At 39.3% G+C, this 140824-nt stretch overlaps 11 protein-coding genes and 1 long non-coding RNA gene across 23 annotated transcripts; 5 read left to right on the top strand and 7 right to left on the bottom strand.

Moving 5' to 3' along the window:
- Nucleotides 1-2406: 2406 nt before the first annotated feature.
- scarb2a (scavenger receptor class B, member 2a) lies at nt 2407-19863 on the bottom strand. Of its 2 annotated transcripts, XM_074639099.1 has the most exons (13): nt 19339-19863; nt 14446-14603; nt 14143-14290; nt 13639-13833; nt 12718-12809; nt 11513-11632; nt 10928-11106; nt 9588-9706; nt 8142-8215; nt 7957-8008; nt 7717-7869; nt 6483-6530; nt 2407-6153 (listed from the first exon to the last, which is right to left on the bottom strand). In XM_074639099.1, the coding sequence occupies exons 1-13, from the start codon at nt 19459-19461 to the stop codon at nt 6022-6024; spliced, it is 1593 nt and encodes a 530-aa protein (XP_074495200.1). In that variant the 5' UTR covers nt 19462-19863; the 3' UTR covers nt 2407-6021. The 2 variants fall into 2 exon arrangements, with proteins under 2 accessions (XP_074495200.1, XP_074495201.1); XM_074639100.1 differs by lacking the exon at nt 6483-6530.
- A 12959-nt stretch (nt 19864-32822) lies between these two features.
- fam47e (family with sequence similarity 47 member E) lies at nt 32823-47146 on the top strand. Its single transcript, XM_074639098.1, has 4 exons — nt 32823-33299; nt 45579-45927; nt 46126-46472; nt 46573-47146. The coding sequence occupies exons 1-3, from the start codon at nt 33265-33267 to the stop codon at nt 46183-46185; spliced, it is 444 nt and encodes a 147-aa protein (XP_074495199.1). The 5' UTR covers nt 32823-33264; the 3' UTR covers nt 46186-46472; nt 46573-47146.
- Nucleotides 47147-47329: 183 nt separating this feature from the next.
- Nucleotides 47330-58783, bottom strand: LOC141769724 (uncharacterized). Its single transcript, XM_074639097.1, has 22 exons — nt 58676-58783; nt 57335-57483; nt 56828-57003; nt 56626-56735; nt 56241-56547; nt 56084-56142; nt 55545-55655; nt 55364-55445; nt 55016-55135; nt 53634-53828; nt 53054-53290; nt 52784-52952; nt 51966-52118; nt 51449-51561; nt 50949-51107; nt 50520-50612; nt 50292-50420; nt 48938-49065; nt 48537-48599; nt 48257-48324; nt 47709-47862; nt 47330-47465 (listed from the first exon to the last, which is right to left on the bottom strand). Exons 5-21 carry the CDS (start codon nt 56514-56516, stop codon nt 47747-47749), a joined length of 2271 nt encoding a protein of 756 aa, XP_074495198.1. The 5' UTR covers nt 56517-56547; nt 56626-56735; nt 56828-57003; nt 57335-57483; nt 58676-58783; the 3' UTR covers nt 47330-47465; nt 47709-47746.
- A 1180-nt stretch (nt 58784-59963) lies between these two features.
- LOC141769720 (cyclin-G2-like) lies at nt 59964-65290 on the top strand. Its single transcript, XM_074639092.1, has 8 exons — nt 59964-60185; nt 60741-60864; nt 60980-61117; nt 61262-61512; nt 61628-61706; nt 61795-61893; nt 62612-62814; nt 64417-65290. The coding sequence occupies exons 2-8, from the start codon at nt 60742-60744 to the stop codon at nt 64526-64528; spliced, it is 1005 nt and encodes a 334-aa protein (XP_074495193.1). The 5' UTR covers nt 59964-60185; nt 60741; the 3' UTR covers nt 64529-65290.
- Nucleotides 65291-67315: 2025 nt separating this feature from the next.
- On the top strand, nt 67316-73744 carry LOC141769718 (alpha-N-acetylneuraminate alpha-2,8-sialyltransferase ST8SIA3-like). The gene is made up of 4 exons (XM_074639091.1): nt 67316-67908; nt 70101-70223; nt 71169-71726; nt 72492-73744. Exons 1-4 carry the CDS (start codon nt 67751-67753, stop codon nt 72772-72774), a joined length of 1122 nt encoding a protein of 373 aa, XP_074495192.1. The 5' UTR covers nt 67316-67750; the 3' UTR covers nt 72775-73744.
- Nucleotides 73745-76148: 2404 nt separating this feature from the next.
- On the bottom strand, nt 76149-80853 carry LOC141769721 (ras-related protein Rab-27B-like). Of its 2 annotated transcripts, none has more exons than XM_074639093.1 (6): nt 80479-80853; nt 79531-79703; nt 79328-79413; nt 78510-78613; nt 78151-78274; nt 76149-77048 (listed from the first exon to the last, which is right to left on the bottom strand). In XM_074639093.1, exons 2-6 carry the CDS (start codon nt 79681-79683, stop codon nt 76859-76861), a joined length of 657 nt encoding a protein of 218 aa, XP_074495194.1. In that variant the 5' UTR covers nt 79684-79703; nt 80479-80853; the 3' UTR covers nt 76149-76858. The 2 variants fall into 2 exon arrangements, with proteins under 2 accessions (XP_074495194.1, XP_074495195.1); XM_074639094.1 differs by having other exon boundaries at nt 80484-80853.
- Nucleotides 80854-80971: 118 nt separating this feature from the next.
- On the bottom strand, nt 80972-86124 carry poli (polymerase (DNA directed) iota). The gene is made up of 10 exons (XM_074639087.1): nt 85860-86124; nt 85577-85705; nt 85338-85502; nt 84752-84898; nt 84304-84540; nt 83989-84167; nt 83701-83792; nt 83491-83624; nt 83012-83232; nt 80972-82451 (listed from the first exon to the last, which is right to left on the bottom strand). Exons 1-10 carry the CDS (start codon nt 85954-85956, stop codon nt 81675-81677), a joined length of 2178 nt encoding a protein of 725 aa, XP_074495188.1. The 5' UTR covers nt 85957-86124; the 3' UTR covers nt 80972-81674.
- On the top strand, nt 84780-97750 carry LOC141769715 (uncharacterized). Of its 7 annotated transcripts, none has more exons than XM_074639086.1 (16): nt 84780-84919; nt 88212-89740; nt 89812-89907; nt 90547-90802; nt 91203-91546; nt 91655-91798; nt 92829-92943; nt 93035-93100; nt 93185-93325; nt 93480-93593; nt 93706-93779; nt 93899-94003; nt 94647-94762; nt 95947-96085; nt 97032-97152; nt 97390-97750. In XM_074639086.1, exons 2-16 carry the CDS (start codon nt 88547-88549, stop codon nt 97476-97478), a joined length of 3114 nt encoding a protein of 1037 aa, XP_074495187.1. In that variant the 5' UTR covers nt 84780-84919; nt 88212-88546; the 3' UTR covers nt 97479-97750. The 7 variants fall into 7 exon arrangements, with proteins under 7 accessions (XP_074495187.1, XP_074495186.1, XP_074495185.1 ...); XM_074639085.1 differs by having other exon boundaries at nt 90544-90802; nt 93182-93325; XM_074639079.1 differs by lacking the exon at nt 84780-84919 and adding an exon at nt 86589-87012 and having other exon boundaries at nt 90544-90802; nt 93182-93325.
- A 122-nt stretch (nt 97751-97872) lies between these two features.
- Nucleotides 97873-133991, top strand: LOC141769723 (uncharacterized). Of its 2 annotated transcripts, XR_012594325.1 has the most exons (15): nt 97873-98013; nt 98249-98353; nt 103207-103298; nt 103434-103501; nt 103585-103779; nt 103923-104024; nt 104113-104217; nt 116949-117041; nt 122656-122782; nt 125224-125332; nt 127482-127620; nt 128511-128651; nt 131125-131233; nt 133703-133810; nt 133891-133991. It is a non-coding gene; the product is annotated as an uncharacterized LOC141769723 (long non-coding RNA). The 2 variants fall into 2 exon arrangements; XR_012594326.1 differs by lacking the exons at nt 128511-128651; nt 131125-131233; nt 133703-133810; nt 133891-133991 and having other exon boundaries at nt 127482-127887.
- Nucleotides 97912-109958, bottom strand: LOC141769717 (UDP-glucuronosyltransferase 2C1-like). Of its 3 annotated transcripts, XM_074639090.1 has the most exons (9): nt 109786-109958; nt 108828-109603; nt 104534-104536; nt 102079-102705; nt 101711-101859; nt 101427-101558; nt 100414-100501; nt 99273-99492; nt 97912-98494 (listed from the first exon to the last, which is right to left on the bottom strand). In XM_074639090.1, exons 2-9 carry the CDS (start codon nt 109549-109551, stop codon nt 98209-98211), a joined length of 2229 nt encoding a protein of 742 aa, XP_074495191.1. In that variant the 5' UTR covers nt 109552-109603; nt 109786-109958; the 3' UTR covers nt 97912-98208. The 3 variants fall into 3 exon arrangements, with proteins under 3 accessions (XP_074495191.1, XP_074495189.1, XP_074495190.1); XM_074639088.1 differs by lacking the exons at nt 97912-98494; nt 99273-99492; nt 100414-100501; ... (2 more) ...; nt 102079-102705; nt 104534-104536 and adding exons at nt 103780-104358; nt 104705-104924; nt 106409-106496; nt 107636-107767; nt 107920-108068 and having other exon boundaries at nt 109786-109933; XM_074639089.1 differs by lacking the exons at nt 97912-98494; nt 99273-99492; nt 100414-100501; ... (3 more) ...; nt 104534-104536; nt 109786-109958 and adding exons at nt 103780-104358; nt 104705-104924; nt 106409-106496; nt 107636-107767; nt 107920-108068 and having other exon boundaries at nt 108828-109647.
- On the bottom strand, nt 113901-116508 carry tal2 (T-cell acute lymphocytic leukemia 2). The gene is made up of 2 exons (XM_074639096.1): nt 116297-116508; nt 113901-115169 (listed from the first exon to the last, which is right to left on the bottom strand). The coding sequence occupies exon 2, from the start codon at nt 115153-115155 to the stop codon at nt 114817-114819; it is 339 nt and encodes a 112-aa protein (XP_074495197.1). The 5' UTR covers nt 115156-115169; nt 116297-116508; the 3' UTR covers nt 113901-114816.
- Nucleotides 120455-137293, bottom strand: shoc1 (shortage in chiasmata 1). Its single transcript, XM_074639078.1, has 28 exons — nt 137244-137293; nt 136845-136920; nt 135982-136111; nt 135760-135850; nt 135489-135679; nt 135246-135408; nt 134100-134199; nt 133881-134022; nt 133696-133788; nt 132984-133113; nt 132611-132705; nt 131662-131907; nt 130834-131280; nt 129609-129827; nt 129293-129487; nt 129054-129146; nt 128475-128656; nt 128318-128390; nt 128048-128117; nt 127426-127601; nt 127228-127333; nt 125794-125905; nt 125411-125532; nt 125212-125299; nt 124340-124471; nt 123974-124123; nt 122266-123073; nt 120455-121197 (listed from the first exon to the last, which is right to left on the bottom strand). Coding segments are annotated over exons 1-28 (4518 nt in total). The 5' UTR covers nt 137246-137293; the 3' UTR covers nt 120455-121111.
- Between the last annotated feature and the right edge of the window lie 3531 nt (nt 137294-140824).

Below are 140824 nucleotides of genomic sequence, written 5' to 3'. Positions count from 1 at the left end.
CATGGTGAAATATTGGATTGTTTTACCTCTTCAGGCCTCTAAAAGCTATTTCAAAGAAATGGTCTGAAAAGGGAACATCTTTGATTTACCTACGTGCAACTTGTTGACACATGCATTGCGTAGGAAGGGATGAAACCTATTCAGAATCTGCTTACTTTACTTTTTTTTTTTAAACCACACCAAACTCAAACATTGAGTCAAAAATACAAGACTCAACACTTAACTGCACTATTGCATCAGACTTAAGCGGCTATGAGCGCTGCTTGTCCACACAGCATTTGTGTTGTTAGTTACTGTTTATAATGGGGATGATAACGTCGTTGATGCGTCATGGTTTATAACCTTTTGAATTATTAATGTTTTCAGTCACTTTCAATGAAAAAGGCACAAAAACAAGTTGAGATAAAAAAACCACTTTACATAAAAATAGACTATTATAGTTTGGTTTCTTACATTTTTTCTGTTGTTTATGTGCATTAAAATGTTCTTTTGAGTGATTATGACTAAAAATGTTTCATTTCTTCTTGTCTTTTGGGTTCCTGGCAGCTTTATACTTTGTTAAATTGACAAAAAAATAAGTCAAACTTGTAGCGGAGTTTGTTCTGAAAAGAAAAGATACCATTCATGTGGGATAAGGACAGTTCAAAAGGTGCTAAACAAAGACAAAAATGCACCTCAGAGAGTACAAGAAAGCACTTGTACGAGAATGAATGAATTAAGCAATGAGCAGAGGAGAGCTGCAGTGTCAGCAAGAGCGTCGACGCTATTGAAGGTCGATCAAGTCCCAAAAAAAGTGAATACTGTAGGCTACATCTAATGAAACGACTGTAGGAGAGAGTGCATACATGCTGATGCCTGCAGACCCTGAAACGATAATCTGAAGGCTGGAAACATACGATGTGAGCTCTAAGAAGAGTTCAGACGAGGACAACGTATAACCTTCACCCCCCGAGGGCCCAAGGTACAGCACCAACTAAGCACACATTTTACACCCGTGTGGATATGAGGATTTATGTGTTACAGCTTGTGATGAATGACAGAAGCGTGCGACCTCCTGCTCTCCCTTAAAAACCTGCCTGAGCTTGTTGAAGTTCAGCGGGAGGTTTCACATGTGGGAGAGTCAGAACTCTGACGGGTTTGTCACAAAGATATCTCGTTACTGTGCGTAAAAGGAGGGTTTTACCGGAATTTATTTAATGTTTATGCATAAAAGTGAGTCTAGAAAAAAGGCCTTGCTCTTTAATCTTTGTGCAATTCGTCCTGTTACTCACAAGAATAATAAACTTTATCTAACAACTTTGGCCTGAATGCTTAGTCATAGTTATAAAGGGAGTTTCTTCTACGAAAACATGTCGAGAGCATTTAATCAGACTCTTAAAAGAACAGATACGTCAAAGGACATCATAACCTGAATTTGATATGCAACTGAATAAGTAATTGTGACATTTAACCACGACTTAATGCATAATGTTGACATTTAAAGCTCAATATTTGGGGAAAATATGCTTATTTGCTTGCAGTCAGAGTTAGTCGCCACTCTCAAGGTAAGCTTAGTTTAGCATAAAGACTGGAAACTAGAGGAAACAGCTAAAATCTAACCTCTAAAACTCACTAATTAACAAGTTATATCTAGTTCTTTTTTAAACCATATAAAAACTGAAGTGTAAATATATCATGTTGTGGTTTAATGGCAGGTTAATGTGCCGCCAGACAGACTATTTCTTGGTTTGTTCCCTGGTCTTTATGCTATGCTAAGCTAAGCTAAGCAGCTGTAGTGTCATATTGATTGTACAAACATGAGTGGTATCAATCTTTCCCCAAATATCAAAATATTCCTTTAAAAAACACTGGATTTATAGCAATTGAATATTTTACTTTGAAAATCAACTATCTGAATTTATGTGTGTTGGATTTTATTTCAATTTTCAGTAGTTTCTTTCAAGTTTTGCAACTTCATAAACCTTTTTTCCAGGTACATATTCACATTTCCGGGTTGCTCATCTGAACTTCTCTTTCTTATATCACATAATTGATAGGTTTTTGAATATTGCAGTTTGATTTTTTTTTTAAATCTTGACTTGTGAAGTTAAAAAACACTCGTTATATTTTTAAAATCATGCAACTAGAAATAATATTCTTTAAGTTCCAAAGTGGAGAATTTAAACCACATAGACTCAGATGGTTGTCAAAGTTAAATATTTCAATGCTATAAATTCAGTAGTATTTAAACTTCAACAAGAAGTATTCAGTATAGAGATTAAACTCAACAATAAGGAGTTTACTTGCTTATAATTGACATTTATAAATACATTCACAAGGCTCCTCTGGATTAACAGTTTTATTACCACAAACTCATTTATATTTTTCTCTCTGTGACAGTTATACAAAAGACAGCAGAAGACCGTGTGAACTTTGCACTTGACTGCAACTTTAATTTTTTTGCAAATACACTAGAAATGTTTACAAAAGCACTGTAGAAACATCTGTGCAGTGTAAATTATCAAAACTAAAAATTGGATATTACTTTGAACTCATTTTGCACCTCACATGACAAGAAGGATTGTCATTTTCAGCAGCAAAACAAATTAGTATATATCTCAAGAGGAAACGTCTGTTAGTGATTTCAGAACATCGAAATGGGGGAGATGCGGCTGTTACACCAAATTAAGGAAAATAATAATAAAAGGATGGTATGGCACTAGTGCTCATCCCTGAAGGAGGGCTTCATTCATCTAGATAGGTTACACAGCAACAACGCTTTACTTTACTCAGTCGTCAAGATAATCAGCCTTCCAGTACAAAAAAAAAAAAAAAAAATCACTCCAGTTTGACAGAAATGGTGCATCTGCTCCACAAACACAAATTTACTCACACGAGTTCTCAAACACCCGAATCTTAAACCATTCATGAACACTCTTACAGACATTTTACAGGTCTCTGACAGCTCCCAGCGTGACATACTGGTCCATCTTTTTACACTTTGTTTTGTATTTTCAGTGTGAAAACAAATTGAAATGATCAAAAATGAAATGCTGAATATTACAAAAAAAACTAAAATCAAGCTACCGCAAAAGGAAATACCTCTATACAACTAACAAAAATCACAAATTCAGGGAAAAAAAAACAAAAGATACATAAATATTGTGTGGCCCCTTACAAAACAATGTATTTTACACAACTCTGTATTGCTTTGTCTTACATAATACTGAGATCTGCTCACAAAGAGCGTTGATTACTTTTGTTTGCTCTTGCGCCGGGTGACAAAAAAAGCAATACTCATCAAACCAACTTGTGAAACAACTTTTTCTTGCCTTGATGTAAAGAAAGGCACATACACACATGTTCACGCTCACACAGCACTGCTGCAAATACTTCACAAAAAAAAAAAGGGTAGGCGGTGGTTTTGTGGCACAACCGTTATCACAGAGGAGAGTAAACACGGCGCTGGGGCAGATCTATGTAGGTTATCTTTGGTCAAGCAGGGACGAGCAGATAGGCTTGAAGGATTGGACTCAAAGGTCGGTGTAGTAGAAGTCAGACAGTGGAGGAGCAATGGCTCAGGTGTGTGTTTGAACAGACGCTGTACAAGCAACACACGCGACTCTCGGGATTAAGGTCTCTAAGGTTCAAGTTTTTTTCAAAAGGTGGATGGACTGTGATTTTGCATGTAGGTGGAATAAAAAGGCCTTTTAGTGAATTGATTTAACCTTAAAGGAATACTCTCCACCACAGTGTTATTAATCCCAGACTCAGACTCCCGACACCGATCTTATTAAACGAAGCGGCTCACCCTATTTGGGCACCTCCAGTTAAGTTCACTACGTCTATAATAAACCCCAACGATATACATGTGATATGGTCATCTGCTAATAAGAGGAATGAGTGTGTTAAGTGTTTACAAAAAAAGTGTTGCTAGTGATAACTGTAACTGCTAAATTCCAATAAATGGCAGCAAGCTCTGGGCTTTGTATCTTGTGCTCAGGTGTCAAAAGGTGGTTGGCAACACAGAAAGCATCTGTGGTTCAACCTGAAAGAGAACACGTTATGTACAAATACAAGTCCATAGGTTATGGCATTTTGTTTTTTAGCAGCAATAACAAATACAAAAGTATATCAAAAGAAGACACTCCATGTGCTGAAAAAGCAATTAACACAGAGGCATGGATGTGTGTTCATTCACATCCTTCATAACCAATACTAACGAGGATAAACCTTTGAAATGTATTGAACAAGTGGACCACCTGCATTGAAATGAACAGGACCAAAGAAAAAAACAATGAAAATACACAGGGCACATTTCCAGGCAAAGTGCAGGGAGTTTCCCACGTTGACATTATTATGGCCTTAAATTCACTTCCCACTAGCGACTACCGCTGACGTGACGAGACAGGTGTGGCGGACAGAAAAATGAAAACACATTGAAACATAAGACAAACAGTGATTCAAGTGCTGTGTGCTGCGTTTTTGCCTGAATGCCTACAGCTCCCTGGCAAACTGAATGACTGCACAGCGGCGAGTGGTGCTCAGGGCTCCCTCAAAACCCCCAATGGTTCCACGTTTTTGTTTTTTTTAATAGTCACGGCACTTTGACAGTGTCTTTGACAGATCAGCTGTAAATATACATCGCAATAGGACAAAAAAACCTGGTAGCCTTGTGTGAGGACTGGTTTTAGCAATCCAAATTGTGCTTTCTCTAATAAGTAACAGTGTAGACGTGCAGGAGCGGTCGACACCAGAGCAACGTTAGTGTCTTTTTCAGCACACCTAGAAGGACTGCTTGCTGGATTTGGTCAGAGGTATCTCAACATTTCCCCTTTTACATATGTACAATAACGACAGAAGAGATTTCCAGCTTATTTGAACACCGTATGAACATAAAAGAACACACTGAACCATTATAAGGCAGAAAGCAGGTTCAAGTCTCCCTTGTAAGTTCTGTGGGTGTTTGTTTTTTCTCCTTTTTGTTTTGAATGTATTGATGAAGCCTAAAAAGGTGCAACTTTATCAAGATACTGGTGGTAATAATTTCACAGCTAACTAGCCATTAACTTGGAAATATAGATGAATATTTTGTTTAACTAGTGTTCTGGAGAGGAGGAGGAGGAGGGGGGATCAAAATCACAAGTTTTCCAGATGTCTTTACACTGTGCCTGCATCAAGAAAAACAGTCGCCCATCAAAACAGGACAGTGTAAGATAAAAGTGCACACACACTTTCACTAACTGATACTGGAAGTGCGGTGTGTGTGTGTGTGTGTGTGTGTGTGTGGGTGCACTAATTCGTCTTAGGAAAAAAAAAGGGAAAAAATTGCTATAAATAGTTTGGCTCAGTGTTTTTTCTTCCATCTTTTTTTTTTTTTACAAAAAGCTTGCTAAGATATGCTAAGTTCAGTTTGTATTAGCAAGATGTTATCCTCTGAGCGCAGGAGCTTAGAGTTTTGTCCTAAGGATTCAGTTTACGGGGGATTATTTTTGTTTTCTCCTCTGATGGAGAGGACAAGAATGCGACGGCGATGACACCCACTGTTGTTCGGGTGAATACTAAAACCCTTTTTGAGCAGTTGTCAGTCGGCAGAGTCTGCTCGGTAGATCATGCATCCGTGTGCGACAGCGGCACCTATGCTACCGTGTTCCCTCAGAAGAATTACGGAAAAAAAGGCTTGTCCTGGCCGAACCCGCCGAGAGTCCTTTCACCTTTAAGGTCGACCAGGACGGAAACGAGGACTAAAGAGTGTGGGAGTTTGTTGTTGCAGTACGGCAGGCAGTTGAGGGCCATGCTCAGCAGGTCGAGTAGAGGAGGACAGACAGTCATAAGAGGGCTCAGCGAGAGGAGCAATGTCTTTGTTCACTAAACATGTACTGGAGCTTGTGTCCCACCCCTATCCTCCCCACCCCCCACCCCCAATATAAGTGAAAATTAGCCCGCTGTGTAAGCAAACCCCCCACCCGTGGTAATGTAACGCCCCTGTGCTGCTCCCTCAGCCCCCTTCCTGAGCTCCACACTTGGGGAGGGGATCCTCGATCAACACTTCTGGGCCTCCACTGGAGACATGGCAATGTAGGAGCCGTTCCTCATCGGCTGGTTGGCTGGCGTTTCTGACGGCTCCTCGGGTTTGTCGCTGACCTGAGTGTAGGCCGTGTCGTCTTTCACCGTCTGAACGGGAGGACAGAAAGTGTTAGTACGAACCATCGCAGTGGCAACACGTCTAAATACTCTTTATATATATTAAAATGTGAATAAATGCTGTGAGTGAAATGTTCACAGTAAACCACGTCACTATACTGTATATATTCACAACAACAACAACCACCACCACCACAGAAAATATAACTTCAAACGTAAACAAATCACACTGTGAGGTGAGAACTCATAAAGGTATATCATGTCCCATAAAAAGTTAATTAAAAAATTATAATAATCAGAGATGATGGATAACAAATTAAAAAAGGAGAATAACAAACAAGGCAAAAATGAAGACTTACAGTAAAAGAATGAAAAGCTTCAGTAAAATCAATACGTTTTACTTCATTCTAAAACGGAAAAGGAAAAAGGGGGGGGGTTACAGGAAATTAAAATTAGAACATGGTTAATACAACACTTCTTCACATTGCAATTAAGCATGTTTTTAACACAATGCTGAGCTAACGGTCTAAACTGTAATGCATGTGTGCATGCTGAAGGAACAGTTTGACTTTTTAGGAAATATTCTGGATAAAGCCAGGCTAGCTGTTTCCCCCCGTTTCCAGTCTTTAAGCTAAACTAAGCCAAGTTTACCGTCTCCTGGCGAGTATTCAGCATACAGGCATGAGAGTGGTATCGATGTCAAAGACTATATATTGCCAAGTGAAAGTCAATTGTTCGTCCCATTGCAACGCCCAGCAGCAGAGCTACGCTTCTGCCATTTTTAACTGAAAGCGAGAACCGGATGCCAGTAAAACGTTTGCCTAAAAAGTGCCATACAGAAGTAAAACAAAATTATTTCTATTCTATTGTCATATTCTACCGAAATGGCCTGTGTTGAACAATAAAATATTATGGATATAATATGCATTTTAGTCCAAAATAGCGGCAGCAGAAATTTCTTCTCTTGGCTTCTATACTCTTTGTCGATGTTCTCAACTCTCAATAAAAAATGGTGAATATTTTCCAAACTCCAGAAAAAAATATCAAACTGTTCCTTTCACAGGCTGCGGGCGACTCTCTGGACAGTCAATAACCTGAACTATAATCCTGCACTACGAGAGCTAAGAGAGGTGACCATGTGCTGAACATTATTCTCTGGGCTATTCCAGTTCAATGCTCTCTGCTACTCTATACCGCTTAGCTAGCTCATAGCTACACTGACCAAAAGAGAACTGAGATCCTGAATACAAAGATGCATCGACTGTTAGAAAAAATTCAGCAAGAAAAAAAAACATTTGATCCAAAATTGTGGCAAAAAACTGCTCATGTGTTAGTTAACATGCAGGTAGCTTTGGGTTAAACCTGCAGCAGCTCATTGAGGAAACTGTTAACCATGCAAAAAACCCACTCAAAAAAACCATGCAAAAAACCCACTCAAAAAACTACAGCATTTACTGTGTCATATTCCCACTATCTAGTATCAGTACACTGTGAGCTAATGTCAGTGGGTAGCACACGCGTTTCACACCAGGGCAACTGTATGGATTAATACTACAGTTCAGTCCACAGCAACGCAAGGGGCAAAGCTCCTACCTCCTTCTGGCGGTTTCGGCAGAACAAGACGACGAGCACCAGCAGCAAGATGATGCCCAAACCCACGATGAGCAACGGGAAGTTTGACACCAGAGTCACAATTAGGAGCATCGTTCTCATCTGGGATGCAGAGTCATCGTCTATAGTCGCCGTCTAGATTCGAGAGAGAGAGGATTATTGATTTGTGATTCACTTCCAGGTTATGAGAACGTCTCAGACTGTACTGAATGAAATCCTCACCTCATTGACGAACATGATGGGGAAAATGGTCTCGTTGATGAACTTGGTTTTGCTGAAAGAGCAGAAAGAGAGAAAGGGAGAGACACGGAGGTCAGACAGGACATCTGGCTCAACATGCGGCCCAAAATGAGGACACAAGTGTGTCAACAGCGAAATGGGTCAGAGTTTGACAAAGTTCGACTTACGGGAAGCCTTGGACTCTTTTCAGGATGATGTTGAGCTGAGCTCTCTTGCAGGCACGAATGGGAACCCCTGTGGTCTAAAACAAAGAGATAAAAAGACGTTATTTTTAGAAAAACATTTTTTTCCTTTCCTGTAATTCTCACATATTGAAAGAAAACTACTGTCCCAACTTTTACAATGTGGCTGAATGATTTAATTAACTATTAACTAGTTGTTGCCTCTTTCCTTCATTTCTCTCCGCAGTTCATTTATTTTGTTGTTATTGCTGTTATAACTGTACTGTTTTCTATGTACCTGTATTACACATCCTTTGGCTTTATAATTGTTAAACTGATCAACAACTGATGCATGTCATCTGTATGAACCAAACTGCTCAATAAAAATCACTTTGAACAAAAAAACTGACTGACTTTCATATTATATTTTATGTTTTTAGGTCACTTTCTTCAATTACTTCTTTGGTCTTTTATTGTTGTGTACTTTATTACAGTATGTATGTATGTATAGTCACATATTGATATACAAGCAGAGGTATTACTATTGTGACGACCGCTGCCTTTCCCTGTCAATCTGTTTGCCATGCTTCCCAGGTTCCTGGTGGCAGGGGGTCGTTACTGCCAAGTGGGAACACCTGGGCTCCACATCTTAATTATCCTTACTTGGCCACTTTAAATTACTTGATTTGGTTCAATAGAGTGCTGCAGGAACGAGTCCTAAAACCAGAAAATGAGTTAGCATTTTAGCACATCCGGTTCTCTGGAAGTCAGTGGGTTTTTAGTTAGATGCCTGAAATAAGGTCTGTGGTTAACATAAGCTGAAGATAGTTTAATGTTTTGTTCTACGATATAAAATGTATCAGTAAATGTGTCTTAAAAAAGGCGGTTGCTAACAAGTGGCTAAATGAGACAACTAAACGCCATCACGCCGACACATCCTCCTTTACAGCCTTGTGGTGTATACACTCGCTCATGTGACCGTGGTGTAGTTTGTTTATAGCTTCACGTTAGCTTTTTACTTCTGCCGATTGCATTCACACTTAAAAAAATCATAAAAGTGGTGTTCATTTCTGAAGATTATCTTGCTGAACAAAATGTGTAAGTATCATAAACTTCTGTTTGCCACAGAGCTTATTTTCTGCAATAATCTAAAACCCAATGGAAGAATCTCATTGGCTTTTTGTCGAAGGAACCAGGGCGATGCTAACTTACTGGTTGGCCAACAAAAATACATTATCCCTGGAGCACTCTGTTTGGTTTAATTTAATCTAATAACATGTCTTTTCCTTGTCTTGTTTTCGTTGTTGTGGCCACTCGAGCCGGGTCACAACGGTATGAATCAAAACAGCTTTTGTCATTTAGATAAAGACAGTCATTAACCAGCAGCTCAAGGTTCAACACAGACGCCTCCGCATGGCTCTAAACTGTTGGGATATTAAGTAATGGTCGTACCGGTTGCAGGTCGAGGTACGTCTCGTGTTCTTCCTTGTTGGGGCTGAGCCCTTCAACAGCATTGATGTACTTCGGGTCCGCTTGATAAAAGTGGGGGAACGACACCACGATGGGAGCACCTTGATGGAAACAAAGAGAGACAAACATGTCAGTGAGTGTTCGTATCCTGACATGACTCTAAACAACAAGGGCTAAAAAAAGATTAAAGAAACGTGAGATAAGATAAAAGATGGTATTTTTATAGAGGTACAGATATAGTGATAATGTGCAGCAGATAGTTGGAGCGTGTGTGTGAACCTAAATAATGATTAACTGACACAGTAGAAACAAGAGTGCTCCTGCAGCACTAAACACATATTTTATTTATTCACTTAACCGTTCAATTGTACTTTCTTTAAAGTTATATTCCCAAATACAAAAAGGTCTAAATACTGTTTTAAAGTTTTCTCCACACTGCAGGGAATACAAATTCAGGGGGAGAAATGCTGAAACCTTTATTAATTTAACATGTTGTGGCCTAAAAGTAGTCAAATTTAAACATTTTGAATCTAAAAAATACTGGAGTCAGCCTTAAGAATACTGCTGCTGTTGCTAAAACTGACAATTAAAAAAAATAATTGAGGTTATAAGCAACATTATATTTTCTATTTTGCTCTAAACTGCTGCAGCAGATGTTTTTACACAAATTTAAGCAGAAATTTAAAAATTGTTCCATTTATGTACAAGCTATGATCAATCATATAGAAAAGACACTGATGGTTTTATCCTTTAACCACAGCGGCAGTTTCACAATGACATCACTTTGCACATGACATGACAACAGGGCTGGGCTGTGATTGGCTCTCATAGAAGCATCACAAAAATCCTTCCAATCAGACGCCTTTGCCTCGTATGAATCAGACAAGCTGATGCAGACAGCCAATCAGGTTTCAGCACATACATCAATGCATATACTTGAGTGTTTTCTCCCACTAGGACTGTATTGTAGAGCAAAATCACAAAAAATAAATTATACAAACTGTGGTTACAGTAGCATATCTCGGCTGATACCACACTCTGTCCGTGCTCATGTGTCAAACCTTATCAGGAGAAATCACACTCCACTCAATGACCACCATAAAATACTTCAATGGCCTGCACACACAGACAGCACAGTTAATCATTGAACCGTGTATTGAGTAAAAATCTGGCTCAAACAGCGGGCATGTCAGATACCAGGCAGGGGACGTGGCTGCTGGCTGAAAGGACATTTTTTTGGGGGGTAGAAATAGGGAGGGGGAACTGGGTAACTGGGTCAGACTCTCTGGCAGCAGCGGGGGAGAAACAGGGCAGTCCCTTACCTTCTCGACAAACGCTGACTTTAAGCACCCCGGTGCCGAGACATTCTCCAGCCGGCACACAGAAGCCTGCGTTGGTGGGGTTCTCTTTGGGGTTCATAAGGACGTCGTTAGGGGGTGCGAAGCGGAACGCCTGGATGCCTTTCACCTCCACGTCTTCCACATAGGCTAGATGGATAGACCTATGGAAAGAAAACAAGCTGAGTGACTACTTTAGGGAATCATAAAGTAAGAACTACGCACTAAAGAGCCATCAAGAAGAAGAAAATAGCCGTTATCGTGTTCTTATTTTTTAATCTTCCGGGCCGTTAGGACTATAAAAGTAAATAAGTGTCATGTACAAGACGATCACTTCCTGTGTAATCATTCCTTAAAGCCTCCCATGTCATGCTCTCGATGTTCCCATGTGTGTTTTGAGTTAATTGACAGCCTTATCAGAAGTTGTAATAAACCACAGCTCAGGTCCTTATCAGTGGGTCTGTAAGCATATTGTGTATGACTCGGCCGCAATTTCCTGGGAGTTCTGGTCCTCCTCGCCCCGCCGTGATGCTTCGACTGTAAACAAATTTATAACCAACACGTGCATACCTGCAGAGATCAGCAGCAAAGATGTAGAGCAGCTCGTTACGGTTTATCAGAGGGTGGAAGACCGCGCCGTCCGTACCGTTGATCATGTTGCTCTGATTGGAAGACCACCACGACATCTCCCTGTCGATTAAGAACAAATATGATGATATTAGTGTTGGCTGTAGCTGCAAGTACTGTACTTAAGTACAATTTTGAGGTACTTCGACTTGACTATGTTCCTTTTATAGTTCTACATCACCACAATTCAGAGGAAATATTGTACTTTTTTACTCCACTTCATTTAGTTTACATTAAATAATTGCATTAGGGCTGCAACGAATGATAATTCCCATTACCGATTATTTTCTCAATTTAATCAATTTGTCTGTAAATTAGTGAAACATGGCCACTACAGTTTCCCCAGAATCCAAGGTGACGTCCACAAATATCATGTTTTGTCTGACCAACACCCAAAAAGACTGAGTTTAATATGATGTATGACAAAGAAAAGCTTAAAATCCTCACATTTGAGGAGCTGAAATCAGTAAACGTTTGGCATTTTTGCGTAAAAAAAGGACTAAAACAAATAATTGATTGTCAAAATAGTTGCCGATTCATTTTCTGTGGATTTACTAATCGCTCTGGTTTGCAGTTCCATGGAGTGATTTCTCTTTTACTTAACTGCTTGAGGCTGAAATGTGATGTACATTTATCCAATATTTCACAAAAATTTTGAACAAAATCCCCCAAAAATTAAGACAATATGTGTAGCAGAACATTTGTTTTTCCCTTCTTTCACACCAAATGAATCAACTCACAACATCTCAGATTTGTCTTTTGACTCACAGAAGCCACTTTTCTGCAGAGTGAGTACTTTTACTTGATTCTTAAAAGTACATTTTGTTGCCAATACCTCTGTGTTTTACTTTTTACTAGCAGTATTTCTTACACTGCTGAATAGGATCTGAAATCTACCTCCACATGCTGATTGCATTCAAAGTACAAAGTCACTTTGGATTTCCAAATATTCATTTTGCAATAGTGTCCGACCTAAAGCCAGGAGAGCAAAGGCTTTCTCCTTTGGACTTTCCAATACAGGTTGTGTAACTATTGTAGTTGAATATCATGACTGGGAGGAAGTGGAGGCCATGTGCTGACAAGAGAGTTTCCTATCATTGAGGAAAGCAGGAAAAAGGGAAAAACATCTGTGTGATATGAGTCTTTACCTCATGCCGTTCCACGTGTCGATCTTGCCATAATCCATGTAGTCCTCCTCGCCGGTGTGGAACACAAACTCTCCTTCATGGGTGCCATTTTTCTGCGGAAGACAAGACGAGGTTCAGAGAGAGCTGCTGTGAGTGAAGAGTCAGAAACAGTGATTCTGTCTGATGACAAAGGACGATGGGAATTGTGAAAGAAATACTGCTTTGTATCGGTTACCATTAGCATTCGCCCCTTAGCGTATTCTCTTACACAGTACGGCATTAGTAGCCGATTAAGGAGCACAAAAACAAAAACAATGTTGGGCATTTGCACATAAACTCTTTTGACTTGAGAGAAAACTACACGATATTTTAGTTGATTAATCTGCAAATTATTGTCTACAATAATCGATAAATCATTTTGTCTTTTAAATGCCATTAAATAGTGAAAAACTACTTATACTTTCTACAATTTAATGTCTTCAAATTGCTTGTTTTGTCCAACCAACAGCCCTAATCCAACAGATACTCAGTTTAATATCATATATGACAAAGAAGAGCATCCAACTCTCACATCTGAGAGGCTGGAAGCTGTGAAAAAAAAATCACTGAAACAATTATAAAAATAGTTTATTTTCCGCTGACCAACTGATAACTTAAACGACTAATAGCTCGATTAAAAAAATGCTGCACTCAGGATCACAAGGCTGCCGTTGTCACGGCCTGGGGTCCAAGATGCAGACGTTGCTCTATAAACAGGAAGTACAAGCATCTTCCATCAGCATGTGGCCAATCTCACTTCTCGTATAGGAGACGCTGCCGAAGGCTCGTCTGTTGCTTTAGTAACCCCTAACAACCAGCACGCAAACACGCTTACTTAAGGTTTTTGAACTACAATAACGTCAAGCGTGCCTCTTAAAATACACTCAGCAAAGTGAAACTCACCTTCCACATGAGACCAAAATATTCGTCCACTTCGGGCTTCAAGGAGTGGACCTTAGTGAGAAGAGGGTCTTTGAAGCCCCACAGAACCTCGTGGACGGTGCGGGCCATGAACACCTCGACGCCCAAGCTGTTCATGTACATGGAAACCAAAGTTCGCAGGAAGAAGGAGTAGGAGTTCAGCTCGCTCATGATCGCCTGAGGACGAAATAAACAGTCAGGGAACGGAAAGATTGGCTCCGATTGTTTGCAATACTTGATGTCTTTTTTGTGGAAAATCTCATGGTTCGTCTTCGCCTGATGCGACTTGGGTTTGTATGTTCAACATCTCAAAATGTCACAATAAAACTCAGAGGACAATGGCTTGGAGTGTGTTAGGGGAATAACGTGAGAAAACAAAAACACACATGCCAATCAAGTGACTTAAACTCAAATCTCAGGGACATGATTACTGGCTGCAGCGGGTCATAATAACACACATTATCCTGTCCAGACACGATGTCTTACCACAAACGGGATGTTCACGGTCCTGATGATGTCGACCTCGGGGTTACCGGCCGACTTCTCGGGCACAAACACAAAAGTTTTGGGGTTGAGGGCGTAGAGCTTGGTGCCGTTCTCCAGGAAGGTTACGTTCTCCCGCGGCCTGTACTCCCTGGTGTGGAAAGGTCAGTTAGTCCAGATGTCTTTTGTTTTGACACAATGAGATGAACGAGATGCAAGAGGTCTTTCCTTAAACAGGACTTTGGCTAAAATGATAACCAGTTTCCATCCCTATATATTACACACATTTACAGCTGCAGCTCTTACCTGTAAGTGTAGGGTCCGATCTGTTTAACAGCTGCCTTCCCGCCTGCCAAGAACACCTCCGGATTGGTCACATTGAAGAAGTAATACTCCATATACACAGGTGGAGGGGGATTCTTCCACGCTTCAAACATTTGGCTCTTCTCTGTCAAAGTTATTTCCTGTCAACAAAATAAAAGAAAAAAAGATTCAGATTAAGAAACAGCTTTGGTACTCAAATTCTACACTTTTGGTGGAACAATGTTTTGTTCACATTTGGGCACTTTCAAAGCTCTTCACTGTTCTGAATGAGTGCCATCTGAGAGCACACATGGCACTTTTTCTGCAAGGAGCTGATGCCGGGTCAACCCCCCCCCCTCCACCTCCCCTCGAAACCCAGAGGGAAGCAGAGAAAAGTCCTTCATCGGTGCAAAAAAAAAAACATCAGGACAGGCAGAAAATTTCAGCAAAAATTGCACCCAGTCTCTGACCTCAGCAAGCCTGGGCATGGATCTGACTGTGTGGGCTACTCTTCAGCCAACACAACACAGCTACGTGTTGCAATAATAAAACATCATGACTTCTCAGCAGCGTTAGACGTCACACTACACGCTGGATGTCAGGTGAGTTTTTGTATTCAAGCTACGCCTGCCAAAAGCAACCACAAAAAGTAGAACATGGTTTCACTCCGAGTGGTCTCACAGATGTTTTGACTGATCGTGTGGAGAAACACAACCAAGTCGGTAATAAGTAACCTTGTATGACATAAACCTTGCTGCCACATGTCTGAACATGAGCAACAGAAACCGTTAGCTACATCATTCAGCTCTAAAAGCTTCCAGTATGTTGACTGAATATGTTTGTTACCGAAGGAAATAAAAAAGCTTTTCCTATTGTTTTAAAAAGGGTGTATTTCTAAACTTGGTAAAGGATAAATGAGCCACTTCCTCTCGTGTCTTTTTCATAAGGAGTTCCTGAAAACCCTTCTGTCGCCAGAGTACAGCGAGGTGCACTTGAGGGAGGCTATACATTGTCTTCTGCAATCAGCTGCCGTTGAGAAAATGCAGTTTTTAGGTGTGGCCAGCACTTCCTGTTTGGGTTTCAACTTCCGCCGTTCAAACATGTTTTGCTCTATAGAAATTGTTTGCTGCGTTTTGTGTCATCATCTCTCCTTTGCTGCTTTATAAAAACTTGTGTTAGATCTCAGAATAGTTCAACCAAAATATCTACTTTGATAGTCTGAGGAGAAACGAAGTATTCAAACACACTGCAGCTGGGAAAGAAAGGCAAATTTGGCTGATTTGGGTATGTGATTACATACCCAAATTGAGTGGTTTAACTGTTCCAATCAACAGCCCAAACCCCAAAGATATTCATCTTACAATGATATAAAACAGAAAAAACGCAAATCGTCACATTGAAGTGGATAATGAATTCATTAACTGACTATTCGTTGCAGCTCCAGAGGGGTTTACTATTGTGTTCAGCACTTGTAGTGTCCTTTGCATGTCTGTTTTTGATTCATAATAACAGAGAATTACAGATGTTGCATTGCACAATCTCAGATTCAACCCAGGAGACCATTACAGTCATATTAAAGCACTGAATTACCAGATAGGTTGACGTCACAGCTGCGTAACTTCTTCCAAAACGAGGAACTTGAGTTATTTAAGAAGTGGGATTCTCCTGAGTCTTCAGGGTCATTTATTCTGCCTCTTAATTAAGAGCTGTAGTGAAACCAGGTAATGCAACAGAAGTGCATGACTGTCATGAGCAGGAATTGTATGACACATTATGCCAAACCAGCAGGAGTGACATAATATGTTCCCTTTTGAAAACAAAATGCAACCCGTCATTTCTGAAACAGGCTTTCTGTCTCATTTGGCTTTTCCCCCACAGCGTTACGTTCGACTGCAGCCTGCATGTTGTTTGCCCACCTTGAACAAAGGTCTTTCAAATGGCCTTCATCAGAGTTATACGGACATCATTTATCTCTCAGAAAACCAACCTTGATCTATCACAAACAGAAAAACAAGTGAGGGACAAAGTGGAGAGGTTTGTCAGTGTAATCAAAATACAGTCATTCGCCGGTGGAAAGGCTGAATGAGTTAGACTAGGGACTCTAACTAAACAAAGTGAACCGGCTCTTTGCCAAACACCCTCAGGCGCAGCTTAGGAGCGGTGTGACAAGATCCTGCTTTGAACAGCATGTGGGGAGAAAAGTTAAAAAGGAAAAACACAATTAAAAACATGAAAATCCTTTTCATAAGTGCCCCCCCGTGTTGAGGACTCTGCATTGAAGCGGTGGCACATTTTGAGCTAAAACACACTGTGTTTTGCCGGTGTGACCTTGTTCTTGAACGCTTCAGAGCTCAATCAGTCATACTACCTTGAGAGAAAGTCTCCTCTCCCAAACAGGGCTGAGAGGGAGTGGCATGAGTGGGGTGGTTTTCTTTTTTAGTTTCCTTGTCTGAGCAGGATAGGCCGGGACTGGAACCACAACAACGAGGTTGCTCGCAGGCAGAAATCATGCCCCCGAGGCCAAGAAGTCTGTGACATTCCTTGCATGGCTTTAAACACTGAACTCCCTCCACACCCAGCTCAGACATATATTCTGTATCCTGGAGGTCCCAAACAACTAGGCTACATCATTATTACAGAGACACACACTCGAACACCAGATTAGGTGGATTTTTGGAGTCAGTTCAGTATGTCCGGGGCCCGACTGATTCAATGGGAAAGACTGTGGCTAAAGAGGATTAGCTATGCTGTCATTTCGTGTAATCGCCAGCCACATCAGAATTACGTTCCCCCGGTTGATGAACTTTGACTAACTCTTTTAATTTGGGTCCCCTGGGTCGGTGCCGTGATTCAGAATGAGGCACAAATGAGCCCCCCGACCTAAATTTAACTACAGGAGGGGGAAACCGTGTCAGGGAGGAAGCTGTTTTCTTCTTCTTAAGTAGGAGGGGAGCGACTTTGAGAAGAAGCAGAGAGATTTTTTAAAGCACAGATTATGGACAGCGTGATGCATGTCAGCAAGAGGAATGTGAGGTATTTTAAAGGGAAGAGGGCAGCAGTGGGTGGGATATGGTGTCAGCTGCCAACACCTCCCGCCCCCTCCATCACCCCTACATGCCCTGAACTAGAGCACCAGTCCCCAGAAATGTAGACATGTAAATTTAAACCCAGCTCAAGTCAGAAATAAATGATTTGACCTACTGTACTCCAAAATGCCAACATGATGGTTAAATCATTTCAAAAAAAAATGTCAACTTGCTCCCTAAAATGAATCCTGTGTTTGCTTTAGTTAACTGACTAACAGAGTTCGACTGGAGATAGGGAAAGAGCTGCTCAAGCTTTCATTGATTTTGTGAATCACTTTTATATGAATCAGCGGGGTTGTGGTGGGAATTCCTGTACATGCAAATACATAATTTGAAGGACAAACCCCTTATATTCTCACTAATTTTGCCTTTTTAACAGCTTTTAAATCACCATTTATCTGACATATTTGTCTGGTTTAATACAAGATGCATGTATAACTTCTGCTACAGATCCACCAGTGGAAGTCAGGGACTCCCTCCTGACTCTCCTGTCCGCTCACCAAGACTCCCTTCCCCCATACCAGCACACCTCCCCCCTACCCACCGTGCGTCCCCGCCGGTTGAGATTTCTACTACTACTACTACTACCGGTAACCCTCCTCAGAATAATCAACCATCATGAAGTCAGTATATCAAGCCAGTATCAACAGAAATGTGTCACCGGGTCATGCGCACAGACGGCACCGGGCAGCTTCAGGATCAGCCAGCAGAAAGAATACATCGTGCCTCATTTTTCTCCAGACTCCCATTCATTCAATAACAAGCTGACTGAATCCTGTGATGACTTGTCAGATCATATTAACACTGAAGAGCCGCAAAGGAATGTGGAAGAAGATATAAAAAGAAAAATGCTATAAAATGAGGGTAAGGTCATGATAAACTCACCTCTGAGAGTCACACAATTACAGTTCCCCTTGTGGGGAGTTATAGGGGATTTCTACCTGAGGCAAGGCGTTTATTTATTTATTTAAGGTAACAAAATATAAATGCTGATTAACCATCATGTCTTAATGCAATGTTGGAACAAAAAAAGCTATAAAATGAGGGTATGGTCATGATGAACTCACCTCTGAGAGTCACACAACCATAGTTCCCCTTGTGGGGAGTTATAGGGGATTTCTACCTGAATAAAAGCGTTGATTTATGTATGGTAACAAAATATAAATGCTGATTAATCATCATAATGCAATGTTGGAATAAAAAAAGCTGCACAAGCATGTAATGGGACTTAAACGCTGCACAGCCTCGGATCATGCGGATTCATGAAAGGGGGCTGAGCTGCAGAATGCAGCAAAAACATACATTACTACTCATGCAAGACGGCTCAAATTAAGACATTTTACACACTGGGGTGATCTTGTGACCCCTGCATGCATGTTTTTAGCCCACTACCAACCACACACTGACATGCTGAATGATGCTGCATGATTGACCACTGCAGAGGAGAAATGCTTTAACATTTAAACCCCTTCAAGTGTTAACTCAGGGCGTGTTAATAGAATAAAGCATCTCTGTTATATATATCAATAGATTCAGCATGATGACTTTGTCAGAAATACTTGAATGTCATTCATGTTTGTTTTTTTCAGTCATATGGACTGGTGATTATCATCAGAGTAATTTTGCACAGGTTGTAGTTTTCAATGCAGTACTGTTCTTTAACACACTTGATGGTTATCTTTTGTAGTAATTGATGGGTTTATGCATGCTGTGTTACAAAACAGTGGCATCCTAATCAATGTGTGGAAGAAAGAAAGGAGGGGACAACATTGGAAATTGTTTTTTAAAGAGAGAAAGCTGCACAACTCACCTTTTTTAACCGGCTGTGGATCATTGTTTGGAAGACTTGAGCCACGACCAGGGCGATCCCCACTATCAGGAGGTGAGCGCACACGATCCCGGTGGCGTAAATGGCACAGGATCTCCGAGTCATGATGCTGTCTTCTCTCGGGGCAGATTTAAAACTTCACTGAAGTCGATGAGAACTTCCACCCCACAAAAAAAGATAAAAAACTATAGTGTAGGATGGTGAGATTTCAAGATCCGCCGTCTCCTGAGCAGCAGCAGCAGCAGAAGCAGCAGCTGGGTGGTTCAAACTTCTCTCTTCGCCGCCCAGTGGAGGCTGGAGGAGGGTACAAAAAAAGAATAAATGTTGGCACTTTTCATCAAAAAATCCCAGATAAACCTAAAGGTAAAGAGGCAGAGAGAGAGCGAGAGGACTGTGCTGCTCGGAGGCGGCGGTGAAATGAAACAGCAGCTCTCAGCACATCGTAGAAGAAGAGCTAGTCCTAGTCCTAGTCCTCCTCCTCCTCTTCCTCTTCCTCTACGCATTAATGAACTCACTCAGGCGAAAAGCGTCGTTTTGGGGAGGCTGCATGGGCGGTGGGTGTGTGTTTAAAAACACAGACAGAAAAAGCAGTAGTTTTTTTTTGTTTTGTTATTTCAAAATAACAGTATACATAGTAACAGCAGAAAAAGCATTAAAAAGATTTACATAAAAAAGACGCAAAACATAAACAAAGAGATGTGACAAACATACAAAGGACAGAAACAGAAATGAAACAAAACCAACATAAAATAATTAAAAAAAACACAATAAAAATAAATAAGTAGGTAGATAATAATAATAAAAATGACAACAATTTCACCTAAAAACATTAAAGATATTGCATACATTCGGATTCTGACAATGAATGTATCAGAATCAGAATCAGAATCTGATTCTGATACATTCATTGTTTTCCTTGCTTTTTTAGTTTTGTGAGGAAGAAATTGTTGACAGATATAATTTAATTTCTCAGGAAAGGCAGTAGTGATGGTGCTTTTACTTACATGACTGATGTCACTATTTAAAGAAAGAAAACCCCCAATATTCTTAACACTTAGTTTCATTTTGATTGTGTCTATGGTCTATGGGAGGTATATGGTTGAGGAAGAGTTGTGATAAGGGTTGTGTTAAGGGTTGGTTTATATCTACTTTTTTAACTCCGGATGGATATGTGGGTTGTAAATAAACTTGGGGATGCTGTTCATATATTTAATTTGGGATGTAAATAAACCTGGGATAGTTTATATATTATATTATATTATATTATCATTCTATGATATATGAGTTATTAGAGAAGTGAGAAAGGGGTATAGGGAAAGTTTTACTTCTACCTATACTAATTTTTTGGACACTATAACTCTTGTTTTGTTTGTTATTATTTTGTATCTGTTTTTATTTATTTTTATGTTGGAAATAAAGTCATTCATTCATTCATTGTTTGGTTTTATTGTTTGGTGTGATCACATTTTAAGTTAGTATGAGCATGCAAGATGATTTATGAATGAATAAGCATGCTTTTTTCTTATTACATGATAGTATTTCATCTTGCACACTTTTAATGAGCTCATGTTGAGGGGGAATTATTTAAAATACCACTTTTTAAACAACAAACACTCTCTAAACTCAGAGGAGGAAAAAAAAAAAAGTGCAGCTTTTGAGGAGGTTCCGTTACCTTTTATAAGCTGCTCCGCTATCTCGCCTCATCGCGTCTCCTTAAATAAGATCAGCGAGCACATGAATAATGAATGATGTGCCATCCAGGCAGCCAATGACCGTAGACGTGGAGCCTCTTTGTCCGAGCAGCTCGGCCTCTGACTGGCTGCTGGCCTCACGGACCACCGTCTGGAGACCACCCCCTCTGCACGCTGATTGGTCAGACGCTGGTGAGTGCGATGCTGAATTTGATCGACTGATTTCGAGGCGGGGCTCCTATTAAAGGGGGAACTGATGCTCTCCACCAACAGAGAGAGAGACAGAGAGAGGATGTTCAGCTGCAACCACACACATGATGCTGTGGAGGAATAACAGAGAAAAAATGTACGTGATGAATGCCATGCATTATGGTCATCATGAGGCGACTATATACCACTAAATATCGACAAACATAAATCACATGCACACAAGAGCATGGAGGGAACTGTGACTTGCAGAGCTGCAGGACAGTTGAACTGTCAACAGATTAAATGAACAGACAAACACAAAAAGCACTTAATTGCTTTGCAGAGCAGATTACACAAGAATATGTTTTCCAGCCCAAAAAAACCCCACACATTAGCTCATGCAATTCTTTACACAGGATATTGCAGCAACTTGAATTGATTGGTATTAAAGTGACATTTCTTATTGGTATCGAGTATTTTAATATTGAGAATCTTCAGAAGGGCCGTTATCGCTTTTGGTTTATTTTTAGGGCTGTCAATCGATTAAAATATTTAATCGTGATTAATCTTACATGATTGTCAATTGTTATATCTGTTCAAAATGTACCTTAAAGGGAGATTTGTCAAGTATTTAATACTCTTATCACACAGGAATATGTTTCCAGCCAAAAAAAAAAAACACATTAGCTCATAGCAATTCTTTAAACAGGATGTTGCAGCAACTTGAATTTATTGGTATAAACTGACATTTCTTGATGATTGAGTATTTTAATATTGAGAATCTTCCAACCAAAACCAGTCCGATATTTGTTTAATTTTTTCATTCATATTGCAGCTGGACAGTAACATTTCATTAAAGGCCCTGAAAACCTATTTTCTCAGTCAGCTTGTTTTTCTGAGCGATAACGGCCCTATAAACACAACATTTTGGTTATTTTTAGGGCTGTCAATCGATTCAAATATTTAATCTTACATGATTGTCCATAGTTAATCATGATTAATTGCAAATTAACCACACATCTGTTCAAAATGTACCTTAAATCGAGATTTGTCAAGTATTTAAAACTCTCATCAACATGGGAGTTGGCAAATATGCTTGATTTATGTAAATGTATGTACATATTTATTTTTGGAAAGATATTGGTTAATAGTTATTGGAAATCAAATAATGACACAATACAATGACAAATATTGTCCAGAAACCCTCACAGGTACTGCATATAACATAAAAAATAGGCTCAAATAATAACATGGCAAACTCAAGCCCAACAGGCAACACAGGAATATGTTTTCAGCCCAAAAACACATTAGCTCATGCAATGTCTGTACAAACAGGATGTTGTAGCAACTTGAATTCTTTGGTATGAAGTAAAATTTGCTATTGGAAAGTGAAAAGCAGAAATGCCTGATCGGGTATTTTTAATTTTGAGAATCTTCCAACCAAATCCAATCCAATATTTGCACATATTTTCCTTCATATTGCAGCTGGACTGACGCTAAAGTACATTTCATTAAAGGCCTTGAAAACCTATTTTCTCTTCTTCTGAGTGATAAAGGCCCACTCAACACAACATTTTGGTTATTTTTAGGGCTGTCAAAAGATTACAATAGTTAATCGCGATTAATCACGAATTCATCGCACATTCTTTATCTGTTCAACCTTAAAAGGGAGATTTGTCAAGTATCTAATACTCTCATCAACATGGGAGTGGGTGAATGTGCTTGATTTATGCAAATGTTTGTACATATTTATTATTGGAAATCAATTAACAACACAAAACAATGACAAATATTGTCCAGAAACCCTCACAGGTACTGCATTTAGCATAAAAAATGTGCTCAAATCATAACATGGCAAACTGCAGCCCATCAGGCAACAACAGCTGTCAGTGTGTCAGTGTGCTGACTTGACTATAACTTGCCCCAAACTGCATGTGATTATCATAAAGTGGGCATATCTGTAAAGGGGAGACTTGTGGGTACCAACAGAACCCATTTTCATTCACATATCTTGAGGTCAGAGGTCAAGGGACCCCTTTGAATATGGCAATGTCAGGTTTTTCCTAAGTTTGGAGCGATATTTAGCCTCCTTCAAGACAAGTTAGTATTACATAGTTGGTACCAATGGATTCCTTAAGTTTTATTTCATACCAGTATCTTCACTCTAGCTTTAAAACTCCGCTACAACTTAAAAATCGCAGGTTGCATTAACGCGTTAAAGACATTAGTGGCGTTAAAATGAATTTGCGTTAACTTTGACAGCCCTAATTATTTTACAAGATAGATTTTCTGTATTTTGTGTTTCATTTGAGCTCTTCTCACTGGTTTGGAGTGTGCAGGGCTCAGGTGGAAAAAGGGGATGTCATGTAATTTCTGTGCACCACTTAGCATTTAAAATACAGTAGAATAAGCAATTTAACAGTGTCGAATAGCCCTAGAACCTGCATCTTTATGCTTTTGTTATGGTTTCACCTGCAAAATGTCACTGAAAGAGACGCAAAACAACCACAAACTGCTCCTCCTTCCACGTCTGTGTCCAGGGGTCCGGTAATCCGTCCATGTGCAGCCACCATGTCAAGCACAACTGTGATGGCAGCAGGTTTTGAATTCACAATAAAAAGCTAGTACATGACTCTGACCACGTGTCCTTCTGCTTTTATGCAAGCAGTTCCTTATTGGTTATAATCCGTAACAGAGAATTCTCAATGTGACATGCAGAAGGAAAAACAGCAAAGACATTTCACTTTGCAGCTAAACTCAAACAAAATCCATTTGTCTCAGCACAGCAAACGCAGATCTGTGCGATGCAGCGTTTGGCTGACAGCTTTCTCAGAGCTTTGGTCCAGTGATTATTGATTTTTGATCAAAGCAATTTTTTCTGTGTTCATTTTTTATTTATGATTTGGTTCCAGCAGTAGTAGTAACACTAGTACTGGCTACTTTGTTCACAATGGTGATGGCATTAAGCATTAAATGCAATTCTTTGAATGGCAAAACATAGCATCAAAATATAGTGTTGCACCAATGGGTTTGTTGCTGCTGAAATAGCAGTGGAAAATTAACCTCAATGCATGCTGAAGTTAGTTAAATATGTTTCACACCTCTAAACACCATCAGTTGTCAATGTGCTACCAGAATCAGGTCGAAATGCAACCAAGTTTAAATGTCACCAAAGGTCAAAGGTGACATTTTTTTCTGGGATTCTTTGGTGCCTTTTGGATTCTGTGGCGTTTGAAGCATGTAACTGGTGTGAGGCTGAAACAGGACACTGGGAATTGAGATCCAACGCCCTCCTTATTTACAGACAACACCAGCTGCTTATCTCAAGAGCTTTTACCCAGAATCCTAGCGGACGCAATGGCGGTTAGGATTAGGAGAAGGACAGAAGGCTGGCTAAATCTGTCATTCACAGATTCAACCAACTCATTGACTGGGGTTTATTTGGGGTTTGGTTGGTGGCCAACAGGTTAGGATGCAATCTGTTATAAAACACTGTGCAGTAATAGGCGAACTGAAAGGTGAGCGAGGTCAGGCAGCAACCGCTTTCATAATCCATTCATAAATAAAAGCAGAACAAAGCTCTACAAATTTTCCTCGGGAAGTGGTATACATCATGTTGTTTGATGTCGCTAACTGGAAGGAACTGCCTGGGCTGGACTCTCAGCATTAATGTAATTGAGTTTTACCTCATTGTGCAAAGCCTTATAGCTATCCCAGAGGACGGGGGCTGCAGGAGGGGGGGGCGGCATCTGTTCAAACAAGACGAGTAAAAAATGCTAAAGAAAATCATCAGGGGGGAAGGATAACAGTCAAGTAATGCAGCAACATTGTTTCTGCCAAAAGAAAGGGCGGGAGGGTGAAGAGGGGTAAAACAGTTCAACCTTTGTAATCGTCTCTTTTTATGTTTGGTCAGCAGAGCGACACAGATTTTTTTTTGTTGTTGGACTTGTTGGAAGCTGAAGACACCCAGCTTTGAAGGCCCACACAAAGCTATTTGATGACTGTTTTTTATGTGGATATCTCCATGTACAGCATCATGAAAGGGGTTCATGGTGAGGATAAGGCGAGCATTCATGCGCACCACGACAAGGAGACTTTTATCCAGACGAGGGTAAATCATTTTCTTCAAACTGGTGTTTGTTGTCCCCACAAATCGTTCATTGTGTTCCGACACATTTTGACCCCCCAACATAATAAAATTGCACCAATAGCTTTTGGTTTGCTCTTTAAAGACACGGCTAAAGTGCAAATGTGGCTCAACAGCGAGGACATTTATTTGGACACAAATGTCCATTCATGAGTTTGGGAAAGAAAATATTCTCTGAATGTGTCGCACATTCTGCACAGTCAGCTTTTTCGGAGTCGTCCGTGATAACAGTGCAAAATGTGTTATATGTTCACGCATGTGGGGCTTCACTTCACCTTGTGTTCAGGAGTAATTTAAGGTCACCATCCTCATACACCCAACAATTATAATAAGAGTTCAATTGAGAGTCAGTAACGCACCTGGTGGACATTAAATTGTTAACACAGTTTGTCTGCAGACATGGCGACAAGTCAACAGTAAATCCTGTTTGAGGTTTGATGGGTGGATTCAGTGTAAACTTTGCAGAGGCGATATGAAAACACCTTTAACCTGCTCAATAACACACACAGTATGCAAACATATCATTCAAACTACAATTTGTTACACTGCATCTGCAGCACTATACAAATAAGACTGCCAACGCCCTGCACGGCTCACAAAGCTGTCTGTGGTTATGAATTTGTGTGTCAAAAATTGAGTCAACAATGATAAACACATGTGTTTGAATTGAGTTAATTACTAATAAGAAGAGTCTACAGCCATGCTAGCGGCTTTGTGAGGCTGTACTTGAGCTAAATGCTAACATCAGCATGCTAACACGCTTACAGTGATAGTGATGTAGCAGGTATAATGGTTACCATGTTCACCATAGCGTGTTAGCATGCTAACATTTGCTAATTTGCGAAACACAAAGTACAGCTGAGTCTGATGGGAATGTCATTAGTTTTGCATACTTCATGGTGGCACTAGAGGAAAAGTCAGGTGATTCATTCTGCTGGTACCATAGACTGTATATAAAGATGCACGACATGACAGCTCCCCAAAAGTGAAGCCAAAACATCTGGATCGCCCCCTGGTGGCTGGCTGCAGTATATGTCCTCCATGCAAGCGGATGGGCCAAACTACAAAGTCAAAGTACACGTCAAATACATTTTTCCCAAAGATGGTTTCTGTCATTTTAGGTAGTTCTTATGACGCTGATGTATGTTCAAGTGTTAATTTACTAATAAGTTTGGTTTTAATTATTTATTTGATGCTATAAAAAGGAGGTGAGACGTCATGATGGCAGCTGTGAGTCTCTTGCTGACAAGCTGCGGCCGTGCTCGCCTCGCGATTGGTTTGGGCGGGTGACCTTGATACCGCGGCTGCACCGACTGATCACTACTGCGCAGACTCCGGGTCCAAATGACGTCAAAATCTCAAGATGGGAGCTCCTGTATCCGGGATATTTTGGCTTCACTTTTGTACAGTGGGAGGAAGTGGAGATGCGTCGTCCATATTCATTTACAGTCTATGGTTGGTATCATCAATGTCTGTACATCCAATAGTTGTTGACATATTTCAGTCTGGACCAAAGCGATGGACCGATCAACCTCCAAAAAAATCTAAAAGTGGACCTAGAGTTAGATATTTTTTAGATATTAGAAGATATACTGAATTTATTATCACTACAAAGCTCCTAAACTGCAGTTTACCTTACCACATCTGTATCAGCTTTAAATGTTGCAGTCTTAACATAAATTCAACCAACTTTGTTATAGAAAAGCCTTCCAACCCTGTGTTTAAACCATCGAGTATACAGTCTAGGGTTTAAACCATCTCAAAACTGCATGGTAATTAAGCACAAATCAAGGCAGTTTTCCTTAAACATAAGATTTTGGAGGAGTGGTATTTTTGCTTGATAACAACAATCTCCTGTCTGTAAGATGAGAAAACCAGTCACATCATTCACCAGTCACATTCCATCATCTGTCCTCCCTATCGGCAGCTCCCTCCTTATATCAACACAACAGAAAAGCATTAACTCTTTCTCTAAATACGGCTTGACATGGAGAGCTCTGTCCTCCACCCCATACGGCTGCACCACCCTGGAGCCTGGTACTGAACATTAAGTCACGGTACTTTGGAGGCTGAGGCAGTCTTTGTAAGGCCACAGACTGATATACAGGCATAGTTGTGGGAGGGGAGACTTGTGAGGAGTGGCAGACCTTTTCACTGGAGGTGATTAATGCAAACGGAGCCATTAAGTGCTATGGGAAGAGTACACTACACTGAATTTATTTCTGGGTTGAAGCAGTCCTCGCTCTCCTTGGAGAGGATCACAGTGGCCGAAAGAACTTGCTGTGTTGCAGGCAGACAAAAGCAACGTTAGGTAATATGAGAAATACAAGATCCAATGTCCTGTACTTTAATCAAACTGCAGTGGTGGAAAGTACAGTAACTAAATACACTTACTCAAGTACTGTACTTGTACTTTATTACATTTTCTGCTACTTTATTCTTCTACTTTACCAATTTTAGAGCAAAATATTATACTTTCCACTTTGTTTGCCTGGCAGCTACTAGTTACCTCTCAGATCAAGATTTTACATGTTAAAAAATCTGTGTGGAAACGCCCGGAAAGTTTTAAAGCTTGGCTGAGGTGGAAAAGTCGGTGTACCAACAAAACCAAAATGCAACAAAGTGCAATGGAAACAGACTTAGTGAATAAATAATGACATGACGCTATGTGGCTTAATCATCCACTAAAGCTTTTGCTCCACTGAAAAGCAAAAAAACCCCCATAAATGTCATATTTTTACAATGTTTTGATTTCCATTTGTTTGACTGATGCTCTTTTAATTACTACATCTCGTAGCGCCCTCTTCTCTACGATGGTTTAACAACACCTGATTGTAGAATTAGGTCCACCTATATCTCAACTCCTCGCTCTTGAATTTCCCTCGGGATCAATAAAGTTACTATCTATCTATCTATCTATCTATCTATCTATCTATCTAATATTCACATGATGGTAGTGGATGCACAAATTCGTTTTGCTGATTTTCTGGAAATTTGGTTAAAATTTGTGCTAAATTTGGTTGTAATCTTGACTTATATGTTGTTAGCATTTCCACCAAACCTTTTAGATGGTTTAATCTAAATAACTGTTTGAGGCTCAAATAGGTAAAATTACCAAATTATTCACAAAAAAAGCAACGATTGGAGAAAAGTCCAAAAGATGAATACAAATTTCTGTGTAGTTCTTTCTTCTCTTCTGTCCCATTAATCATCACACGACTCCAAAAATCTTGTGTGACCCTTTTAGGGAGACATATTTAAGAGACATATTTTGAATTCAGGACTTATAATGGAGTATTTTTACATTTTGATACTTTTACTGAAGTACATGATCTAAGTAGTACTTCCCACCACTGCTACAGTATAACACAACCCTGTAACTTAAACATTACATACTCTACACTAAAGCACAATCGAGGTGTTTGTTTGTTATTGTATACATGCTTTCTCATGGCATGACTTTCTAGTTTATTTACTCAACAGCGGTTAAGTGATGGACTGACCCTAGAATTCCTTTGTCCGTGTAGGTGTGGTTTATTTCCCACCATTCAACTAATGTGTTTTGTACCAGGAGACAGCGACTCATTGTTCCCGCAAGGAGCCACAAAGTGTTAATTTAAGAATTCCAGGAGGCAACGCTATCACACCACATTGCAAATGTTAGAGAAACAACCGTCTCCAGGACAAGATATTCTGAAAACATGTGCGTCGTGATTTAAATAGTTTCACTGTGACCCTGTTTAGCCCCGCTCTCCCCATGCTTAGAGGAGAGTTATGCAACAATGTGTGCATTGTGCAGCATTATAGGCATAGTCTGACACAGCCTGCCCACTATTTTGCCTCACTCGTATAAAAGTGAGGTTGCAAGATGTAGCCTGATCTGGCTGGAGATCACAGTAAACAATGATGGTATGAATAAAGTCATGTGGAGGTAATATGACAGTAAAAAGCTTTAAACAAGAACACACATGGAACTACACGGAAGACTTGGCTGCAGTGCTGAACATATTAGTCAATTAATCAATCGTTTTATTGACAGAAAAATAAATGGAAGCAATTTTGATTAGTTGTTCAAGTTGTTTATCAAGCAAAAGTGGGAAACATCTGGTTTCAGCTTCTCAAAAGTAAGAATTTGCAGCTTCTCTCTGTTTTACATCTTTGTAAACTGAATATTTTTGGCTTTTTGGCTGCTGGTGGGCCAAAATAATCAATTTAAAGATGTTGTTTTGGACTCTGGGAAATTGTGATGGACAATCAATAATAAAAATGAGTGTTTGTTGTGAGTTTTGTTACATAACCAGAGTTTAGAGTCAAATTGACAAAAATAGCAGAATAACTATATAAAAATGTACAAAAATAGCTTGTGGTCAAGTGAGGTCTTGATTATTTACGTACTAAGTTACCTTTCCTACCGTTTCCATTCAAGGCCAAAACTTAAGGAAGTCGTTTTAATTCAATCAATCAAAATATGTGGCACATGGAGCTAATTGTGACTCCTACTCTGAATAAGGGTCAGGCAAATAAATTAGATTTCACCCAAAGTCGACAGGACCTTGACTATGGGACATCGAAGAAGGGAGGAAACCTGTCGTGCCCCACCTGTATGGCATCCTGTACAGATCGGGGGAGTTGGGAGGTTTGTACATCCTCTCTACCGTATTGTTTTCTCCAGTTGCTCAACATCCTAAAGACTATAAAAGCCTTTAAAAATGGCAGTAAAGTTACTGGAAAACCAGCATGCTGCCAAACCCTCTGATTTTACCATAAACAAAAACATTTCCTGTGTATTCCACCAGTTTCCCCCAATTGTACTTATTCTGACAATGACAAGTAGAAAGTCTCTGGAGGGAAATTAATGTGATCCTGTTGCTTTTTTATTTATTTTAATGTGCATGTGTGGAATAAATAAACAAAAACAATGAACGCGCGTCATCAAACAAATAAACAAAATTCCCTGTGACATCTCTGGAAAAGAGAAATGTAAATAAAGTGCTTAAATAATGAATCTGACTTATAAAAACATTGCATTTGTTTATGGATTAATTTATAAAAGTGGGTTTTCAAATTGTACCAATTCTGTACTTCTGCCCTGATCATATTATCAGCAGTTTGCATGTATAAACAGATTCCGTTCACATCCTAATATCTACTTTTTTTTTCCAAAGGGGCTGAGCTTTCCCAAGTCAGGCCATACTCGTGCAACCATTTAGAGAGCTGTTTGTAGACAATGACTAATCACACAAGTGTCGTATTTCAATATTTATAATCAGGATGCATAAGAAGGAAATCCTTCTCGAAAGGAAAGAAAGGCACGGCAAGTAAAATGGGAGTACACAAAGTTTCAGGCGTTTCCTCTGTGCCATTAAATAGATGGATAAGACCGTGGCAAAGAATAAAACCGTATCTATCAACTTATCTAGAGGCTCCTTGTGGGCACACAGGACCTACAACTGCATGTGTATTCAGGCAGGAATAAATCACTTTTATTGGCCCAAGTATGGCAGGATCTTCCCATTAAAGTAGTTTTTAATGTTAGGTAAAAAACATTAAACTAACCTGTATGTTTTAAGAGCATTTGGTTTAAATGGGAAGTTTCACACGTGAAGACGAGGTTCAAATGTGAATAAATACTGCTGATGTCAATATGGGTGCTAGTTTTGACACGTGCTAGAGTTTTACAAACAGAAGTAGAACTTCAAGACATCAGCAGACAACAAAAGGAGAAGCAAAACGCCTGACCTGAGACTTGACCTTTACAGGTCACTGTCTGTCACCCATTCTGACGTAGGTATGTGGGAGAAAGCTGTTAAAACACTTTGCTGGGAGTCACATGAGTTGAAGCATCCATCCTCAATATAAAGTTGGAAATTCCTCCGAGAAATGACCACCACACTGACTTAGCATTGTCATGGCTACAATATGTAGGTCTGTGTTGCTGCTGCTATCATGTCAGCGGCTCAGATCGGTCCTGTGACAGCACGAGGAACCTACAGGCGAGAGGAAAAGGCAAAACTATTCACAGCCTACAGAAGCTCATAGATTTAACTGGAAACTGATTGCATCAATACCAGAACGTTGTATTCGATTTTTAAATTTTTAATGCTTGCTTTGTGACAAGCTACAAAAGACACACAGTTGTTTGCTCTTTCCATCAGCTGATGTTTTGTTATCCGGGGCTTTTCCAAAGCATAACAACTCTTATTATTAGAAGTTATGAGTTCTTTTAACACTGTATTTCATTCAGTAAGAACTCAACAGGTGCTTTAACAACTCCATCCATAACAGGATCTTGAAGGCTAATTGTGCAAACTGTAGTATACAAAGAATTGAAGCTGTCTAATCTCAAGTGTGCATTCAAATGTCACTGTTTAATAGCTGCACTCTGTGTCGCTGGCAAACAAACAAGCTGAAATGGCGCGTTTTAGACAGTTCACTGACTGCATTGAAACTGTTTACGGAGTTAGTTTGTTGCTATAAATAGGGATCATCAGAGCTGAAAGAGAGGAAACAGTAGTCTCTCTGTCCCAGCAGTGTTTTCCCTGGTGTTTAAACAGCAGGAGAATCCGGGGACCTGAACTCGGGCTAATTAGTTAATTCATCGGCCCTGAAGGGAAGGACATGTGATTAAATCCAGTCAACAACAATCATTTTTTTACGCATGAGAAGTTCTGCAGAATCTCTCAATTACAGTAAACTATCTGCTATGTTAGATGTAAACATCAGTAAAAGAACTGCAAAAGCAGAGGCAGATAGTTTAGCATAATTAATAGTACAGTATGTTACATTTTCATTTTATTGTACTTGATAAAAGGCAAATATTGTACTTTTTACCCCACTAATTTGCAAAATATATAATCATTTTATAAAATATTATGCTCTGAAATAGATAAAGTAAATGAATCAGTTAAAATTAGCTCCACTTTGAACAGCAGCAACATTAATATTCTTCTTGTAATATGTGAATGTAACACATGAGTACTTTTACTTGTGATACTTTAAGTACATTTGGCTGATAATAGCCTACTTGTGCACTTTTACTTAAGTTAAATAACGAATGCAGGGTTTTACCTGTGGAGTATATTTACATTGTGGTATTACTACTCAAGCAAAGGGCTTAAATACATCCAAGTTATATTTAAGTAGTATATTTCAGCATTACAGATGATGGTATAGCATAGTGCTGTGGTTCAGGCTGGCATAAACTAAACTGCAAATGTGCTAACAAGGAGAGCCCCCTAGTGCTCATATAGTAGGGCCCATATAGAGGACATTTGATTAATTTAATCACAATAACCTTTATACAATCTGTATAAGATGAGGTAAAGCTTGCCTAAAACTACAATGCCTACTGCTGTAATGCAATACTGCCACTCAAACAACACACAACAGCTGTAACCACATAGTTGAACACTATAAATACACCTAACTTCATAGGTAATCATATACCACCACTCATACATACACTTTGGCTATCTATACTCCTCCATTTAAAGTCCACACATAGCCTGAGAGCATACCGGAAGAATAACACTGATTTAAACGGAAACATCTATTTTAGGTGGATGTGTATTCCTTAAACAAGACGTGTTACTGCTCTGCTAATAATGGTCGACTGTAAATGTAGATGTTTATGCGTTTAATTTAATGTAAACCGGTTATTTAACATCCCCTTTTCTCATAAAATCCAACACCCTCCTCCACAAGAGTCTCCACTGCTGGTTACCATGGGTACCAAGAAACAAACTGGTTACCAAGTAACAAACATAGCTGTGCAGGTCGCGAGCCAGACTTTGATTCTCAACCGTTGCAAATGTGACGTTAAAGAAGCTTTTTTGCTGTTATCATTATTAATTATTAAATAAATTATATTAATAACGAGGGATGGAGACAAAAACCACGAGGCCCATTTTCCCATGGTAAGTGACATTTAACGTCTTTATGTCTCCATTTTTGCTAAAGAAGTTAATTTCTTGGGTGATTTGTTGTTAAAGTAGCCTACCAGTGTTGGAATGTAACTAACATAATAAGTAACGCTACTCAAGTACTGAACAATTATGAGGTATTTGTACTTTTTTTTCATTTCAAAATGTATTTCGAACATGTAGAATACAAAAAAAATTAAATATAAAATAAAGAAAAAGAATGATCATACCAACAAGTGGACAGTCAGAAACAAGTAGTATTTACAAACAATTAAAAGTATAAGAAAAATAAATTGTCAAACACTTGATGCCTTGTTTTACATATTCGAAAAGGAGTTAGAGCTGTTCCTTTTCAGAGTCCCCTTAAGGGTGTAATTTTACTGCTAGTTACTGCTAGCAGTACAGTAATACTAGTATTTTTTCTTTAGGCTACGTGCACACCGCAGTAAAAAATTAGCCAAAATCAGTTTTTTTTTTGTGCATATGTGAAATCAAAAATGTCCGAAAAAAAAGTCTGAAAAAAAAGATCTGAAACAAAAGATCTGAAAAAATGTCTGAAAAAAAAGTCTGAAAAAATTCCGAAAAAAAATATCTGAAAAAAGTCTGAAAAAAGATCTGAAACAAAAGATCTGAAAAAAAGTCTGAAAAAATTCCGAAAACAAAAGATCTGAAAAATGTCGGACAAAAAATATCTGAAAAAAAATATCTGAAAAAAGTCTGAAAAAAGATCTGAAACAAAAGATCTGAAAAAATGTCTGAAAAAAAAGTCTGAAAAAATTCCGAAAAAAAAGATCTGAAAAAAGTCTGAAAAAATATCTGAAAAAAAGTCTGAAAAAAAGTCTGAAAAAATTCCGAAAACAAAAGATCTGAAAAATGTCGGGCAAAATGTCCGAAAAAAAATATCTAAAAAATGTCCAAAAAAAGTCTGAAAAAAAGTCTGAAAAATGTCCGAAGAAAAAGTCTGAAAAAAAATATCTGAAAAATGTCCGAAAATAAATATCTGAAAATACATATCTGAACAAAAAAAAGTCGGACAAAAAAAGTCTGAAAAAAAGTCTAAAAAAAGTCTGAAAAAAATTATCTGAAAAATGTGGGGAAAAAAAGTCTGAAACAAAAGATCTGAAAAAATGTCTGAAAAAAAAGTCTGAAAAAATTCCGAAAAAAAATATCTGAAAAAAGTCTGAAAAAAGATCTGAAACAAAAGATCTGAAAAAAAGTCTGAAAAAAAGTCTGAAAAAATTCCGAAAACAAAAGATCTGAAAAAAGTCTGAAAAAATATCTGAAACAACAGATCTGAAAAAAAGTCTGAAAAATGTCCGAAGAAAAAGTCTGAAAAAAAATATCTGAAAAATGTCCGAAAATAAATATCTGAAAATAAATATCTGAACAAAAAAAAATCTGAAAAAAAAAATCTGAAAAAAAGTCTGAAAAAAAATATCTGAAAAAATGTCCGACAAAAAAGTCTGAAAAAAAATATCTGAACAAAAAAAAGTTGGACAAAAAAAGTCTGAAAAAAAATATCTGAAAAATGTCTGAAAAAAATGTCCAAAAAAATTATCTGAAAAAATGTCCGAAAAAAAAGTCTGAAAACAAATATCTGAACAAAAAAAAGTCTGAAAAAAAAGTCTGAAAAAAAGTCTGAAAGAAAAGTCTGAAAAAAAATATCTGAAAAATGTGGGAAAAAAAGTCTGAAAAAAAATATCTGAAAAATGTCCGAAAAAAAAGTCTGAAAAAAAACATCTGAAAAAATGTCCGAAAAAAAAGTCTGAAAAAAAATATCTAAACAAAAAAAAGTTGGACAAAAAAAGTCTGAAAAAAAAAATCTGAAAAAAAAAAAGTTGGACAAAAAAAGTCTGAAAAAAAATATCTGAAAAATGTCTGAAAAAAATGTCCAAAAAAATTATCTGAAAAAATGTCCGAAAAAAAAGTCTGAAAACAAATATCTGAACAAAAAAAAGTCTGAAAAAAAAGTCTGAAAAAAAGTCTGAAAGAAAAGTCTGAAAAAAAATCTGAAACAACAGATCTGAAAAAAAGTCTGAAAAAAAGTCTGAAAAAATTCCGAAAACAAAAGATCTGAAAAATGTCGGGCAAAATGTCGGAAAAAAAATATCTAAAAAATGTCCAAAAAAAGTCTGAAAAAAAGTCTGAAAAATGTCCTAAGAAAAAGTCTGAAAAAAAATATCTGAAAAATGTCCGAAAATAAATATCTGAAAATAAATATCTGAACAAAAAAAAGTCGGACAAAAAAAGTCTGAAAAAAAGTCTAAAAAAAGTCTGAAAAAAATTATCTGAAAAATGTGGGGAAAAAAAGTCTGAAACAAAAGATCTGAAAAAATGTCTGAAAAAAAAGTCTGAAAAAATTCCGAAAAAAAATATCTGAAAAAAGTCTGAAAAAAGATCTGAAACAAAAGATCTGAAAAAAAGTCTGAAAAAAAGTCTGAAAAAATTCCGAAAACAAAAGATCTGAAAAAAGTCTGAAAAAATATCTGAAACAACAGATCTGAAAAAAAGTCTGAAAAAAAGTCTGAAAAAATTCCGAAAACAAAAGATCTGAAAAATGTCGGGCAAAATGTCCGAAAAAAAAGATCTAAAAAATGTCCAAAAAAAGTCTGAAAAAAAGTCTGAAAAATGTCCGAAGAAAAAGTCTGAAAAAAAATATCTGAAAAATGTCCGAAAATAAATATCTGAACAAAAAAAAATCTGAAAAAAAAAATCTGAAAAAAAGTCTGAAAAAAAATATCTGAAAAAATGTCCGACAAAAAAGTCTGAAAAAAAATATCTGAACAAAAAAAAGTTGGACAAAAAAAGTCTGAAAAAAAATATCTGAAAAATGTCTGAAAAAAATGTCCAAAAAAATTATCTGAAAAAATGTCCGAAAAAAAAGTCTGAAAACAAATATCTGAACAAAAAAAAGTCTGAAAAAAAAGTCTGAAAAAAAGTCTGAAAGAAAAGTCTGAAAAAAAATATCTGAAAAATGTGGGAAAAAAAGTCTGAAAAAAAATATCTGAAAAATGATAGCGGAAAAATGTCGGAAAAAAAGTCTGAAAAAAGTCTAAAAAAAAAGATCTGAAAAAATGTCCGAAAAAAGTCTGAAAACAAATATCTGAACAAAAAAAAGACTGAAAAAAAAGTCTGAAAAAAAGTCTGAAAAAAAGTCTGAAAAAAAAGTCTGAAAAAAATGTCCAAAAAAAATCTGAAAACAATTTCTGAAAAATGTCCGAAAAAATATCTGAAAAAAAATATCTGAACAAAATAAAGTCTGAAAAAAAATATTTGAAAAAATGTCCGAAAGAAAAGTCTGAAAAAAAATATCTGAACAAAAAAAGTCTGAAAAAAAGTCTGAAAAAAAATATCGGAAAAATGTTGGAAAAAAAAGTCTGAAAAAAAATATCTGAAAAATGTCCGAAAAAAAAAGTCTGAAAAAAATATCTGAAAAATGTCCGAAAAAAAAAGTCTGAAAAAAAGTCTGGAAAAAAAAGTCTGAAAAAAAATATCGGAAAAATGTCAGAAAAAAAAGTCTGAAAAAAAGATCTGAAAAAATGTCAGAAAAAAAAGTCTGAAAAAAAAGATCTGAAAAAATGTCCGAAAAAAAGTCTGAAAAAAAAGATCTGAAAAAAAGTCTGAAAAAAAAGATCTGAAAAAAAGTCTGAAAAAAAAGATCTGAAAAAAAGTCTGAAAAAAAAGTCTGAAAAAAAAGATCTGAAAAAATGTCCGAAAAAAAAGTCTGAAAAAAAAGATCTGAAAAAAAGTCTGAAAAAAAATGATCTGAAATAAGTCTGAAAAAACAAAACAGAAAAAAAAGTCACCAACTACACCTGTCAGATTAATGTAGTAGAGTAAAGTACACAGATTCTCTCTGAAATACAGTAGTAGAAGTATAAAGTAAAGTAAAAAGCATAAAAGTACCTCAAGATTGTGCTTAGAATTAAAGTATTTGTAGACTTGTAGATGTGGACACTGCCTGGCATACCAGCAGTAATAAAGATGCTTAAGTATCTCGGTGTCTTTCACTTGATGATTTACTGTGTTTATGTAAATGTGATGGATTATTACTTTCATCATTTATACGTTTGCTCACCTGAACTGAACCAGTGAGAGGACGGAGAAATAGACGGAGATGAGGGGAGGTGAGAAATACTTAGAATTCAGAGGAGGAGGAGGAAAGGGGAGAGGCAGAAAGGCAAATATCACTGCAGGCATGGACTGCTATTTAAAAAAGGCACTGAGCTGCTTCATTTAGACCCGTGTATGTTCATGGCAACGGGCAGCAGGATGATGAATTTCTGTCTATTTATTTAAGATTAAATACCTTTGAGGTACTCGTTATCAGCCTGTCGCTAAGCAGAGAGTCAAAGAGGCTAGGATAACAAAAATACACTGTTAGCATGAAAAGACGATTTTGTGCTTTCAGCCACTATTTTACAAATGTCGTGAACATAAGCATCCCAGATATTCTGTAAAAAGTCTGTATTAATGATCAAAACAATCAAATTTAACAAAACTTGGATATGGTTTGCAGCAAACACAGTAGACCTGCAACTACTACTACCTTTGTGAAAGTTCAACAACTAGCAGAGAACTTGATGTGCGTACCAATACCCATAATACCATACTATTTAGTATGTCCCAATATCATAGTATGTCTAATACAGAATGCCAAAAATACCAGGATGTCCTACTACATCCGGTCGCATTTTGCAGTATGCAAGCTAGCATGCTTTACTGGCTATTCTGACCCACAATCCTCTGTGCTGCAGATATATGAGGGAGAGGTCAAAGTTCAAGGCACAGTGTTTTGACAAAGTAATATATCCTAATTGTATGCATACTGCATGCAACAGTACGTACTTTGTAAGGGCAGCTGTACTAAAAGTAAAAAGAAAAAGTGTGTGATTTGGAAAGTAGCCTCAAAAAGTAGTCCCTTTTACCTGGAAACAGGTTAAAGGGACTACTTTTTCAAACTGCACTGTGATGCTGCAAAATATAATATCACTAAGAACAACAGTAGGCTTCTCTGTACAAATACAGAAGGATATATTTGAAGAATCCAGTTTTTATAAGGTTCTATCCAGCTATGGGATCCCACCAGAATAAACCCAGTTATGAAACAACATCAAAAAGTAGCCTGAATTATTATCAGGCCCTCTGTAGAGAGAATATAAATTGTCTTATCTTCTCCTTTTTTCGTCAGAGATATGACACAGTGACTGATCTCCAGTCAAGTGCAGGCTGAGTGTCCAACTGGCAAAACATAAAGGAGGATATAAAAAGACAACTCGGAGAGCAACGTGCATGCAGTTGAAATAGAGACGCATTTCCTGCTCCAATGTGGAAAAATGCTCCAGTACAGAAAAAAATCTGCTTATGCTCAAATTTAAAGTGAAAAAGGAAGGGAAACGGGAACTGATGGAAACCCGCTATTCATACAGAAACTATAGCTGTGGTGCTCAGCAGCAACTATGACCTTATTACACTGTCTGGGGGTCATGCTCGACAGTACACTATCATTCCAAACTCACATCAATAATGTCACTCGGTCTGCATATTTCCATCTACATAACATTAATCGCCTTCGCCCGTCCCTCACACCCAGGTGTCTGCAACCTGCAGCTCTGGAGCCACATGCGGCTTTTTAGCTCCTCTCCAGAGGCTCCCTGTGGATTTTTAAAAGAAATTAGTGGAAATGAATAACAGTTTTTTTGTTTACATTTTCATTTTTATTTATCATTGTTGTACGTCTATGGTACGACAGTACGACGGAGTATTAAGGCCACACTGAGGAAAAAAAATAAATCTGAGATTTCGAGAATAAAGTCATAATATTAGAAAGTAGTAATTTTACGTGTTATTTTCTTTTTTTCTCGTAAAGTTATGACTTTATTCTCGTTATATTACGACTTTTTTTCTTGTAAAATTATGACTTTATTCTTGTAATATTACGACTTTTTCTCGTAAATTTATGACTTTATTCTCGTAATATTACGACCTTTTTTCTCGTTGATCATGACTTTATTCTCATAAAATTACGACATTTTTCTCGTAATATTACGACTTTTTCTTGTAAAGTTATGACTTTATTATCGTAATGTTACGACTTTATTCCCATAAAGTTATGACTTTTTTCTTATTGTATTACGACTTTTTTTTCTCGTTAAGTTATGACTTTATTCTCTTAATATTACTACTTTTTTCTCGTAATATTATGACTTTATTCTGGAAATCTTCGATTTTTTTCCCCTCAATGTGATCCTAATACTCCGTAGTACATTTGCTCTTTGGCCCTCACTGCATTAGACTTACTGTATATACTATATACTTAGACTATAGGCTGTGTTACCTTAATCACAATGCTCAAATGTTTCTTTTTTCTTTTTTGCCTTAAATGGCTCTTTTGATAGTAAAGGTCGCTGACCCGTGCTCACACCCAACAGTACCGCTATTCTCGTTCACACCCTGGATACATTTATTTATTTATTTAAAAAGGATCCCCATTAGCTGATACCAATGGCACCAGCTAGTCTTCCTGGGGTCCGAAATCATGTACATTAATTTATCACATACATACTATATACAACATCACATTTGTGTTACACTAATAACACTAACATTTTCAAACATATATAAATTTCAAATTTCAAATTCATACACAAATTTTCCACAATTTCTTTTTGTTTTTTTTGTTTTTGTTTAGCCTCAAGGCCCATCATCAGGGAAAAAGGAACAAAGAAAACCATACATGACCAACACTGGACTATCGATCAGCTGTTTAAGTAATGTATTCGTAGATGGTATTTGAATGTGGATTTGTTAGAGGATTGACGGATGTGAAGAGGGCAGCTATTCCAGTGAGTGATGGCGCGGTAAATGACCGTCTTTTTTAAGGCATTCGATTTTGGGTGAGGTAACATGATTTGGCCATCACCTGCTGTTCTAGTGAAATGACTGTGAACGTCCCTGCATCTGGTAATTTGACTGTATAAAAACTCGGGTTTAGTAGAATAAATGCTGTTACTAAAGAATGTCGCTGTGCTTAAGGCAAGTCTTTTCTCTACTGGTAACCATGACAGTTCATGATGCATGCTGTCTGTGTTCGTTCTCATGGGGCAGTGTAACACAAGTCTTGCAGCTCTGTTTTGGGCAATTTGTAGTTTCCGCAGTATGCTTTTCGGTGCAGAAGACCATACAGGTGAGCAATAGTCCAGGTGGCTTAAACTTAAAGATTTAACTACTTGTCCCAGAACGTGTGCTGGAACATACGGAAGGCATTTTTTTGCCATGGAGATACCATTTCCCATTTTCCTGACAATTGTTTCTATGTGCTCGACCCATGACAGTTGATTGTCTATGGTTAGTCCCAGTAATGTGACCTTATCCACCTGCTGTATAGGTTCACTGTCCAAGTAGAGATTCATTGTGGGCATAGATGACAGCTTATGACTAGATCCAAAAATAATGGATTTGGTTTTTGAGATATTTAGTACCAACTTATTTTGTTTTATCCAATCGTAGACCAAGTTTAGGTCTGAAGATAGAACTTGGTCTAGTTCGCCGCTTGTATTTGCTGCGTAATACAGTGTGGAATCATCGGCGTACATTTGTATACTGGCTTTATGCAATACAGATGGCAAGTCATTTGTGAAGATGGAGTACAGGAGAGGTCCAAGACAGCTGCCCTGCGGCAGGCCACAGTTAAGCCCTTTACTGTTAGACATGCTGCCATTGTAATACACCCTTTGTGTTCTGCATAAAAGATAATTCTTCATAAATGTGATTGCACTTGATCTAAATCCATAACGTTGTAGTTTATTAATTAAAAGGTCATGATCTATGACATCAAATGCCGCGCTGAAATCCAGTAACACTGCACCTGTTATCCTAGAATTATCCATCTCTTTTAGCCAGTCGTCTGTCATTTGCGTTAGTGCAGAACAAGTGGAGTAGTGATGTCTGTAAGCATGTTGAAATCTAGTGTACAGGCCATTACAGTCAAAGTAATCTTGTATTTGTGAATGGACTATTCTCTCCATCAGTTTGCTTAGTACAGGGAGAATACTGATGGGTCTGCTGTTCTGCCCAGTAAATGTTAATCTGCCATCTTTAGGTAAGGGAATTATTTTACCTTCTTTCCAAATACTAGGATATATACCTTCCATTAGACATTTATTTAATATGTGACATATGGGACCAGAAATGTAATCGGCTGAGAGACAAAGTACCTTACTGTCCAGCATATCAGTGCCTATGGAGCCATAATCAGGAAGGGCTTTTAACAACTTCCTTACTTCACTCTCATCCACACTGTTAAACTGAAATGAACAACTTTTGTTAATCATTATATTGTTACTTATAAGTTTGAGAGTATTGGAATCCATGCTGCTCATATTCTTCCTTAGTGCATCGACCTTATTCACAAAGTAATCATTAAAATAATTGGCTATGTCAAATGGTCTAGTCAAAAACCTGCCATCCGACTGAACAAAAGAAGGGCTCCCAGTTTTATTTCTCCCCATTATTTCATTTAAGGTTCTCCAGAGTTCGTTACCATCTAGTTTCACTGCATTTATTTTATTTTTATAATATTCCTTTTTCATGCTTTTATTCTGTTTTGTCACTCGGTTTCTCAATTGACAATATTTTAGTCTGTCTTCCACAGATCCTGACTTTGCTAATGTGGATTTGGCTTTGTCTCTGTTTCATAAGGTCTTTTAAAGACTCATTCAACCATGGAGCTGGTCTGGATTTGGCAGTATACTTCTTCATGGGAGCATGGTTGTCGACAATCCTCATAAAGATGTTCATAAAAATATGTAAAGAAGCCTCAGGCTCCTGTGTAGCATACACATCGGCCCAGTTTACATTCCTGACATCCTCCAAAAAACGTTCTGAGATGAATTTCTTATACATTCTCTTATTAATAATTTTGACACCACATTTAGGAATTTTGGTTCTCCTGGTAATAGCTATAATGTTATGGTCACTGAACCCTACAGGTAGAGAGACTGGTTTAGTGCAGCGCTCAGGAGCATTTGTGTAAATATGGTCGATGCAAGTGGCAGATGTATGACCAGCACTGTTAGTAAAGACTCTGGTCGGTTGAGAAATCATCTGTGATAGATTACAAGCACTGACTAGTGACACCATCTTCTTTTTCATCGGGCATTGACTTGCAAGCCAGTCAATATTCATGTCCCCTAATATGAAAATGTCACCATTCACATCTGCAGCTCTGTCAATTAGTTCACATAAGTCATTCAGATAATGAGTATCAGTTCCTGGAGGCCTGTAGCAACAGCCTATCAAGATTGGTTTTAGGTGAGGAAGATGTACTCTAACCCATAAGGATTCTAAGTTATTTGGCATGAGCTCAGCACATAGTGTTGCAGGAAAATTGTTTTTTATATATATCGCTACTCCACCTCCATGTATATTTCTGTCCCTCCTGAAGATGTTATAGCCATCAATAGATACCTCAGCATTCTGGATAGTTACATCCAAGTGGGTCTCAGACACAGCCAAGATGTGGATGGTGTTATTCTGAGTGAGATTGTTCAGTTCATGTACCTTATTTCTGACACTGCAGATATTCAAATGAGCCATAATAAGGCCCTTTGTAGGAGATGTTAACATGCTGAAAATCATAATTTGAAATATGTTCTTACATTTTTTAGGTTTGTATAAACTGTGGTGGCATTTAGTGGTTTGAAATGAATCACAGAAAATAATATGGAATGAGAGCGTTTGTTAGTCATTGTCTGTGTGGTTATCTCCAAGATGTTAGAATGCAGTAGAGATAGTAACCTGCATGGAATAATCCTACCTCCATGATAGTCCCAGCAGCAGGTCATTTATTCATCAAACTTGTCCAGTTCATTGCTGTCTCTTATAAGGAGAACTTTTGCTGCCTCTGGCGTCGATCCATTCAACTTAATGAATACTTTGCAATTCGTAGTCCAAGTCGCCTGGATCTTGTTTTGTTTTCTTAATATGCGTGCTCGTCTAGCGATGTCCGCGTTCTTCTTGGTGAGGTGTTCATTGCTGTACACATTAGACCCCTTTAGTTTCCTTCCTTGCCTGAGGAGCGCATACCTTTTCTTCCTGTTGGTGAAGCGGATTAATATACATCCCGCATTGATTACTGCAACTCCCTTCTCTTTGGTCTCCCTCTCAAAACCATCCATAAACTTCAACTGGTCCAGAACTCTGCCGCTCGCATCATCAACAGAACCCCCTCCGTTAATCACATCACTCCTGTCCTTCAGCATCTTCATTGGCTCCCGGTTAAATATCGCAACTGAATTCAAGATACTTCTCCTCACCTTTAAGACCATCCATAACCTCGCCCCCCCCCCCAGTACCTCTCTGAACTCCTGCATATCAACACACCCATCCGCACTCTCAGGTCTTCTTCTTCCATCCACCTCACTGTGCCACCTGGTCCCATGAATCCTCTGAACATACTGATTTTATACACTGTAACTTTGTTTTGTTAATTTTATTATTTATTGTTACCAGTTTTTTTACTCTGCTCAGTGTTTTGAAAGGTTTACTTATAAAGTAGGGGAGAGTGGGGTAAGATGAGCCAATTTTTACTTATGCTGTCCTCGAGGTTAGGAAAAATGAGACAGAAGCAGAATGAAAACTTGAACCTTAAATTCAGGATCTCTCCTATCAAATGAAATGATCAGCATGCATCCATCACAAAGCTGTCTGGAAAAAATGACCTTCCCAAAAAAAGTGCTCCTGTGGCTCAACTTGCCCCAGGTAAGGGGTAAGTTGATCCGAGTCAGTGGGTAAGTTGAGCCATCGTGGGGTAAACTGAACATCTGAGTTTTTAAGTTTAAACCTCAGCATAAGTGTGTTAACAAACAGTTTCACAGTTATGAACTTGTGAGAACAAACCACCTGTGAGTTTCAAGACCATTGAACAATCAAAATATCATTCAATATTCGACAATATTCCAGTCGTCAAGGTTGCAGTGAAATATGAACTGTTGCTCCCTCCTTGCAGTTCCTCCAGCCTTTTGAGGTTGAGGTAGCTCCTTCAGCACATCACTCAGTGGAAAAGATGCCTCATCCTTTTCCTTGAATACAAAGGTGGGCTTCTCACGTCAAGTGTTCCCCCGGATTCTTCTGAGAAATCTTGCACTCACTTCGTTGCCCTCCAGGCTCTCAACCAAGCCAATGTAATGGTAGCTTCTGCCTTTGGATACAAAGTTTACTATGACAAAGTCACCAACTGACAGATCTGAGATGTCTGATTCACTTCTCTCATCATTAGAACTCTCATGTTCAGAAGTGTCATCAAATGGGATGGCATCACACTCTCCTCAGAACTGCTGTATGCTGTGATTTTCGTCTTGGTCTTTGGTTTGACCTAGGCCTACCTGCTAAACCCTGCTCTTTCCAGTTGTTGGGGACAGGAAGGTTGTTCTTTCTGCCAATTCCAATGCCAGTTCACAGCATTTCTTTGGAGTAAGGCCATGGAACTGTTCAGCCAGCTTCTTGATATGGTCTGCAAGCTCCTTCTCTACCTCCTCTGTGAGGACCCTCTTTGCCTCTGCTGTTCCACTATAACCAACTGTTTTTACTTCCTTTATCTCCCTCTTCTATAAAGGTTAACACATTAAAAAATCAAACCAAGTTGTGTAACACTCAACAGTAATACCATTTTATACATCAGAGAATTAATTTGGTTAATTTATGGTGGGGTAAGTTGAGCCAGTGGCTCGGAATAATAGTAGAATATTAGTGAGCCAGTGGCTCAACTTACCCCATAGCCTTTGGCTCACTTTGCCCCATAGCTACCAATTTGGAAAAAATGGCCCAGTTTAGCAATTCAGGCTAACCTTTAGCGAAGGGATTAACATGGTGTTATATCTTAGTAAATCACCAACATGTATAATATATTTTTTTAGACCTGGATAAATTTGCTTTGACCTAACATTCATTATTCCTGACATGCAGAAAATTTACTTTGATAGGGAAAAAACTGTTTTTGGTGTAAAAAAGTACTTACTACTTCTCCCATGTGCTTAACTCCATCACAGCAAGATAGAAATGATGGGTACTTCCTGAATTTATGGTCACATGACAAAACATAATCACAGTTGCCAAGATACAGGGGGTGGGTCAACTTACCCACTGGCTCATTTTACCCCACTCTCCCCTATCCTTATCCTTGACTTGTGTTGTATCCACATTGTTTCAACTGATATTTAAGTATCTGAAACAGCTTTATGAGATTAGTAAAGTTATTTTTTTGTTAATCCTCAGGTACAAGGAGAGGTTGCAGACAAAGTATCTTAAAGCTTCAGCAAACAAGATTTCCTCCGTCGGCAGTTGTTGTCGTTTTGTAAACGTGAACCTCGATGACTTCAGTAGTTGCACGTCAGTCTTATCCGGGGACCACAGAGGTGTCTCACCGGTTATTTTTCAAGACACTCCAAACAACCACGACTCCACTCCAAAGCCTAGAAAGTCCATCTCTAAAGAACACGCTTGCTTTTCAAAGCAGAATATCCAAAAGCAGATTCGTAGAGAATACGTGGCTGCTGTGGAGGAGAAGCTCAAGCAGCATCCTCTGGCTATGTTCCCACATTATAAGGATCACATGACCCCAGAGGTGAGTGGAGATGACAGCCATCTGGACTACCAACGCTGTATTGTGCAAGAACAATGAAGCCAGTATTAACAATTATATCCTGTTTTAAAACATATTTACATGGTGTTTTTATTTCTCTGCAGTTATTTGATAAGGTGGTATCCGTTTTGGACCCAGACATGAGCGTAAACAGCTCCTCTGCACTTCCTACGCCTACAGGAGACCATGCGGGGGAGGCTGATGGAGAAAACTGTGCAGAGCCAAGTAAAGAAGAAGTGAACAGAGCAAAACGCAGAACTTCTACCGATAACATGCAAGTAGCATTAATAAAATCTAAATTACTTCGATCCAAGGATTGGAAAATAAACAACAGAATGTCTGTAATAATTTATTACTTCTCAATCATTTTCAAGCAGCCCTGAGGTCCAAAATCCAAGCACCAGCAACCATTATGTACTACACATGAATGGAAATGTTACCAGAAAGGGCCGGACGGTCAAAGTGAATCAACCAACAAGGATAGGAAAGTAGCCGCCTATCTTTTCAGCAGATGGTTTGCCTCTCTGGTAAGTTTGAGACACTAAAGACACTGAAAAAATAACATAAATGTTACGGTTTGTCAGACCTTACACAAGAACCATGATACAAGGGGACTTATGTTTGCAGGACGAAGAGACCGATGTTACTGAATCTGCAATACTGGGCCTTCAAGACTCTTCATCATCAACTTTCCCCATTCAAGTGGAGGACGCCAACGATTAATCAGGTCAAGAAGAGAATCCTGTCACAGCCACACATAAACAGGATGGTTTCAAAAGCCTCTTAGTCAAATAATGTACAAAGAGAGTAAAGTTCACAAAATCTTAAACCCACAAAGAGTGGTAAAATATCACTTTTGATGGCTGCTGATTAGAAAAATCCAAGAACACGTACAGTAAGGAGCTTTTGCCAGATCCAAACATATGATAAGACGAGGACTATATGTGAGACAGTTGGGTTGCTGACAGAATGAGGAGCTGAAACAGGTGTATGAAACCTTAGATGTGACAAGTTATGTAATCTCACAATGGAATACCACTGCCAAGGCTAAAAGGCGAGACTATACATTTAGAGGAGGGATTTCAAAAGAACTGTGTAAGGGTTTCGCAGCATTTGTATACAGGAAATGTTCTTTAAAACCAGCCTTTAGAGAAGCAGCAAAAGGAGAAGTGTGTCTGAAATGTGTTTGTTTCGCTAGACAAAGAAACATGGACAATTAAGCACTGTGTGTGAGCAGAGGTTTTATGTTTAATGGGTGCCTAAAATTAACTTGGACAGCCTATATAGATGCTGCATCATTAACTGTTCCTCCATACATGTATCAAGCTTGTTATACTGTGTGTACCGCCAAATATGAAAATATATGACACACTTTTTAAAAATTTGGCACAATTCCTGGTATGAAATAACAATTCAAACACATTTTTTAAAACTTTATTTAAACAATAAATTACAAAAATACACATGATTGGTGATTTCATTCTTCATCTGGGGAGCCTTCAAAATAAAAAATTTGCTTTCTGAAAGACAAAAAAAATGTGACACTATTGGAATTACAGAAATTATGATCAACGTTTACACAATTTTATGAGAAATCTGTGAGCTGCTGAAGAGCACGTATAACAGGGAAGTTTACTATTGCTGAACTGGATTTTGTTTCCTCATCACATCCTGACGCATCAGACTCGTGTGCTATGACATCTCTTGCGGTGCTCAATGACTCGGTGTGTGTGTATACATGATGCTCAACATTAACGACTTACTGATAAGAGGAGTCAGCCTCAGGTCTGTTGTGTCACTGTCAGCTGTTGGGGTCAGAGGTCAAGAGAGTGTGGACAGGTGACCTGCGGCCCAGTGAGAAAAGATGTGGGGAGGAAATGTACCTCGCTGCAGTCGCTTGACTCGAGAGAACACGGCCTAGAAAAATCATAATTTATATGTTAGAGAATTGAATATTAATGTTGACAAAAATCCACAATTTGTTTTATTTACTCGACCTATCTAATTATTTTCATAATTGATAAAATAGTAAAAAATGCCTAGGTGACATATTCAAATTGCTTCTTTTGCGCAACTAAACATCCCAATCACATAAAATTAATTTCTAATGACATAAAACACAGAAAAGCAGGAAATCCTCACGAGAATAGTTGCCAGATTTGTTTAGCAAAAATGACTTGAACGATTAATCAATTATTAAAATAGTTGCAGATCATTTTTCATGAAAGGAGTAACAAGAAAATGAAATATAGAATTTGGAAAAAAAAATTGCTAGATTGGACGAAAAAGAGAAGTAGTTGAGAAAACTCACTCTCACTGAAGGATTTGTCGTTGTTTATTTTTCCGTTGAGCTCGGCTGCCTTCGGGAAATGTGGCTCGCTGTACACAATGTATGCAGAAACAGACACACACATGATGACATCACATTACACAGCCTCCTGTGGCACTTTGCGGCACCGTTGCATGTTGCATGAGGGGTAAAAGGTCAAGTGGGAAGGTGGTGTGAGCATCTCGTAGTCTTGAGACTACTAAATCACGCTCAAAACATTCAAACAACAAAAGAGTTGGTTAGGTTTGGGCGCGCTCCCTACCTGCCGCAGGTTTTTCTTCTCAATCTGGAGTCAGCTTTTACTTCTTCTGCCTTGTCAGTGCTGCTGTGGGTGCAGGGGGGATATTAAAATATACAGTGAGGCATTAAACACATATGACATTCCATGAGTCCATAACAGATATCTTAAGAGTTTTTTTTAACTAAACAAGGTCAACAGCCTGTCTTTATCTTTTCATGATATAGTACAGTAAAAGCAGTGAAACACAGTGTGGTTAATGAAACCATTCATGTATGGAGCCCCCCTCCTCCTCCTCCTCCTCATCCTCCACTCCAAACGACTTCCTGCTCACTTAGCAGCATCACATGATTTTCAGATGTGACCTAAGCTAGCCTAAGAACGAAGCTAATCCTTGCAGTGTGTGGGAATGGAGACCGACGTACAATGTGGTTCCTTGCACTCTCTCCGGTGCGGACCTCCTCCCGTTATCTGTGTGTGGTCTGCGGTTCTCCGAAATCACTCCTCTCAGCTCTTTGACGAGAAACCTGCGCTCCCAGGCGGGGCTCTCCTGCTGGAGGAGAGGGGAGAGAAAGACAATGTCAATGCACTACTGCTGTGGTGGTCTCACTAGTATACAGTAAATAGCTGGTCTGATTAGCTTTAGTTTGAACCGAGAGACGAGGGAATACAAGATCTCACAAATATCTGTGACAATTAGCAACAAGATCTTTTAATCTTAAGTCAGTAAAAAACACACTATGACAGTGGAACACCACCTAAATTAAGAATATGGCCTAGTAAAGTTCAACCAATACTTGTGAACTCAAGCTACACAAGGTTTGTTTTCTTTTTTATACCTAAATGAGCTTTATTCTATTGTAGCGTTCTCAGTTGTGAAACAGAAAATGTTCCCATATACTCAGAACGATCTCCTGGGTGCTCTCAGTGTCATCAATAATGTCTTAACCAATTAATTGTCTATGGAGCAGCTCCACACTTTATACCCTCTGACATCATAAATTTGAGTTTTGGCAATTTCATATTTTTTGGTCTGTCTTAGACCAGTGGTTCTCAACCAATGGTCCTTAAGGGAGTTACAGAGGGTCCCCAGAAAAATGGGGAATAGTTGATTTTCACTATTTAATTCACTTTATTACATGGCTTTGTTGAATACTCGATTCTGATTGGTCAATCTGATGTCGGACTCAGACCGGTTTTGTGTCAAATTATTGATTTCTTAAGTAAGTAGCCATGTAATAAGCGGGATAATGTAAAGCTAGTGGGTCATGGTTGTGAAATTAACCCCTTCAGGACGATGCAAGACCCCTCCGCTTCGCTTCAGGGTTTATTTCACAACAATGACCGGCTCGCTGTACATTATCCCTTACATAGAAGTGAGCCCTATGTGAGTAAGAGTCATAGTTTCACTTCCTCCACGGATACTATAGAATTCTGTATAGTCATATCTAACAACCAAAATCTTTTCAGATTGAGGTCGATGAAACAAAATCTTATCAAATGGTGGTCTGTGACCTAATGTGTCTCAATTTAGGGGTCCTTGACACAAAAAAGGTTTAGCTCCCCTTTAAGACAAACCAAACTGCTTTGTTGAGGTGATTTACAGTCAGGTTTCTCTCCTTGCCACAGGAATGTAATGCCGTGTATGTTTTTGATTTAAAGGCCGAGCAGATGTGCTGAGCTTGTGTCTGTTCAGCCAAATAAACAATGATTCCCACATGCACTTGATGGGCTGGAACCGTAGGAGTTAGGCGAGATATAAGGAGAGCCTGGCTGTACCGTTGTGATCTGGGTGTTGGAGGCGTGCTGGGAGGAGGGTGGAGCGGTGAGTGCAGATGGGGACGGGGAGTTCAGGAGGTCAGGTGGAGGTGCATTCAGAGCTGTGCGCAAATTCGGACCTTGGAGCTCCTACAGAAAAGATTACATTCGTTACAACTCAAGAATTTTTGCTCAGCTTTAGCCCTATTCCTTCTTACAGATAGACGCTTTGTCTGTAATCAGCTCTACCTTCAAATCCAGGGCGTGTTGGAGTTTCAGACGGAAAAAGTCCTGCTCCTGCAGCTGGATGAAATCTTGACAGTCTGCAAAACTCTCTGACATCTTTGGGAAGATAAAGAGAACATAACACAATAACAAAGTGATGGACATAGAAATAGAACAGGACATTTTTGTTTTGTTCCAGAGGGAGATAATAATTGTTATTCTCAGAATGAAAAAAACAGACACAAAGCACAGAAGATGCTGTACATGGTCGGCACTTTAACCTTAAGGCCAACACTTCATTGTTAAAAAATATCATAAAAATGTGTGTGTACTGTTTTGACTTGAAACTTTGTACGTATTTCAGTCTGTCATCATTTTATCCAGGCTTCTCTTAACACCAGATAACATTTGGTGGCGATATAATGATTAGAATAAAAAGTAAATGAGCTCCACCTTGTGAAGGATTGCCTCCAGCTGGCCGATCCGCTCCCTCAGCTGTTTATCTTTGGAGTGAACGGCCTCCAGCTCATTACCAAGTTGTCTCTTCTCCTCCCTGACGAAGGTAAGCTGCTGGAGCTGACGCTCGTTCTCGAGGCTCTGGTAGCGTTTCTCCTGGATAGGATTGGGAGAGTCGACAGAAACGAGGAACAAATGGTGTTGACATGTGAAAATGCTTTTTTGTGGGACTGGGCAAAGTTGTCCCAGTACAGAAATTTGGTGTCAAAGAATAAAACTAAAACTCTTCAAAACGTCCTCAAAGACTTGATTTACGTCTAATAGCCACTCTGCTTCAGAAGCATCTGAACTTGCTCAAATTAAGTTGCTGTTGAGGGGTCTCTGCTCGCCGTAATTGAGTAACATGAACGGTTCATATCTGAAGATCTCAATTCGACTTCATTGGAGAGAAGCCGGATGATCTACAGAAACGCTGGTACATTAGTTGTTTTTTTTACCTGCTGCAGTTTGTCCATAATCTCCTCTAAATGTTGGATTTTGCCCTGCAGGGAGTCGACCTGCTCTCTCCTGGCAGTGATCTCCTCCTGCATGTCCATGGCTACTTGGAGGCCTGAGGTGGAAACAATCCCACAAGACAAAGCGACAAAGAGTCAGAAAAGGGGCGAGGAGGTGATATAGAGAGAAAGAACATCATGTACATAATATATGTGATTTGTAAATCACAGAGCATTAATCTTGGACAGGCTTTGAACATATCACGGACATATGTTCATGGTTACACATATCAGATTATATCTCTCAGACTGAAATACAACAGAGGATATATTAATATTTGCAATTTTATAATTTAGTAATATTTTTTTGAGTTGTCTGCATTCCTAGACTTAACTACGATCCAAATAAATCACTCTTATCTGTCCACTTGATCCCAGACTGGATGTAAATCAGAGAATGTTTCTTTGAACATGAGATCTTTTAATTAAGGCTCAGTCTAAATTATCTCATGGATCTAACCGTGTCCGTCAGCTCCCTCCAGGGTCCTCAGGGTGCTCCCGACCTGGTCCAGCTCGTCATGGGCGTTTCTCAGCCGACTCTGAAGCTTCAGCACCGCACCCTCGTGCTCCTCGTTCTTGCAGCTGTGGAGCTGCTGCAGCTCCTTGTGCTCCTCTGAAATCGTGCCCGCACAAACACATGCATCATGTCCACAGAGAGAAACACACTTTAACACACACAACAATGGAAGGGCTTGGTTGACAATGAAAACATACCAAACGTGGTTCTTTGTTTTGTTTTTCAGCACAGCGGGACAAGAAGATCATTTGATTTGGCAGAAAGCTGTGAGAGCTGAACTCTTTCTAGGAAGAGCACTGTGTAATTCCTGTTGAATGAAAGGCCTGGATGCACTAGTATACTGTCCAGAGGTAACATGCTATTTGGTAAAAGTCCACATAGAATACTATATAGTGTGGTAATTAATAAACACATGGGTATTGTATTATCCAGGAGGACTACCAAAGAATATTGTGATCTCCACATGCTGGAAAAGTAGTTCATTTTATTCTCTACTGTCTTTTTCAAGTCGCGACTCCCCAGAATAATCAGGGTGGTGTTCGTGACCCCCCCACTCGGTATAAACAGCTGTTTCTACGCGCCTCCCCCTGCTGATTTTGAGTGATTATTGTGAATGTTATTATTAATAAATGTAGGATAACTATTTATTCATTCATTCATTATTATAGTGAGGAAAGTGCAGTTTAGCTTGTTTTCATGACCACAGTTTTGTTTATATGATGGATATTGATCTCCTGTGTGGTGATGCACATTCAACTCACTAGTGAGGGTGAGAAACTGCATGCGCTGGACCTCCAGCTGGATGGTGAGCTGCTGTTTCTCCAGAGTTTCCTCCTGGACACGCTGACTTTGTTCAGCCACAGAGGCCTGCAGCTGCCGCCTCTCGTGCTCCGCCGCAGCCAGGTCTGACTTGTGCCGGTCTAACTCTGCCTAATCAGCATAAAGAGCGGGAGGTTAGTGGTATGAAAGTCAATAAGAATAAAAAAATCAATTGAAGGCTTGATAAGGAAAAGTTTTACTTCAAATCCTACTTCAATAAAGTTTTTGGCCACATTTCTGACCCTGAGCTGCTGAAACTCCAGCTTGTGCTGGTTTAGCTGGTTGCTGAGGAGGCTGTTCTCCTGGTGAAGGTCGTCGATGGTGCGGCTGTGCATCTGGATGTTGCTCTCTATCATCCTCTCTCTGTCATGCAGCTTCAGCCTCAGTGTCTCTCCTTCTGCATGCAGAGTCTGGCAGCAGCTTTTGGTCTTATCCAACCTGGCAAGATGCTAGAAAAATCAGCTAAGTTCAATGACCTATCAAAATGGACACATAGTTACTGGATCATGGTTTATATATAATCTTTTTTTTTTTTTTTAAAGTAATTTTTTTGGGGGCATTTTCCATTTTATTGAGAGGACAGTGGATAGAGTCTTGGAAAGGGGGGAGAGAGAGAGTGGATGCGGAAAGGGCCACAGGCCGTATTCGAACCCGGGCCTCCGCGGTCAGGACCAAGCCTTGATACATGGACGCCCGCTCTACCAACTGAGCTAACCCAGGCGCCCGGTTTATATATAATCTAATTAGTTATATTATAAACCACATAATGCATGATCTCCACTAGAACATTACTTGCTGGGCTTCTTGCTGCCTGAGCCGGAGTTCCTTGTTTTTCTCCTCCAGGAGTTCCTGGGATTTCCTCCCCTCCTGGGTCCTCTGCTCCAGCAGGGCCTGCAGGCAGGTTGTCTCCTCCCTGGCCGTCTCCAGCTGTCCTCTCAGGGCCTTTACCTCCTCCTGGAGCTCACACCGCTGCTGCTTACCGCACCTCTAGAGGATAAAGCAGGAGGCCCAGTGGGCTGATTGTATTTAAAACGACAAAAAAATAATAATCTTTTGACAGTGTGAAGAAATATGATCTCAATGATGGGAGAGAAACTGGCTTGACATTTCATCTTGTGTTATTGTTGGATGGTTGACTGACCAAGCATGCTCTACGTTTAAGCCAACCCTTCTGAGCACGTACACCTAGTTCTAAGCCACATGGTAAAATATAACTAAAATGAATGAATAGGTGCCTTGGATTTTGGAACACGGACATGAACCACTTGAACTCTACATGGATTGAGTGATCAACAGGTGACTAGAGCTACTCGCGGATTCCAATGGGTTTTTGTGTGGATCCCTCTTTTCCTACGGTGCCAACAAGGTACTATATTTTCTGCCTTTTGGTCATTATGAGAGGTGAAAGAAGTTTGACATTGCCCAGCAAGGTGCAAATCAATGTTGGGGAATATAAACTGCCGACTTAATCTATAACCAATGGACCATTTGTGACCAATTTGTGCAGCATCAATAACTGCAACGGAATGGGTAATATTCATTAATTGATAGCCTCTAACTGCCCAAACCAACTCACTAGCTAACTAACTAACCACTGTGGCTTTTTAAAAGACATTACCCTATTGACTAATCATAGTACACATACACTGCTTCATTGGCTTGTACATGTACGTATGGCCTCACAGTAAGGATGAACCAAACCTTAACATGACTACATCTACGACCTTGATTTCTACTGTTGTAAATTTAAAAAAATCCAAATAGGATCAAATAGGGCTAAAATGTATTGGGTAAAAATTGTTGCCATATGATACAGATGTCCCCTATCGAGAATAACTGTATAGTGGACATTATTAGGACAGACGGTGTAGCCTCAGTCAGGAAAACCTCGACCAGTAATGCCCATCCCCTAACCAGAGCCTCCACCTGAGCCTCCCAATCCTCTTTGACTCTTCCCACCAGTCTCTTAAGCTGTTTTACTAGCAGATTACACGCCTCCACTTCTTTACGTTGTAAGTAACATCTGAACTACATGATGTAAAGTCAAACTGACACTTCAGTTTCCACTTTAAAGGGTGTTCTTTAATGTAAACATGCATTTTTATATGAGGACTTTGGGTATGATAACAACAGACAAAATGCTGGTTTTCACAATCATGGCTTTGTTGCAGCACCTTAAGTTGGCCAAGCTGGGACAGAAACTCCTCTGCATGTTGTAAAGATCGCTCTCTCTCTCTCTGGGCGTCCACCAGCTGGGACTGAGTCTGAATGAGCTGCTGCTCCAGACTACAAACCTACAATGTCACAATTCAAATGTTATTTTAGTTGTCATTCTAGTATAGGAGAAGTTCCATCAGTGTTGCTTCTCCACATTGTATTTGTCTAATCTTCACGGTGGTCTTACTGATCTACACATCTAGTGAGGTGGATAAATATGGCTGGTTAATATTAACGTTTAGCAGCCTCAGTATCTCATTGCTTACGTTATACTGCTCATAACATTTTTGTACACTCTTCCTTACCTTATCTTTATGGCTGCAGAGGGTTGACTCAAGTTCATTGACCTGACACTGGTGCAGTGATGTCTGTCTCTCTGCAAGTTTCCTGGGCATAGAAATTATATATATATATTTAGTAAAGAGGCCTTAGACTGCGAACACTCTGATAAAACTGGCATGAAATGATTTTGGGAAGAACACTTACTTTAGCAGCTCCAACTTGACACTTAGGCTGACACTGTTGTTTTTTGATGAACTGAGTTTATCAGTCAACAGCACCATCTCCTGGCCAAGACTTGCAATCAAGTCTTCCATTCTAGGACAGAGTAATGTGAAGAGTAAACACTGCTATGGTAGACGTACTATACTTACGATATACAATGGAGCGTGGCAGATAACAAGCATACAATAGTTGGAAGGGATGGAGTAAAAAAAAACACACACCATGATTTGATGTGGAGCAGATGAGCAGCTGCAGCTCCAGGGGGCATTCTGGATTTTCAATGACTATTTTCCAAACTAAAACTACACTGACTGATAGAATTTAACCCAACGATGCTTGTATTTCTATCATATATAACAAAGAAAAGAAGCAAATCCTCACATTTAAGAAGCGGGAACCTGAGAATATTTGGCTTTTTTGTTTGAAAAGTGACTGAAATGATTCTATAATCAAAATAGTTTTTGATTTATTTTCTGCTGATTGATTAAATGACTAATCACTGCAGCTCTCTATTAAATTACCTTTCTTTTTGCTTATTTACGCCACTGCTTTCCTCACGCCCCAGATGTTTCACTGACTGCTATAAAACAGATGAAAAATATATCAGGATGAAAGGATCATAGGATGAAAAGTGAAAGTCACACTGAACATGTTCCGTAACTGACTTCTAGTACTTACCAAAAAAGGTCTCTCTTGTAGCTCGTCCGTCTGGTTAAAATCTTCGGTCAGCTTAGCAGCCGGTGCCGGGTGTCTTGAACTAGTGGCGACGTTAGAACTGGTGATGGCGTTGTCTCTACTCTGAGATAATCGTGAGTACATCTCCTTTACATTTCGTTCCAACGTCTCTACTTTCCTGTTAAGTGCCAACGCCTCATCCTCCGTCTCGAGCAGCTTCTGGTCCTCGGCCCTTTTGATGTTTTGGAGCTCCTCCAACATGAACAGCATCTTTTCCATCTGACCAACGTGTGTCCTTGAATCCTTCAATCTACAAATAAAAAGATCTGTGGGTCAAAGTGATTTAGAACACTTATTTACAGAAGTACAATTTCATCAGTGTCTTCACCTGAGGTCAGACAGGCCGTCCTTCTCCTTCTGGATTTTATACAACTTAGCCTGCAAGTTCACGATGGCTCTGTCTAAACTGGATGTCTCTTGTTCAGGTTGATCATGTTTCTGTGTTTGAGAAGATTAAATAATACATTACATAGAGAAAGCATTACCAATTATGTAATTCAGACAGCATCAAACTAAATAAAATTATGAACCTTGTTGAGCTGCAAGTCAGACAGCTGTTGAAGACAGTCATCTATTGTATTTTCCAAAACTTCCTTTCCAGGAGAGCTGATATCCTCTTGGTTTAAACTATCCAGATCACAGACCGGGGGCTGAGTCACTGCCTGCCGGTGGGTTGAAAGAACACTGGAATCTTCAGGTGAGTCATCTGCCAAAAGAGCAAAGGAAGTTTAAAATACACACTGTATATGTTGTCAAAGTTAAGGGTTGGTGGAACATGCCTTTGTGCAGCAGATACATGTTGGGCTTTTGCTTATGTTGAATTATTTTTAAAATACTTTGCTTTCCAGTGTTTTTCCCCTACCCATCTGTATATCAAGTCTGTGATTCATATTTTAGATTAACCTTCAGTTTTTCCACTTGGGGTGGATTTCAGTCATTATGTCATAATGTGGGTGTTGTGAAAAGTGAAATACTTATTTAATCTGTCTGGCTGCATTGACACAAACAAAATGTTGCGTGACACTGCTCATACTCACAGACATTAAACCTGTGGTTGTGGCAGCTTCGTCCAGGTGAGCTGCGGTTGCCATATGTGCAGCCAAACCTCTCCAAGGTTATTTTAGTTGCATTTTCCACCTCTTCCTGAAGCCTCTGTGTTTCCTTGGTGCGCCTATCAAGCTCCTCACTGTATTCAAAAAAAGAGAAGAAATTAGGAGGGATGGAGAGTATAATTCATAGAGACATAGCACTGTGGAACAGCCTTCCTTTAAATATCAAGTAGAAAAAACAAGCGGGACTTTTAGAGGTCAGCTCGGGGCTTACAGTATTAATGGAGTAAGGTGAAGGGTTATTAATGACATTTTATTTGAGCCATCACTTTGTTTTTGTGGTATTTACAGAAGTGTTGGTTAGATTGGACTCATGTGATTTGGTTTTATTGTGATACTATTGTTTATTATATATATATATTACATGTTTTGTCTCCCTTTTTTATAACTTGGGACTGTGTTATGTTGTCCCTTGGATTGCCTGTTTTGTAGATCCATATTTGAATCAAATCTAAATAAGTATTGAGCTAAAGCAGTGGCTGCTCATGAGTTGGGAGTTGAGCTGTCCTAGGTCTGTCCTGGGATGCCCCCCGACACAGTGGAGGTGGTGGGAGAGAGGAGGATGATGGCTAAGCTGTCATCCATGATGGAGAATGACTCCCACCCCATGCAGGAGACCATCTCAGCACAGGAGAGCTCCTTCAGTGACAGGCTGATCCACCTAAAGTGTGGGAAGGAGCGCTATGGCAGGTCCTTCCTTCCTGCAGCTGTCAGACTCCACCACCAGCACTGCTCCCAGTAGACCACTTACACACCAAAAAACTGACAATCACCTGATATTTTCAGGTGGAATTTCATTTCATTCTCACTGTGCAATATCATTTCCACTTGTGCAATTTTGTTAATAGTCTTTTTATTGTCAATACTGTATATACTGCTCCTATTTTTATACTTCCTTCTATTTGAATGGTTCATATTTTGTTACACTTTGTTTAGCTCTTTTTTTTTTACTGTGTTAGCTGATGCAGCTTGTTTTTTGCACTATCCCCTTTGCTGCTGTACACTGCACATTTCCCCACTGGGGGACTAATAAAGGAATATCTTATCTTATCTTATATTACATGTTTTGTGTCGGTCTTTTTTATAACTTGGGACTGTGTTATGTTGTCCCTTGGATTGCCTGTTTTGTAGATCCATTTTTAAATCAAATCTAAATAAATATTGAGCTAAAGCAGTGGCTCTAAATTGGGAGTTGAGCTGAAATATCAGATGAGCAAATGAGCTGATTGCTAGAAGGCATTTTGGTATTGCATGAAGACTTTAAGATACCTCAATTCATCCAGTGTCAGGCTGTTAAATCTCAGCCGATGAGAGGCGTCATGTGTCTCTGTGAAGAAAGTTGAAGTGACTTTAAGAACTGAACAATTCAATAACAGTAAGTCTTAGCAAGTTAGCTAACAGAGATTCACCCTGCCTTAACTAACTGTAACTTACCTGTTGTTCCTGCTCCTGTTAGTTTTGTGAGCGCCATTATTGTCAGAAAGCCGAATAATCTGAGGATCTAAGGGCTGAAACCCCGATGACATCTCTGTTCATTACTAATCAAGCAATCAGTGTAGTTAACTGTTAGTTAAACAGTTAAGTTAACGTTGGTTTCACCTCCTCGAAGCTAACATCAACAGCCAGTAAACTAACGTAAACTGTCGTTGAACGCAACGTTCCATCACCATGGAAACATCATCCGAGGCTACCTCCTAGCTAGCGATGCTATCACTCATTTTAGTGTATCTTGGCGCTGATAGTTAACTTAGTTAACATTGTTTGACTTGCTAAATTAGTCGGATATTTTGTTAAGCAAATGTGATATTGAAATTATAGCAAAAAGTAACGTTAGCGCCTACTCTTTTAAATAATCCGTCAACATCCGCTTTTACAGTTTGTTTATGACGCAAGCACGCAATGTAAATAGAGATGTGTCGGTCACGAACGAGCCGGTTCAAAGAGCCGGCTCTTTTAAGTGAACGACACGAGTCGGCTCCTGTCCCAGAGAGGTTTTTTTTTTTTTTTTTTATTTATTAATTCAAGGCAGAATGATAGGACGATCTTCTCCGCGCCACGGGCATTCCATGTAGTGACTGTGACTGAATGTTGTGTTAATGACGTCTGTGCGACCAATCAGGTGATGACAGACAAGGATCATAATACCATCAAGCAGGGAGGGGCGGTGCGCTGACAGTCTACAGGTACAGAGCAGGAGGAAGAGGAGGAGAGAAAGAGAGACAGGAGTGCGGTGCGCGAATAGCAGACAAGATGAGTGACAGTCGTAAACGAAGTAAATGTAAAATTATGGTATTCTGGAAATGATAAGGTTTAGTATAGTTATATTGAATAATTTAAGTTATATATGTGCACACATACTAATCATAGGTCAAAACAGCGCTAAATTTGGCTGAATTATAAAAGGCAGAAGTGGTAAAATGAAGAACCGTTTTGGAGCCGAAAGAGCCGGCTCTTCTTGGTGAGCTGAGCCAAATGATCTGGCTCACTAAAAAGAGACGAAATTCCCATCACTATTTGTTATGACGCAAGCACGCAACGTAAAAAGGCGTTTTGCAGCGGTGCATGATGGTCATTGTAGTTTACGAGCAGGTCAACGGTTGTTTGTTTATTCAGGGCGGACCCTCTCTTCTCTTTTCAGCTGGACTCTAAAGGGTCTTGTTTTTTTAATATTTTCCGCCTATTTTCGTTATCAAAATGGAAACATGAAGAACTGAGAAGTGTGGTTAAGTTGCAGCGCTGTTAGTATCCTGCACGTCGGAGGTTTCTGGGCAGAAAAAAGGTAAAGACGACGGTTTGTTGATTTAATGCTAGCAAGCTAACGGTAGCTAATTTAGCTAATATTGATGTTACTATAGGTTTGTGACGCCTTCAGCTGTTTTGTGCATTTATGGGTGTTGTTGTGTACACGAATTTATTATTATTTCAAGAGCCAAACAGTGTTTTAATTCAGCCTCTTCTGAGATGTGTAACAGTGACCCAGTTATTATGGTTGACCTAGTTTCTGTTCTGCAGCAGATGTTTACATTGAGTTCAAACTAATGTCAATATTAACTTAGATTTTTTTGTGAGTGTTAATAAGTATGCCTCTGCATATTCTGCACACATTATTTCCATGCATTAGTTTATAATATTGTAACAACTGTCTATAAGATCAGGAATGAGTAGTTTTTGGGCGGTGGTGGGGGGGTCTTCCACTGACACCTGACACCCAGTAGGTGTGGTTTAGGAGACAACATTTATATGCCCTCCTCTCCTCACTCTAAATAGGGAAACAGTTGTTGTAGACTTTCTCTTGCACTGCAATGCAGAACCGTTGAAATATGTTGTTTTACAGGATGAGGGATCTTCAAGCCATTGACAGCTTGCTCCTGAAAGAGCTGAAGTCATGTCGTTCAAAAGAGTACAACTTTCTTCCCAGAGAGACTGGCTTAAGGCTGATGGAGTCAGCTTGCACAGAGGTAACCCACTGACCCACTTTTGACATTTTTGTCTGTCTGTGCAGGCTTATGGGATTGCTAAAAATATATTCTGTTCCCAGCGATGTCTATCTAATGTATAGTGGTTTATTTTCAGAATCACAGTGGAGTGTCTGCGAAATGCAGAGACACCCGAGTGGAAGAACTGTGGGGCCTGACCAGTTTCTTTGGCTACAGCACTCAAACATTTGTTCAAGCTGTCAATTTGCTTGATAGATTCCTCGCCATCATGAAGGTAGGAATTTAAGTATTTAAGTGTTGGTTCAAGTTTGCATATCACATTCCTATCACCAGTAAGAAGAAAACACGGCCTGACCTTGTTTGACCTTGAATCATGGGATGTTGACTCACATTTATCACTGTTGTGTCATGGTGTCAGGTCCAGCCCAAACACTTGCCCTGTATCGGAGTCTGCTGTCTTCACATCGCGGCGAAAATGGTCGAGGAAGAGAACAATGTCTCACCCACCCATGAACTCATTCGCATAAGCCAAAGCAAGTTCACTGTGTCAGACCTGTGTCGTATGGAGAAGATTATCTCAGAGAAGCTCAGTGTGGAGCCCGAGGCTGTGACGGCTTTTACCTTTCTACACCTCTACTACCCCGCCTTCACATTCCTGTCTGCTGGAAGGTAAACATTTTAATGCTGATGCATTGCTCCAGTTTGCATGGAGTTGGTCAAATAGATTCTGCTTTATGAGCTTTTGTTCTGGCGGATCACATTAGGATTCCCTCTATATTTTAAGGGAGGAGATCCCAAGCATTGGGAGACTGGAAGCCCAGCTAAAAGCCTGCTTATGCCGGCTTGTTTTCTCTAAAGCAAAAGTAAGGATTGTTCTCAGGCGAGCAATTTCACAGCATAGCAGCGTTCACACTTTGAGTCTTATTAATATGCTATTTTTCTCCTCCACAGCCATCAGTGCTGGCACTGTCCCTCATTGCTCAGGAGTTTGAGGCCCTCCAGTCCGTCACCTTGTTGAAGATTGTACAGCAATTCCAAAGACACCTAAAGGTATACAAATAGTAGGGCTGCAACAAGTGATTAGTTTCTCAATTAATCAATATTGTTTGCTCTATGAAATGTCTGCACATACTGAAAAATGGCCATCACAAGTTGTTAGAGACCATGGTAATGTCTCCAAATGGCTCGTTTTGTCCGACAGATAGTCTAAAACCGAAATATATACAGTTTACTGCCCTACAAGAATAGAAAATTAAATAATATAATAAAAAACATGTAAGACAAACTTGAACTTGGAGTTTTTTTTTCTTTAAATTTGTTTAAAAAATGACTTAAACAATTAATTTATTATCAAAATTGTGACCATTAAATTTTTTTATAGTGCTTCCATGAGGCTCTTTATAGTATCTGATGACTTTTAATTCTCTGTTTCTCCGGACTTTTTCTCCCGCTATGAAACTGAGAGATTCCATAATTCATTTTTTGTGTCACTATTTTAGCATCACCTTATGTTTTAACACATATTGAGCAGCATTCAAGTCTTTTATGTAGCTAATATGCTAAAGTCTTTACTCAGATTCCATCATTTCTCACATCTCTCTGCTTTGTATTATAAATACTTGTGTTGAAATTGTACAATGTGACATTTCAATGTCACTGCCTGACCACATGCACATATAGTATGTGGAAAACCACTTGTTGATGACAGCGTATTTTAAGACTATTTCTGTCTGCAGCCTCAGATGTTTCCTGTTTGTCTTCTTCACAGATCAGCGACAGCGAGCTCCTCCACTGGAAGGAACTTGTGGCCAAATGCATGACTGAATACTGCTCAAGTGAATGTAACAAACCAGACAACAAAAAGCTTGTTTGGATCGTCTCCAGGAGAACGGCCCAGAACCTTCAGGCCAATCACTTCAGTGTGCCCGGCCTGCCAACCATTCCTGAGGGGAGCTGGGACGAGAGTGAGAGGTTAATAGTCCATTTTTTTCTATTTCCTTCATACTGCCCTTCTTCTGACTGAATAAACTGTGCTGTGATGGTGAGATATTGACGAAAAGGTCATTCCTGAATGCCAACGGACAAATTTTGAAGTCCTCAAATTCATGACTCAGAACAATCACAGCTGCTAACAGTAATTAAAAAAATGAAGTTTCCTTTTAAAGTTGAACTGGACCCATAAATGGTGAAATGGGTACTGGAGAAGACAGTCTTGCCAACCCAAAAGCCTTATTTGCCACAGTGTAATATATCACTGTTGCCTTATTACCTTAATTGATATCACTCTGAACTAGGGCTGCAACCAAGCGGCAACCTCCGGTGCTGAGAAATTAAGCCAATGCTGAAGTGCCAAAAACTGCAGTTCTTTGAATGGCCACTTGAGAGTCCAAGAGGGAGTCAATCCATATAGACCCTCGTGTTAAAATGCCCAACTTTACAGCAGAAATAAACATGTTTACCTCTGGTACAAAAAACAGGTCTGTCTGCTCTGCTGCCTCAACAAGGCCGCCTCAGCTCCACCGGCGATCCACCTCTTTTCCCATTTTATGATTAGCCATGAGTTAGGCTGTTAAAATCGTCTTTGAGCTTTACAACGGCTCTTCACAAACCTATGGTCGACATCACGGAGAATATGTCCATATTTTATACAGCCTATGGCTGCAACTAGCAATTACTTTCTTCATTGATAAATCTAATATTCTTTCGATCAAATTTTTGTCTATAAAATGTCAGAAAATAGTGCAGACTGTCCATCACAGTTTCCCAGAACCCAAGTTGACATCAGATTCAGTTAATGATATAAAACACCAAAAAAACAGCAATTCTCACGTCACAGAAGCTGGAACCAGTCAATGTTTGATGTTTTGGCTTGATATATGACTATTAAAATAACAGTTAATTAATTATCAGAATTGTTGCAGATTAAAGGGGCATTCCAGCACTTAACCATAAAGTTGTGGGACTCCCCAAGAGATAGACTTTCTTTTTTTTAATGGTCAAATTGAAACGGCAGAGGCTGAGACACCCTGACTACAACTGCAATGATATATCGAATAGTTGTCAACTATTACATTAATCGCCAAATATTTTGATTATCGATTCATCTGTTTGAGTAGTTTTTTGTTGTTTTCTTCTAGCTTCTTAAATGTGAATATTTTCTGGTTTCTTTACTCCTCTATGACAGTAAACGGAATATTTTTGAGTTGTGGACAAAACAAGACATTTGAGGATGTCATCTTTGGCTTTGGGCCCAAACCCTGACCCTGAGTCAAGCTCCAAAAATGCTGCTTTTAATGCAGCTCAATATAATCTTTTCATTAGAGCCTCCCAGTCAATAGCCAAATCTTTTAAATTCCACACTTCCTGTTTGTAACAAAGGCTTTCTGTTTTTGATAATGTGTCTCCAAGCCAAGGCAGAGAAAACACGAGGGTTATTTTCTCAGGGATCATAAAACACCTCCAGAACTACAGACAGACATTATACAACCGTTCACTCATTTATGAATCAGATAATAGATTCAGCTCTCCCTTTAATCACTGAGTATTTATTAATGGCCTCCTCTTGTCTTGTAGCGAGGACTCCTGTGAGGATATGAGCTGTGGAGAAGACAGCCCCTGCGGCTCGCCAGGAAGCGACGGCGAAGGAGCCTTCTTCCCATCTGCCTTTCTCAACTGCAAAAAGTGACGAGTCCTCATTGTGCAGTAGCGACGGATGTGTATTTGTCATCTGAATTGTAACTGATTTTAAGGTGGTCCCCATGTTTCTGAGCAAACCTGCATTTCACTTGTCGTACCACCTTAGGTACGACAAGTGACAGGTTTCAATCATTAAGTGCCTGTGTTGATTCAGTTTACTGTCTGTTTCTTTTAATGTTTAAAAATAATACATATCGTATAAATGCAAAATGGAAAATTGCAATATCTCGGCAGCTTGATGGTAACGCGTCTGAATGTCTTTTTTCCTAAGATGTTCTCTTTGTGATTGTTTGTGTCCGAGCTCGGCACATTCCAGGAAAACCCGTGAAGCACAACGGAGAACTTGTGTCAGTCATGAGATACACTCACGGTTGAATACCAGCTAACACACTAGCACATCCTCCATCTTTTTTTAAACCCGTTTTTATACTCAATAATACCATCCATATATACAGTATTCTGCAAGCGTATGTTAGTACACCATCCTAATGTGACATATAGGACAACTTAGTGTGAAAATACCAGACTGTATATGCATGGAAATGTTGACATATGTGATTATGAATGGATGTTGTTCATGTTTACCAAAATAAGCTAAAAAATGTTTAAAAAAATGTATATAACATGTAAAAAATGACGGAAAAATCTTTATGTTTTGTGAATGATACATAATGTGTTGTATTTGGATATAATGTGGAATATGTTGGAAGGGTCAGAAATAATCCTTCCAAATAAAAAAAAAAGCTTTTTATTCATTTGTTTTTTTCCTGTTTCAATTCACTTGTATTTTTAATTGTACACTAGTGGTGAACTGGGGCGTTGCCTAAAGTTATATTGTTCACCCTCCATATGCACCAGTACGTACTTGAGCGTTTGCAGTCAGGGACCTGAGGCTCTGGAACGATCTGCCCGAGGAAATCAGGTCAACTGAGTCAGTAAACTCTTTTAAATCCCTTCTTAAAACATACCTTTATCGGAGAGCCTTTCCTGATTTTATTTGAGTTTTTATTTCTTTGAACTGTCCTTTATTTCTTTTAAATAATGTTTTTATTTATTTATTTTAAATTTTTTATGTCTAATTTTTTTTTTGCTGCCATCGTGAAGCACTTTGTAAGGGGGTTTTGAAAAGTGCTCCAAATAAAGATAATAATTATTATTATAATGTCAAAGCAGCAATAAACACAGGTAGTGTCATTGGTTACCCACCGAGACTAGCCTGAAACACTGACTTATATAATATTAATAATAACATGTTTTTTATTATTATAATACTTTGTTACAAGCATTACAAATACAAAATTGACTTACATTACAAAAAGTAAAAGTACTCACCATGCAGAATAGCCCATTTCAGAATAATATATATATATTATATTATTGAATTATACTTATTAATGCATTCACACGTGTATTACTTTAATGTTGCAGCTGGTAAAGTTGGACCTATTATTAATTATTTTAAACTTTATTATACTGCTCCTCCCTGGGAATCATTAGGTCTTGTAAGATGTTGTATTGCATGTGCATATTGTATATTATAAATTGTATATTATAAATAATATTCGCATATAACAAAATATAACAAATAGTCAATATGATTAAGTTAAATATGTAAGTAATGAATTGGTATTGTGATTATGTTATATTACTGTATAAGTAATGAATTGGTATTCTGGAGTGAAAAAAAAATTATATTTTGATAGGGATAATTATATCAGTAATTAATTTATATTTCTGTATGACACAGATTAAAGGTAATAATTATAGTTAGAATAATTATAAATAATAATAATTATAGTTAGACAAAAGAGTACATGTATGGCTCAATAAGGAAGCTGGTTAATTATTAATGAATGACTTATGGAGAAGGGGTGGGATTAAATAAATGTATACTTCTTCTCACTCCTTTTTGAATATGTAAATCAAGGCATCAAGTGTTTGACAATTTATTTTTCTTATGCTTTTCATTGTATGTAAATACTACTTGTTTCTGACTTTCCACTTGTTGGTGTGATCATTCTCTTTTTATTTATTTTTTATTTTATTTTTTTTGTAATTTATTTGTTTATTGTTTTCCGAAATAAATTTTGAAATTAAATGAATGATCCTCATGAAATTATCACATAAATCAGACTTCAATATAATCTCTCTTATCAACGTTTTCTTATTATATATATCTGACACCTCTGTTTTGTATTATGTTTTCATATTTTAGATAATGTAGGCTACTGTTTAGTCCTGTGTGACCAAATCTTAACCTGGAAATTATTGTCTTTCTCCTGCTTGAAGCTATACTTTTTATTTCCCCAACTTTAAAACTATAAAACCATTTTCCTGTTCTCTCTTCAAGCAAGGACAGTTGGTAAAAGCAATCCTTCAACACACGATTGATTAAACTTTCTTCTCTTTTTCTTTATTTTTTATATTATTTTTTTTTGGTATTCTGAATGTTCGAAATTAATTTAGAAATGAATGAAAATGAATGATTCTGCGAAGTAACTAAAGTTATCAAATAAATATAGTGGAGTAAAAAAGTGCAATATTTGCCTCTGAAATGTAGTGGAGTATAAAGTATCACATGGAAATACTCAAGTAAATTACAAGTGTGTGAAATTTACTTGAGTAAAAAGATCAGATTTAAGATTAAAGGGCACAATAAAGGATGTAACTGTGTGATTTGTTCCTCCCCCCATCTCTCTATTTCTATCCCATTCAGTTTATTATTGGACAAGCTTTCCTTTATGCTGCAGAGGAGCCTGCTGGTTCAGTGTGTGTGTGTGTGTGTGTGGGAGGGGGAGGAGGAGGAGGAGGAGGAGGTGGTGATGCTACTGGTGGTGCTGGTTGTCTTCTATCGAGCTGGATGTGTTGACACGCATTTCTTCTGCTCCATCTCCATGATTAAACCGGCCGCCTGGAGGAGGAGAGTCACCACAGAGTGTGGAGCAGCAGCAGCAGCAGCAGCAGCAGAGGAAGAGGAGGAAGAAGAAGAGGAGGGAAACAGTCAGGAGGAATGAGAGCGACATCATCTTCACCATGCATCCGCCTAGCACCACCAGCCGTCCATTTTCTCCCATCATATGAGCCCATGAGCCTCCAGTGTGTCTGTATGCTGCAGACAGGCAGAGAGAGAGCAGAGCCGGCCATGACAACATCATAGGCCAACGCCTCGCAGCAGCAGCAGCTACATACAGGGAATGAAAACGCTCCCAAGATGGTCCGCATCGCCAAGGCCCTGGGTTTGGTTATCCTGTGCGTCGCCGTGCTCATCCTGTCGCTCATCAGCTATGTATCCTTGCGAAGAGACAGCCTCTTCACCTCCTCCAAGTACTACATGGGAGGCCCGAGGATCATGTTCCACGCAGGATTTAGGTGAGTGATGATAATGTAGTTTAGATGATGAAGATGATTATTGTTGCTGTAAATATAAACACACAGAGAGAGAGAGAGAGAGAGAGAGAGAGAGGAGTCAGGCCTTGTGTATGCACCATTCAACCTGGATGTGATCACTCTCTCTCTTCAATTTGGGCTAAATGATGCTTCCTGTCAATCAAACAGACAGAGAGCTGTCCGTGGTGCTGATGTTGTTGCCATGGGCGATGCGTGTTGTGACGTAACATACAGTACAGTGAGGTAGTTGCACTGTAAACGTTTGCATTATCAGCAGCATCACATCCAATCTATGTGACTCAAAAGTACATGTAGTACTCAAGTACTGTGCTTAAGTACAATTTGAGGTACTTCAATCATCACTACATTCTCACTGTGCAATATCATTTCCACCTGTGCAATTTTTTAATAGTCTGTTTATTGTCAATACTGTATATACTGCTCCTATTTTTATGCTTCCTTCTATTTAAATGGTTCATATTTTGTTACACTTTGTTTACACTGTGTTAGCTGATGCTTCTTGTTTTTTGCACTATCCCCTTTGCTGCTGTACACTGCAAATTTCCATACTGCGGGACTAATAAAGGAATATCTTATCTTATCTTATCTTATTTCGGAGGGAAATATTGTACTTTTTACACCACTACAGTTATACTTTTTGTTTTTACACATACAGGCTAAAACATGATCTGCTTACAGTGGTGGAAAGTACATTTAGCTACTCAAGTACTGTACTTATTTACAATTTTGAGATACTTACTTTACTTGAGTATTTACATTCCATGTTTCTTTATACTTCTACTCCACTAGGCTGTATTTCGGAGGGAAATATTGTACTTTTCAGTCCTCTACATTTATCTGTCATCTATAGATGCAGTATAATGTCAGTGTTGGGGCGCAACTAGTTACATTTAACAGTAATTAAATTACAAAATAAATGTAATCAGTTACAGTTATTTAGAAAAAGAAACATGTAACTAAATTACAGTTACTAATCAAAATGTTGGTGATTACATCCGAATATATTATATTCGGGTAAAAGCATATATGTACATTATAACATTCATTCTGTTGCTCTGTTTAATCAAATGTTGACAGTAATCAGTGTTGAGTACTACACTGCCTGGTTTAGGTTAATGTTTTTAGGACTTTTCAGATTTATTGCCAAGTTTAAAGTATTTATTAGAAAAGTAATCAAATGTATTAATTTAAATTACTTAATTAAATTAATTAAGATTACTTATTACATTTTTAACAGTGTAACTAGTAATCTGTAACATATTGCATTTTACATTCTACTCTATTATCTATTCTACATAGATATAAAAGATCCGAATAATTTTTCCACCGCTGTCAGCTTATAAATATGATGCATTCAAAGACTGAACTACTATAAATGTATAACTAGTGAACATTAACTCCACCTCATCCAGCTAAAACATGAATTCCCCATCTGAAAAATACATATAAATAGAGAACAAAAGGTTTATAAGCTTTAACTATATGCTTTATTAGTTGTTAATAAATCATCTACTAATTGGCTGGCGTGAATCATTTGTATTTGCTAATGATGCAGTTCTAAATGTTGGTAATCCATCACCCATGTGTCATTAAGAGAGGGGTTTTTAATCCATCTCATCTGCAGTTTTAAATGTCAGTAAATAGTCAATAAATGGATTCTGGTGTAGATCCATTGCAGACATTTTCCAGAAGATAGAAGTCGTGCAAGCCGCCCAACTGGTCGAAGGAATTTTCCACAACCTGGCAACCCAAAAAGATCAGATTAAATAAATGAGAGATGAATTAATTGGTTCAGATATATTAAAATGTGTACAGGGTTCCACTAAACACTTTTCTATGTTTCACAATGAAATGGCTGTTGCATTTCAAAGGCTAAAAAGCATTTAATTTAACTATTTTTCTAAACATGGAGAATCAGAATCTGATGATAAGTGTCAATGTCACACATCCATGCTTATTGGTGAGTTTATGAAAAACTCCTTGTCTTCTCAGAATAACCAGAACAGATCTCTGCGGATCACTTGTTTAAATACCTCAGAAAACCATCTGAATAAATGTAATCCCCTTTAAGACAAGGCCAAACAAAACCAAATGAGAGAGCAGTACACACATGGCATAATTAGAAATATATTTCCTCTGGTTCTTGTTCACAGGTCTCAGTTTGCCTTGAATTTCCTGGACCCGTCCTTCATCCCCTTAACGAACGCCCTGAACGAGGAGCTCCAAGGAAAACCGTCCAAATGGAAGTTCAACAAGACGGCTTTTTATCAGCAGAGGTGAGAGATTTTAATGATCTACTATTTACCTACTCTACTTCTTCTACTCTAGTATCTGTCATCCTGCAGGATAAACAGCAGGCAGGGTTTACACTGTTAAAGGGAATATTTTAAAGACACAAGAGGACAAACAGTCTCCTCTTGGATACTGTTAAACTGTTAAAAAGTTGGGTTTCTAGCAGTGATGGAAAGTAACGCTAAGTACACTAACTCAAGTACTGAAATTTGAGGTACTTGTACTTTGAGTCCTTTCTTTTCATGCCACTTTCTACTTCTACTCCACTACATTTCAGAGGAAAATATTGTACTTTTTACTTCACTACAACTATTTGACAGCTTTAGTTACATTACAAAATGAGAATTATGCATCCAAAACATACAAAAAGCTTATAAATCATCAATAGAAAATCAAATGAAAATGAATTGACAACTATTTTGATTGTTTCAGTTATTTTTCATGCAGAATTTTACTATTTCATAGTCCTAATTTATGAAAGGTGAGAAATTGCTGCTTTCCCTTTTAATAATTTGATTTGGGTTTTTTAAAATCATTTTGTGGTTTGATGTTGGTTGGCCAAAACAGGATTGTGAAGGTGTCGCTTTGGGTAAATGTGACGCATTTCTCACTATTTTCAGATTTGTTACAAACCAAACAATCAATTGATTAATGGAGAAAATAATCAGCAGATTAATCCATAATTAAAATCATTAGTTGCAGTCTTATGCAAAATAGTTAAAGATTAGCTCCACCTCAACCAACTACAAAAGTAAGATCCCGCTTTTACATTAATGCATGAGTAATAATAATATAGGCAAATATATATATAGTGCCCAATGGTGGGAGTATTTCTACATTGTGGTATTGCTACTTTAACTTAAATAAAAGATCTGAGTACTTCTTTCACTACTGCCTGCCACAGTGTTAAAGTGTTTTTCTCTTTTCAGGAAAGATATCTTCAGCTACATCGACATTCCTACCAACTTCTCCCTCACAAAGAACAGCGTGCGCGTCGGCCAGCTGATGCACTTCGACTACTCCAGCCACAAGTACGTCTTCTCCATCAGCAATAACTTGAAGTCGCTGCTCCCGGACACGTCTCCCATCCACAACAAGCATTACAGCATGTGCGCCGTGGTGGGCAACAGCGGCATCCTGACAGGAAGCCACTGCGGCCCGGAGATCGACCAGGCCGACTTCGTCTTCCGCTGCAACTTCGCCCCCACGGAGGTCTACTCCAAGGACGTGGGCAAGAAGACCAACCTGACCACCTTTAACCCAAGCATCCTGGAGAGGTACTACAACAACCTGCTGACCATCCAAGACAGGAACAACTTCTTCCTGAACCTGAAGAAGCTGGAGGGAGCCATCCTGTGGATCCCTGCTTTCTTCCTTCATACCTCAGCCACAGTGACCAGGACCCTGGTGGACTTCTTTGTGGAGCACAAGGGTCAGCTGAAGGTCGAACTGGCCTGGCCGGGAAACATCATGCACGATGTCAACAAGTAAGAGAGTTGATCTGAATGTTAGTTCAGTATGATCAGGACCACAGCTTTGTGTGATTAGGTGACAATTAAAAACTTACACATGGTGAATTTAAATGTACTTTAATTATTTAGCTGCACCCGATTTGACTGATATCAGGCCATTAAGTAGGCGTTATCAGTTGCTATAAGCCCCATAGATGTGGGTCAATAGGGGCCTACTATGCCTAGTATATTGTAAAAGTGAAAGTGAAATAATCATTTTCCATAAGATCATCATATGTTTGTAGCGTCGCTGTCCTGTGAGAACCACATATCTCTGGAAAAGTCAACTTTTCATGGTGTCAGAAAAACAGCCCTGTTTTCAGCTTTGTGGCGATGCATTTTCCAGTTGATCCAAGAGGCTTTTTAAATAGTTTATTTAGCTTAAGAAGTAGGATAATTTTATCAACACATAATGGAACACTTAATCCTTCAGTCAACATTCAAATTCAAACTCACCAAATTTGGATTGTTTTCAATTGTAACCTGAAAAATAACTAAAGCTGTAGTGGAGTAAAAAGTACAATATTTTCCTCTGAGATGTTGTAGAGTAGACGTATAAAGTTGCATAAAAATGGAAATACTCCAGTAATGTACATGTAGGTCTACCTCGAAGTACAATATTTGAGTAAATGTACTATTCCACCACTGCATACAGTCATAAGGGAAGTTGAATTATGGTGATGAAGGATTACTCTTTGTATTCTGCTCCCAGAGGTATTTAATTAAATTTTTCCTTCACAGATACTGGAAGACTAAAAACCTCTCCCCCAAACGTCTCAGCACCGGGATCCTAATGTACACGCTGGCCTCCGCCATGTGCGACGAGATCCACCTCTACGGATTCTGGCCCTTCGGCTGGGACCCCAACACGGGCAACGATCTGCCTTACCACTACTACGACAAGAAAGGGACCAAATTCACCACCAAGTGGCAGGAGACCCACCAGCTGCCCAGCGAGTTCAAGCTGCTCTACAAGCTGCACAGGGAAGGCGTGATCAGACTCAGCCTGACGCACTGCTCGTAGACATACGATGGATGGTTGACTCCAGAGACCCAGATACATCCGCTCAGCTCTAACTTCTGTTGTGACCCACGATGCATGATAAGTGTTAAGGCAATTTACGACACCCTCATTCGACAAACCCACACTCACGTCACGCTGTATATCACTCGAAGATGTCACAGACTTATCACAGCGTTGTTACTCATTTATTCGGTATATATTGTTGTCCTCAGCACTACACAGTTAGGACTTTTTACGCTGCTCAGTTGCTTCCATTACTCTCCTTTGCATGGCTGCTGGCTGTGGCTGAACAGCTCGAACTGAACTATTTTACCTGGATTTCGCAGAGGGGATTCAACACAAGGTCAAATCTTCCAGTTCTGATTGATTAATCGCCTTTTACAACAGTATACTGATTCTGTACACTGAAATCACTGCCTAATCTCAGGGAAGGAGTTAGATCAGTGTTTTTTTGTAATCAGATTAAATGCCTCAAGAGAGGTGCAGTTCCTGTTTTCAGGCCTTTTTTCCCCCCAATGAGGTGTCAGACAATCTGCACTGCTCTGGAAGATGGTATTCATTTACAAGACTGTACTCTATATATATATATATATATACCATATATATACTTGTATGTCTTTTATTCTCTGTAGACAGTGTGACTGTCCACTTCAAATTTTGTTGAGATTGTCCAAATTTTTGGAATAATAATCGACATTCCAACAACAAGCCATAAATTCATAGACAGACGAAAGTGTGTTGTCATTAAAATACAGAATTTTAGAAAGTGGTGTCGGCCTACATTAGGTTCTGAGACTATAAGACATTTAGAAATATCTTCCAACAAGACTACAAGTCTATAGCCACGCTAGCGACTACATTCCAGTCACAGAACTTTGATTTTCCAAAAACAAAAATACCCAAAATGTTGTTTAACAACACTTTCCAGAATCCTCAGACTCTTTTAAACATCTGGATTAAAAAATATTTAGTCTGCTGCACGATTAAAAAAGAAAAGAAAAGAAAAGATTTTTAACCTGTATCCCAAAACACAGGAAAAATATTGACATGTTATTTTGTTTGAAAATTTGAGCAAGGACATTTCTTGAGAGTCTTGGAGGATTTTTAAATCTATACCTCGATGTAGCGTTAAGTTTGGTTAAACAAACTCCTGGGTATTTATTTTTCGGATAATCACAGGCTTAGTTCTTTGAGTCGAATGTACATACATGAGTCACAAACTGGTTGCACCGGTTATTCATAAATTCATTCCTAAATTTGTGTGTAAAGTACTTTTTAAGTTCTAATTAAATACTAACAAGTTTAAAAATCGTGTTGCATCCTCGTGGTGACGAGGAGACCTCAGGAAGTCACTGCTCCGGGCCAAGAAATAGTAACCCCCCGTAAAACCACAAATTGTTGCTTTTTACATTTTTTTTGGTATAAATTAAACAAACTCTGTTTACTCAATTTCCAGTCTTTATACTAAGCTAAGATAACTGTGGTATCGATCTTTGAATATCTTAGCTAGTAAAGACTTTATTAACATGAATAAAGTTAAGGTTTTAGGGGGGCAAATAACTGCCAATCCTTTTTAAATGTAGGTGTGACTTTGTTTCATATGCATACATGTAAATGTTTCTGAGGCTAGTATTCATGCAGTTTAGCATGATTGGCAAATATCCAATTATGCTAGCTAACCTAGCTGATGTTAGTCTAACGTTACTTGCATATCATTTTGTAATTTGGGGTATTTTTGTGAAGCGCAATTTAAAATCTCTGACGTTTACATTATTACACAGTTCAGATGAAATTAGCTTTGTCAGTTGGTTCAGTTAGCTGTGCTGCAACAGTTTCACCTGCAGTTTAGTCAGTGTAAATATTTTAGTAACGACTAATATTTATGTAAGAACTCGTTGGTGTAGTGAAACCTGTTTTAATTTAGTAAACAAACTGAGTTTGCATTTACGAACAGCTGCAACCAGCTCCAGAAAACACAACTGTTGGATCAGTGAAAAAGGGAGAGACACATTTACAATACTTACCGGGAAAAATGTAAAGTTCGACAAAAAGGTACCGGACTATTTTGTGACATAAATCATGGCGCTAGCGTGGCGAAAAACATCAGGACAACATTTTGGACAGTTTCTTCAATACCAACAACTTATCTTGAGGTTTACCACTATTTCAATTATAAAGATTACTAAAGAAGAGAATTCACTATTTATTATAGAGGTTTTGTTGACGGGGGAAAGTTATTTATTCATCATATCAATTCCAATATTTGTGACATCAAACAGAAATGAATGAATGTTATGTGCATCTCGTATAAAGAGCATGATCCATTTAAATGACATTGCATGTGAAGCACTAACAAATCTTTTAGGCTAGTTTTATACAACCTTTTTGAAGAATGTTTTGAGGGTAAAAATTGACTTCTTTGCTATTGTTTGTATTCCTGATGGTGTATTCCTTAAGAATATCACCTTTTCTTTGTACGAGAGACGTTTGATGGCTAAAAGAACCCTAATATATTCCACATGGGACCAAACCTCTACAGATCAACTTAAGCTTTATTTTTTGTAACTGTAGATAATCTTGGGTTCTCGATAACAGTCCACCCCGCAGACTTGAAAGCTGGCCACATGACCCGTCTCATGACTCTGCGACATGGGCTCCTCGTTACAAACTCAATGGCTCAGGCCGAGGTTTAATACACAGAGCGATGCACTCATTCACACATAACCAGATAGTAGTGTGTGGTTTTGTGCTCATTCAGATTTAGCGTGGTAGGCGTTTGCTCGACATCCCGTCCCACACAAAGCGTTTCTTTTTTGTCCGTCTCCTTTAGACAAGATGATCATTTCAGATTTTTGTGTGCTGTCTCCAAATCACAGTGCAGTCACCACCATGACAACACATATCTGATGAAGAAGTTTGACTTTTAGGCCATTTAATTGATGCCATAGATGTGTACATTTAAGGATAGTTTCTGTAGTCCCCGTCATTAGGAATGTTTTGTACACCAAAGAGAGAGAAATGTTAGCTTGACACAGATGGATTTGGGATTTTGGAGGATGTATGACAACTAACAGCAAGTATTATTGTATAAGAAATGGAGTATCCCTTTTTTTGATGTTGAATTTGATGTTGAATATCACTTTTTGTGGCACAAAAATCATTTTAGACTTTTTTGCTTTTCAGCCAAAGTAATGTGGTAGAGTTTATTTGTGACTCCATGAATGTCCTCGATTTGTTTGGAAAAATCCACTGACATGAATGCAGGACATTTTCTCTTAATTTAAATCAAAATCAATGTGTAGAATGTGTGTAAACAATAATGATGCTAACAACGTCTGTGAGGATTGTATTTCCAGTCAGAATAACAGTATAGCTTTTTGTGCGTTACATTTAAAATGACAAGACAGTGACATATACATAACCTAAACATAAAACGTCTTTATTCCAAACGCAGCACAATACAGGATTTGTTCCAACAACCCTTTAACATTCTTGTACTTGTGTTCGATCTGCATGGCAACTTTGTTCCATAAAGCATAAAAAAGCTTGGCCGCTTATGTACATGTCGTATAAAAATCATAAATCATGTAAGTGACTTTGCTATCTTGGTTATTCTAACGATCATTCATATAAGAAATGTAACCATGTCTTAAATGTTTTTTGATTATACTCCATGATAAATATACGTTATGTGCCTGCATATTCCTTCCATCAATGCCTCAATGTGTCAAATAAAAACAGTATTTTTCTCTGATATGACCCATTTGAAGACGATAATTGACTCTTTTTTCGCTGAATCAGAACCACTTGGTGTTTTTGAAACATTTTTTTTACAATACCTATTCATTTACTGTACTATATACAATTTGTAAGGTCTTGTTCTCCTGTATCTACGCTTTCTCACAATGCACAGGCTGTGAATAAATAACATTTCAGACAGCAGTAGCTGATTTTAAGATCTCAAATGATCTTCTCACCTAGCAGGCACTCTGGTCAAGCTCCAGAAAACGGCAGCGTTTTAAAAATGCAGTGTCATTTAGATGCAAATGTAAAAAAAAGAAATGAGTGGCTGCTGGTGGTAACATCAACAGGCACACCTCCTCCTGGTAGGAGCCTCCTCCTCTTCGTGGCTGACGACGGGGCTGCCGTTGGGTTCAGAGCTGGGGCCCCCGGGAGAGCTCTGGTCCATCCTCTTCATCACCAGGTCCAGCAGGGTGGTCACCGCCTGGTCCACATCGACGCCCGTCATGGCACTCGTCTCAAAGTAGGGGATGCTGACGAGAACAGAGAGAGGAGTTTGCTGACATTTAGTGAATATATTGTGTATGTATTAGTCCTCAGTAGTTCAAACTAAAAGTTATTTTTTTTAATTTTAGAGGCCTGAAGAGGCGAAACTATTCAGTATTTGGCAGGGAAAATTGAAAATAGCAATGCTCTAAAAAGGTAAACACAAGTTTGTGAAGCAGATATGTATTTTCTTCTCTTCACTTTAATCTCATGACCCCCAGCATTTATCTTGTGACCCCTTGGTGGGGCCCTGACCCACAGTTTGGAAACCACTGTGGAGGAAGGTTGTAAGCAGTTCACTAGCTCCATCCTGTGGTGTACTGGTGAAGGAGGCATTGCAGCATCTCAGCAAACCTACTCTATTTAGTACTTACTTGGTCATCAAGGTATACAAATAAAAATACACTTTAATAAATGAGAGTAATATTAAGCTAATATTGCAGCTCTACACTCATATTGATTGACAGGGTTTTAGTACGAGGATGCTAGTTACTACTTAATTTAATAACAGTTAAAGGATTTTATTATAATAATATTTGTAAACAATACTGATGTAAAACTGGACAATTTTGAATTCTGATTCAGTCAAGAAACAAAGTCAAAGTCTGTTTTCATCAGTAACTCAAACTGTTCTGTGTGAATATAAATGAATACAAATGTGAAAACTTCTGCACGCCCCCTCGCTTACTGCTGATATAGTTATATTCAACGTTTCAGTCTGTTCGACCTACAAGATAATAAATGTGCAAATGTTTGTTCGTCTTTCGGCTACTCCCGTTAGGTGTCGCCACAGCTGATCATCTGAGATCTGATTTTATGATCCACATATTTGATTTGTCATAGGCTTCACCCCGGATGCCCTTCCTGACGCAACCCAACCATTCATAATAATAAATGTGTAAATAAAATATGTAATGACTTGAGCCTTAAATCCTCCCTTATGAGGACATAACTATATTGTTCTTTTGAATGTGAGGCATCAGGTGTTGTGTGTAAACTGGCCCCCTTCACACAGTCTCACTCACACACTGCCCTTAACATGTGCTTTAACTAAATTAAACAATAGTGCTGCTATATGTAATGCCTCACCCGTATCTGTCTGCCAGATCTCTGGCCTGTCTGGCGTGAACATCCCTGATATCCCGCATGTCTGCCTTGGTGCCCACCAGCACGATGTCTGGACTATCACAGTACGCGTTGGCCTGCAGCTGACCTGAACCAACACAGAGGAAGTCATTTAAACCCATGAAATGCAAATTTACATGCATGAGCAAACTTTAAACTCAAGTTTCCTCAACTCTCTCTCTCTCTCTCTCTCTCTCTCTCTCTCTCTCTCTCTCTCTCTCTCTCTCTCTCTCAACTTTGCATCTCACTCTCAGTGGCCACACATTAATCTAAAAGAGCGTTGATCTGAAGCAGAGCAGTGCTGCTGCTGAGGTGACACATACTCATCCAGTTCCTCACGTTGAGGAAACTTTGCTGATTGGTCAAGTCGAACATCAGCAAGAAGCCCATGGCGTCTCTGAAGAAAGCTGTGGTGAGGCTGCGGAACCTGAAAGCAGATTTGTTTCACAGTACAAAGCTCCCATGTGAAGATTTGAGCCACCATTTGGTCAGGACGGAAATATCTCAGCAACTGTTGGAGGGGGAATCCCACTGAGGTTGAGATTTGTGGTCATGAATTTGACAATCTTCAAAATTTACTCTAAATTTTGGTGAGGAAAAACTGGCATGGCCATTTTCAAAAGGGTTCCTTGACCTCTGACCTCAAGATATGTGAACGAAAATGGGTTCTATGGGTAGCCACGAGTCTCCCCTTTACAGACATGCCCACTTTATGATAATCACATGCAGTTTGGGGCAAGTCATAGTCAAGTCAGCACACTGACACACTGACAGCTGTTGTTGCCTGTTGGGCTTCAGTTTGCCATGTTATGATTTGAGCAACTTTTTTTATGCTAAATGCAGTACATGTGAGGGTTTCTGGACAATAGTTGTCATTGTTTTGTGTTGTTAACTGATTTTCAGTAATAAATATATACATACATTTGCATAAAGCACACATATTTGCCCATATCCCATATTGATGAGTATTAAATACTTGACAAATCTCCCTTTAAGGTACATGTTGAACAGATAAAAATGTGTAATTTATTTGAGATTAATGGCGATTAACTACGGACAATCACGCGATTAATCACAATTAAATATTTTAATCAATCGACAGCCCTAGAAACTATATTGTGAACATCAAGGTTAGATTTACCTCTCTTGACCCGCTGTGTCCCAAAGCTGAAGGTGGACTTTGAAGTTCCTCTCAGTCGTCCCATCAGCACCTTTCCCTGTGTACATCTGAACCAAACCACACAACAAGCCTCTGAACTAGTTACATAATAATTTATTTAAGTCAAGAATCCTCCTTGTGCAAGTGTGCACCTATTAACACATTACACACCGAGCATGACTCACCACTCTCTTTTCCCTGAAGTCGATGCCCACTGTGGTTGTGAACTTGCGGTTGAACTGGCTGTCGGTGTACCTGTAGAGGAAGGTGGTCTTTCCCACGCCCGAGTCCCCGAGTGCCAGCAGCTTGATCAGATAGTCATAGTCCCAGTCAGCCATAGTGCAGCTGAGTGCTCAACCTGCCACAGAGTTCAACTCACAGTCCAATGCTATTGACGGATCATGAACCATATAGGAGTTTAGAGAAACCTTGAGGGTGAGTAAACTAGAAAAGAAAACGTGAAATAGTTCCACCTAAGCTGCAGTTTTCACTGTGAGGGTGCAGGACCATCACACAAGCTTATCAGGACGTCATAACTCCCTCGCTCATTAGGCTCTGATCAGAGAGGGGCGAGCCACATGACTTGAGCTGGCTTCCACATGAGCAGTCAAATGTCTCGCCAGTTTTCTCAGCCTTTGCTGAGTGAAAAACACGGGCCTCTGTTTGAACAGACAGAACTCCCTTTTATTGACCTAAAGGGCTACGGGCAGACAGCTCAACACTGAATGACGCCACTCAAGTCAATGCAATGCTTCGGTTACACTTACAGGCCAGTATAAAGGCAGCATTGAAAATTAGATTTGGTGACGCAGGAGACAAACAATCCTCAAGAATAACAGTTATCTTCTTCAGTATATTAAAAAAATGTAGGGTATTTGAGGGCATTAAGGAAATTCCAGCACCACAACAGTGACAAGACATAGGATACTACCATGAAATCTAGTTATTTCCCATGTGCATCATTAATGGTGTTGTATTATACTGTATGTGTGAGGAGAGGCTGAATAATCAACCCTCTGACCTACAGCAGTCTCTGTTTATCTGACAAAACACTATCAAACCATATTTCCTCAAATACTAACTGACACAAACAGTTTCACAGCTCCCTTAAAATGACAAAAAAAGTCACATACCTTACCAGTCTATCTGCAGGAAGTGCCAACACTCATTCATACGTCGCTCAACTCGTCCTGATTGAATAAAATAATCACTATCATGATGCGATGGCCCATCCTGAACCTTTCCCCCCTTCTGCTTACATGTGATCCAGGGAGGAGCGAGAACCAAGCGGGGCTGTGCTTACAGACCTTGTGTTTTCTGGTATTTCACATGAGAGGGGAGGAAAAAAAGCTCTTTGAAAAACTGGATGTGAGCAAATAATGTGAGCCTCTGTGGATTTCAGTGGAAATCGTCCAACCAAGGAGCGAGGCCCCACTTCTAGAGGCTAAGCAAAGTAATCCTGCTTCTCTCTAAACAGAACAATATTTAAACAATAAAACCCCCAAGCTAAAGATTTAATAAAGGTCCCTTTAAGAGTTTGGAATTTACTTTTATCCATGTTTATGAGTGGTAACATAAGAAGGTCGCTTCAAGTAAAAGGAGATTTCACACAGAAAAATCAAGCAGTTTGTAGATGCTTTGACATCAAAATTAAGTTTTATAAACAATATATTCTTATTTCCAGAACAGCAAATAATCTGCATATTAACACTGACATACAGGGGTGGACAAAAAAAGAGAAACACCTTACAAAATACTTGAAATAAATACCAACTCGGTCAAGTTCAAACTTTTCTTTGCCAGTAGCGGAGAGTAAACATTAATTCTTGACTTTAGAGACTCACTTATTAGTTTCTTCTAAAGCATTCAGCTGATATATAGTTGAAACTTGCAGAAAAATGTTGTCTTTTTTGTTCAAACTTTCTAAATCATTGATTAATTCATTAATTGTTTTTAGTTGATGCTGGTGTGGATCTAACTGTAACCACTTTTCATCTTTTTTCCAAAGCAATTTTCTTATTTTTGGCATAATGTTTTAGACTTTTACCCCAACGTTACTCTACATTATTGTACTGTATTTGTGAGTGATGCATCAGAAATCATTTTTATGATACCTGTGATCCTCCATATCTGTGTAGCTGCCTTTTTTAATTTTGATTGATAGTAGTGTCACCAAAAAACATCTCCAAATTGTTTCTTGTGTTTCTTTTATTTTGTTCACCCCCTTTACATATATCACCTGAGAACAACTGAAAAGATTTTCTTTAATATAAATAACATACAAAAAGAGTTTGTCCTGTCATGAATTACCTTTAACAGAAGTCCCTCTCTAACTGGGTTTGAAATACTTTAACAGATTGTTTGCCTGGCTGCCTTTTCCTGCAGCCTTTCCGTCTTTGGTCGTCGAGCTTCTCCCTGGTTTCCTGGACGACGGCGTCTTCAGGACCGGTTTCTGCTGCTTCCATCCTGACATCAGCTCCCTCTGAAGGTCCGGCGGAAGCTCAGAAAACACCTTAGGGTCCACATTTCCCGGGAAGTTACAGTCAGAAGACCGAGGGAATGACGGTGTCCCTTCTTCCATGACGTCTTCTCCTGGAAACGAACTTGGCCTCTGGTGATTCACGGTGGTCGGCCTGTTATTTGGATCCAATTTCTCTATAGCCTCGTTTATGTCTTTAGTATTTGGTAAGTCAGTAAATGACAGTGGAGGCTTGTCTTGTGTTACGTGGGGGATGTCAACCACTGCAGATGAGCTCGCTGGAAGGCCGGGGAGAGAGTTTGTGTAAGCAGGAGATAACAGCTCCTTCTGGATTTCCTCAGGGAGAAGCTTGAACACATCTGGGTCAACATTCGGGGGCAACCGATGTGTCACTGTGATATTTGCTTCTTCGGGGTCTGACCTCGCTGTGCTGCAGGATACTCCCTGAAGCGAAGGGTCTTCTACGGCAACAACAGGCCTCTGTTTTCCTTTAGACCCACATAACGCTGCCTCAGAGCTACGAGGGCTTTTTGTGGTCTTTTGAGGAGGGGTCTGTTGAGTAATCACGCTGTGTGTGTTGACCTGATGATCTACGCAGTGACTATCCCCACTCTGAGAGGAAGCATCCTATTGGAGAATAAAAGAGGAGGAGAACAAATTAGTTCAGGAAATTAAAAGTACTACCACACTATTTCTAAGAAGAGAAAACCTTAGGGTCCACATTTCCCAATAATATAATAATAATTCCTGTCGATATAATTAAATCAATGTGACCTGGATCCAGATAAGCACTCTCTGACAGGTTTTAGCTCCTCAAATGTGAGGATCTGCTGCTTCTCTTCATCATATATAAAAGTAAACCAAATATAGCGGTGCAGGAATTAGTCCTGAAACCCTGAAATGACTTAGCATTTTAACACTTCCAGTTCCCTCGTCTGGAAGTCAATGGGTTTTTAGTTAGATGCCTGAAATAAGGTCTGTGGTTAACACAAGCTGAAGAGATTTTAACATTTTGTTCTACGACATAAAATATGTCAGTGAATATCTCGCTCCTGAATTTTGAAGCTTTTACGTGTCTTAAAAAAGTCGGTTGCTACAAGTGGCTTAATGAGACTACTGAACATCATCATGCCGACTGGTCTGACTGAATGAGCCTGATTATATACTGCATTACTTCCCTGTGCTACCTGGCTTTGTGATGAGAAGATCTGTGTATTTCTGGGAGACGTGCTGTGTGTGAAGAAAGATGTTATGGAGCCCTTTCCGCTGACGGCGGCTCCTCTGGTCTGCAGGTTACTGAAGCAAACGTTAATGAGGGTGAGGTGGAATGCGGCGCCGCTGTCCACCATCTTGTGGAAGAGCTTCATGGCCAACGAGACCAGCTGGACCACAGCGTCATCACTGCTGCCTATGGAAACATTACAAGAAACGGTGCTTTAATGACAGCAGGACATGGAGATGACGAGCAGAGCAGCTTTAAAAATATCTTTCACAGAATTTAAGGACTCAAAATTGGCAAAGTTTGTGAGTTTAAGTTTGACATTACACAGGCGTTGTACTTATGGAATTGTAATGGGCTAAATATACTTGATAAAGTGTCTACATATGCCATCCTGAGCTCTTGCAGGTGGGATGTCACAGTGTCCTTCCTGGTGCAGGAGCTCACCAGAGGTGATCTTCTGTCCGATGTGGTTGGGGATCGGACACTGCCGGCTCTCCCGACTGAACCACTTGTTGGTCGCCGAGTATCTCCGGATGGTCAGCCGGAAGGTCTGAGGCTGCCTGCCGTCTTTGTGCATCCTGGTTTTCAAACAGATGATGAAAAGGTTAGATTCAGTGCCTCGAGCATAAAAGACCACGATGACGAGTGTCTCACCTCTCCACCAGACTGCTCAGGAGCTCTTGAATCTTTTCCAAAACGTCTTTAGTTGATGACATTTTCTTGAAGGAGTCTTCGTCACTGAGAGACTGCAACATGAATTAAGGAAAACGTATTGTAAAATATAACATGTTTACATCAAAAGGGGCCTATAATTAAGAACTCTGACGACTCAAAATAACAATAAGGTCTGCAATGTTCATGAGTGTGCAGACTTGTACCACTGAGTCGATAACTACTTCGACCTAAGAAGATACACGTCATTTCTGGGACATCCTAGCCTACCTGAGGGGCTCCAGTAGGGGTGACAGGTGAGTCATCAACACCGAGGGCCAGATTCTTCAAGCGCTGAGCGCTGGGGCCTCCAAACTCTCTCACCAAGTCATTCAACGGGAAGAGCTGAAGGTCTTTCACGCTGACCAATCCCAGGGCCTGAAGTCTCTTAGCAGTTTGGTGACCCACCCCTAAGAATACATGATGGGAACACAAATATATTGTCAGGGATACTTGATACATGTGGGGGCAAAAAACATATTAAAGAGCTTTGAATTTAAAAATATTTAAGCACACAAAAGTTATACATAAGCTGATTGTGTATACCCGGTATTTTGCGGAGGCCGCTCAGGGAGCCCATGATGTCGCCGACGTTCTCCGACAGCAGGGTGGTTTGCTGATTGGGTTTAAAGGTGCCTGACACCAGTTTGGCCAGTAGCTTGTTAGTGGCGGTGCCAGCGCAGCCAGTCAGACCCAGTTTGCTGTGGATGGCTTCTCTCAGTTCCGCTGCAATGTGTGAACCTAAAGCCAACCGTGGTTGATCACTGGCTTCAACATCTGCATCTGAACAGGAAGAGAAAAACAGAAAATGCAATCTCTTCAATGGAATCCAAAAGTAAACGTTACATGTGGTGGGAAACTGAGAGTGCAATGCAAATATTTTTTACATGTTTTAGTTTCTTGGCTCGTTTCACAACTCATTTCCTGGTTTCAATGAGCCAGATGTACAGTATGTACATAGATGTACAGCTACACACCACAAAATGTGACTCACTTAAATGGTTGTAGACGTGTCCTTTAAATGAAAAGTTGTTAGACTCCGGTGTCTCTGCTAGCCTTCTTTCTACCATCTTTGTGACGTCCATGAAGTTTTCATCAAATCCAAGCCTCTCTACCAGCGGACAGTAGGACATCAGCAGCTCTGGATGGAGGACAAGTAAAGGTAAAGGGAGAGGAGCAAATAAATACAAAATACACACGATGTAAGCTAAAGGAAACATACACTTAAATTCCCAAAATAGCTTTCTAACAACCATCAGAGAACAGCGTGATGCGGTAATCTGTGGGCTATGTATGTGTAAATGAGGAAAGCACAGATAGTAGTAACAGTGGTAGCATAGCAGGAGTGTGCGATTTTTACAATTAAACTGACTGACACCAAAAACCTGATATTTTGTGTAGATGTTTTAAGATAGCTGTTATTATCTGCTACTACCTAACAGCAAATGGACCCACAGGTTAGAGAGGAATCTGTTTATTGAGTGTGTTTTGGGTGGATTTTACTCTAAATACTAAATCCTTTTCGACTATATATATTTTTTTATTAGAATACAGCTTTATTTGCTGAGCATCCTGCCTACCTGTCAGTTTATAGGACATTTCTCTGTAGTGTGTCAGGTCTTCTCCTTTAACCAGCACCAGCTGAGGACATTTCTCCTTTGCATCGGTCACAGACATCAGCTTGGTGACACCCAGATCTCTTGCCACATAGTTACAGGTGACTATGATGTTTTTCTGCTGAATACCTGATGACATGAGAGACATTATTGAACCACAAAAGTGTTATTCTTCAGCTGCAGAGGATATGTTATCACTTTACCTAAAGGGACCTCTCTCAGTGCAGGGTTTCTGATCATCTCCACCTGAGCATAGAAGCAGTCCAGGTCAAAATGCAGAATGACTCTGTGTGCAGGTGTTGTTGGTCCTGATGTCTTATTGAGGCTTGGACCTGAAACAAGAGATTAAACATACAATGATTAACCATCTGACACGTATAGATAGGTTTCAGACAGAGCTGTGTGTCTCTCTGCATGTCAAAAAGCCAGATGAGAGCCAAAATAAACTGTATAGTTAGCCTCAGACTCCCAGTCTTCATACTTTACCAGAGGCAGCAGTAGTGGGGCTAAGTGGGACTACATCCGCGAAACTGTTCTTCCACTCGGTTTCATCCTCTTCCATCTCATCCTCGCTGTTATCCATTTCCAACAACGCAGATTGTATGTGTTTTGGAGACTTTAATATCCCAGATGAGACCACTGTTGTTGTGGTTGCGGAAGGGAAAGTGTACCAAAACAGTGGAACTACTTTTTAGTTGTAGGTCCTAGTCCTGTTTTAGGCAGCAGCGCCATCTGCCGACGCGGAGGGATACCGGCGAAACAATGAACTGCAGTCAACTGTCATGGCTTTATTTTTTATTTATTTATTTAATTATTTTTTAATGCGGGGATTACATTTAACAAGTTTTATTTCCTGAAAATATAAATATTCATTGACCAAAACAAAAAATATGAATTTGTAATATTATCATTGGTATTTTTTCAATTCTAACGGTCGTCTCGCGAGCTACAACAGAGCTTATATAAAGGAGGCAGACGTGACGGGAATTTCAGTTGGAGCTTGTACGAATTTTTTTTTTTTTTTTTTTAATGCGGGGATTAAATTTAAATTATTTTATTTCCCAAAAATATAAATAATCATTAACCAAAAAAAAATATTAATTTTGTATAATTATTGGTATTTTTTCAATTGCTAACGGTCGTCTCGCGATCTATGACAGAGCTTATATAAGCGGGGCGGACGTGACGGGAATGTCAGTTGGAGCTTGCACGAATTTGTATTTATTTATTATTTTTTTTTAATGCGGGGATTCAATTTAAATTATTTTATTTCCTGAAAATACAAATATTCAAAAAATGTCAACAAAAAAACAATGACCAAAATTTGTTTTAATTTGTATTATTATTATTGTTATTTTTTCAATTCTAACGGTCGTCTCGCGATCTATGACAGAGCTTATATAAAGGAGGCGGACGTTGGGTGAACTTCAGTTGGAGTTTACACCTGTTGCTCGACGGTTAATCAAACCAAACGTTTTTTTGCGTATCGTGATAATGTTTCCCTCGTTTGGTCTTTTTGCTGATATAAATTGTCCTTTTTCCCAACGTGGACATTGTGAGCGGCCGCACTGTTTGTACAAACATGCCACAGAAGTGACGGATATGTCTGGTGCCTCGTCTAAATCTACGATAGTTGCAGGTCAGTGTTTTCAGGTAGCTAGATTTAGCTAACGTTATCTAGCAACAATTTCAGTTGTGCGTTAGCTTTGTTGTTTTTTGCCTGTTAAAAGTTTTCAATTAGATATACAACAACATTTAAGAGTAAAGTGGGTCAAATAATTTAATATAGACAGATAATAATGCACACAGTGCACTATACTCACTTTTTAACAGTCTCTTCTGCACTATATTAATTTTTAACAGTCTTCTGCACTATATTCCTTTTTAACAGTCTCTTCTGCACTATATTCACTTTTTTAATAGTCATATATCACAGATGTTACCCTGCACTTTATTCAGTTTTAACAGTTTTCTTCATCTTGTATTTTTATATCTGGTATATTTCTTTTTGTACTTTGCACTACTAACTTTTTTACTGCCTTTTTACTTATCTATCTGTCTATCTGTCTGTCTGTCTATCTATCGTTAGCTTAAAGATGAAGCAACTCACTTTTGTACTAAAATTCTTGACTTCCTTGCATGTTTTTTTTTTGTTTCTTTTCAAATAAGGGTTAGAAATGTACCCAAAACTAACTGCTATAAATGGTATCACATTTATTTTCCCTGTAATTTTATAATAAGTGATGTAATTTTAAAATGTAGCACACTTGTGGACAGGGAATGAAATTAGCACCTGCCTCCTGCCAAATTCAGGGTAAATGTTGGCTTTGGCAGGTAAAAATGTCAGGTCACCTGCCATCATGGCAGACAGGTTTTCCTTATATTGAGATATAATATTTAAAAAAAAGCAATTCTAAAGCCTAAATTAAATGTAGTCAAGGATTAGGGTTACATGTTTTATTCCAAAATTTTATGGTCTGGTACCACTGACTCAGTATTTACAATTTTATAGAGTCCTACCTAGATTTCAGAAGTGGCAGACAAAAAAAAAAATAGTGGCCAGTAGAAATATTCAGTGACCTGCCACAGTGGCAGGTGAGGAAAAAGGTTAATTTCCGAACCCGCTTGTGGGTCTATTGTCATCTTGGCTGTTTTTTTTTAAATTCAGATGCTTGAAGCTTTTGTTATAAGAACACAAATTATGGTAATGTAAAGATGCAGTTACAGGTCACCAGGACTCCCAACATCTTATTTATATTTAAACCAATCTCACCCGGTATTATTTTCCACCATATCACCAATGCTAATAAGTCCCTATTTCATATTCCTTTTGTACAGGAGTGCAAAATGGCTATCCAGTGAATGATGAGACCAAAGATGACTCCCTCCAGGAGCTGGAGCGGATTAACAAGGAGATTGAAACTGTAAGGCACGAGGTGGAGCAGGAGCAAAGACGACTGTCAAACTACCAGACTGCACAGGGAGACAGCATAAACACTGCGACTAATTTCTCTGTATCGAAGTCAGGTAGAAATGTAGACGGAAGTCCTTATGGGCTGTCTTCATGCACAGATTTTACTAAAACATACTCCCGGGCAAGGAAGTACGTGGTTGACAACTCAAAGCCAAGAACCGATTTGGAGTATGACCCTCTGTCCAACTTCTCTGCTGGCATGCGGTCTTACAGCTCATCAAGTAAAGAGCAAAAAGTGAAAAGCAGACAAGGTTTGAAAAGAGAAAGAAACACTGTACATTGTGACCAAAATAAGCCTGTCGCGTGTGTGTCTCTGCTTTCTCGATCGCCATCTCCAGAGCCACTTGATGACTCTAATGAAGACGAAGTCCTTATTATTGACATTCCTCCCTCGCCTGACAAAAAGAGAGTGAGAGCTCAGAAACCAGTTGATTCTGTTGCTGGCAAATCCCTCCAGGATAAAGTGGAGGAATTGGAGGAGGTCAAAACGGTGTCTATTTTACTTCTAAACGCTGATGAGTGCAAGATAACCCCTCCACCTGCGTCAATGATAAAAGAAAATAGAGTTAGTAGCAGTGCTGAAAATAATCTTTCTGAACACAAAGAATGTGAAAATATACCGGTTGATGGGAGTGTAGTGGAGTCAACTGGCTTTTTAGAAGACCTACAAAGTGAAAGTCAGAAAATTACTCACTTACGGGCTGCTGAAACAGTAGTGGAGAAAAATCTTGAACCTGCAAATCCTTCTGCCACCACAGACCAGCGAGATCTCAACTGGAACAATGTGAAAGTGGAAAAGGAAGAGAACACGTTTCAGATTGAATTGACTCAGCGTGAGCTGCCCCATAGTGTTAAGAAAATGAATCCACTGCAGCCACATCATTTTCTACCACAGAATTCACTTTTTTATAAAGCTCCAGTTGCTAAGTCAGACTCGCCAAGCAGACAACAAACCAAGCAAGCCCAGACAGCAGAGCAGAACAGGGTTAGTAATTCGTGGTCTTCCACAAAATGTGTACCATCAGTGCTGCCACACAGCGGGAAAACACCAAGTAAAATGCCAGGACAGATTCAGGGTCAAGCTGCTGCACCTGAAAGCTACCGTGAGCCAGCAAAACCAGCTTCAGACAGCGGCCAAGGTCCGGCTCGGCACGACTTGTCAGCATCCAGTTTGGCAAACAGAGCTGAACCATCATCCGCATCAGCTGGACAGCTTTTCTTGACCGAAGACAATGAGGAGGTTATAATCATTAGTTCCAGCTCCAGTGATGAAGATGAGGTCAACTATTCAGTTGCGGATCTGTCGGACAGTGACCCAATGGAGGAATGCTACAGGATCTTCATGGAGGCAAACAACGAGGATAAGCGAAATGAAGAGCAGCCTGATGTGTATGTAAGTATGCTGTAGACACTCCAGATCAAAGATGAAGAAAAAGATCTTTTCCCTCACCTTGTCATTTTTAGGTTGGATCTGTGGATGTGGAGTTGCCGAAGTTAAACGTCAAACCCAAAGCATTGCCAGTAAAGAAGAGGGTTGCTCATGAAGTCAAACATACAGAGGTACATGGTACATACGCATGATAGGGATAATGTTGGGGAGGCACTCCTGAACAGGAAAAGGTAGAAATAAACAAACAAAAGACATCATGAATTAAAACTCCTATTAAAAATAACTTTTTAATAGTATCAAATACTGTAAGAATCTAACGATATTACTTCAAAAACACTGTACACAGCAATTTTATTTTTTCAGTGCAGATTATTTTCTAGATTAATCGATTAATCGTTCGGTATAAATTGTCAGAAAATAGTGAAAAATGTCCATCAGTTTCTCACAGTCCACGGTGAGGTCTTAAAATGTAATGTTTTGTCAGTCCAAAACCCAAAGATATTCAGTTTAATATGGTATAAAATAGAGAAAAGCAGAAACTCTCGATATTTGAAAGGCTGAAAAGAGCTTCTTTTTTTTTTTGCCATTTTTTAATTAAAAATTACTTTACCGATGAATCAATTAGTCGACTAAATGTTGCAGCTCTAATATGCACTCATGTAGTAAAACTAAATCCATTTGATAATATGGTACAATATATATATATAGATATAAATATTAGATGCGTATTTCAGAATGGCCATTATTGCCTTGAGATTATTTTTTGTACCTTGAGATAATTTCTTTGATTTACCTGCTCTGTTCAGCAGCCTGCGGCTAAGAGCAGACCTAAGACCCAGGTGCTGGTTCCCCTACGTGAGCCTGCGGTGTCAGGATCTGCCTCCCAGCCCTCCATCACCTCCAAGATCCAGCAGGTACAGCAGAGAGCCTCCATGCTGACTGCTTCAGTTAAAGGTGGTCAGGCTTTTGTTTCCGCCACCTGTCAGAGGAAGCCAGAGACCCAGAGTGCACCTTTTCCTTCAACTCAGACCCCTGAAAACCTGCAGCCTGCTCCTGCGCAAAATGGTAAGCATCTGTTCGCTGTATAGGATGGGATTTAATAGGTTAATTATTTTAGAAAGATTATCATTAAAAATTAAAATGTCAATATCAAATAGTGTCCCAATATATTAATGTAAATAAAATGTAGGAAAATTGATACACTTCATTGTCTAATTCCCAAATGTTTTGAATTTAAATGCTATTAATTTTTGCTGTCATGTCTGTATGTAAGACATTGCCATTTTACCAGTAAAACATCTTGAGACCTGCTCTGTTTTTAGATAGATAAATCGATCGATCAAGCATAATTTCTTTCCTGTTTTCGTATGCAAAAATTTTAAGTACACTTTCTTCTTGTGGTGTGTTTTAGTAGCTTTGCTTGAATGCATTACGTCTGCATGTGTGTTTTTATTTTATTCCACAGTTTGCATGAACTACATATCTTTGAGAACTGCTGTGATCGGAGCGGACAACAACTTGCACTATATCCTCCCAGAGGGCATGTTCCCTCTGCCTGTCACTTCCAGTTCCAGCCAAGTTACTTCAGTGCTAACCCCAATCAGTCAAGTGCACACGGGCTCTGTCGCTGTGAGACAAATGTACCATCCAATTGCAGTTACCCCTGTGCAAAGATACCGCACAACAGCACCTGTGCTCATTCCTGCGCCGGCACGTAAACCTTCGCTGACCTCTGCCTTTGCATCGGCGCATTCGAGTCCAGCTGCTTCTTCCACTACTCCTCAAGCTGCTGTCCATACTCCTGTTAAGGTGAGAAGTAAAATGCAGCCTTTGTTTGGGCCATTTTCAAAGACTTGAACTAAACTTTTCACCAAACATTTCATCTGTTAAATATTAATAAGTTATCTATTCTTTTAGCCAGTGCCTACTAAACGTAAATTGAAGCAGCAGTCTGAGGCCGCCAAAGACAAAGTGACCCATGACATCCGACAGCGTTATGTCAACATGTTCACAGAGGAGTTCCTCAAGACAACAGCCGATGTTAATGATGCCTTTGAAAAGGTGAGCTTGTGCCACTTAAAGGGATAGTTTTTTTTTTGTAGTGAGGTTGTATGAGGTACTTATCCATAGTCAGTGTAGTCTCCTACCTAGATCTACCTTCACAGCGCTGTGTCAACACTAAAGAAAGGTCTGGCTCCACACATTATCATTCTGGTATAGGGGAAAAAACCACTCTGGCTTGTCTGTTTTGGCACGGAGCCTTCTTCAGAACGCTCTGAAGAAGGCTCCGTGCTGAAACACTGATGTGACTTTGGCCAGTTAAACAAGTGAAATGCTAATATTTTGTCCGCTTTGATTTGGAAATCGGGGATGTGCTACCCTATCACATTTTTTAACACTCATGTTTTGTTTGCGGCCGGGATGCTCCGAGCAGATACACTGTCTGCTAGCTAGTGATGACATGGGGAAGAGCAAATTCATTGACACTTGGCTATTCAACCAAGATTTTGTGGCGTGGCTGAAACCGGTACCAGGCAATGTATACGAGGCACGGTGTATTTTGCGTAAGAAGTATTTCAAACTCGGCACAATGAGAATCAAGACAGTCGAATCCCACATGCAGATTGAGGCCAGTGTCTTATGAGAGCGCTCCGACTTTTTTGTGTAGCCCCTCTGATCGCTTCTAGCTGAAAATCTCAGAACTTTTCAGTAAGGCGCTGTGTCCTCAGCCAGCACAGAACGCTATATAGACACTCAGCCTAAGAAACACAAAACGGCAACAGACGCCAGGCAATTCCAAATTCTGTTCTCAGTAATTGATGATTTTTTTCCCCCTTAAATTTTGCTTATAAATTTGGTCTTAAATTTCGTTCCGAGTGGCATTAAAAAGGTCTTTAAGTCTTAAATCTAACTGGCCTTAAGCTGTAAGAACCTGTGGGGGGCGTGCCGACCGCCATCTACTGTAGGTAATACTCTGACTACTGATAAGTACCTCACCCCCACTTCAAAAAATCCGAACTATCCCTTTAATGTCATCCTCACTGACAAACTACAGCGTGGATATTAATTTCTGTCCCTGTTATGTTGATAGGCAGTTGCTGAAGAGAAGTCTGTGTTTAATCGCAGTGTGAACAAACTCAAATATCAGACTGTTGTAGTGAATGCACTGAAGAGGCTGAAGAACCAAAGCGCTGTTGCTGCTAAAGGTGAGAATTTCTAAAAAACTGCTCTTCATGAAATGTGACGCAAGATAAAATTGAGTTATATTTAAGCCATTTATATGTTTTTCTGGTGAAGATGAAAATGAAGTCATCAGCCAAAGATCCAAAGGCAACATTTCACTTAACCTGAAGAAGTTTAAAGGTGAGAATTGGTTTCCTTTTGAATGCATTTGTCATTTCATTCAAATATTTTGACAGCTTCTCAGTGAATTCCTTTTTCCAGCAGATGATATGGCATTTTATGAGAGTTTGAAGGACTATATTTTGACTGAGGAAAGGCTGGCTGAGATCAACTATCCTATCCAGCACCCAGAGAAACCTGGTTGTGCGGTTCTTTTTGTTGACAATAAGAAAGGCAGTGCAGACCGTAAGTGAAAACATCATACTCCCTGAAAGGACAATTTGATGCTATTCTCATATTATATAACTAGAGGGCACACTCAACCTGTGCTGCTGCAATGAGGGTTTCTTTTCTCTGCACATTTCACTCTGATGTGCTTCTTCTGTTTTGTTGGTTCAAGCCCTCAAGAGGATCTGCTGTCGATGTGGAGCTACGTACTCTGTGAACCAAATGGGCAAACACATCCGTAAGGAGGAGTGTAATTACCACTATGGGAAAGGACTTACGAAAAGAGGTGAGAGTATAAACCATAGTTTTATGCTTTAAAAACATCTCAAATGTTTCAAAGTGTGTACCATACAGTTTACAGTATCAGATGATTGTGTGCATTTTTAAACCGTTAACAGTGCCAGGTGGAGTGGAGACCCGCTACAGTTGCTGTGAGGGAGTCATGGGAGCACCTGGATGTCAGGTGTTTAAGGTAGGAAAAGACGGAGTGAGAGATTATTCCAAAACTTTATTCTCTTCTAAAAACCCCTCAAATGAATTGGTGGGTAAATGTTTGATTTTTCCGTTATTTTTTGGCCTCATCTTCACCAGTTGCATGTCCATGATTCCCTCAGCCTGGATGGGTTTGTGTCGACCGCCCCCAGACATTCCTCAGATACGAGCTGTCCTGGGGTCTACTCCTTGGATTGTGAAATGGTGATCAGCTTTTTTTAAATCTTCCTAATGTTGAGCACTAAACCCCAATTCATTTGTAGAAATTTCATTAGAATAGTACGACCACAGAAATTCACAAAAGTAAAACTAATGTTTTTCAAAAAAGACAATATACTGTAACTTTGGTTAATTGACAGAATGAAACATTCTTCAACACCAGATCGTCTTTATTTGCTCCGAAAGGATTACTGTATATCTCTTCAGCTTTCCCCAATATACTGTGTATATACACTAGGGCTGTCAAAGTTAAAGCAACCTGCGATTTTTCATATGAAACTAGACTACAAAACCGAAGGAATCCATTGGCACCAACCATGTCATACTAGCTTTTCACAAAGGAGGCTAAATAACGCTCCAAACTTAGGCTAAATTTTGGCAGGGAAAAACTGGCATTGCCATTTTCAAAGGGGTCCCTTGACCTCTGACCTCAAGATATGTGAATGAAAATGGGTTCTATGGGTACCCACGAGTCTCCTCTTGACAGATATGCCTACTTTATGATAATCACATGTAGTTTTGGGCAAGTCATAGTTATTATGATTAATGTTATGATTTGAGCATATATTGTTATGCTAAATGCAGTACTGTTTTGTCTTGTTAATTTATTTTATTTTTTTCCTCTTAGTGTTACACCATTCATGGTCTGGAGCTGTCCAGAGTGACGGTGGTCAACTCTAGTCTGCAAGTCATCTACGACACCTTCGTCAGACCTGATAATGAGGCCACTGACTATAACACCAGGTAATGTCATTAGCTACTTGGCTGTGTTTTCTACAGAACCCAAACATGTTGTGTACACCTACTTTACAATTTATCCCCCCTCTGGTAACGACCCAAATCTGATATGGAAACTGGCAAGAACCAACAAATTGGATATTAAAGCACTTGTATTGTCTTAAATAAGAATTTAGAGAGCAAATATAGGAATACACAGTTAAAGCAAATGGTCTTGCCCATTAGCTGAAAGGCATTGGAAATTTACATTACCACACAACAGATAGAATGTCCAATGATCATTACTAATGCAGGGTGATACGATGATGGAAATGGTACAACTACTGTATTTATCACTGCATTTTTAATCGGCCAACTGTATGGTGTCAAAACAGTCTCATAAGTATTCACAAACAAATGTGAAGTTATGTAACTTGTAAAACACAATCCACAAATAAATGCAGAGTGATTTGGATCTGTAAATTTATTTTTGTATCTGTAAACTTGTGTATCATCATTTGTACATCAACCTAGCATTTTGGAAATATATTTGTGATATAAGTATATTTATTTTTGAGACTATTTTACCGTTGCCGTTACACACAAAATCCAAAATGTTATGTGACTCGCGTCTCGTAAAACACAATGCACAAATAACTGTAGAGTGATTTGTACCTGTAAATCTATCTGTATTTGCGCCCCTGATTTACAACTTGTATATTATCATTTGTAGATAAACACAACAGTTTTAAAAAATACAGTCATATTTTTACTAAAACCTCCACATTTGCATGGCTTAATAACATTCACAAACTTTATATTCATTTGCGAATAGCTAACGTAGCATTTTAAAATGGAAATCTATTTGTGGGGTTCCTGTGGATCCTTCTGAGACTGTTTTACCGGCATGTGTGTGTCAGAAAAAAAAATCACAAGTGCAGGGAAGAACCAGCGCTCTCCAGTAGGTGGCGATAATGCAACATTTTTGGATGTCAACTGCTGCTGCACATTTCAGCAACAAGGCAATTCAAAGTGCTTTACATTGTACAGAGGCACAGATACAGATTTACAGATACAAATCACTCTGCATTTATTTGTGCATTGTGTTTTACAAGTTACATAACTTGACATGTGTTTGTGAATACTTATGAGACTGTTTTAACACCATACAACTGCTCTATCAGTAGCCTGTGTGTGTGATACTTGTCAAGGTTTTCCGGCATCAGTGAGGAGGATTTGAAAGGTAACCGCACCTCCCTCAGAGAGGTGCAGGAGACCTTATTGAGATTCATCAGCGCCGACACCATTCTGATTGGACACGAACTGGAAACAGACCTTTGTGCCCTCAAGGTGAATACTACAAGCTTCTTTGCAACATTATTGGCCTTCTTGTTTGCATAGATTCTTTCACAAGATCTACTTATAGCAATCCTGGCTAACCTGCGGCCAGTCACATCAACATGGCCACCAGCCAAGCTCTAAACGATCTCCCTGCAAAGAACCTTTTTTTTATATTATTTCAGGAGTATCCCTGTGCATAGTTCATGCTTTCATTTATTCATTTTGATGCCATGTTTTTAATTTGTATGTGTATTTTTGTTGAGGAGGTGGGCTTTTTATAATATGGATTATTGATGACCTGAATGTACAGGGTGTTGACATACTAATGTAAATACCTCATGAGACAGTACAAACTCTGAATTAATGTGACAATTCCAAACACAGCAACAACTCTGGGTCATAGAAGGTTGCAAAGTACCAGCTTTTCTCAGCTGTTAGAGGAGTTGGGCAATTAAATTTTTTTAAAGCAACTTAAGAAAACTAAGCTATAAAAATGACAATAGTATATGATATGTCAGAGGAAGAGTCTCATTAATCATGACAACATACAGTATGCCAGATGCATAACTGCATTGACCAAGAAGAAGTGTGGCCATGAGTTGAACAGGTATATAATGGACGTAAGGGGTTAACAAATGCTAGATAGCATTCAACATTATATGACCCACTTTGGTCAAAGGTCTAAAAGTCTAAGGTACTTTTTCATCAGGTATTTCTCTCAACCATTGCACAACTGGTTTGACTTTGAGTAACCATCTTTTAAGTGGATCAAAAGTGTGAATAGAAAGCGTCACATTTTTGGGCCCCAAGCCTGCTGGTATGCCATGCCATTGGCCGAGTTTTTGTTTTTCCACCTGTACCTACAGTATTCTCTATGATTCCTGTGTAATTTTCACTTTTCCAAAGAGGCTACCCCCAGTAATAAGAGCTTCAGTTATCTTCCTCTCTGCTGTAGTTGCTCCATGGGACGGTGGTAGACACATCAGTGGTCTTCCCCCACCGTCTGGGCCCCCCTCACAAGCTGACCCTTAACAACCTCACTGCTGAATACCTCAGGAGGATCATCCAAGAGAGTGGTGGGTCATCATGGATAACTACAGCCACCATACTACTGTCTGTTTTAGTTGAATGTCCATATACCATACATCTGAAACAAAATCTAAATTCAAATAAAGAAATGGATCATAATCAGACTACAAACTTTGAGTGTAAAAACCAAATCGTATGTATTTACAACTGTGTAATTAATTTATAGCTAATGCATGTTTTGTCAATGTGAACATTTGTTTACACCGTGTTGATGTTTCTCCCAGTTTGCGGCCATGACACTGCAGAAGACGCCGCTGCCTGCATGGAGCTTATGTTGTGGAAAGTCAAAGAAGACGGAAAACTGAAAAAATGATGGAAATAAAACATGATAACCCCCACACTGGTCATACATAAAAAAACAGATGCTGTTATGCAAATAATATAAAATAATATCTATTTGTGTTCTGATGACATGGGAGGGCTGTTTATTTTTTTTGTGTGATTACTTAATTTATGTTAATACAATATTTCCTGCATGTTAAATTTTGATTGAAAGCCCATGTGTCCATGCCTGTTTAAATATTTGTGAAAACCTGAAGGGGTGGGTTATCATCCATATTATCCAAATAAAGGCACATAATGAAATCTGTGTTTTTTTTTTTATAAACCTAAACCAGCCAATGAACATTCAGCAATTAATGTCCAATTGGCCTCAGGTGCAGTTATGCAAATTAGAGCACACCTGTCTGCAACTGGTGTAATTACTGGTGATACAAAAAGGAGCAAAATGGAAGAATGAGTGCATGTTTTGGATGATGATACTTTATATGATGATATTTCTCCATGTAGAGGCTAACAATGTTTTTACTTCAGTCTTTTAGGCTAGGCTGACCAAACCTGAGTTTATGGTAAAAAATAAACAAATAATACAACACATGAAATATTGTTTGGAGTTTCACAAGAATACTGGACACTGGAATCAGATTTTCTTTTTTTATCTTTTAAATGTTTTATCCAGGTCATTGTGTTTACATTACATGATTTAGACCAGCAAGACAACCAGGTTGTTTTTTCATCAGTTTTTACCAGCTACATTTCATCAGTTACTCAGCCTTTCTCTTTTTCTTTCCCTTGCTGCCACAGCACCTTCGGAAGCAGAAACTGCAGGTCTTGATGAAGAGGAGTACTAGGAGCAGAACGATGGCGAGGAGGAAGGCCAGGACATCCAGGCTGTGATACTGGTACCAGGTGAGCTCATGGGCCTGGACCCTCAGGTGCTTGGCCCCTTTGTTTCTCATGGTGTACTCGATCCAGAATATCGCCTCATCCAGGGGACTCATTGGTCTGTCATGGTGGATACTAGACAGCCACATGGCGTTCTCTTTGTACCTACGAATGTGGACATACAGGGGTGAAAATGTGAATTAATTTGTGGTTGAAAAGGGGTTGATTTTTTTTTAGTTTCATGTATTTTAAAACTAAAATCTCCAACAGGAAAGCCAATATATGAGGGGAAAAGGCCATCCAGTGGTTTTGTAATTTCTTAATGACCTTCAAACTCTGTCGTATTACATACTACATTAGGCCATGGCTCTTTTATGGCCTGTTGTCAATCTTGCTTCTGTATTATTAATGTGAGCTCTTCAAAAAAGTAAAATGGGAAGAACAAAATGTTCATCCATCTAACCATCCAATTTCTGATGCTTATACGGGGCTGAGTTGTGTTGGCAGCAGACTAGGTAATGTAGCCCAGACGTACCTCACCCCAGCAACGTTTTCCAGCTCCTCCTGGGAAAACCAGAGGCATTCCCAAGACAGATATACAGTATAATCTCTCCTGCCTATTCTGGGTCTACCCCGGGGTCTCCTACCAGGTGGATTTGCCTGGAAACCCTCCAAAGGAAGGCTCCCAGGAGGAATCCTGATCACATGCCGGAACCACCTTAAAGGCACTTTCAGACAGAACGTGACAATGGCACCACTGCCCTCTGAAACCCATGTCCCGTGGCTTGGGAGCTGCGCCCAAATTTCAACCTGGTTGAACTTTGGGCACCAAATCTGCGCCTCCTCTATCCAATCTTCCCAGGAGACTCTCTCATAAAACCATTTGCTTGGTTGCCACGGACATCAGGTCCATGTGTAGCTGCAATAATGTAAAGTAACTTACGATTTGTCATTGATGACAGTATTGAATGCGTCTCTGAGGTCTTCAGTCTTCATGAAGTTCAAGTCCGCGATAATTGCAGCGCCCTTAGCCTTCATATGGACCATGTTGTCTGGCTGATCAGCGAACATGGGGAGGCCCACCATGGGAACACCGTGGTAGATGGCCTCATAGATCCCATTTGTGCCACCATGGGTGATGAAAGCTCTGGTCTTGGGGTGACCTGATAGGGTACCAAAAATTATAAAACATAAATTACTTTCTCCAGTCAAGACAGGCTGTTCAAGCATATATGTAATGTGTTTTCTCTCCTATGTCTGTTTAGGATTTTGTACTGTCAAACTAAATAATGAAAGAAAAAAACAATGTGGGGGATACCCTATTTTATTTAAAGGGACTATTTGTAACTTTCAGAAATGCTTCTTAACAGCGACACCTGTGGCCGTGAAATCAACGAAAGTCAGCGTCGGGCTCGCGCTTGCTCGCTCTCAATATACCTGAACGAGCATCACTAAAAACAGTGAGGCGACACAAGTCAGCTAAAAGCACAATATCACTCTATATTTCAGCTGCTTGGCAGTAATGTTAGCTGACCAGACGAAGGTCTCTCCATGAACATGATTTAGATCTGATCCTAGTGTTGGCTTTTCCTGCCTAAGTGCAGGCTGAAGCAGCGGGGCTCTGCAGCGTGTCTCCCTGCTCTCTCCTCCCGCAGCCGGAAAAAGCAGAGGAGACCGGCACCCGGTCGGTAACGAGAGGGTAACGTTACTAGCTAATGAGCTCCGTCACTTCACAAGACACGGGAAATCTCTGTTGGTCTGGAGGAGCTGCAGCATTTTTTTTCTGCGCAAACGTCCACTGTGCATTCACTAGATATTCTCAGAGCTAAACTAACTCTTCTGCAGTGAGGAGTGAGCGCGCGTTCACGTCTAGAGGTGGAGCGAGCTGAGAACGTGCGCGCTCTCTGAGCGAAGGCAGGCAGGCAGAGTTGGAGAGGCAGCGGCCACACGCGAACGCGCATATGTGAGCGCGCATGTGTGACGACCCGCTACATTTATGCGCATACAAAGTTACAAATAGTCCCTTTAAAAGTAAAAGTCATGAGGATTACTGTCGAAGGCCTGTTTATAACAGCTTTACTTACCCAGTAGGTCATTCTGAGGGATCCAGTCGTATATTCTGGTGTTGGCACCCAGAGTCGCTGGTTTTTCTCCACTGTATCTCCACAGCACCTGTAAACAGTATAAAACACTGTTTAAAAAATTATTTACACGTGTAAAAAGTTACATACAGTCCCTTTTAATAATACATGCTAAAACAATAAAGGAAAACTGTTGTATTTTATTAAAACTACAGTACTTTTATTTGGAAAATGGTTGATCTTTAGTGGTTAACTTAGTGATTTTAGGTAATCTATCCAGTGTGATTTGTTACCATAATTTATTTTTGAAAATTCCATTGCCACCCTTCCAATAAAATCTAAGCCAGCCCTCTAAACGTAAAAGTCTGTCACTGAGTGAGTGATGAAGTTACACCATTGGTCAGTCAAGTTGGAGTTTCCCCATTGGCCATTGCTTTTTCAAAATGGATAGGCATGACAGTGTATCCGCTATTAACGTCTTTGCCTCCGCGATCAATCAGCTGATCCACTTCCTCAATTCATACACGGTCGTTGTTGCTGGGCAACGCCCAATACCACCCGTATTAGGGCCCAGAGCACTGCTCAAGAGCCTGAAAATCATGCCCAAAGTTTTCCAAGACAATTTTCAACGCTGAAATTCTGATAGAATATTCTGATTTCCGATTGGCCCCCCCTTGACGGGTTCTTGGTCCCCGCCGCGCCACCTCATTTAAAAAATCCTGGAATCGCCCCTGTTTTTCTTGCCTTACATCCTGCCCCAATATCCTGATTCCACCAGAAAAAAATGACATGTCGTTGTAACTTTATTACCATTAACTGCAAAATCACGCGTTACTGTTGACCTCCTATTTAATCTAATTAACTTTCAACCCTGCGGCGAGGTTTCACTGAATGCCAGCGTTGTATGAAAATCAATTTTCAATATAAATCATGCTTCAAATTGGGTAATTCTTCACAGTTAACATTTTGTTGCCTTCAAGTGAATTCCAGTTGGCACATAGAGATTGTCCCCTGACCTTTTGTGGGATCTGAGCGAGGGCTGAGGCTATCATGTTTCCCCTCTCTGTAGTAATATTCTTGATGAATGATCCCAAAGTGAAGACCACAATACCGTCGTCTCCAGAACTCTGCACAAATTCCTCCATATCCTGCAAGAAGAGTAACATTATCTCAATGCAAACCAACCAGCATTTTCTTTTCTCTCCTCGGCATTTTAATGGCTTCGTCATTTAAGTCAGGAATACTGTGGATGTGGTATAATAAGAGATTAACAGGCCTGTGATAGTGGAGACAGCCCTACCTCTGGTAAAGGTTTAGCAGGTCTGCAGTGGATCCCACCAACAAATTTGAAGTTGGGAAGGAAAGGACGAGGGAAATCAAAATCCCAATAGGTTCGCATCAACCAGATATCTGCTCTACCCATCATCTCGCAGGCACTGGTGGGTGTTCCTGTCACAATGCAAAAGTAATGGGTGACAGCTATCCATTGAAAAGTATCACCCATACTGGCTAATTTTCAAATTATATTTACTTAAAATATCAAACTGTTGACAAAAGTGATTGGATATAAAATCATTGCAATGAATCCAGAGCTATTCAATCATCATTGGACTTTATGTGGTCCATACAAATGTGTTACACTGTAGTTCTTGTGTCAGAGTTGCTCACCTTTGACTTCAGAGTAATATTTATCGAGTCCTTTCCAAGAAACGTGATCAATCACGACGTCCTGCAGTGCGTAGAAGAGGAAGTTCCACACCCTCTCAGAGAAGTCCATCTGGTCAGTCAGTTTGCTCATAGCCCCGGGGACAAAGGAAGGAGGAGCGGGTAGCTGACCACAATGTCTCTCCCAGTTATGGGCTAGGGAGAAGCGCAGGGAGAAGACCAGCGGGATGCCCAAAATCTCTGCTACTAAGTCACTGCCGGGGAAGATGGGGTCAGCCAGGAGAAGGTCATATTTTCCTGCCTTCAGCTTCTTCATGATGGATTCTGATTTCAGCACGCCGTCCAAATATTTCAAAGAATACTGCTGGTCGACTTTCATCAGATCTATGTATCTGATGTAAATCTGCAAGTAGCTCATGTGATCCATCTCATACATGGAGAAGTGAAGGAACTCCTCAAAAAACTCCTCCATGTTCTCCATTGAGACAGAGACGTTGAAGGGTTCATAGCCAAAGCGAGAAGGCTCACTGGTTTTCATGAACATCGACGTGCTCGGGACCAGAACCGTTACCCGGTGTCCCCTGTCGATCAGCGTATCCAGCACAGGCTTCATGTTAATCCAGTGGCTGCCTTCAGTGTACCACACCAAAATGTTCCCTCCATTTACGCTCCATGTCACACAAAGTACCAGCAGGACACAAACGGAGAGATGCTGCCCCGGCTTCATGGTGCCTGTTTGTTAGGGTGAAAGCTTGCTGTGGCCAGATCCTTTTTAAAACCTGCTCCTAGAAAAATAATCATTAACTAAACAAAGCTGAACTCTGGCTCGTAGCCCTTTGTGCTGCATGGCATATTATATAACGGACCCACCCCAAGAAAGTGGTTAGAGGTAAAAGGTAATGGCTGTAAAGTTAACGGTTTTAACCTGTACCAGAAATCCACAATCTGAAAGTAAAAACAGACTTAAAATCCCCAGATTCTACTTGTGTTATTTCACTTCATCTCTCCACTTCTTTATGCTATTCTCACATTTTATCACTAGAGGGCACACTCAATCTGTGCTGCTGCAATGAGGGTTTCTTTTCTCAGCACATTTCACTCTGATGTTCTCTTCTGTTTTGTTGGTTTAAGCCATCAAGAGGATTTGCTGTCGATGTGGAGCTACGTACTCTGTGAACCAAATGGGCAAACATCCTTTTGGAGGAGTGTAATAACCACTATGGGTAAGGAGTTACGAAAAAAGATGAGTATATACCATCGTTTTATGCTTTAAAAACATCCTAAACGATTCAAAGTGTTTACTACAGCATACAACGTACACCATTAGATCATTGTGTACATTTGTAAACTGTTATCAGGTGGAGTGGAGACCTGCTACAGTTGCTGTGAGGGAGTGATGGGAGCCCCTGGATGTCAGGTGTTTCAGGTAGGAAAAGACAGAGCAAGAGATTATTCCATAACTTGATTCTCTCCTTAAAATTATATATTTTTTTGTCTTGTCTTCACAAGATGCATGTCCACGATGCTCTCAGCCTGGATGGGTTCGTGTCGGCCGTCCCCAGACATCCCTCAGATACGAGCTGTCCTGGGGTCTACTCCTTGGATTGTGAAATAGTGATCAGCTTTTTTTAAAATCTTCCTCACATTGAACACTAAACTCCAACTAATTTGTGGAAGTTTCTTATTAGAAGAAAGAAATCCCTTGTGTGTGATTTTTTTTTTTTTTTCAAAATTACTCCAGAAATTTAATAGTAATGCATGAAGGAAACAATAAAACTGTTCACATATATTAGATGGCAGATACATGGTATTTGTGTACATCAATGTTAACAATGTTTTGACTTCAGTTTTTCAGGCTAGCCTGACTGAACCTGAGTTTATTGTGACAAAACAAGTGAAACAAATAGTACAACAAAATCCTTTGGAGTTTCACAAGAATACTGGACACTGTAAGTAAGTAATTTTTCATCAGTTTTTACCAGCAACATTTCAGTCAGTTACTCAGCTTTTCTCTTCGTCCTTCCCTTTCTGCCGCAGCACCTCCGGAAGCAGAAACTGCAGGTCTTGATGAAGAGGAGTACTAGGAGCAGAACGATGGCGAGGAGGAAGGCCAGGACATCCAGGCTGTGATACTGGTACCAGGTGAGCTCATGGGCCTGGACCCTCAGGTGCTGGGCCCCTTTGTTTCTCATGGTGAACTCGATCCAGAATACCGCCTCATCCCGAGGACTCATTGGTCTGTCGTGGTGGATACTGGACAGCCACATGGTTTTCTCTTTGTACCTATGAATGTGGACATACAAGGGTGAAAATGTGGATCAATGTGCTGCTGTGTATTTTTTATTTTTATACTTTAGTTTATTTGCCTTACCAAGAGTGGGGATAAAAGGGTTGAATTTTTCATGTTTTTTAAAACCTAAATATCCAACAGAAATGCCAATATATGAGGGGAAAAGACCATCTAGTGGTTTTGTCATTTCTCTGTGACCTTGAAACTCTATGGTGTTCATTGAACTCTGTCATACTGCATTACACCATGGCTCCTTTATGGCATGTCCTCAATCTTCCCTCTCTATTATTAATGTTAATACCCTAAAACAAACAAGTGCAAATAGGTAAAAGAACTTACGATTTGTCATTGATGACAGTATTGACTGCGTCTCTAAGGTCTTCAGTCTTCATGAAGTTCAAGTGTAGAGTAATTGCAGCGCCCTTAGCCGTAATATGGACCATGTTGTCTGGCTGGTCACCGAACAGGGGGATGCCCACCATTGGAACACCGTGGTAGATGGCCTCATAAATCCCATTTGTGCCACCATGGGTGATGAAAGCTCTGGTCTTTGGGTGACCTGATAGAGTACCAAAAATCATGGAACATACTTTACTTTCTCCAGTCAAGACAGACGTCTTTTCACTTCTGTATGATGTGACCACTATAAACGTATATACTGAACATTACTTGTGAGTGGAAGCTGGCTGGATCAGATCCTATAGAGACTTTTGAAATGCTGCAGAAAGTGATAATCATACACACAAGCCCCTATCTCATAGATTTGTGCTTTTAGTACACCTTTTAGAAACTTCGTCATTGTTGGTCCAAGTCAGGCACAATCTCAGAACCCATCGGCTATCGGTCTGACGACAATTCAGCCTCTGGGGGCGACAGCCAATATTTCGGGGGTTCCGGTATAGCCAGAGGATATCCGTGCTAAGACTTCCTTTTCAGTGCATTGGTCACTGTGTTTACAGCAAGCCCCCAGGAAGTGCGCCGGTCGTCGATCCTGACTTTCGTAGTGGCTAAACGGCGGTACTGCAACTTCTGGTCAGTCACGTGATGCATTGGGCCCAAAAATACTTTTTCCCATAGACTTACATTGGGAAAGAGACGTCTGTAACTCAGGATAATTTTTTTTGAGGTGAATCAACTCCACAGTATGAACACTCTAATAGCCCTTATTTAAAAAACTACGTTTTTAAAGTTGTAAAACGCACTAATAGCCGGATACAGTTATTTCCCTTCCTCCGTTCATGTGAGTGAGACCCAGACCGAGGCTGGAGCGCAAGCCGTGACGACGGCGTGACGTTAGGACCCTGTGACCAAGTCATGTGACCGAGCGGACGCTACTCCGCCAAAATCCGTGTACTTTTCCATACGGAAGTCGAGCCATTTGGCTTCATGCGCCAATGAGCAACTCTCATAGGAATGACCGGGGTCCCGCCTCCAACGCTGGATGCAGTTCTTTTAATACATCCATGGTTTACAGTCCCATTAGCAACTTGAGACGTGAGAATGTTGTTGAGAGATGATGTCTATGACTGGATTGTTTCATAAGAAGCCAGTTTACAAGCTAATGGTAAGCTAATAGAAAGCTAAATCGTTGTCAGACGATAGCAGATAGGTTCCGAGATTGAGTTTCGGCCAATGCGTTCCGCCTCTTTTGCCCTCCCCATAAACTGTTAACCTGCATTCAACCAAAACCCCCTCAAACGTGATTGGTCAATACCACTCGGACTACAAACAGAAACCAGAACACTTCCGATACCAAAATCTTGTCCCGTTGCTTACAGATTTTGCATTCATATGCAGATATTTGTTTATAGAGATTAAGTCAGGCATAAGATGTGTCCCAGTTACTACATACAACTTACCAAAGCTAATCAGGTTTTGAGTATGAAAACTTCACCAAAACATTCTTACTGTATTTTCCCTCCTACTGTATGTCCCTTTAGGATTTTGTACTGTCAAACTAAATAGTGAAAAAAATGTTTCATTTACAAGTGAAAGTCATGAAGATCGCTGTCGAAGGCCTGCTTTTATAAAAGCTTGACTTACCAAGTAGGTCATTCTGAGGGAGCCATTCGTATATTCTGGTATTGGCACCTAGAGTCGCTGGTTTTTCTCCACTGTACCTCCACAACACCTATAAACAACAGTAAAAACACTTAAATTAAATTAAATTAAGAATAATACAGTGCTAATTCTGTTTCATAATACTGTATACTGCATAGAAGTATAAATAATTAAATAATACATGATAAAATAAAGTCAGTTAAAAAAAGTAGTTGTATTTTATAACAAACGTTTTTAATAGGAAAATGGTCTATCTTTGGTGATTAATGTGGTTTAAGGTAATCTATCTAATGTGATTTGGTAGCATAATTTATTTTGAAAATCCCATCTCCACCCTTCCCATCCAATCTTTTAAATGGTATACTGTATATTCTTTACACTTTTAATTGTTTCTCCTTGCCTTACGCCCTGTCCTACTACTATCTTGATTCAACCTGAAAAATGTCATGTCACTCTAACTTTATTACCATTTATTTCAAATCACATGCTGCTGCTGCTGACCTCATACCTCATCATAAACTGATTAACTCGTTGGTTTCATTGAATGCCAGCGTGGTATGAAAATCAATTTGAGACATTAAACTTGCTTCAGATGGGTAATCCATCAGTTTTCAATATGTTGCCTGTGTTTTGTTAGTTGCGTAGCATTACACACGCACAAGCAGGACCTATACACATGCATTAATATTATGTAGAGTGGGCTGCCCTTATAGGATCCAGTGTTTCCCCTACCATTCCCGCCCCCCTGAAAGAAAGAAACAAATTATTTAATTTACCTAAACACTTGTTTCATTTCAGCTCAGTGTGAGAGTCTTTACTGCATTATGATGTCATTTACAGTCATGCTAGTGCATGAAGATGCACCGGCCAGCAGTTCCCATGATCTTGACTACATTCACTCAATCACTATAATTTTCATTATGAATTTGGGTTGTCCGTCCGTCCGTTTCTGGAGCATGTATGGTCTATAACAGAGATACACTTGTCAACATCGGAGAAGGAAGAGCGGGGATTGGATTAAGTTCAGCGGACCTTGAGTTGATCGCTGCCCATGCCATTTTCCAGACTCGTTTGTATTGGTGATGCTTGGTGCTCAAATGCAGTCAAAGTTGATGAACAAAGTTTCCCTGATTGCAAATTTTAAATGATGCTGGCCATATTATCTGCCCAGAGAAATGAACCTTTAACACATACAAGTTGTCCTCTGACCTTTTGTGGGATCTGAGCGAGGGCTGCAGCTATCATATTCCCCTTCTCTGTAGTGATGTTCTTGATCAATGATCCCAAACTGAAGACCACAATGCCAGCGTCTCCAGAACTCTGCACAAACTCCTCCATATCCTGCAAGAAGAGTAACATTATCTCAATGCAAACCAACCAGCATTTTCTTTTATTTCTTCAACATTTTAATGGCTTTATTGTTTCAGTCAGTAATACTGTGGATTTGGTGTAATAAGAGATTAACAGGCCTGTGATAGTGGAGACAGCCCTACCTCTGGTAAAGGTTTAGCAGGACGGCAGTGGATCCCACCAACAAATTTGAAGTTAGGGAGGAAAGGACGAGGGAAATCAAAATCCCAATAGGTTCGCATCAACCAGATATCTGCTTTACCCATCATCTCGCAGGCACTGGTGGGTGTTCCTGTCACAATGCAAAAGTAATGGGTGATATGTATCACCAATATTTCAGATAGCCTTTTTTCATGTTTTATTTACTTATAGAGAAAAAAATATAAAAAGAGATTTTTGCAGAGATTTGAGTGTGGATGCTTTTTTCATTAATCTTATTTTCTTAAATATACACCATCGACCGCACCGTTTTTCTCTCCCGCCATGAATCCTCCTTCAACATCACTGGTACTGCCCTCTCCTGGCTAAGGTCATATCTCACAAACAGACAACAGTTCATCAACATCGACAACTGCACCTCCTCCCCTACTCTATCCCAAGGTGTCCCGCAGGGTTCGGTGCTTGGTCCTCTCCTGTTCATCCCCTACCTGCTACCCCTTGGTAACATCATACGCCGTTGTGGCCTCCACCTCCACTGCTATGCCGATGACATCCATCTCTACATTTCCACAAAATCCATCACTGCTACACACTCCGCTCTGACCAACTGCCTCACTGAAATTAAATCATGGATGCAAATCAACTTCCTCAAACTCAACTGTGTTAAATCAGACATGATCATCATAGGTCCCAAATCTCTCACCAAAACCACTCTCAACTTCTACCTCACCATCGACAACTCCACTCTGTCTCCATCCACTCACATCCGCAACCTCGGAGTCATTAAAGTGTTGATAAAAGTGACTGGATGTAAAAGTATTGCAATTAATCCAATCACCATTGGACTTTATGTGATCCTTAGAATGTATTGTTAAACACAGTTGTTGCTCACCTTTGACTTCAGTGTAATATTTATCGAGGTCTTTCCAAAAAATGTGATTCAGCACAACATCCTGCAGTGCGTAGAAGAGGAGGTTCCACAGTCTCTCAGAGAAGTCCATTTTGTCAGTCAGTTTGCTCATAGCACCGGGGACAAAGGAAGGAGGAGCGGGTAGCTGACCACAATATCTCTCCCAATGACTGGCTAGGGAGAAGCGCAGGGAGAAGACCAGGGGGATGCCCAAAATCTCTGCTACTAAGTCACTGCCGGGGAAGACGGGGTCAGCCAGGAGAAGTTCATATTTTCCCTCTTTCAGCTTCTTCATGATGGATTCTGATTTCAGCACGCCGTCCAAATATTTCAAACCATGCTGCTGGTTGGTTTTCATTATATCCATGAATTTGATGTAAATCTGCAAGTAGCTCATGTGATCCATCTCATACATGGAGAAATGAAAGAAGTCTTTTTGGAACTCCTCCATGGTCTCCATTGAGACAGAGACGTTGAAGGGTTCGTAGCCAAAGCGAGAAGGCTCACTGGTTTTCATGTACAACGACGTGCTCGGGACCAGAACCGTTACCCGGTGTCCCCTGTCGATCAGCGTCTCTAGCACAGGCTTCATGTTAATCCAGTGGCTGCCGTCAGTGTACCACACCAAAATGTTCCCTCCATTTACGCTCCATGTCACACAAAGTACCAGCAGGACACAAACGGAGAGACGCTGCCCCGGCTTCATGGTGCCTGTTTGTCCGGACGAAAGCTTGCTGTGGCCAGATCCTTTTTAGAACCTGCTCATACAGTAGAAACATAATCATTAACTAAACAAAGCTGAACTCTGACTCATCGCCCTTCTTTGTGCTGCATGGCATATTATATAACAGATCCGCCCTCGTATAGCAAGTGGTTACAGGCAAAAAGTAATGACTGTAAAGTTAACAGTCAGTATTAAACAAACAAAGTGGTCTCTAACCTGTACTGGAAATCCAAAAACAGAGAGTAAAAACAGACTTCAGAATCCCAGATTCTAGTTGTTTCTGTGGGGAGATCGAGTGAAATAACACAGCCGGATAATGACTTCAGCCAAGTGTGCTTGGACACACTGGAGTAATCCGAGAGGATGTTGTGTGTGCTTGCGGGTGCCTGTGCAAGAATTTCCCTGCAAGTGTAGGCGTGCAAGTGTGACCAAAGATGTGTCGTTTTTTGTGTGAGGGGGAATGCTTTAAAGGCACATTTCAAAAGTAACAGGAGAGACTTCAGAGACCAGGTCCAAAGCACACTGGAGCACACTGATATAATGTAAGGCAATCAACTTTATTAGAAGAATAATGCTTCAGCAGGCCTACTTTTCCTTGTGAAACGGTTGAAGCGCGTCTAACCTCCTTTCCTATAAATTACATTGATATAAATATAAATAATAATGAAGGTGGTGGGATGAGGAGAGACCAGTGCATATTTTATGTCTGAAAACTCTGGCAGCTGACTTTATGAAACTCAACAAATTAAGAAGAAATTTAAAAACATTATATCCCATTCACATCAGTAAAAAAGTGGTTTGATAAAGTTTAAACCTCATCCTACAAACCTATTTAACATACTAGGACTACCAACTGAATAAAATATAGCATACAACCATCATTGGAAAATGTTTCTTGCTCCAAAGGGGGAAAGTCTGAGAATCACTGGTTTGTGACCAAATACCTGAAGAACTAATGGCATTCCCATCAGCCTCAGCTTTACTTTGTGTCGTGCTAATTAGAAAATATTAGCATGCTAACATTTCAAACATAAATATTATACGTGCTAAACATCAGCATGTTAACGGTGTCATTGTAAGCATGTTAGCATGTTGATGTGACTCTTGTTTTAGAGATGCATCTAGCAGGAGAATGAGGCAGCTGATTGCAGAAACCGGCTGGGGCCACAGGGGTCAGCTCGGTGTGAATATTCGGGAGGCGGGGGTTGTCGACCTTGCCTTTAGGAATCAGTGGCGTTGAGGCTGTGCTGTTCTTGGGAAATGTCACCTGCGACTGTTTGGGCGTCTAATTCTTAACTCTGGGTACTTTGGCCCCCTCATTAACATTGTAGATTCCTTTTAATGGTGGATTCAGGAGCGTCTGGAAAAACAATAAGCATTTGAATATTGAATTCAATGCCCTGTTGAGGGAGTCAGTGGCCATTCAGAGTGTGTAAGTGTATACCATTTCGTCCTCAGACCTCCCCTGGTGGTACAGAGGACGTGCGAGAGAGACTAATGATATCAGGGTGTTGCATACAATTGCATAATTATTGAGTAAATGTTGAATTCCAGAGAAAATTAAATACAACCTACGCTTCCATCTCTACATTCCTGCTGCTTCCTCTCCTTCTGTCCTCCTTCCTCGCTCTGTCTTTCCACCACAGGGTAAGGGTTACAGCGTATTGCTTTTTGAAGTAGACATTTGCATAATCAGATTAGGATGCGTGATTGTCAGTGGGCTCCCCCATCAGTGGGTGCTCCAGAGAAGAGAGGGTGCTGTCCAGCCCAACAATGGATGACTCCCCTCCTCTCTCTCTCACCCTCCAACCAGCCTGCACCTGCATCCCACCCACCCATCCGGGCTGCAGGTCGGCAGCCGCGGCGGCAGTCAACACTTGGACTTGCAGCCGCGGAGGGGTGAGAAGAGAGAGAGAGCGAGAGGAAAAGGGAAGAAGGAGGGGGTGCAAGTGCATGACGGGAGTGGGAGGGCAGGGGTTGAGCTGAGATATTTAAACATGCAGAGTGTGAATTGGCTTTAAGGGGATAAAGAGCTCAGGGCCTATCGGTTGGCACCCAACTCCAGAAATTCTTTTTCATGGGCGCCTCAGCCGGGAGAGCGAGGGGCTGCCTGCACTGATCTGGCCCATTGTGATAACAGATTCAGACAGTGTGCTAGACGCTGATAAGGAAATGTGCTCTCAATAGACGATTACCCACATACTTGGGAGAGAATAGTCAATCAGGCAAATATACTTGGTGGAGGGAATGAGAAGCGTACAGATTTGTTATTATTTTCAATGCAGGGTTTCATAATCCTGCTAGAAAGTTAAGGTCAGAGTAATGCTCCTACTGTGATTGGGCGATTTCTGTAAATAAGGTGCATCAGCAAAACGCATTTCACAGCCTGACAACATGGATGCAAAAGCTGTCACATGCCTTCCTATCCAGTTTCAAATAATGACTGAATAATTGAACATTAGGGAGTGTGAAATACACCAAAAACATGCAACATACAATATTGCATCTCCTATTACCAGGAAGTCCAGCTATTAATAACCACACTATTTTTATTTCAGTTCACCATGAAATTGCTCAATTCACTGTGAAATTGCACAAGAGGTAAATAGCTCTCAAATTCATGTTTTTGGAGAGACAGTTCTGCCGCTGTACAGTTGTTTCCACTCTCCCAGTTCAATATGATTTATGTTTGCAGGATTACAAAGAGTCACCTGTCAGTTCCCACAGGCCTCCAGTCAGTATGTCCAGCTGCCCTCTGCTCCGTTTACACACCATTAGCCAGAGTTTAACAGCCGCAGTGAAAGCGCCCGAAACCAACTCACTGTTTACTCTTCAGCTCAGTTAGTTGCAGCCTTTTTGCCTGAAAACGGGGCACATTTTCAACAGTCACAATAGGCGATTAGACATGTAAATGTCTGACCTCGGGTTTAAATGACAAGCAACGGGACGGGTGCAAACAAATCTGCTGATATTGGAACTAGAGCTGAAACACGTAGTCCGTTAATCAGTTTGTCGATTGACAGAAAACTATTTTGATAATCGATTTGGCGCTTATGTAATTTAATGAGCAAAAATTACAAATATTTTCTGGTAGTAGCTGCTTTTCTCTGTTTTATATTATTATAAACTGAATATCATTTTGTTTTGGACTGTTGGTCCGACAAAACAAGTCATTTGAAGAAAAATTATAATGGGGATTTTTCACTATTTTCTGATTTACAGACTAATTAATTAATCGATTAATATTGATAGACCAATTAATTGCTTAATTGATAAAATGATAGATTAATAATAATAATAATAATAATCATACATTTTAGCCCTAATGTGAACTATAGTTAATTTTCATCTATTATTTTTTTTAATAGTTTGATTGCATTTCCCATAAAAAGCATTTATCTAATTGCACAGTAACATTTCGTAAATTTGGATTTTAGAGTTTACGTGGACGATTCAAATCTAACGGGAATGAATTTGTGTTTTCTGTCATTTCTCTTGTTTCTTTTCAAGTAATTCCTGCCTTTACACTTAACAGTTATGACTGCAGTGCCGTCTAATACCGCGTGTAACAACAAAGTGACGTCTTCCTTAAGAAAACTCCATCTGCACGTTGGTCAACTGGACAGCGTTTGACTGCAGAATGACCTCCGATCCCCGGGGTCACAAGTTAAGCTGTCACTTTCGGTGCTCTTCTAACAGACTACTGGTCAGTGGACAGAGAGCAGAGGTCAGCTTTGTGTCCACACGGCCATCACAGGACTTGTGGACAAATGTTTGTGGGCTTATTGAGCACGAACAAAGAGGCAGCAGCTCTACTCTTAACTTCACATCAGTTGTCTTTCTCACAGTGTGAAATAATTTCTAATAGTGTGTCCCAATTCCACACTACCTACTAATTGTATACAGTATATACTAATTCTCAGTATAGTACATTTCTGCAGTTAGTGTACAAAAAATCAACGTACTAAACCGTTTTATACTAGCAGGAAATGATACAGTATTGGTGCTGATGCATGTCAACGTTTTTCCAAGGATTTAAGTTTTTCTTTTTGTTTTATTAGATATTCCTGGTGCTGTCTTTTTTCCATTTCCATTGTGCATTGCATTGTTGGACAATCGTGTCCTTCAACACTAAAAAATCCGTTGTTTTAGTATGCATACTGATTGTTTTGAGTACACTTGTGTCATTTTTTCAGTACAGTTCAAAACAGGCTTTTTAGATTTAGTAAATAATTTGGAGTCTACTCAGTAATTCAGTGTTTCCTGCTGTAAAAATTACGAATGATTTGAGTCACCTCTTTCATTAAAAAGATTCAGAAAGTGTTTTATTAACAAATCATTTATTAAATAAATAGTTCAAATAAATAAATAACACTGTATATTCACAAGCACACCAAAATAAATTACAAAAGAGGTATCAGAAGATAATTAGCACAATCAATTCATAATCTTTGGCTATATGACATGCGTATTTTACAAAAACTCAAATGAAAACACATTTAAATTAGAGAAGATATTTGTGTGGTGACGCATGTAATTACTGAAAGAGGATTGTCAGTTTTGCCGAAATTCTTCAATTTGCCCAATCCTAAGAATCACAATCAACAAATACTGAACACTGTTGAGTGAAAAACAGCAGAAGTCTTTCACAGAACAGATTCTTCTGAAGTCGCATAACCTTGCTAAATGAAAATAAAGGTCAGATTTAGTCTTCTCAAGAAAAAAAAGCATGTCGATTTATAAAAAAAAGAAAAGAAAAAAAAAAGTGCCCTTGGCTATTTTGAGACGATTGCAGTCTGGAGAATTGGCTGAGCCATTATCTATTCAAATGCTGAATCTATTGCTTGAAATGAGAAATTCCTTAATCCCCTCCATTTTCCTCATCGGCAAAACACCCTGTCATTGCAAAACTAAATTAGTTCCAGGCCGGCCGGCAACAAGGAATATTAACACGAAGACATGAAGGGAATATTGTACATCCAGGTTTTTACACATCCATGCAGAATACAAATTAATTTTCACCCCATATTTCAACACTGATCAGCGTGGAGGCTGTGCCCACATTTTCAGCCATGTTTGGAGTCCACAAATATCACACAATATTGCATCGTCTGCATTGAAACACGAGTCACACACGGGTGACAAATGCAGAGACAAAAATGAGTCTTGAGGAAGGACAAGATCAGTTTTTTAAACCCAGAGAAAGGGTCCACTCAGGAGTTTCTTTTTGTTGTGTGTTTTGTCGTTCTACCAGGCCTCGGAGCTGTCGCAGCTGGATCCAGGTGACGGGACTTCTGTGTCGCTGGTCAGGGCCCAGGGGTGTGGAGGGGAGATCAGTTGCTCCATGTTTCCTCTGAGGAAGGTGAGCAGAGCGGTGGGGGAGTGGCTGGCCGGCTGGCCGGTCTGGCTCTCCAGCAGCTGCACCAGGAAGGTGATGTAGCGCATGGCCAGACGCAGGATCTCGTTCTTGCTCAGCTTCTTCTCTGGAGGATGGGTGGGGATGAGCTTGCGGAGCTCGGCGAAGGCGGTGTTGACGTTGTGCTGGCGCCAGCGCTCCCTTGTGTTGGTGAACACCTTTCTGGTCATGGTGCTGAGTAGAGCTGCAACGATTAGTCGATTTATTGATTAGTCGATTGACAGAAAACGATCCAGCAACTATTTTGATAATTGAATAATCGTTTTAATCATTTTTACAGCAAAAATGACAAACGGGAAGATTTTATCTTTGTCTTTGTCATACACGACAGTAAACTGAGTATCTTTTGGGTTTTGGATGTCACATTTGGCTGTGGGAAATTATAAAGCTCATTTTTCACTATTTCTTTTTTTTTACATTTTATATACAAAAGACAACTAAAATAATCTGTAGATTAATTAATAATAGAAATAATCCTAGTTCTGAGGTGACTGACTGGAAGGAGAAAGTAATGTTATTGTACGTCAGGACGGAAACTGGCCACCTTACTGTAGTTTTTTGCACAAAATGTACAGGTATTGATAGGAGTTATTTCTAAAATCCTACAAGAAACATTTACCAGATATACATTTTGTCATGTGCTGCTTCTTTCTGCAAAATACAACCCTGATATTTTTCCTAATTTTGTTATAAATTGATATTCCGTCATATTCAAAAGGTTGTTTGGCTCGTACCCGGCTTTCACTTTAAATATAGATTTTGCAAATGCATTAACCCACACTGCAGTATTTAGCATTCACAAGCCGTTTATAAACATTTAATAGATGGTTTATAACACACTATAATGTCGCAGATATTTGTCATTTTAAACTCCTCCTGTTGGCACCCACAGGTGTATTAACAGATAAAGAATGGCAATATAGTAAAACACATGTTTTAATATGAGAGGTTATAACTGCTGACAAATAATGTACATTAATAAACACTAAAAAATGTAAGTTACAACTACATTATAGTGCATTATATGTCATTCATTAAATGTTTACATAGTGCTATTAAATGACAAATAGGGGGTAACGTGTTACCAAATGTGTTTTTAAGAGACATTCTGGTTAAATAAAGGCTGTGCTACAAAATTATCATTATAAATTATCATTATAAACAGATAATTTGATCTTCCAATCTGGTATAAATGCACAACATCTCCTTGTATTACACCCTTGTTGATTAATTATCTACTTGACCCGAGTGGAAACACATGGCCTGAAGGGGAAAAGAAAGAAATGCTTCAATATACCACAAATGTCTCACCTGTATATGTGTAGAAATGTGCAGAAATCTCAGTCGCAGAGTTGTCCTCCGCAGGTCATCCAGGAGTGTCCAGCAGTCCGGTGTGAATGTCCACTCAGTTGTGTCTTCTCATGCTCGCTGAGAGATCCTTGTGAGCGAGAGGGAAGGAGAGACTAAAAGAGAAAGAGAGAGTATGAGGGAGGGAGGGATGGGGTAAGACTGCCGCATGCTCGCATCCCACATTTTATAGCAGGGTGAACCCTATTGTGTGACGTGTGCTGTCGTGGAGCCTCTGTGGCATTGTGTGTGTGTGTGTGTGTGAGGTTGGTGTTAACTGAGGAGTGATTGTCAAAACACACCCCCTCCTCTTCTATCATTTAGAACCAATGGAGGTGGCTGTATCATTACATTGTCCATAAATCATCACTTTAAATGATTTTCATAGGTGTTTCTGCGCAACATTTGAAGGGATTCTGGGTCTTTTTTTCCCCCTCAACAGCCTTTTAAGTGACTATTCGTTGCTGCTTTTATGATTCATTGCTCATTTAATCCTTGAAGGTTGGCACTAAAGGTGACAAATACATTCCCATTGAAGTGAAACTGAGACGTTCATCTCTCTGATCCTTCTCTTACTGCTGTGGACACTTGTTCCTTTCTGTTTCTCTGACATTAGGCATGGACAGCCCACCGTCCCCGCTACCGTGGAAAAGACCTTGATATCGCTGCCTGCTCTGCTATTGAATTCAGCCTGATTGGGCCACAAAAGGTAAAAATACCATATCCAGATTGACAGTTGAACAATATGGGTTTTGTTATGACTATGGTAATCTTGTTGAGCCATTCCAAGGGGCCACACATAAATTACAGCGTCCTGACTCACCTCTCTCCAACCACTCCTCTCTCTCTCTCCCCCCTACTCTGCCTCCCACTTTCAACCTCCGTTCAGATAAAAAAAACAAGTCTAGTTTAACCAATTGTCACTGTTCCTTTTACACCCTTCAAGTGTTGTTTCAAAGACGCAGCCTTCCATAAAAGTCTCTGTGTGGAGTAGGAATTTACATAATCCGATTAGGGGCTGGGATTAGCCCCGGGCCTGGAGAACAGGCCCGATGGGGGCCGTTTTCTGAATCGGCCATTCATGGGCCCCGCTGCACGTCCAAGAGGCTGCACCTGCAGGCCAGGCGCCACCGCCGCTCTCTGGCTCCATCCAGCCTCCACTGCAGGCTGACGGTCTGCAGACACACTCACTCTAGCCGCTATGTCAGTTACCTTTCACCACACCTACAAGGCCAGGTGAAGATTATACCTGATTTGTTGTAATTTATCTGTCATGCTGGTTGGAGCAGAATGATAAGCTATGATGCCACTTGTGGAATAAATTACGTTGAATTAAAGGGACAGTGTGTAGGATGTGGTGGCATCTAGTGGTGTGGTTGCAGATTGCAACCAACTGAGTTCCCCTCCGCTCACTCCTCCCTTTCCAAGACTGCGGTAACATGAGCCGCAGAGTGCAAAACCGTGGTAACTAGAGCTGTGTATTGGCAATAATCTGGCGATACGATATGTATCATGATACAGGGGTAACAATTCAATATATTGCGATATACTGTGATACTGTAAGCAAGGCGATATGTTGCAATTTAAAAAAACAAACGAATTTTAGTAAAACTGTCATCGTATAAAGAACACACCAGAAATGAGCCATTTTAGAATAAGCAAAAATATTTAGCCTCCTTCATGACAAGCTAGTATGACATGGTTGGTACCAATGGTTTCCTTCCTTCCTTTCTAGTTTCATATGATGCCAGTATTGTACCAGTAAAACTGAGACCCCAACAAAATCTGAAAGATGGAATAGCGGCCAGGTCCACACGGGCCGTTGAATTTTTAAGAGGTTAATTCAAAATAGATACATTGTTTTGGAGAATGAATATAATATCACAACACATAATATCGCGATAATCATATGTATCGATATTTTCTTACACCCCTAGTGGTAACACTGTTTACCTCCCTCAGAGACCATCCTCACCATAATAACACTACTTTAGGAGCAACGGAAATCAGACGGCTGGCAGTACCACGGTTTTGCACTCTGCGGCTCACGTTACCGCAGCTTCACAAGCGTGTCGGAGAACTACGGTGGCCTTAAGGTAACGTAAAAGCGTGAAAGGCTCCCTCTCGAGCCAGTGTTTGGTTTGTCCGTTCTTGGCTACTATAGAAACATGACGGACTCCATGAAGAGGACCCGCTCCCTATGTAGATATGAAGGGCTCATTCTAAGCTAACGGAAACACAATGATTCTTAGTTTAATGTGATTATACACTAATGAAAAACATAGTTATGAATATTATATTCCATTCCTGCTTATAGATCCCCGAAATGCAACACACTGTTCCTTTAAGTGTAGTATTTTGATATGTAAGCGCACTGAGAGACAAAATGAGGTGACTCATAAAGCCAGCGTCATGAGGTCAGGTCTGGTAGCAGGGAGCATTAATAACAGAAGTTACTGCTGTATTTTTAATTTCTCAAAATGTGTTTATTAGACTAATATGTGTAGACAATTCTTGGACACAGAATTGGTGCCGCAGTTTTAGAGAAGAGCGACAACAGTTAGTTGAATAATCGATTAGTCGGTCGACAATCTTCATGTGATTCACTGCTGACCAAGCGTGACTGATGTGAACTACGTTTGCTTCCGAGATGATATAGTGGATCAAAAGAGTGAAAACATACATGGTTTTCCCTTCAAGTATCAATGTTGTTTCTTAGAAAAATAAAAGTTGGCACCTTGTTAAATGAACTAAATAAATGTGGTGTAAGTCTCTCAATAATGATCGCTCTAAAGTTGCTTGCAAACCGCAGTGAAAATGCTCGTTAATTAATTTAGTCAATTAACACACAATCTACCAGCAGATTTAATTGTAAAGACTTACAGTAGGTCAACAAACCCTGACTTGATAACAGTAATGTTTATTTGAGCTAAAGTTCTGCATGGGTCTGTCTACATTTTGTATATAGAGAGGATGAACTGGACACTTTAATACTACTTATTGGGCCAATATTGATGATAATTGCTGTGTTTGTCTCCAGTGATGATGCACGGTGGCTTGTTTCTTCATTATCTCATGTTATTAACATGCTGCTATGTTGGATATTCTGTGCTGCTTCTGCTGATATTGATTTCCTTCAGGGATATGTCATTTGACCTATCTTAAATCAGTTCAGGTTTAAGCAAACACATTTGCACCTTAGACCCCCCCCTTTCCCTCCGCTGGGGCCGTGTGGGTTTTTATTTACAGAGGAGAGGAAACACACAGGTGACGGTTAACTGCTGCCTGTGATTGAAGATAACAGCTGTGTGACCTTTACAGCTGTAGTCGGAGTAGGATCCAAATCTAAAGGATGGCTTTGGTTTAACCAGCCTGTTAATTCCCACAACATCGTCCCCCTGTCCCATTCAGTCCAGGGCTTTAAGTATAGTCCGGGGCAATTACTGCACCATTACTGCTGCTATTTACCGAGCCTTCATATGGGGACTCCTTTGACCATCCTGCCCCACAGCTTTTGTTCCTGTGCCATTAAAAAAACAAACCATTTAGTATGTCTTTTTGTTTGTCCACTGCTTGTTAGAAGGCAGAGGCCAGAGAGACAGAGAAAGAGAGATGTTTTTTAAAAAAAAAAGAAAAACCTGGCGGGTTATTGATGGTGGCTAGCCAGTGCTGGATATGGCTGTCCAGAGGCAGGGAGGCTCGGAGTCGATGTCCCTCGGGGTCGTCTTTGTCTGGGGATCGTTCCTGAGGGAGCTGGCTTCACTCTGCTGGCTCGTGAAGATAAGCACTCTCTCCACATGCTGAGAGACGATGATAAGGGGATTGCTTCACTAAATGAAAAAAAAAAAGAAATAGCCCCACCATTGGAGCTGCTAAAATGAGAGGCTTTATCAGTTTAGCTGGGAAAGACCCTCGATCCCACTCCTCCAACCATAAATCACAATTTGTTTTTCACTACTGAGCATGCTCAGTGTGGAGGAAAACCAAAACAAATGTAATCTTGTTGTTTAATCTTATTTTGTAAAACAAAATTGGTAACACCGTCCTTATTTATTACTCACAAGCAGTATATAAACATATAATAATTTGTTTATAACAGTATAATGTAGTTGTAAGCAGATATACGGCGTTTTAACTATTTATTAATATGCAGTATTTTCAACAATTACAATTCCACCTATGAGGACATATTTTATAAAATTACAACTGTGTTATATTGACATTCATTATCTGTTTATACACCAGAATCCAGTTCTGAATGCCTAACAGTACAGAACATTTAAATAATACGTAAAATAATAAACAAGTGTTGCAAGTTTGATTAAATAAATCACGAATAAATACCATTTGTGCTGTGAAATACCAGTATAACAATCTTAAAACAAGTCATAAAAAATACTATCACACTATATTTTCTTTACAAAACAAAATATTAGCAAAATAAATTTCATATTAATTAACTATTAGACTAAAAATAATTAATTCTAATTATTTTGTCAGCAACTGCTGCGCTTTACTGCAGTTTAATTTCTGTTCCTGCTGGAAAGAAGGAACCAAGAGCACTGTTGCTTGTTAAATATAGAACATATGCCAAAAATATAGACATTTTATCCCCCCAAAAATGGGAAACTTAGCTTGCAACTGAAACTGTTTTGCAAACAAACCAAAACATATAACGTCATTTCACCTGAATAAAAACTTGAAAGCGAAATGCAATTAATAACTTGAATCCAACAAAACTTTCATGCCTTTACAAACACAGGAACAAAGCACTCATGCCTAAAATAATTTCAGCCTCGTCTGTCCGTCACTTCTGCCGGGCACCTTCTCGTAGCTTAACCTTCCCCTCTTCAGTGGTGTCAACACTGCAAAACAAACACAAGGAAATAGCTCAATCTGTTAAATAAAACTGAAGCTTAAAAAAAAAAAAACATCCATCAAATGTAACACAAATTTCAACTAAGTCTTCCAGAAAAAATTAATGTGCATTTCCATCCACTACCGTTTTGTGAATATTAGAACAATAATTCTCCAGTCTGGTGCTCTTTTTAATTAAGTCATCTTGTTTTTCACCCACTTCCTGTGTAATGTTTTAATGGCACCCGTCAAACCTCAAAGGGTGGAAAACAATGTAGGCAACGTGATGGAAATATGGCATTTATGTTCCGTTTCATTTATTAATTTGAGGATCTGATGTTTCGTCTGCGGAGCGAAAAGCTTCAGTGGATGTTTAAGGGCGCTTTCACAAGCCGTAGTCCGTTTGGCCAGTCTGAATCAGAGTGAAACTAAATAAAAAATAATAATTTGCTGAGGGGCGTTTACAAAGGAGCAAATTCATTTTTTTGACTCAAGAGCTGCAACTTCTATGCAGGGAATCACAGACTTTGATATATTGCTTTTGAAGTGTTTTCACTTTGACTCAGCACTGATCTACTGTGAGCATGAATCCCTTCTCCACCAGTTTATCTCCAATTACTTTATAAACATCACTATTTTTGTGGACTTTATTTAGCATACCGGTAGTCTGTATGTTATCTTCGGCCCAGATGTCAAGCAAACTTCAGACTTCTGCAGAAGTCAAAGTCAGGCCTCTCCCACTCATGTTAACCTGTCGTTAACCTGTGTGTCTATCTCAACAAATGCCCGCAAAGGCAGCCTGCGTTTCGGTTCGCTTGATAACGGTCTAAGACCACCTCTCGCAAACAGTCTCAGACCGGTTGTTTTGATCTGCCAAGAGTACGATTACTGCGTTCACAACTGCCCGAACGAACCGCACCAGAGTTCGATTAAAAGGGACTAAATGTTGGCTTGTGAAAGCGCCTTAAGTCACATGTTTCATATACGTTGTGATTTATTCCCTAAGTCTGTTTCCATTGAACTGTCGCATTGAAAAACAGGTGGATAGAAACACACCTATAGCGACTATCACTCACCTGTTCCAACCAAACCTGCAGCCTCGCCGGTCCTCTTCCTCTCTTGTCCTATCCAGCAATTGGAGCCGTAGTTAGCTGAAATCTGCGTTGTCTCTCGACTACTGGTGAGGCAGTCGTTGCTGCTTTGACCTCGACCCCACAGCGTGACCTCTGTAGGAGGGCTCAGACCGTAGGAAATGCAGTGTTCACCCGGATGCTGGAGGTCACTGTAGATTGTCGAGTACGTGGACATCTGACTGCTGGCTGGCTGCTGCAGGACGGGGCTGTAACTGAATGCGGAGTCCAGCTTCAAAGGACTGTCGAGTTGGACCCCACGAGTGTTGACGTTGAGGTTTGTTGGAGCCTTCTGTGTCCACTCATCGTTTACTCTTCCAACAACTCTCCCCACAGCTCCGGCGCTGCGTCTCCAGCCAGAAAACGTCACCTCCTCTTTGCCTCTGTCCTCCTCTCTCCATGGATCACTGCTGGTCCAGCTCCTCTGGAGGAGAACATCTGGGCTGCCAAAGGAAGAACTCAGGTCGAGTCTGAAATCTGTGTTTCCCTCTTGCACCGTTGAGTCTGGGTTTGGTTCACTGAAGCTGCGATCAGCTGCGAACAGGAAGCTGGTGTTGAGGTCACTACAGAATAGTTCTGGATGAGGGTTGACGGGGGGTTCTGGCTGCGGGTCAGAGTTCATGTGCTCGGGGTCAGCAGTGGTGGTCCAGGGGCTGATTGGTGGGCTGGTTTGTTGGTGTGTCTCAGTGATGACTGTCTGAGACTCTGGTCGGTCTGTGGTCAGTGTGTACAGGGAGGTGGTGTCACTGAACAGCTGAAACCAGGAAGAAAAGAGGGAACTATTTAGTGCTAAAATGTCACTGAAAAGATTCAATTATCCTGATTTTATTTAATGTATGAACTGTCCTGTAGAAATTAAGTTTATGGTAAAGTATAACGATTTTGACACGCTAATAGGATAATAATTAGGAACAACAGTAATGCATTCTTAGTAGAGCTGCAATGATTAGTCGTCCAATCAATTAGTTGATCAAAAGAAAAATAATTGGCTATGTGACTATTGACTATTTCGATAATCTGTTAATCGTTTATCATTTTTCAAGCAAAAATTGCAAACTTTTGCTGATTCTAGCTTCTCAGATGTGAAAATTAGCTGCTTTTGTTTGTCATATATAATAGTAAATGAGATATCTTTGGGTTTTCCTCTGTTGGTTTGACAGATCGGGTTGTGTTGGGCGTTTTTACACTACTTTGACATCTCAGAGACTAAACGATTAATTGAGGAAATTGTTGGTAGATTAATCGATGATGAAACTAATCTTAGTTGCAGCCATAATTCTTAGTCAAGTAACCAAAAAATATCATAAATCACAAACATATTCATGTTGAATGTAATAATTGTATCCAAAACTTGACTTTCATTGAACTAGAGTGGATGTTTCATGGGTAGAAATTTCAAAGTCACGACAAAGTAACAGGAATCTGGCCTGATAATCAGACTGACAGTATTAACAGAAGATTAGCGGCTGTAAAAAATGAATCTCTCATAATTTAGAAATGTCTTGATCCCATAAACCGCAGTGTCTCAACCTCTGGTGTGCTTTCAGTCCCCATATTAACAGCAACTGACATGGTTATATTATTACAGAGGATGAAAAAGCAACATACAGTGTACGCGTGGTCTATTTAAGCGTAGCGATATATCTCGGATCACCTTGAGGACTTTATGTGGCACCTCAGGGAGCAGCTCCATCAGCTGAGACAGAGAGGCCCCGAGGAGCCACCGAACGGATGGTGCTCTCTTCAGCATTAGCAGACTAACCAGAGGGTTAATACTCGGAAACTGCAGCAGACACTTTTCCTCCTGGAGGGAAAGAAAACAACAGTAGCACACAAACTCATGTTAGAAAAACTTCAGGTGGGCGGTAAAAAAATAATAAAATAAAATGCAAGGCCTATTTGTTATGTGATATAAGACCTATAAATTATAAGTTGCCTCTCCTCAGGTACTTTACCCTCCATGAGTTGGGTTGAAGTAGTTAATGAAACCACTCTATGTAACTTGCAATGGATAAATCACCTCTGAGGGAATCACAGTCAGCCAGTCTCTGTGCAGGTAGTTGAGAGGGTCCTTCTCACTGGCCATCAGGCTGTGGAAGCAGATCTGGCTGATCCATTTGGCTATTTCAGTCACCTCAGACACAAGCAGCACCTGACAAACACAATAGAACACTAAGTTATTATTTTGCCCACCACCACTAATTAAAATTCACAACTAATCAGGGATGCAAACAACTTGCTTTTTGGCGAATTTGGGTTACTTGTGTATATTAAATAGAATTTACACAGCACAGGCCTCCGTCACATGATTACAGGATAGGCTATTAAATTGTTTTGTTTTTTTTCGTTTCAGGTAGCTCTCTCTCTTTTTTCACCATACATGTGTTTGTATCCCTACTTATTCTATTTGTTGAAATGTAGTGGTCAGAGCAGTGGTTTTCAAAGTGGGTTCGGGGTACCCAAAGGGGGCATTGAGGGGATTCCAGGGGGTCTCCGGCAAAAAGGGTGAATCATTTATTTTCACTATAATTCCATCCATAAGAAACACAATGACAAAATGTATGATTTCTTACACTTTCTGTAATAAAACATCTAAAAGCAAAAATTCCTATCAGATGGGGGACCCTGAGACAAAATCTTATCAAATGGAGGTCTACGGTTTAATTTAGTTCAGGGGTCGTTGATGTGGAAAAGTTTGGGAACCACTGGGTGAGAGCGAGTCAAGTGTACATTTTAATGACTAAATAGAATAACTAAACGATATGGGGAACTTTTACCAGCACTATTTTCTGGCTTTGTGATTGTTTGACAGCAAGGATACATACTGTAGACAGTAGTTGAAAAAAACAAGAACAGTTGAAGGCAGAAAAATAAATCCTGTTTGTGTTCTACCTTGACGTCTAGATCCTCAGTCTTCATGCCGAACAGCACCAGGGACGAATAAACCAACACCAAGTTGCTGAAGGCTTCGTTGGAAAATCTGCCATCACGCAGACAGACAGAAGCAGTGACGGTGAGTCTGTGTAGAAAATGTGTGTGTATGTGTGCGTACTGCATTTACGTACGTGTATGTGTGTGTGCAGACACTGACCCTCCTCCCTGGCTGTCTCTGCAGTGCAGGATGAGCCAACAGCTGTTGTATTGCAAAGAGAGAGCGGTCAGCCTCATCACTAGTCCCTCACTGGCTCGCTCCTGACACAGTTCATCATCCTCCTACACACACACACACACACACACACACACACACACACACACACAGTTGCAGAAACTGAATTAAGTATTAGTCGTTGCTGTCAAGACGGAAATTTAGTTTTTCAACATTTCTGTGCAATACCCAAGAAGCTCAGTAGAGGGAGATAAAAACATGGAAGAAATTCAGCATCATACTGGATTTCTGTGAGTGTGAGTGTGTGTGAGTGTGTGTGTGTGTGTGTGTGTGTGCTGAAGGATGCAGCAGGTATCTGTCTCTGGTACCTGAATGATGATTGCGGTGCTTTCATCCACTGTGATCACAGCGTAGTGATGGGTCCCCCCGAGCATCTGCAGGGACGGACAGTGGCTCCTCTCCAGCACAGTTATATTAAACCTTTAACATAACACACATGCAGACAGCTTTCACCATATGGTGTTTAAGTGATAGCTTATCATCACTGGCCAGTATGGTAGAAACACCGTTTTTAAAAGCCTGACTGTAAAAATAGTTTTGGAGAGATTTATTCTTGAAATGTGTGGACGTGAGGTAAGACTTAGTTTAAGAGAGATACACTAGTATAACCAGTAAATCTGGAACAATTAATTGATTATGTGATTACTTTGACTGTTTTATTTTTGCTTGGTTGATAAATGATTTATTCTCTGGTTCCAGCCTCTCAAATGGGAGGATTTTTTAATTTTTAATTTTATATAATTGAACAATTGAACCAATTCCAGATTCAGACTGTAGGTCAGACAAAACACAATACTTGAAGACATCACATGGGAATTTTTTCACTTTACAATACACAAAACAATTGTTAGTTTCAGCCTTAATAACCGCCGATAACTAGGCAGAAATGGCCGAGATGAATCAAACAAAAATAGGCTTATAACTGTAAGAAGTGAGTGAGAGACTGTAAATGAATGATAAACATTTTACTTTTTTAATATCTAAATGAAAACAAAACAAACCAGTTTTCAGTGACCATCTAAACATATCAGAGCTGGATGATACAGGAAGTGTTGTAGCCAAGACCACTTAAACCAAGACCAGGTTATGACCAAGACCAGAGTATATCGAGACCGAGACAAGACCAGACCAGTGCCAGTCCCACACTGCACAACACATTTACGATAAAATGTGAACATGCAAACCAGAGGCACTCCTCTAATTGATCTGAAAGATCCATATTCCCATAAAAACACCTATTTTCTTTTGGACACTGTTTTGCGGATGAACTCTTTTGTGGTTTAGGTAGCCAAAATTTCAAATAAAAAATCAAACGTCAAGTTATTGGCTGCATTTGAAGCAGGAGGTTTTGCATCCAATCACAGTAATAATGTTAGCAAATAAATCGGACAATGCATAGGCAATTTAGTGATATCCCCGCAGTTGTGGTTTTCACCAGTGTTGAATATAATCCTGACTCTTTGTCTGAGACTGAGACAAGACTGAGTAAAAATGCAGTTGATTTAGAGCATGATCTTCTAGTAGATTGGTGCAGGTTTGTGGTTGCCATGGAGTCCTGATGTTAGTAAAAAATATAACTGAAACATTTGATTTATTGTAAAATTATCATAATATTGATTTTTGGTAATATCGCCCCGCATGGGTGTCTACATATGTCAGTGTAATGGAAATGCAGGTATTTGTCATTCTCACAAACTGGATATGATTTAATTAGAGTTGACTGGATGAATGGGAACAGTTACCCTGACTCCAGTGTCTGTAGCAGCAGTGGACAGTTGAGAAGCCCCTCTGTGACAAACAACACATATGGCACATTGTCCTCCAGACACCACACGGCTTTTTGTTTCTCTTTTGGGGGAAAACACACTCATTTTAGAGAAAAGATATTACACATTACTGTACAATAAAGTGTGAATAATATGTATGTGGTGGCAGCTGACCAGTGTCAGAGATGATTGTGTTGAAGGTGAGGTGACTGATGCTCCTCTCTCTGCAGACTGTGGCCCACGGTGACTGGCCTGGATGGTCGTACTCCACCACCAGAGAGAAACAGCTCCAGGGGAAGTCGGGCCCTACGTGCTGCTCGTACACCACCACACACACACTGTCACTTATGCTGGTGGAACAGGATGGGAGTGAGAAAACAACACTTTGTTCAGCATAACATAGCAGCTAAAAATATTTCCTTTAACACATCAAAACAATCCATTACACACCAAAACACTTGTTACTTACTCATACAGTGTGGAGTGATACGAGGAATGAGTTGGTTTTTACTTAATGTTCATAAAACTCAAACTAAAGAGTACTTTAAACAAGCATTTGCTGTATATACTGTATTTAATAAGTGCTAAGTAGGGCTGTCAACTGATTAAAATATTTAATCGCATGATTAATGCTTCCAGCGATCGGCCCCAAAAATCGTGAAAAAGGGAGCACCCTTAGAGCTAAGATGTGAAATTACCGCCACAAATTCTGGATGTTTTTTATGAGGAAGCTGAAATATGTGTGTAAATGATGCAATGAATATAAAAATACTGATAAACAACTATACAATTTTACCTGCTGACCACACTGGCACCGTTCAGTTTTTTCTTGTCCTCCTCAGGACAAACTGCCGTTACTGCAGCACCTGAGACGACACAAAACAAACATACTCAACTGTATTATTGTTACAACGAATGCTGATGTATTACTAACTTTTGTTTTGGCTTGTGATTGGTGAGTTTGTATCCCGGAATCACAAGTGTTTGTTTCCACAGTGGTATTTAGTTAATTAGTAGTGCTGTTGTTGTTGTAGCTGACATGTGAAAGAGATCACGGGTTGCTCACCAGTCATTTGGCTCAAACTGTTGATCATTAAAGATCTGATGTCGTCAGAGTCGACTGATATTATGACCAGAATCTACAGAGAGACAAATCAACCAGGATCATAGCAAGTGTTTCACAAACAAACACTGAAACATGATGGATGCTGGGTAAAACTGACTTTCTCCACTGTGTTCTGTCCTGTCCTGTCGTGTAGCCACGCAGCCAGCAGCCGCTGCAGCTCCAGCAGTTTGAGGTTGGCCTCCTGGTTCGTGTGACTGAGGTAGAGGATGATCTGCAGCCTCTTCACCAGCTGCTCCAGACTCGGCTCTGCACACGCCTCAGCTGCCTTCTTTAGGTACTCTTTAGTGCACAATATCATATATACTATGTTACAGTCAGGGTTGGGAAATTGTTTGAACATAGATGGATGACAAATATGAAAATTCTCTAAAGTCAAAGGCCCTGAAATCGTATTCTGAGCGATGGGCTCCTACATAGTCACAACCACAACATTTTCAAGAGTTCAGCAACATTTAAATCAAAACTAATGACAGGTGTTAGGTTGTCAATCAAATCTAATAAAACCTCACCCACGCATCCTGTTGAAGAGTTTTAAGAGTACATTTTTAGTATTAAATGGAAATAAATGACAACCAAGGATGTTTGTTCTGTATTTAGTAGTGAATATTCAAATCTTAACTATAGAAATAGACTTTAAAGACCCTTAAAACCAAGTTTTATAGTCAATTGTACTGACCATATGCAGTACTGAGGTCACACTTCAGCAGCAGCTCCTTGAATGTCACCAGCACATGAATCAGAGCCGCCTGGTTGAAAAGCAGTTCCTGATCTGTACACACAAAGCCAGCAGAGGGGTTTTACACCTTTTCTAACATAGGTTTTGTGAATTAATATCTCAGTACTACACTATACAGTTACAAGCCAAAAATAAGGTTGTATAAATGGTTTTCTAAATTATGAAATGACATTTTGTACCTCTGACCAGCTCTGCGCTCTGAGCGTGTGTCCTGCAGAGCGCCTTTTCCTGCTGTTTGAGGAGGAAGTGCGTTTGGTCCGGGGCCAGGCAGCTGAAGTCTCCCCATACCGGGAAGTTGAGCCCCAGCTGTCTGGCAGAGCTCAAACAAGGCTGAGCGAAGGCCAGCAGCTCACAGTGAGCACGCTGCTGGCTGTCTGTGAGGGAGCGACAGAGAGCACGGGGGTTTAAATTACAAACTTCAAACACTTTCTGAACCATCTTCTCCATGCTCTTCTCCAACAAAAAAAATGTTTGGTATAGTATTTGGTATCGTACCGGTAGCTTGGACGTGTACTACTCTGCTGTCCTGTCTGTCCTGAGGGATGGACTGACGGACAGGATGACCCATCACCTGACCAGCTGCTTTCTGCTCTCTGGAAGCGTTTCCTAACACAGCACCACTCATATACGTCGGCCTCTGATCTGATCTTTGCATCTGCTCTGGAGGAGGCTGGTGATGCTCCGATGGGGATTTTTGTTGGTCCATGTTTGGTGCTGATAAAAAGAGGACGAGATGAGATTACGTATCTTGAACTTGAACACTAAAAATGTTTAATTTGGGAGCTACCTTGCTGACCGTTGAATTTTATTTCTATAAATCCAAATTAAGTCTTGTAAAAGGGACAATAGTAGTTTTGTGCTACAACTAGCGACTATTTACATTATCGAATAATCTACAGTTTATTTCCTCCATTTATGTATTAATCATAGTAGTTCCCAGAGCCCACAGTGAAGTCTTAAAATGTCTAGTTTTGTCCGACCAACAGTCCAAAACCCAAATATATTCAGTTTTACTGTAGAATAAAAAACTGAAAATATTAACATTTATTAAGCTAGAACCAGAGATTTTAACTTAAAAATTGCTAAATTAATTACAAAAATAGTTTTATTAATTTCAACTTAATTGATTGACTAATTGGTTAATTCAATTAAAAATTAAAAGTCTGAAAAATGTGTTATTAATCATTAATCATTCTGTACAGTAATAACAATAGAAAATTCAACACAAAAATACATAAATAATATATTTAAGTTACTATGTGGAGAGTTCTATATACATCTGACCACTAGATGGAGCCAAAGTTTAAAAACTAAATTAAATCCTACATAAAGTAACTTCAATAATGGTACTCTGTTCATGTTTCTACTTTACCTTAAAAGGAAAAAAAATCGATTTCACCTAAAAAAGCAAATATTGATGAAAATCTCCCTGAAGGCTGAAGATCATCAATTTCACTAATATGTGATTTTGATATCAAATTGTCCAGGTAATATTTATTCTTTTAAAATATTAAACCTAGGCAACATATCTATCACTAGCTTATAATTCATACTTTTTGTGGCATGCATACATGCAAAAAACATTTATTGGGGGAAAAAATGTATAAAAGTACAGCTGCAAGAACATAAAGGAGATAATGAAAACCATCTTTATAAGAGGAACACTTAATAAATGCATCATCTATTCAGTCAGTTCAACCAAATGAGTATCACAGTGTACCTGGAGTTGAGCTCCGAGGTGTTGCAGCCCTCTGCTGGGATCTCAATATCATGAAGGTGGACAACGGGTCCAGGTCCTTCTCTGGTGGACGTCTCGTAACCAGCACACCTCTGTGGTCATCTCTGGAGGACACAGCGCTCTGCTCTGTCATACAGTCGCTTCTAAATGTGTTGATGTCGTTCTTACGAGCAGAAAACATGGCTGCAACTTCTAAAAGTCTCTTGTCTGAAACTTCATCTTTGGTGTTGGTGGTAGCAGCAGGTTTTACATCCTTATTGTTTGTGTTGACAGTTTGCATCAGGAAGGAGCTCTGTGACGCATCAGCAACAGTTTCTTTTCGAAGGCGGGTGTTGTCTGCAGCAGCTTCAGCATGAAAAGCAGCAGTTTTACCTTTCTTCAGGTGAGTTAACTGAGTTTTGTTTGTGGGATTCATCAGGACGGATGTGACTGAGACAAGATGAGATGAGATGATGTCAGAAATCTGCTGCAACAATCTCAAACTTTAATCCCCTAAAACAATCAACTAATTGCTGAGTCTATAAAATAGTAAGAAAATAGTGCAAAATGTCCATCACAATTGACCAAAGCCATATTATTTACATATTAAAGTTGCTTTTTTTTGTCTGACCAGCAGTCCAAAACTCAAATAGATTCAGTTTACTGTCCTAGGAAAAAAAAAAAAAAGCAAATATTCACATTTGTGAATCTGTAATCTGTATATTTTTTGGCATACTTTAAAAAGAGTGCAACACAGAATTCACCCTCTAACAAACTCCCACATTCACCTCTATCTTCTGACAAAACAAAAGAAAAGAGCAGCCTACTCACTCTCCACATGTTCAGGTGACAGTTTTTTGAAGTCTTCCATCTTTTCCTCTGTGGTGGAAGGGAACTCCGGCCTAATGCTCTCTGTGAACTCACGGCTGCTGCACAAATACACCTGCGGGGCTCCCGTCTCCATCTGGGACTGCAGTGTGTCACCAGCGCAGATGAAGCTTTGATTCCCTGACTTTATGACTTTCCAGGCTTCGGACAGCGGCTGGAAGTCGACAGCTGGTTCATATATTTGAGGCTCTGTGAGAAAATACAGCAGATTAGATTTTTAATAACATCCTTTGTAGATTTATTTGTAGCATAGCTCGCTAACCTGCCTTCACCAGGCTGACTGACAGCAGACATTTACTGAACCAAAACAGTTTTCATGTCGGCTCCATGGGAAGAAACCAACGGTGGCCTGTATATTGATTAATTGACTTTATTTCCACGCCCACTGTAGTGAGTTACGGGAATCTGCCTGCAGTGAAACAGGTGAGCTCACAGACAGACTGGGAGTCTTGATCAATCAATGTAGATGCAGTAAATAAATTCAAAACACATATACAGCGGGATATTTGTGTGATTTAAACAATTGTCTAAGCAGATTATGCTTCTCTAAATATGACAAAAAAAGACTTGATTCATATATGTCACCAACAAATTTCACCATAAAGTGCTTAAAAAGGTTTGCTGATACTGTAAATAAATAGAGCACTATTTTCTTTTCATAAAAAGGTAAAGCAAACTACCAAGGATTATCCTGAACAATGACTCATCTGATATTCATGTGTCTTATTGGTGAATGTTTGCTATTTATGTGACATTTCATATGAGTTGTAATAAATGTAGTGATTGATATTTATTAAAATATTAGTTTTATCACCTTCTTACTTGGTATCAGGTGGAAACGTTCCCATGACTGTCGCTGTATTTCACTTTAACTACAAAACTAAACCTTTACCTGCCAACAGAAAGCCCACCACAAAGGTTGGATGCTTCTCCGCCTTCCAAAGCGCCGTCTCCATCTCACTCTGAGCTCTCGCCGACACCAAAGATCTACATGACAATCATCAATGTTACAAGAGCTTTTCTACATGATATTAACACTTATATTATATCACACAAGGACTTTACTGTCAGTTATATCCACTCCAAATATAAGGTTTTATCCTGAATGTGTTAAAGGAGTATTTGATTTGTACTAAGGTCGTATTTAAGAGCATTTTAAGTTAATGTTCTTCATTAACTTCATATTTAGCACTTCATCTCAGTGAAAATAAACTAAACCTCGTCAGGATGTACGAGCAGTTAGACCACACGGTGTCATCGCTCACCGTCTGCAGACCACTGACACCTCTTCCTTCTGAAGGTCACATGTGGACGGACAGATTCGGGTTCGACTTGTCTTGGGACTTTGGGTCAAAGACACATCCAGCTCCATCTCAGTTGGAAGCATCTCACGACCTCAGAGGAAGATTAAGTTTAAGCACAGGACATGGAACTTTGTCTTATGCTGCTTTTGTACATTATCATACCACCACCACCCTCATTCCCACTATAACCAATGTTTTCTATTTACACTATAATTTAAAACACTCATATTACACTGATATTGCAAATAATTGTATATATTATTTGTGCAATATATAACTGCATTCCTTGTAAAACATAAAATTTGCTCCACCTCGACCAACTACAAACTTTAAGTACACATTTATACATCATTAATAATGATTCAATAATATCACACTGAGAGGAGGGAGTACTTTTACTGTACTTTTGATACTTTAAGTACAGTTTGCTGCTCATACTTTCATACTTTTACTGGAATAAAATGTTGAAAGTAGGCCTTTTACTTTTAATGGAGTATTTTAAGAGTGTGGTATTGCTGCTTTTACTTAAGTGAATGATTTGAATACTTGTTCCACCACAGCTGGCAGGTACGAAGTGATACATTTTATTAAACCAGCCACTGTAGAAACAATTTCTGTCCACACATGATAAACTAACCAGTTCCTCTTTGTGTTTTCTCTCTGTAACTTTTACCTGCCAGCTCCATCAGGCCTCCTGTCATGTTGCATTTACTGCCGGTCTCCTCTGGTACTTCATACTGGGAAACGTCCACCGATGCCGATACATCTGAAAGAAATGTGACTCCAGTGTATCAGTTTACTTTTCTGCTCTACTGTGCATTTTTATTTACCTTATCTAACTTATATATTGTTAATTACCTTCATGAAGCACATCCAGGACTGAAAGTTGCTCATCCAGCTGCTCAGGAGCAACAATCGTTTGACCACAAATGTTTGAAAAGGCGGTGAAATTTTCTAGGCTCAGACTCAGTGTGTCCACTACATCTGGCAGCAGCAGAGACTACATGGGAAAAGAAGTATCCTTTTTAAAGTAATTTCATAAAAAGCAAATCATTCTGCATTTTTCTTTTTAGTTACCTCTTCTTTCATCAGCGACTCTTTACCAAATTCCTCGTGAATGTTTGTCTGAATGTCCCCGGTGTTTACGTCAGGAGGTTTTTCATAAGACGCACAATGCCTGAAAAGCAGTGGTGGAAAGTAAGAAGGTACATTTACTCAAGCACAGTTTTGAGGTACTTGACTTGTATTTCCACTTTGTGCTACTTTATACTTCTACTCCACTACATTTCTGATTCTGATTTTGATTCTGATTTCAGAGGGAAATATTGTACTTTTTAACTCCACTACATTTATTTGATTGTTAATTAGATTCAGGTTTATAAAACAAAATATAATCAACATATAAATGATGATGTATTATTATAGATTAAGATAAAATTAGACTTGATTGATCCCTAGGAGAAAATTCCCAAGCTGCTGAGCAGTATATAAAGTAACTTTTACCAGCTGCAACATTAAAATGATATACAAGAAACTCGTCTGGGCAGGGGTGGAAGAAGTATACAGATATTTTACTTGAGTAAAAGTATCAATACTACAGTGCGAAAATACTCTGTTACAAGTAAAAGTCCTGCATTTAAAATCTCACTTGAGTAAAAGTACAAAAGTATTAGCATCAAAATATACTTAAAGTACCAAAAGTAAAAGTACTCATTATGCAGAATGGCCTATTTCAGAATCATATATATTATATTATTGAATTATAATTATTATATGTAGAAGTAGAAAGTAGCATAAAACGGAAATACTCAAGTAAAAGTACAAGTACCTCAAAAGTGTACTTAAGTACACTACTTGAGTAAATATACTTGGTTACATTCCACCACTGCTTCTGGGTCATTCTGCATAACGAATACTTTACTTTTGGTACTTGAAGTATATTTTGATGCTGACACTTTTGTACTTTTACTTTTTTGAATGCAGGACTTTTACTTGTAACGGAGTATTTCTACACTGTGATATTTCAACTTCAGTGAAAGACGGGAGTACTTCTTCCACCGCTGCTGAAAGGTTTATAATCCAACAGGTTTAAACTTTAACACATTAAACCAGGAAAAGAATGGGACAATAAATGACAGTAAAGTAACTTTCTTTTCCTTCATGGGCAGATTTTAGGATGCAAAACCCACTTTGATCACATAACTACTGAACACACATACACACCTGAATATGGCGTCCTCAGAGATGGTAACTCCCGTTGAGCTCAGCAGAGGGTCGGCTACAGGAAGCGTCCTCAGCCTGGACAGCTTGGCTCTGAGCGTAGGTAAATGTCTCTTAAAGTATGGCAGGTAATCTACATCCATGAGCTCTTCTGGCAGGAGGAGATCTTTGACAGATGTAAACATATTTTTAGTGAGAAAGACGATCACAGATATTCTTTAAGGGCTGATATTAACATTGTGTTACCTTTTTTATTATTTCCACGTTTCATCTGGTCAGTTGTCCACTTGACAAATGATTCCTGACATGGATTATTGATCTGTGACTCTTTTAAAAGGCAAACATGCTCATCCTGGTCTAGATCCGTCAGTGAGTCGGGATTAGAGCTGGGTATCATCTCCACGTCCCCTCTCCCTTTACTCAGTGTCATTTTAAATCTGGAATATAAATATTTAAATTATGACTCAAAACAAAAGATAATGATGCACAAAATGATGCACAGTGAGACTGTTTGAACCTTTCTGGTGAATTATCTGGTTGGCTTTTTCCTCCCAGGTCATCGAGTACAGAACCACTGACGAAGAGTTTGCAGGTGGAGATCACCTTTCCTAAAACAAGGTAAAAAGAAGATGTAGTTAAAATAGAAATTAAAAATAAAACCCTCTTCATAAATGCATAAGAACATGCCAAACCCAGTCAACATAGTGGTTATATGACCTTGGTTAGACCACCTCTATACCTCTGATCCAGGGTGTCCTGTAGGTGACTTCAGGCAGCCTGCCACTGTGCGGGTACAGCTCACTGGTCCCAGTGAAGTAAGGTGCTGGAAGCGCCAGTAAGTTCATCATTACTTTCAGACTGGTGGTGGTCTGAAATAAAAAGACAGAAGAGGGAGGCAGGACAAATTAGCTTTAAGGTTTCATTTCATTTTTTCATTTCAAAATTTTATTTCGAACATGTGGAATACAAAAAAAAGAAAGAAAAAGAGAATGATCATACCAACAAGTGGACAGCCAGAAAGAAGTAGTATTTACATACAATGAAAAGCATATAACTACTATACAACTATAATTATTATCTTTTATCTCTGTCACACAGAAATATAAATTAATTACTGATATAATTATCCTTATCAAACTATATTATCAAGCCAGAATACCAATTCATTACTTACATATTTAACTTAATCATATTGACTAGTTGTTATCTTTTCTTATAGGGTTTAATAATAATATTTATTTATTATCAATGTGTGTATTTATTTATTTACTTTATTTGTATTGTATATATTAATTTAATATTTTCTCCACTAACACTATTTTATTTGTATATATATTTAAGTTGATGTAGGGCTATCATTATGTTTATAAATATATAATAATAGTAATAATATAAATTAATTACTGATATAATTATCCTTATCAAACTACACATTTGTTATTAATCCAGAATACCAATTCATTACTTATAATATAACTTAAACACAATACCAATTCATTACTTACATATTTAACTAAATCATATTGACTAGTTGTTATCTTTTCATATAGGTTTAATAATAATAATATTCTGAGGTCAGATTAACAAGCCACAAACCCTCACCTCAAAGACATAGTCCAGAGCTTTAAATCTGTTAGCAGAGAAGCTTTGAGTAGGAAAACATCTGTCGTTTTCAGACCTGTAAACAACATAAAAACAGATATTAAAACTAAAATAAGCAGATTTTCAGGAAAATATGAATTCATAATCATCACTATCTTAATGAAAACATAAAACAGATCACTCTAAAAAGGTAACTTTAACTATATCCCTTAAAAAAGTGCTTCTATCACAACAAATCAAAGTTAGCTTCGTTTAGCTAAAGTTAGCAGAGTTCTAACGGTATTTAGCATTAGCTAGCTACTTCCTTCAACTCTTTTGATGAAACTAAAACTTCCAACATCACAAATTGAACAAATAAAACGTGAATAATCAGACTGTGTATGTAAACATCAAACTTACATGATGATGACGTTTTATTTTGGTGTTTTTTTACAGAAGAAGAATCAATCAGGAGCTGATGAGCCAAAGATCATTTATTGAAGATGAATCCCTGCATGAACTATACAGGTGGTATTTAACTGTCAGGCATGCGCTTTGAGGCCTTTTGTTTTATTAGGTAAAGCATCTCAACTTGAAAACCCCCACTAATAAATTAAAAAGATAATAATTTAAAACATGGAATATATTTATTTTATTATAATTTATTGATTAGTATCATTTAAATTAGTTATCATTTATTAGAATTATCATTTATTAGTAGTATCATTTATTTTCCTTTTCCTTTCTTTAAAATCTATTTTCAGTGTCTTGGGAACAACAGTAAGAACATACAGAGTGAAAATAAAAAAGGGAAAATTAAAGAAAGACAGAGGTGCTTGAGAATTCTTATAGATTTAATCAGCTTGAAACTGAATAATGTTTGTTGGGATAAAGTTTCTTTATAGACTGAGTTTTGTTGGACAGAATAATATGTAAATATATGTACATTTTTTATAGCAGATTTCATTTTGTAAATATAGAATTGACCTGATATTATCAACAGATAACAGGTAACAAACCTTTTAAGGTCTAAAGAAGGAGGCAGAGTAGGAGGAATGAATAAAAAAAAAATACTATGCATGTGTCACAATCTGTTTTATTAACTAATGTTTTGAACATTTGAAGGGAAATATCTTCAAATACATTAGAATATAAAGTCTGATTTTATTTGATATAATGTCTTTGTATATAAGACAATGTCACCATTTCCCCACATAAATTGACAAAATACATTAGATAAATTATTTAGAATTTAACAAAGGTTTAGAGACATAGAGAGCATCTGAATCCTCATGAGTGTATTAACTTTATTTCTGCAGGGGGCATTGCATACTTTTCACCACAGGGAGGCGATATTCACCAGAGGATGTTAGTTGATCTGCACTGTGAGGCTGTTACTGTATTTTTGCAGTAATTTACAGGCAACACTTTGGCCATTATTATCTGCTCTAGAGACCCCATCCTGTTGAAAGGCCTTTAGTTAAAATCTAGTTTTAATGCCTTGATAATTTCAGTATACATTGTTTTAAGATACATTAGTACAGTTTCTAGATAAATCAAGCAAATTACATTGACATACATACACAATAGGACTGCCACTTTTATTAGAAATTTGAACATTTGTTCAGACAAGGGAAACATTTTAATATTTGAACAATGATGACCTGTTCAAATTCAACATGCACAGTCTATAAGTGCAACAGACCATTTAAAGTAGTCTGCCTTGTTAAGGGGCCTACAGCTCAGTTTTGATTCAGTTAGTGGGTTAATCCAGACCTCAATTTGTCAGAACATGACTACATGTGTAACCCTAAAACCCTGAAGGCAAACTTCTCCCATGTGCTCTTGTAATTAGGTAATTAGTCAGAGAACAGGTGACACATGTTTACTTCCGGGTTAAGTCGCCCACCATGTGGCCTACACTGCCAGCATGTGGCAGGGAAACAAAATTGGCCTTGGCACAAACTTGCGTGCATTTGGTGTGATAGTGGAAAAGCGACTACTGATAGTCTTCAGACTAAAAGGTAAGAGCTCACCTTTTCCTCGTAGATGTTATTATATATGCATGTTATCTTTGACATCTTTGCAGACATGGATGATCATACAGTATGAGGGTGAATTGTTTGGTCGCTGTATCGTTGGTGTAACATGGTTAATACTTTCACTTGCTATTGTACCAGAATTGTATATATGATTGATTTTTGATGATTAATTCCTTTATTTTGGTGTCATGCTTCAGATTATGGGCTTATAAGACACTTTTCCTTTTCAAATTTCATAAACAATGATAAAACATATACAGCCAAAAGACACTAAAACACAAACAATGTATCCGTGATATAACATAAGTAGCCTATATATGTGTACACACACTTATCAGTTAAGCCAAGAGGGCCAGACAGATATAAACAGAACAAAGCGAAACATATCTTGCATAAAAAGTTGAGATTGGCTTCTGTTGTACTCCAGGCTTTAGAAATAATAAGTAGCAGTCCTAAATACTTCAACCTTAAATAACCACTCCAACTTCTGTCCATCGTCTACCTAAAATAACTTTTTGCTTTTTGCATTGCAAACAAGGGAATCCTCAAATTGTCATATCATGTACAATAAAACATGAAATTAATTAACAAAATCTTTTACATAACAACATTGCATATATCTCTTTCTCTCTTCTGGCATGAACCAACCTACTTCAATAGTGAGGGGGTAGGATATCAGTTAGAAACTGAGCACACAATGACTTCTAGCTTCTAGTTAGAAAGACCCTAACGCTGCTTCATCTGAACATATGATCTATAAGCTTAGTCTGCCTCTCAGAATAAAAAAGATTCCCTTTGTCGAGGGATGACTGTGTGCCAGAGGGCTACCTCAAGTTGTGAGATGTGAAGTCAATGTAGAAGTGCCTTAAACTTGCATTCTTTTGCCAGCAGGGGGCGACTCCTCTGGTTGCAAAAAGTATTCTGATTGTATAGAAGTCTATGAGAAAATGAGCCTACTTCTCACTTGATTTATTACCTCAGTAAACATTGTAAACATGAGTTTATGGTCTCAATCTCTAGTTTCAAGTTTTCTTCAATACAGCATGATGTTAATTTTGTAAATTATGGTCCCGTTGTCCGTGTTTTCGTCGTAGAACTAATCCTCCCTAGATTAGTTTAAAGTGCAGACACTGTGTGCAGTTCAGTCTGTCTCTGTCAATGTTATCATAAACAAGGGATAATATGATCAAATCAGACCCTAACACAAACACAGTCACTTAATTGACAAAAAGTTTGGTTATATTACAATTGAAAAATGATCTTTAGTGAAAGAAAGAAGAGGTTTGGGTGTGTCACATTTCTTCATTCTGGTTTTCACAAAACAACTGTTGTCTCCTCTGTGTGGCTGTAAATCTTGTGTCTGACCTCATGGGACAGTTAATAAGTTAATATAGACTCAAACGTCTGTGAGAAACATCTATATTTGTTTTTTTACAAGTTTCTCATCAAGGTGACAAATAGTATCCGTCACTGTTGATGATGAGGCTGCAGACGTTATCGGTGACCTCTGACTCTGGGAATGTGTTTGTTTTTTTACTGCGTCATAGAAAAAACTTTTCACACTTGAGTGAAAAACTATCGTATATTCGCACTGACATGAAACTGCAGTAAATGAGTGCTAATGTAAGCTGAATGTTCTCTCTCTCTTTCCATGTACGTATGATAGCTTTATTTCTATAGCACCGTTCAAAACCAGAGTTACAGTATTTTCAGGGAAGAGAAATACAGACATTTAAATAAAAAGAACATGAAACATTACTAAATTACACAGGTAGGTTTTTATAATGTGGTAGAGACTCAGCTTGAGCTATAACAGTGAAAACTTGAATATGTTCCTTTTTAATGACATTTGGTTGCCAGACCTGAAGGGCCTCGGTACAAAATAAGGAGTTTAAAAAACAAGATCAGCACTATAGACCAGAGCCAAACCATGGAGGGTCAAGGTTCAATTTAATCATC

This window comes from Sebastes fasciatus, chromosome 6, assembly GCF_043250625.1.
Source record: "Sebastes fasciatus isolate fSebFas1 chromosome 6, fSebFas1.pri, whole genome shotgun sequence".
NCBI classification, from domain to species: domain Eukaryota; kingdom Metazoa; phylum Chordata; class Actinopteri; order Perciformes; family Sebastidae; genus Sebastes; species Sebastes fasciatus.
The sequence above is the reverse complement of the archived record's forward strand: the minus strand, read 5'-3'. Positions and strand labels throughout refer to the sequence as shown.

Bases quoted from the DNA above. Each gene is read 5' to 3' on its own strand.
- LOC141769718 (XM_074639091.1), top strand. From the start codon at position 67,751: ATGGTCCGCATCGCCAAGGCCCTGGGTTTGGTTATCCTGTGCGTCGCC. The intron at 67,909-70,100 runs GTGAGTGATGAT...TCTTGTTCACAG, and splicing joins ATGTTCCACGCAGGATTTAG to GTCTCAGTTTGCCTTGAATT. The intron at 70,224-71,168 runs GTGAGAGATTTT...TTCTCTTTTCAG, and splicing joins ACGGCTTTTTATCAGCAGAG to GAAAGATATCTTCAGCTACA.
- LOC141769721 (XM_074639093.1), bottom strand. From the start codon at position 79,683: ATGGCTGACTGGGACTATGACTATCTGATCAAGCTGCTGGCACTCGGG. The intron at 79,414-79,530 runs GTGAGTCATGCT...GGTTTGGTTCAG, and splicing joins ACTTCAGGGAAAAGAGAGTG to ATGTACACAGGGAAAGGTGC. The intron at 77,049-78,150 runs GTGAGGCATTAC...TGTTCTCGTCAG, and splicing joins GATCTGGCAGACAGATACGG to CATCCCCTACTTTGAGACGA.
- LOC141769720 (XM_074639092.1), top strand. From the start codon at position 60,742: ATGAGGGATCTTCAAGCCATTGACAGCTTGCTCCTGAAAGAGCTGAAG. The intron at 61,513-61,627 runs GTAAACATTTTA...CTATATTTTAAG, and splicing joins ACATTCCTGTCTGCTGGAAG to GGAGGAGATCCCAAGCATTG. The intron at 61,707-61,794 runs GTAAGGATTGTT...TCTCCTCCACAG, and splicing joins TTGTTTTCTCTAAAGCAAAA to CCATCAGTGCTGGCACTGTC.
- LOC141769715 (XM_074639079.1), top strand. From the start codon at position 86,868: ATGTTTCCCTCGTTTGGTCTTTTTGCTGATATAAATTGTCCTTTTTCC. The intron at 91,547-91,654 runs GTGAGAAGTAAA...CTATTCTTTTAG, and splicing joins CTGTCCATACTCCTGTTAAG to CCAGTGCCTACTAAACGTAA. The intron at 96,086-97,031 runs GTGAATACTACA...TCTCTGCTGTAG, and splicing joins CAGACCTTTGTGCCCTCAAG to TTGCTCCATGGGACGGTGGT.
- shoc1 (XM_074639078.1), bottom strand. The intron at 135,680-135,759 runs GTTCAAACAGTC...TTTATATTCCAG, and splicing joins CCAGATAATTCACCAGAAAG to ATTTAAAATGACACTGAGTA. The intron at 121,198-122,265 runs GTGAGTGATAGT...TTTGTTTTGCAG, and splicing joins TGCAGGTTTGGTTGGAACAG to TGTTGACACCACTGAAGAGG.
- tal2 (XM_074639096.1), bottom strand. From the start codon at position 115,155: ATGACCAGAAAGGTGTTCACCAACACAAGGGAGCGCTGGCGCCAGCAC.
- fam47e (XM_074639098.1), top strand. From the start codon at position 33,265: ATGGAGACAAAAACCACGAGGCCCATTTTCCCATG. The intron at 33,300-45,578 runs GTAAGTGACATT...GTTAATCCTCAG, and splicing joins ACGAGGCCCATTTTCCCATG to GTACAAGGAGAGGTTGCAGA. The intron at 45,928-46,125 runs GTGAGTGGAGAT...CTACGCCTACAG, and splicing joins AGGATCACATGACCCCAGAG to GAGACCATGCGGGGGAGGCT.
- LOC141769724 (XM_074639097.1), bottom strand. From the start codon at position 56,516: ATGGAAAAGATGCTGTTCATGTTGGAGGAGCTCCAAAACATCAAAAGG. The intron at 51,108-51,448 runs GTAAAAAAAACA...AATCCTATCCAG, and splicing joins TTATGGACAAACTGCAGCAG to GAGAAACGCTACCAGAGCCT. The intron at 50,421-50,519 runs GTAGAGCTGATT...TCTTTTCTGTAG, and splicing joins AACACGCCCTGGATTTGAAG to GAGCTCCAAGGTCCGAATTT.
- poli (XM_074639087.1), bottom strand. From the start codon at position 85,956: ATGGATAACAGCGAGGATGAGATGGAAGAGGATGAAACCGAGTGGAAG. The intron at 85,706-85,859 runs GTAAAGTATGAA...CTCTTGTTTCAG, and splicing joins CCCCACTACTGCTGCCTCTG to GTCCAAGCCTCAATAAGACA. The intron at 83,625-83,700 runs GTGAGACACTCG...TTTGAAAACCAG, and splicing joins CTGAGCAGTCTGGTGGAGAG to GATGCACAAAGACGGCAGGC.
- scarb2a (XM_074639099.1), bottom strand. From the start codon at position 19,461: ATGACTCGGAGATCCTGTGCCATTTACGCCACCGGGATCGTGTGCGCT. The intron at 14,604-19,338 runs GTGAGTTGTGCA...TTTTGTTGACAG, and splicing joins TCCACAGCCGGTTAAAAAAG to GAAATAACTTTGACAGAGAA. The intron at 13,834-14,142 runs GTAAGACATCGT...TTTCGTCCTCAG, and splicing joins CCGTGAACATCCCGTTTGTG to GCGATCATGAGCGAGCTGAA.
- LOC141769717 (XM_074639090.1), bottom strand. From the start codon at position 109,551: ATGAAGCCGGGGCAGCGTCTCTCCGTTTGTGTCCTGCTGGTACTTTGT. The intron at 99,493-100,413 runs GTAAGTAAAGCT...GTACCCTATCAG, and splicing joins CCCTCAGAATGACCTACTGG to GTCACCCCAAGACCAGAGCT. The intron at 98,495-99,272 runs GTAAGTTACTTT...CCACATTCGTAG, and splicing joins ACTGTCATCAATGACAAATC to GTACAAAGAGAACGCCATGT.